This window comes from Cynocephalus volans, chromosome 3, assembly GCF_027409185.1.
Source record: "Cynocephalus volans isolate mCynVol1 chromosome 3, mCynVol1.pri, whole genome shotgun sequence".
Classification (NCBI taxonomy): Eukaryota; Metazoa; Chordata; class Mammalia; order Dermoptera; family Cynocephalidae; genus Cynocephalus; species Cynocephalus volans.
The window spans coordinates 27976875-28118652 of record NC_084462.1 but is presented as its reverse complement, the minus strand read 5'-3'; the positions used below and the strand labels follow the sequence as shown (position 1 = coordinate 28118652).

Genomic DNA, 141778 nt, shown 5'->3' with positions numbered 1-141778 from the left:
TAAAGGGTTCCCCATGACCTTGGTGTTATAAGGCTGTGCTTTAACCAACTGAGCTAACTGGCCAGCTCTCTCAGCTACTTCGGAAAACAGTTTGGTAGTTCTTCAAAAAGTTAAACATGAAGTTACCACACCCAACAATTCCACTCTAGGTATATATCCAAGAGAATTTAAAACATACGTTTACACAAAAAACTGATAACAAATGTTCATAGTAGCATTATTCGTAATAGCCAAAAGATGAAACAATCCAAATGTCCATCATTTCATGAGTGAATAAACAAAATGTGGTACATGCATACAATGAAATATTATCCAGCCATAAAAAGAACGAAGTACTGGTACATGCTACATACATGATGAACCTTGAAAACATGCTAACAATTATGCAGACACAAAAAGTCACGTATTATATGATTCCATTTATATGGAATGTCCAGAATAGGCAAATGCATAGAGACAGAAAACAGATTAATGATTTTCAGAGGCTTTGGAGAGGGGGCAAATAAAGAGTGATTGCTAATGCATTTGGGATTTCTTTTTGGGGTGATGAAAGTGCTGTGAAATTATAGTGGTGATTGTTGCATAACCTTGTAAACACATTAAAAACCACTGAAATGTATGTAAAAGGATGAATTTTATGGTATGTGAATTATATCCCAATAAAAATACATATATAAAAATATTGTTTAGTTTAGAAGTTATTAGTCCACTTGTAAAAGCAGCTCAAACACATTGATTTTTTTTGTAATAGGATATTATTTTTACAACCAAAATGATATTTCAACTAAGTAAAATACCATAAATATACACATTCAAAAAAAGTTGATTTGTCTAGCAGGTGTAAGGTAAATGTGTTCTTAAAAAAGTTTTATATTCTTTTTTTTTTTTTAAAAGATGACCAGTAAGGGGATCTTAACCCTTGACTTGGTGTTGTCAGCACCACGCTCTACCAAGTGAGCTAACCAGCCATCCCTATATAGGGATCCGAACCTGTGGCCTTGGTGTTATCAGCACCACACTCTCCCAAGTGAGCCACGGGCTGACCCCCAAAAGTTTTATATTCTAATGATTATATATTTCTTTTTTTTAAAAAATGATTATATATTTCTTAAAAATAAATAAATAGGCTGGATAGCCTGACAACCTTACATTCCCCACTTCTGGAAATTTTGCTCATTGTGTATCGATGGAGTTGAAGCTACAAAGCAGAGAGAGTTGGCACAGTCTCATTGTGATTAGATTCCAGGAAAATACTAGAGTTAAATATGAGAGTACTTCAGAAAGTTCATGGAAATATTTGTATTATTATTTTTCTTTCTTTCTTTCTTTTTTTTTTTTTTTGTGGCTGGTCAGTACAGGGATTGAGCCCTGGAACTTGGTGATATCAGCAGCATGCTCTAACCAACTGAGCTAACTGGCCAGCACCGCATTATAATTTAATTCTATTTTTCCATAAACATTTTGAAGCACCCTGACACAAAGGTGAAGCAAAACCAACCAAAGCTACACTAGACTCCTTCTGAGCTCAAATCTTGGCAAGCTCAAAGAGATTAGCCCCTCTATGGTGGCTCTGGAAGTTGGGATTTGGGCTGAAGGACAAAGAGAGGTATTCTTAGTCCCATTTGAAACCAGAGGTGAACTCAATCCAATTAGGCTGCAGGCCAGATTAACTATGTTCCAGAAGCATTAGAATGATCAGCCTCCTACCGTATCTTCCTAGCAGAGGAAAGGGATTGTATCCTCTAAGAAAAAGTGAGCAAAACAAAAATATAATACATTAACTTCTACTTTTCTTTTATACATAATGTCCAGCACAAATAAAAATTTATGAGAAATACATGCAAGGAAACATGGAAATGTCACTTATAATGGAGAGAAAACAAAACAAAGCAAAACAAAACAAAAAATAGTCATTAGAAGCAAACCCACAGATGAATTAGTAGATAAGGTGCTATGGTCTGAATCTCCCCTACGAAACACATGCTAAAATTTAATTGCCATTTTGATGGCATTAAGAGGTGGGGCCTTTAAGAGGCATTTAGGCCATGAGGGCTCCACCCTCATGAATAGATTAATGCCATTATTGGTGGAGTGAATTAGTTATTGTGGGAGTGGGCTCCTGATAAAAGGATGAGTTAGGCCCTATTTTCTCTCTGTCTCATGCAGTTCCTCACCATGTGATGTCTTCCTCCAGGTTATCATAAAGCATGAAGGCCCTAACTAGACTCAGCCTCTAGACCTTGGACTTCCCCACTTCCAGGACTATGAGATAAGTAGACTTCTTGTCTTTATAAATTAACCAGTGTGTGGTATTCTGTTATAAAAGCAGAAAACGGAGTAAGACACAAGGAATTAAAATCAACTACTATAAATGTATTTTTAAAATTATCAGAAAAGATAGGTAGAATGGGTAGATATGGAGGATTCCAGGAGAGAAATAACATCTCTTTTAAAAAATTGTAAATTCCAGAACTAAACATTACAATGCTTCAGATGAAAGTTTGTTGGTTGAGTTTAACAGCAGATTGGACACAGCAGAAGGAAAGTATCATTGAACTTAAAGGTCAATAGAAATTATTTTTAAAAGCACTGACAGAATGTCATTGACATGTGGGACAATATTGAAGAATCTCACAAATATACAAGATCTTTTGATATTGTCGTACAGGTCTCTGAAGCTCTGCTCACTGAAAAAAAATGGTGTCTTTCTCTTTTTCAAAACTGGATAATTTCTATTGATCTATCTTTAAGATGACTGATTTTCTTCTACTATCTCTATTCTGCTATTAAGCCCATCTAACTTTTTTTTTTTTTCTTTTTGGCAGCTGGCTGGTACAGGGCTCTAAACCTTTGACCTTGGAGTTATGACACTGTGCTCTAATCAACTGAGCTAACCAGCCAGCCAGATGAATTTTGTATTTTAGGTATTTTATTTTTTAGTTCTATTATTTCCATTTGTTTCTTTTTCATAGTTTCACTTTCTTGGCTAAGATTTTTAATCTTTTAATTCATTGTGAAAATATTTCTTTTACTTCATTGGTGTAATAATAATAACTACTTAAAAATACGATAGTGCTAATGTCAACATTTGGGTCATCTTGGGGTTGGCCTGATAGAACATAAATTTTTAGCACAAGACCAGCCATGTTGCAGCTTAGTGCTTAGGAAAGAATTCTGCTTGAACAATGGACAATCACTGCAACTTGTAGGAGTAATAAAGCAAGGTCATATATTAGTAACTTGTAGATCTGACAGTTTCTATTTGAGGTTACAGATGTCCTAGGAAGGAGATAAAGTCAGAGCCAAGAAGTCTGATTCCAGGCCTCACAGGACTGAACACAAAGAAAGATTAAATCATGCTGACCTGCACGTAGTTGCCGACTCCCATCCCTGCATCGTTTTTAATACAGCTCTCCCTTTGCCCTTTGTCTTTATAAATGCCCTTCTGAAAACCCGAGGCTTTGAGACAGTTTTAGCCTGACTGTCTCCCTGGGTGCTGGTCCTGAATAAAAGCTTCCAGTTCTTGCACCAACATTTGATTTTCAAGTCTTTTGTTTCTGGTGAAGGGGCAGAGGAACTTGGTGCCTGTAACAGGCATTAGGTCCTTTATTTTCTCTTGATATCTGTCACATTTTCTTGTTTGCTGTGTGTTGAGGATTTTGGCGTGAATCCCGGCCATTGTGAATATCACATTGGGGAGATTCTGGATTCTTTTATGTAACTCTGTAGAGTGCTGATAGTTTTGTTTTAGCAGGCAATTACTTTGGTGGACTCACATTCAAACTCTATCTCTTGGGAGGCAGCTCAAATCTCCATTCAGTTCTTTTAGTTGCTTTAAGTCTGCACTTACATGCATGGTTTCGAGGTAAGCCAGAGACTTGGGTAGACTTAGATTGTAATTTAATACTCCCGCAACTCTTCTCTTTCCAAGATTTACTTTTATTAGCTGGGTTTTTCTGAATACTGTCTTCTGGTTTTTCCAGACAGAAATTTGATTTTAGATCAGACAGAGCACTGTCTATATGGCACTGACTTTGGTTTGTCCTCAGGCTAAAAGTTGTAAAAATAGGAAACTTACCTTATGCCAGTGCCTTCTTCCAATTTTCAGTTCCCCTCCAGAATCTGCCAGCTTTGTTCACTCTCTAGCGTTAGCTTTGCTTACTCTCTAGTGACATCATGTCATTAAAAAATGTGTTTATAGAGTTTATAGTTATCTGTAGGAGGGTCAGGTTTGGTAGGTCAAACAGAAAGTGAAACCAAATTTCCCACTTTGATTGATGAGAATCAACCTACAGATCCACAAAACTTAATGAAGCTTAAACTGGATAAACACAAAGAAAACTGCACCTAAGCAAAATAGTGTCAAGCTGCTGAAAACCAAAGGTAAACAGAATATTCTAAAAGGAGATAGAGAAAAAAAAGACATAAAATAAAGGGAACAATAAAAGAATGCTGGTTAGTACCTAATCAGAAACACTGGGAGCCAGAAGACAATAAAAAGACAACTTTGAAGTCTGAAAATAAAGCCTGTCAGTCTAGAATTCTATACCCAGTGAAGATGTCCTTCAAAAATAAAGGTAAAATAAGGACTTTTTTTGACAAACAAAAATAAAGGAGAAAATTTGTTTCTAGCAGACATGCGCCATATGATATTGCAATAGGATGTTTGTAATACTGAAAGAAAATGATATCAGATGGAAACTCAGATTTTAGAGAAGGAATGAAGAGCATCAAAAAGTGTAACTATGTCGAGAAAATAAGAGACATTTTTTCTCTTTTATTTTTCTTAATAAAAGATGACCAGTAAGTGGATCTTAATGCTTGACTTGGTGTTGTCAGCACCACGCTATCCCAAGTGAGCCATGGGCCGACCCAACATTTTTCCTCTTAAAAGCAAAAAATACTAACAATGCGTTGTGAGGTTTATAGCATATGTGGAAGTAAAATACATTACAATAATAACACAAAGGATGGGAGCAGAGAAATAGAATTATAAACTGTTGAGAGGTCCTTATCCAATGTGTGAAGTGGTAAACTGATTCAAGATAATCTAAGATAAGGATCAGTTTTGAAATTTCTAGAGCAATCAATAAAATATACGAAGAGGTGTAGTTAAAAAACCAAAGGAGGAGATAATGAAAATTTTAAAACAAGCAAATAAAAAACTTGATTAATCCAAAAGAAGGCAGAAAAGGAAGAACACAGGAGCAAAGAACAGATGGACAATTAGTAGAAAAGCACAACAATCTTCACATCAACAATTATATTAAATATAAATGGACAAAACGTTATTAAAGGTAGAATTTGACAAATTGAATAATAAAACAAGACCAAATCATAGGCTGTTTTCAAGAGATGCAATTTAAATATAAAAACACAGATAGGTGGAAAGTAAAAAGATGCAAAAAAGATAAACCATGCATTCACTAACCGTAAGAAAGGTGGAATGGCTACATTCATATCAAAGATAAAGAAGGACATTTTATGATGACAAAAGGCTCAATTCATCAAGAAGACTTAGCAATCCTAAATGTATATGCACCAAATAATAGGGCTTCAAAATACAAGAAACAGGGAAAGAATATATTTTTTTCATCAAATAGTGCTGGAACAGTTAGCTAGACATACACCAAAAAATGAACATTGTTACTGAACTTGAACCATAATAAAAAAATTGCCAAATAGATCATAAGCTTATACATAAAAGCTAAAAACTAACTATAAAAGATCTAGAAGAAAACAGAAAAAAAAAATTTTGACCTTGGGATAAGCAAATATGTCTTTAGACACAAAAAGCATGGAATGTGAAAGAAAAAAAGCTGATAAATTGGACCTCATCAAAATTAAGTTTCTGGTCTTCAAAAGACACAGCTCAGAAACTGAAAAACAAGTCACAAACCAGGAAAAAATATTTGTAAAACACATCTGATAAGGACTAGAATCCAGAATATATGAAGAAGTCTTACAACTCAATAATGTGAAGAACAAAACCAATAAGAAATGGCCAAAGTTTTGAACAACACTTCTCCAAAGAAAATATATGGATGGCAACATCAAGGTCAAGGTTTCAGATCCCCAAACTTGCCAGCTGCCTCCTCCCCCCACCAAAAGAAAACATGTGGATGGTAAATAAGCAAATAAGAAAATGCTTAACATAATTGGTTGCAAGAAAATGCAGATTAAATCCAAAATGAGATGCCAATGACTAAAATGAAAAAGATTGATAATATGTAGTGCTGTCGAGGATGCAGAGCAACTAGACTTGTCAGACGTTGCTAATGAAAACAAATAATGGCACAGCACTTTGGCAGTTTCTTATTGAGTTAAACATGCACTTATCATATGTCCCAGTGATTCCACTCCTGGGTTATTTATTCAGTAGAAATGAAAACATATGTTTTCACAAAGATTTGTTTGTTAGTTTTGTTTTTTTTTTGGCAGCTGGCCAGTACGAGCCTCTAAATCCTTGACCTTGGTGTTATAACACCGTGCTCTAACCAATTGAGCTAACTGGCCAGCCTAAAGATTTATATATGAATGTGTAGTAGCCAAAATCCAGAAACAACCAAAATATCCACCAGCAGAAGAATGTATAATCAAATTATAGTGTATTCATACAGTACAATACAAACCAGCAATAAATAGAATAAACAACTACACTCAATAACATAGATGCATCTGGAAAGAATTAGGTTGAGCAAAGGAAGCCAGACATAAAAGAGTGCATACTTATGATTTCATTTATTTGAAGTTTTTTTTTTTTTTTTCCGGTGACCGGCGCTCAGCCAGGGAGTGCACTGATCATCCTTATATAGGATCTGAACCCGCGGCGGCGGGAGCGTCGCCGCGCTGCTAGCGCAGCACGCTACCGAGTGCGCCACGGGCTCAGCCCTATTTGAAGTTTAAGAAATGGCAAGTGTCTTTTCGGGTGATAGAAATCATAACAAATGTTGCCTATGGGGTTGGTAGAGGTGGGGATCGATGGTATTAATTTGCATGTCCCTAATGACTAATAACGTGAAACATCTTTTCATGTGCTTATTTGGCATCTGTGTATCTTTCTAGGTGAAGTGGTTGTAAAAAATATTTTGCCTATTAAAAAAAAAATTAGTCCATGTGTTCATAATGTTAGGTTAAAAAAATTGGGTTGTGTGCTTTCTTATTTTTGAGTTTTGAGAGAGAGATATGTATTCTGTATACAAGCCCTTAGTCAGATATATGATTTGAAAATGCTTTCTTCCAGTCTGTATGTAGTCTTTTATTCTCTTAATTTTATAGAACAATCATTTTAATTTTGATGGTCCAATTTATCAACATTTCTTTCCTTTTATGGATTGTGTTTTGGTGTCATATCTAAGCACACTTTACCTCTCCATTTTTGGGGTCTTCTTTGATGTCTTTAGCATTTTGCAGTTTTCGACATACAGATCTTACACATTTTGTTAGATTTATAACTTTTAGATTAGATTTTGTTAGGTTTATTTCCTTTTTTGGAACTATTGTAAATGGTATTTAAGAAATATCTTGGTTTCCAATTGTTCATTGGTAGTATGTAAAAATGCAATTAATTTTTGCACACTGACCTTGTATATTCTGAATTTGCTAAACTTAGTTATTAAGACTAGGAGGTGTGTGTGTGTGTGTGTGTGTGTGTGTGTGTGTGTGTGTGTGTGTGTGTGTGTGTGTGTGTAGATTCATTAGGATGGTCTACATAGATAATCATGTCTCTGAAATAGGAACAGTTTTATTTCTTCCTTTCCAATCTGAACACATTTTCTTCTTGTCTGTTTCCTTGTCTTCCTGCAATGGCCAGGATCTCTAGTACAATGATGAATAAGAGTGGTGAGGCTGGACCTCCTTGCCTTTTTCCTGACCTTAGGGGAAAACATGCATTCTTTCACCATTAACTATAATGTTAGCTGTGGGGTTTTTGTAGCTGTCCTTCGTCTGGTTAAGGAAGTTACCTTCTATTTCTAGTTTGCTGAGTTTAGTTTGTTTGCTTTCTTTTCTTTTTTAAACTGGGACTGGATGTTAAATTTTCATCAAATACTTTCAGCATTCTTTTGCTATGATCTGGTAATATGACATTGGTTGATCTTTAAAACTGAGATATAATTTACATACCTTGAAATTCACCATTTTAAAGTGTACAGTTTAGTGGTTTAAAGTATATTTGCAGAGTTGTACAATCATCACTATTATCTAATTTCAGAACATTTTCATCATCCCCCAAAAGAAACTCCATGCCCATTAGCAGTCACTCCCCATCTTCCTTTCCCTCCAGCCTCTAAAAACCACTCATCTACTTTCTGTCTCTGTGGATTTGCCATGTCTGGGCCTTTCCTTTACATAGAATCATCAACGTGTGACCTTTGATGTCTGTCTTCTTTCTCTTAGTATAATGTTTTCAAGGTTCATGGTGTAGAATGTAACAATACTTATTCCTTTTTATGGCTGAATAATATTCTATTGTATGTGTGTGTGTGTATATACATATATATACACACCAGATTTTGTTTATCCATTCATCAGTTGTTTGGTATTTGAATTGTTTCCTTTTTTGGCTATTATGAATAATGCTGCTATTAACATTCATGTACAAATTTCTGTGTGGATGTATATTTTCATTTCTCCTGGTTATATACCTGAGAGTGGAGTTGTTGGATCACATGGTAACTCTATGTTTAACATTTTGAGGAACTGCCAATCTGCTTTTCATAGCAGCTGTACCATTTTACATTCCCACCAGCAGAGAATGAGTTTTCCAATTTCTCCACATCTTCACCAACACTTGCTATTTTCTTTCTTTTTTTTAAACTTGTAGTCATCCTTATGGGTATGAAGTGATGTCTCATTGAGATTTTGCATTCAATGATTTTTAAAATATTGAACCACTATTGAATTCCTGGCATAAAGCCTACTTAGCCATGGTATAATACTTTTTAAAAAGATATTTAATTAATCTAGTTGATTCCATTTGCTGAAGTTTTTGCATTTATGTTTTTGAAGGATATTGGTGTGTGATTTTTCTTTCTTGTACTATCTTTATCTGATTTTGGTAGTAGGGTAATTCTGACCTCATAAAATAAGTTCAGAAGTGCTCCCTTCTAGGACTGGCTCGTTAACTCACTCAGTAGAACCTGATGCTGATAACACCAAGGTCAAGGGTTTAGATACCCCTACCACCCAGCTGCCAAAAAGACAAAAACCAAAAAACCCCATAAGTGTTCCCTTCTGTTTTCTTTGTTTGGCAGCTGACTGGTAAGAGGAGCCAAACTCTTGACCTTGGTGTTTCCAGCACCACTCTCTAACCAATCTTTTGTTTTCTGAAAGAGACTGTGTAGAATTGGTGTTTTTTTCTTTTTAAAATTCCAGTGGTACCATCTGGGTCTGAAGTTTTCTTTTTCTGAGGATTTTTGATTATAAATTTAATTCATTTAGTAATTCAATTAGTCACATTTTCTACTTTTGTTGTTGTTGTTGCTTTTTTTCCCTTACTTTCTATATTTCTTCTTCAGTGAGTTTGGTTGTTTGTGTTTTTAAAGAAATCAGTTCATTTCATCTAAGTTTTCAAATCTATGTGCATAGTGTTATTTGCAATATTCCCTTATTATCCTTTCTTTTGGCTGCTGGCCAGTATAAGGAATGGGGAACTGAACCCTTGACTTTGGTGTTACAAGGCTGCACTCTAACCAGCTGAACTAACCACCCAGCTCTCCTTAGAATCCTCTTAATGTCAGTTAGATCTGAGTAAAATCCCCTCTTTCATTCCTGTTAATGTTAATTTCAGTCTTCTTTTTTTTCTTTGTCAGTGTAGGAAGATATTTACCAATTTTTATTGCCATTTTCAAAGAGCCAGTTGTTTATTGCTTACAGTTTCAGAGACTGGGAAGTCCAAAGTTCAGGCAACACACTTGGTGAAGGCCTTGGTAGCAACAGTGACCCAGGGGTCTCACATGGCAGAAAATGGTGGAACAGAGAGAGACTGACCTCTCATGTCCTCTTCTTCTAAAGCCCTCAGAACCATGCCCCTGAACACCATTATTAGTCCATTCACTATGGCATGGTCCTACAATCTAATCACCTCTTCAAACCTTTCAATTACCATAGTAGGATTTCCCACCTTCAACAGTTACAGTGGGAATTAAGCTTTTAATATATGAAATTTGGGGGACACAATTCAATCAATTCACAGCATTCTACCTCTATCCCCCAAAGTTCATGTCCTTCTCACAGGTAAACACATTCATTCCATCCCCAAAGTTTTAGCTTATTTCAACTCAAAAAGTTCAAAGTCTCATCTGTGAAATCAAAACAAGTTATTTACTTCCAAGATACAATGGTGGGACAAACATAGGGTACATATTCCCATGCAAAAAGGCAGAAATATGCCAAACAAAGGGGTAACAGGTTCTAAACAAGTCTGAAACCCAGCAAGGCAGGCATTAAATCTCAAAGCTGACAAATCATGTATCTTGACTCCATGGTCAATGTCCTCTGCATGCTGGTGTGGGGGTTGGGTCCCCAAGACCTTGGGCAACTCTGCTCCTGTGGTTTTCCTGGTCTCAGGCCACACTTCAGCTCTCCCAGGCTGGTGTTCCACTCTGTTAGCTCCACAGGTCTGGGGTCTCCATGGTGGTCCCGCTCTCATGGCTCCACTGGACGTGGTGCTGTTGGGGTTTTTCAGCTGCAACTCTGACCCCACATTTCTTTTGGGCATTGCTCTAGCAAAGGCTGTCTGAAGTAACTCTGTCCCTGTGACAAATCTCTTCCTGGGTCCCCAGGCTTTTCCATACATCCTTTGAAATCTGGGTGGAGGCTCCCAAGCCATGTAGATGCTGCCAAGACTTCTGGCTTGTATTTTCCAGAGCTGTGGGTCCAGCCACACCTGGGACCAATTTAGCCATGGCTGGAGCAGTAATAGCAGCTGGGGTGCTGGTGCTAGAAACAACTTCCTGAGGTGGTCCTGAGCAGTGAGCCTGTGGAGGATGCCTCAGTCCTCTTCCCCAAAACTATTCTGTCTCCTTAAGCTTCTGGGCCTGTAATGGAAGACACAGCCTCCAAGACCTCTGAAATGCTTCCAATGTCTTTTTCCCCTTTTCTTCATAATCCCTTTCTTTTGTACTAATTTCTTTGGCAAATGGTCTCTGGGCTGCACCATCGCATGCTCTCTGCTTCTCTACCACATGGCCAGGCTACAAATTTTCTAAATCTTTACACTCAGCTTCCCCTTTAAATGCTGGCTTTATGTCATGCCTTTGCCACCATAACTTGGTGTAGGCTGTTGCAAGTAGCCACGTAGCTTCCCGAATGCTTTGCTGCTTAGAAATTTCTTCTGTCATATACTCTGGATCAGCACCTTTAAGTTTCGCATTCCATAAAATTTTGGGCCATGAACAAATTGCAGCCAAGTTCCTTGCCAGTTCACAGCAAGGGTGATCTTTGCCCTAGTTTCCAATAAGTCCTTTCTCATTTGCATCTGAGATCTTCTCAGAATGGCCTTTACTGACCATATGTCTATCAGCATTCTGCTCACTACCATTTAATCAGAGTTTAAGAAGTTCCAAACTTTCCCTGGTTTTCTTGTCTTCTAAACTCTCATAAGCAGCTAGGCTTTTTCTAGCCTGTTCCTTCAGATTCTTCCTGCCGTTGCCCATTACCCAGTTCCAAAGCCACTTCCACATTTTCAAGTATCTTTTATAAGCAACATCCTACTTCTCTGGTTTTTATATGTTAGTCCATTGGTGTTGCTTATAACAAAATACTTGAACTGGGTTATTTTTTTATTTTTAAAAATGAAATCTAGTAAGTACAAAATAGAGCATCTTGCATGTAGGACAAATAGGAATTTTGTTTCATAAAATACTTTACTTATAATTTGTATGTGTATGCTTATCTGTATGTCTGGGTCCAATGTAATGTTTTTATTTTTATTTATTTTATTTAAAATTTTTATTTATTATTAGCATATTAATTTTTACAAATAGGGGTAATTCTTTATGTCCTTTGCCCAACCCATCACCTCTCAATCCCCCTCACTCCTTCCTGAACTGGGTGATTTATAAGAAAATGAAAGTTACTGCTTAGTTTTGGAGGCTGGGAAGTCCAAAGTCCAGGGAACACATTTGGAGAAGCCCTTGCTGGTGGCAACTGTGACCTGGGGTCTCACATGGCAGAAAATGGTGGAGCAGAGAGAGGCTAACCTGTCATGTACTCTTCTTTTAAAACCCTCAGAATCACACCCCTGACCACCATTATTAATCCATTCACTATGCATGGTCCTACAATCTAATTACCTCTTCAAGGCCCACCTTTTAATTACCATAGTAGGATTTCCCATTCTCAACAGTAACAGTGGGAATTAAGCTTCTAATATATGAAATTTGGGGGAAATAATTCAATCATATCTCAGCATATGGTAATTCTATGTTTAGCCTTCTAAAGATTCACCAATGTTCTCCACAATGGCTGCACCATTTTACATTCCCACCATTTTATATTCCTGCAATTCATAAGAGTTCACATTTCTCCACATTCTTGCCCACACATATTTTCTGTGGATAGCCAATTACCCAGCACCATTTTTTTGAGGAGGCTGTTTTTTCCCATTGGATGATCTTGGTACCCTTGCCAAAAATCAATTGACCATATGTGTGAGGGTTTATTTCTGAACTCTCAATTCTATTCATTTGTCTGTATGTCTGTTCTTATGTCAGTAGCACACTGTAGATTATTGTAGTTTTGTAATAAGTGTTGAAATTGGTTAGTGTGAGTCCTTCAACAACTTTGTTTTTATTTTTAAGATTGTATTGCTTATACTGAATCCCTTGAAATTCCATATGAATTTTAGTATTGATTTTTCTATTTCTAAAAAAAAGGGATTGAATTGAATGTGTATATCACTTTGGGTAGTATTTTCATCTTTACAATATTAAGTCTTCCAATCTAGGAATGCAAGGTGTTTTGTCATTTAGTTAGGTCTTCTTTAATGTCTTACAGCAATATTTTGTAATTTTCAGAGTGTAAGTCTTGTCTCTCCTTGGCAAAATTTATTCCCAAGTATTTTATTCTTGTTGATGCCATTGGAAATGAAATTGTTTTCTTAATTTCCTTTTTGGGTTGTTCATTGCTAATGTATGAAAATACCACTGATTTTTGTGTGTGATGATTTTGTATCCCTTAACATTGCTGAATTCATTTATTAGACCTGTTTTTTGTGTGTGTATACGTGTGTTTATTCTTTAGGGTTTTATAGATATAAGATCACATCATCTACCAATATAGGACTTCAAAAAGTTCATGGAAAAAAGGATTTAAATGATAAAAATAAAGAATATAAACTTTATTTCTCAACATAAGCTCCATCAAATTGAAGACACTTTTGTAGGCAATGATACCAGCCATTTTGTCCATCCTTAAAGAACTGAGGGTCCTGGGAATTTAATCATGTCAATACAGTCTTTTTTTATATTATTAACTGAAGAAAAATGGGTGCCCTTTATATATTTGTTAAGTTTAGGAAACAAAAAGAGCACAGGTGCTGCCACATGGGTGGCCTACCACAGCCACTGCCATAGCCACCAATACTGCAAGAGCAGCCTGCCATCTCTGCCACCTCTGCCACCACAACTGCAGTAGCCACTGCCACTGTGTAGGCAGCCCACCAACCACTTGACTGCAATGAAACAAGAAGGGTCACCAGTAGAGAGTGTGTGTGGGGGAACAGGTGAGCAAGCTCAGACCCATGAACCAGTGGCCCAATCCACAGGGGGGAATTATGCTGCCCCCTGCAGTAGAATACCAGGGGGTGGGAGGTATGTGTGCAGTCCATGTGACTGCCTTGATCTGGGGAGACACACACATGGAACCCCCAGAGAGTGTAGAAACCCCAGATAGCCAAATACAGTAAGTAAGAAAATTCCCAATCACCAACAACCCATCCCCTAACCAGGGGAAGAAAGGACCCAGGAGAAGCCTCTGCCTGTAGGAAAGAGGAAAGAGGAAGCCCAGCCCAGGATCACCCATTCATACTGAGGAGCTCCAGTATACCCCAGTGCACTCATCAGGGTCATGGGATACTAGCTGGGGTGCCAACAAGCCCACCTAGGGTCACCCACCACAGACAAAGAGGAACAGGGCACTCCGGTGCTCCCCCAAGAGCTCAAGAGCTCACCCACATCCTCAATGACCTAACAAAGTATCACTAACCTCAGCAAGGAATCATTAGGTGCCCCACTGCCCTAGGTCATGTAGGCACTCACATGCAACTTCAACACTGAATATGGCTAAAGTACCCACATGGAGAACATGCTACTGTGTCTACCTAGAACCAATATTAATACTCCCTTCTCAATGGTCAATATAAAACATATCTATGGGGAGAAGTGTCTTCCCTCAAAACCCAGTCCAGAGTAACAGAAGCAGCAACTGCTCTACCAGATGACCAAACATCAACATAGATACTAGAAATATGAAAAAACAAGAAAATATGACACCACCAAAGGAATACAATAATTCTCAAGTACCAGACCCCATAGAGCAGGAAATCATTGAAATAACTGAAAAGGGATTTTGAACAATCTTAAGGCAACTCAATAAGATACAAGCAGACTCAGTTAGATGACACAATGAAGTGAGAAAAACTATCCAGGATAAGGAGGAGTTACAAAGAGATTAATACCTTGAAAAATAATGTAACATAACTACTGAAATTAAAGGATCCATTCAATGAAATAAAAAACACAACTGAGAGCTTAAGCAGAAGTTTAGAGCAAGCAGAAAAAGGAATTTCTGATCTTGAAGATAATCTTTTCAAAATAACCCAGGTGTACAAAAATTTTGAAAAAGGAAAAAGAACTTTTTAAAAAAGAAAATCTAAGAGAACTAGCAGACAACCTTAAGCATACGAACATCTGAATCATGGAGTTCCAGAAGGGAGGAGAAAGGAAAAGGCATTGAAAACATATTCAATGAAATAATACCGGAAAGCTTCCCAGGTATAGGGAGAGACATGAACTTTCAAATCTAGAAGACTCAAAGATCCCCCAACAGATTCAATTCAAAAAGATCTTCTCCAAGACACATTATAGTCAATCTAGCAAAACTCAAAGACAAGGAGGGAATCCTAAAAACAGCAAGATAAAAGCATGAAGTCACCTATAAGGGAGTCTCTATCAGACTAACAGCAGACTTCTCAACAGAAACTCTGTAGGCCAGAAGAGAATGGGATGATATAGTCAAAGTACTAAAAGAAAAAACTGAAAGCCAAGAATACTACACTCAGCAAGGCTATATATGAAGGAGAAATAGTGTATTCCCAAGACAAAAACTGTGGGAGCTCACCACCAAACGAACAGCCCTAGAAGAAATCTTCAAGGGAGTCCAGCATCTGGAATCCAAAAAATGATAAACACTACCATGAATACACAAGAAAGAAAAAAGCCCACTGGTAGAACAGAAATGCAAATAAGAAAGAGAAAGAAACTATATCTTACCACCACAAAAAACCAACAAACACTGAAGACAAACAATAAAGGGGAAGTAAGGAACAAAAGATACTTAAAACAACCAAACAAAAATTGACAAAATGCCTGGAATAAGACAATGTCTTTCAGTAACAACCCTAAATGTAAATGTATTAAATTCCCCACTCAAAAAACACAGACAACTGATTGGATTAAAAACTAGATCCAGCTCTTCCTCAGCCCATTCTCACCATGCAACACCCTGCATTGCTGTGGAGAGTTGCCACCAAGGTGGGGGCCCTCACTGGGTGTGCACCCTGGACTGTGGATTCTGCAGCCTCTGAATGGTAGGGTATAAATTTTATTTTCTTGTGCATTGCCCAGTTTTGGTTATTCTGTTATTGGCGGCAGAAATGGACTAATACAGAGATCAAACTTCAGTTAGTTCTGGGGAGCATTCTATCCATAGCAGTCATATTTCACGAGTAGCTTCTTTCACTTAGTATAATGTTTTCAAGATTCATCTGTACTGTAGCATCAGTACTTCATTCTTTTGTATGGGTGAATAATATTCCATTGTATGGATATGCCACATCTTGTTTACCTGCTTATCAGCTGATGGACATTTGCATTGTTTCTACCTTTTAGCATTGTGAATAGTGCTGCTATGAACATTTGTGTACAAGTTTTCTGTATGGACATACATTTTCTTTTTTTTTTTGTTTTGAAACATGATAGATTATACATATTTATGGGGTACAGAGTTGACTATCAACACTTGTGTACAATATGTGATGATCAAATCAGGATAATTAGCATATTCATCGTTACAAAACAGTCATTCTTGGTATGTGTGGACATGTGTTTTCAATTCTCTTGGGTATCTACCTAAGAATGGAATTGCTGGGTCATATGATAACTCTGTGTTTAACTTTTTGAGGAACTGCCCAACAGTTTTCCAAAGTGACTGCACCATTTTACATCTCTTCCAGTAGTACATGAAGATTTGGATTTTTCTACGACCTGCCATCATTTATTATTATCTGTCTTTTAAAATTATCGTCATCCCAGTGGGTATGAAGTGGTATATCATTGTAGTTTTGATTTGCATTCCCCTAATGGCTAATGATATTGAGCATCTTTTCATGCGTTTATTGCTCATTTGTGTATCTACTTTGGAGAAGTGTCTATTCAGATGTAATTTTGTTTTTAGAAAGAAAACTCCTGTTTTATATGTGAGGATACTCCATCCCGTCTGGAACATTTCTAGTTCTACAGAGAATGCCCTACAAGAAAAGCCCATTAGCCATTTTGGTCTGTGGGCCTCATGTTTTTATTTGTTTTTGGTGTAGCCCAGCAGTTCATTGATTTCGTTCAGTTGAGGTTTTGTTTGCCATCAGAGATTATTAACACTGGGTAATTATTGATTACATACTTTCTTCCTGCCAGCTGGGAGAAAAAAGTAGTGCATATTAGCAGTTCTTCCATCTCCATCTGAGAAGCTCTCTACCCCTGATGGGAGACAAGTACAAGTGTTATACGAATAGTGCCATCTCTTCCCTGGGCCTCCCAAACCTGCAGTCCCTTTCCCACCAAAACTGGGGGAACCCAGGCAGTTTTTAGACTTCTCTTTACCCAACTGGGATTACTGTACCACTTTTGGGGAACAAGGCACAGGTCCATTCCTAGAGGCTTCATTAAATTTGGCCTAAATTATTACATCTCTAGGTGGTGTGTGGAGTATGCATAAAGCAAAGGTACTTCACAGGGCCTGGTTTTCCAAAGCCTTGCAGTTTCAAATATTGACCTTGCAAAGGACAGGAAATTTCCCCCAGGCTATAGTCTCTGTTGTAAGATAAAGAATTGTAACACAGTAAAGTTGCTGGCTCAAAGACAGACAGGTTACTGATTGATATGTAAAGATACTGGGAAATTGCTTTAAGAAGAGAATGTTTGCTAAAATCAAGCTTTTGTTACAAATTGCATTATGGAATGTCACCTTGCTTGTCTTACTGAATGTTACCAGGTTCTATTGTTAAACTTGTTAACCTATACTTAGCAAAAACCCCACCTATGTTCTTTTCCTGAAACTTCCTGGTCTGGATAATAAATGTGGAAAGAGAACCCCAATTTGTGGTTAACTTCCCAAATGGAAGGAATGCCTCTATCTTGAGGGTTCTGGGAGATTAGCCCCTTTTTGGGACTTCTCACTGCACAGAAGAGATGAGTTTTGAGTAATCTTTGGTGGTTCCATCACCCTGGGGAAAAGGGGTGACAAATCCATGGGAGGTGAAGGAACAGTGATGCCTTGTGAAGAATGTGGTTTTGGTTGAGATCCTTTCCGAGTTTCCACATAACTGACCCATTGCTTGCTATTTTTATTTTCTTTAGGGCATTTCAATATGCAAAAGGAAATAAAAATAGCAACAAAGATGCTCTAAGAGTGTATTGGTTCCTTTTTCTTTTCTTTTCTTTTTTTTTATTGGTTCCTTTTTCTGTTGCTTGTAGCAGAGTACCTGAAACTGGGTGATTTGTAAAGAAAATGGAATTTGTTTCCTGCAGTTTTGGAGGCTCAGAAGTCCACGGTCTGGGCAGGGGGGCATGTCTGGTGGGCGCTTTCTTCTCAGTGGCGACTCTCTGTAAGGTCTCTGTAGAGAACAACCTGAGCAAAAGAGCCAACCTTCTCACTCTCCTTTTATTTTTTTATTTTTTATTTTTTATTTATTTTATTTATTTTTAAAAGATGACTGGTAAGGGGATCTCACCCTTGACTTGGTGTCATCAGCACCACGCTCTCCCAAGTGAGCCAACCGGCCATCCCTATATAGGGATCCGAACCCGTGGCCTTGGTGTTATCAGCACCACACTCTCCCTAGTGAGCCACAGTCTGGCCCCTACTTGCTCTCCTTTTAAAGCCATCAGAACCATGCCCATGATAATTCATTAGTTCGTGAATGGATTAATTCATTCACGAAGGCACAGTCCTAACAATCCAATCACTTCTCAAAGGCCACACCTTCCAAATACCATAATCAGATTTTGCACCCTCTTAACACTGTTACAGTGGGGTTCAAGATTCTAATACATGAGCTTTTGGGGGACATGTTCAAACCACAGCAAATTCATTTTTGCTGACTTGGTTGTGAAGGAGGAAAAATCTGAACAGGATTGAAAGCATAAAAATCAACTTGGACTGAGAAAAACAAAATCAACCCCGCCACTCATCAGGCTGGGGGACAGGCACAGACAAAGCCAGTTGCAAAGTTAACCTGGAATGTTGCTTTTCCCAAGGTCATGCAGCAGTTATAAAATGCAATAATCACCCCATCTTAGAGCAACTATTGCTTTCTTACCAATGAGGCCCCCAGAGCCATTGCTATTTTCATTTATTACTGGAGCTACCCAATTGCTCAGCCACCCTTGCCTCATAGCAGCACCTGATCCCTCATTAATCCCCACTTCTCCTAACCCTACCTTGGAAAGAACCGCCAAATGGGAGTTGATCCCTACCTCCCTTGACTCCTCCCCAGAAGGCTTCAGTGAGATGCTAACCTTAGGAGAGACATTTGCCTCCTCCTTCTTGCAGAGTGGCATTCCACCATTCCTCTGCGGTATCGTCCCTCCCTGCACCAAGTTAATAAATCTGATTTTGCTGGTCAAAAACAAAAAAACTAGATCCAACTATATGCTGCCTACAAGAGACTCACCTCACCTGTAAAGACAAACACAGACTAATAGTGAAGCAATGGAAACAGATACATCGCACAAATGGAAACTAAAAATGACCAGATAAAGTAGATATAGCTTATATATCTTTTTATCTTTTCTTATAGCAGATAAAGTAGACTTTAAACCAAAAACCATAAAAAGAGACAAAGAAGGCCATTATAAGATGATAAAGGGATCTATCCAGCAAGAATACATAACAGTCATAAATATATATGCACCCAAAACCAGAGCACCTAGGTATATAAAGTGCATTAGTTCATTTCTGTTGCTTTTAAGAAAATACCTGGAACTGGGTATTTATAGAGAATATGGAATTTATTGTTTACAGTTTTGGAGGCTGGAAGTCCAAATTCCAGGGGACACTCTGGTGAAGGCTTTCTTTAGTGGTAACTTCAGTGATGGCAGGGTATCACATTGCAAAATGGTGGAGCAGAGAGGGAGATAGTTCCTCATGCACTCTCCTTTTAAAGCCCTCAGAACCATGCCTCTGACCACCATTATTAATCCATTCACTACAGCACAGTCCTACAATCTAATCACCTCTTTAAGGCCCTACCTTTCAATTACCATAAAAGGATGTCCCATCTCTCAACACTGTCACAGTGGGGACCAAGTTTCCAATACCTGGAACTTTGGGGGACACAATTCAATAAATCCACAGCATAAAGCAAATACTATTAGGCCTATAGAAAGAGATAGGCCCTCCAATATGATAATAGTTGGGGACCAAACACCTCTCTCTCAGCATTGGACAGATCATTTAGGAAACAAATCAACAGAGAAATACAGGTTTTAAACTACACATTAGACAAGTTGGACTTGGCAGATATCTACAGAACATTTCATCCAACAACTACAGAATATACACTCTTCTTATCAGTACATGGAACATTCTCCAGGATAGACCACATGTTAGGTCACAAATCAAGTCTTAAAAAATTTTTAAAAATTGAAATCATTTCAAGTATCTTTTCAGTCCACAGTGGATTAAACTAGAAATTAATAACAAGCAAAACTCTGAAAATTATACAAATACATGAAAATTAAACACCATGCTCTTGAATGACCTATGAGTCCAAGAAGAAATTGAAAAAAGAAATCCAAAATTTCTTGAAGCTAATGAAAATAAAGACATGTCATACCAAAACCTGTGGGATATTACAAAAGCAGTACTAAGAGGGAAGTTTATTGCAATAAATACTTACATCAAAAGAATAGAAAGATTTCAAATAAACAACCTAATCTGTACCTCAAAGAAGTAGAAAAACAAGAACAATCCAATCCCCAAATTAGTAGGCAGAAAGAAATAATTAAGATCAGAGCATAATTAAATGAAAAAGGAACCTAAAAAATGACACAAAAGATCAATGAAGCAAAAAGTTGGTTTTTTTGAGAATATATACAAAATAGACAAGCCATTAGGTAGGCTAACTAAAAAAAGAAGAGAGAAGACCCAAATAACAAAAATCAGAAATGAAAAAGGAGACACTACAACTGAAAAGGGAGACACAGAAATACAAAGAATCATTAGAGACTATTATAAACAACTATACAACAACAAATTTGAAAACCTGGAGGAAGTGGATAAATTTCTGGACACATACAAACTACCAAGACTGAACACAGAAGAAGGAGAAAACCTGAAAAGACTAAAAACAAGCAATGAGATTGAAGCAGTAATCAGCAGTCTTCCAACAAAGACCCAGGACTGGATGGCTTTACTGCTGAATTCTACTAAACTTTTAAAGAGGAATTAATAACAATTCTGTTCAAAGTATTCCAAGAAATTGAAACAGAGGCCATCCTCCCAAACTCATTCTAAAAGACCAGCTTCATCCTGATACCAAAACCAAAGATACAACAAAAAAGGAAAACTACAGGCCAATATCTTTGATGAACATTGACCCCAAAATCCTCAATAAAGTACTAGCTAACAGAATACAGCAACACATCAAAAAAAATTATACACCATGATCAAGTGGAATTCATGCCAGGGATGCAAGAATGGTTCAACATACACAAGTCACTAAATGTGATACACTACATCAACAAAATCAAGGAAAAAAACATATGATTATCTCAATATATGCAGAAAAAATGTTTTACCAATTGGACATCCCTTCAGGAAAAAGACTCTCAGCAAATTAGTTATAGAAGGAAAGTATCTCAACACAATAAAAGTCATATACCACAAACTCACAGCCAATATCATCCTGAATGATGAAAACTTTCAGCTTTTCCCTTAAGAACAGGAACAAGACAAGATGCCCACTCTCAGCACTCCTATTAACATAGTATTGGAAGTACTAGCCAGAGCAATCAGACGAGAGAAAGAAATAAAGGGCATCTAGACTGGAAAAGAAGACAGACTGTCCCTGTTTGTGGGTGAAATGATCCTATATACAGAAAGACCTAAAGACCCCACAAAAAATTCCTAGAGCTGATAAACAAATTCAGTAAAGTTTCAGGATACAAAAATCAGTGTACAAAAATCAGTAGTGTTTTTATACACTGACAATGTACTAGCAGGAAAAGAAATCAAGAAAGCAAGACCATTTACAATAGCTGCCAAAAAAAACCCCCAAAACAAAAAACAAAAACAAAAACAAAACCCCAGGAATAAATTTAACCAAGGATGTGAAAGATCTCTACAATGAGAACTACAAAATACTGATGAAGAAATTAAAGAGGACACAAAAATATGCAAAGACATTCCATGTTCATGGATTGGTAGATTTAATACTGTGAAAATGTTATACTAGCCAAAGTGATCTACAGATTCAACACAATCATCATCAAAATGCCAGTGACATTCTTCACAGAAATAGAAAAAACAGTCCTAACATTCATATGGAACAACAAAAACCCCTAATGGCCAAAGCAATCCTGAATCAAATAAATAAAGCCAGACGCATTATACAACTTGACTTGAAATTATACTACAAAGTTATAGTAACCAAAACAGTATGGTACTGGCATAAAAACAGACACTCAGATCAATAGAATAGAATAGAGAACCCAGAAACCAGCCCACATACTTACAGCCAACTGATCTTTGACAAAAACAACAAGAACATACACTGGGGAAAATATAGCCTCTTCAATAAATGGTGCTGGGAAAACTGGACACCCATATGTAGAAGAATGAAACTAGACCTCTACCTCTTCCCATACACCCAAATCAACTCAAAATGGATTAAAGACTTAAATATAAGACTGGAAACTATAAAACTCCTAAAAGAAAACATAGGGGAAACACTTCAGGAAGTAGGGCTGAGCAAAGACTTTATGAATAAGACCCCAAAAGCACAGGCAACAAAAGAAAACATAAATGGGATTATATCAAACTAAAAAGCTTCTGCAATTGTGTTGTTTCTAGGACCTATCAGAGTGTCTGGCATAGTAAATGCTTAGTAATTACTAATTTTGTTTGTGTGTGTGTGTGTGTGTAAAGTACATGATATTGTACTATATCAATTGTGAACTGGAATGTTTCATTGTTTAATGTAAGGCCTTGGATTTTTCCTTTCAATAAATCTGTATGTCTTTTTATTATTATTATTAATTAATTTTTTTTTTTAAAGATGACTGGTAAGGGGATCTTAACCCTTGACTTGGTGTTGTCAGCACCACGCTCACCCAGTGAGCCAACTGGCCATCCCTATATGGGATCCGAACCCATGGCCTTGGTGTTATCAGCACCACACTCTCCCGAGTGAGCCATGGGCCGGCCCAAGTCTTTTTTTTTTTTTTTTAAAAAGCTTCTGCACAGCAAAAGAAACAATTAACAGAACAAAAAGACAATCCACAGAATGGGATAAAATATTTGCAAACTATGCGTCTGACATGGGATTAATATCCAGGATACGCAAGGAACTCATACAACACAACAGTTAAAAAACCCAAGTAACCCAACTAAAAAATGGGCAAAGGAGCCGAATAGGCATTTCTCAAAGGAAGATGTACAAATGGCTGACAGACATGTGAAAATATGCTCAATCTCAGGCAGCCACCACAGCCTCCTGTCTGAGTGGCCGAGGGCAGGACATGGGTGTGGGGCGCGGTGCCTGGCAGAGGTGAGGTGGCGGCAGCCAGGACTACACTGGCCTGGAGCTCAGCATGGCTTGCCTGGGCCTTGTTCTAGTGAGCTGTACCTTCTTTCTTGCACTGAATGGTCTATATTCCTCTAGTGATGATGTAATCAAATTAACTCCATTAAATTTCAACCAAGAAGTTATTCAAAGTGAAAGTTTGTGGCTTGTAGAATTCTACGTTCCGTGGTGTGGCAACTGCCAAATACCAACATGGAGGAAACCAGCAGCTGTCTTAAAAGATGTTGTGAAAGTCGGCACAGTAGATGCAGGTAAGCATCAATCCCTAGGAGACAAGCATGGTGTTCAGGCATTTCCTACCATCAAGATTTTAGATCTAACGTGTCTGTTGGCCATTTGTATGTCTTTCTTTGAGAAATGCCTATTTAGCTCTTTTGCCCATTTTTTAATTGGGTTACTTGTTTTTTTGTTGTAAAGTTGTTTCAGTTCCTTGTATATTCTGGATATTAATCCTTTGTCAGATGTATATTTTGCAAATATTTTCTCCCACTCTGTTGGCTGTCTTTTAACGCTGTAAATTGTTTCTTTTGTTGTGCAGCAGATTTTTAGTTGGATATAATCCCATTTGTTTATTTTTCCTTTGGTTGCCTGTGCTTTTGGGGTCGTATTCATGAAGTCTGTGTTGGACAGAGCCTGTGATGAGCTCTGCCTGCCCAGTGTGGCTGCACGAAGCTCCTTGGTGAGGCTGGCAGTCAACTCTGTTTTTGATCCTCTTGAAAGTGAACAGGGCAGCGTGGTAGTCAGAATAATGGTCCCCCCAAATGTCCATGCCTTAATCCTCTGATCCTCTGATTAATTTACTTTACGTGGCAAAAGTCACTTTGCAGATGTGATTAAGGACCTTGAGATAGGGAGAGCGTCCTGAATTATCTGGGTGGGTCTATCCTAATTACATCAGTTTTTAAAAGTGGAAGAGGAGGCCCAAGAGTGAGTCAGAAAATGCAACTGAGTAGGATTCCTCCGGCCACTACTGGCTCTGAAGATGGAGGAAGGGGCCATGAGCCAATGGATTGGGTGGTTTCTAGAAGCTAGGAACTGCTCTGACTTTATAGATAGCAAGAAAACGAGGACCTCAGTACCACAACCACAAGGAACTGAATTCTGCCAGCAACCCAAACAAGCAGGGAAGATTCTCCCCTAGACCCTCCACCTCGGGGATGCAGTTTGCTGACACCTTGATTTTAATCAGGTGAGCTCTGTACTGGACTTCTGATCTATAGAACAGTGAGATAAAAAATTAGTGTCATTAAAAAAATTTTCTTCTGGATCTAACAAAAACAGACCAGAAGCTTATCATGGTGGCAGAACTGGTGAAGTCACTGTAGATATTGTGCTCAGCACTCTGCACCAGCTCCTGAAGGATCACCTTGAGGGAAGAAGGGGGGGATATAGTTCTGGAAAATGAGGCAGAAGTGATAGTTCAAGTAAGATGGATGTGGTTGAGCTGACATATGACAGCTTTGATAAGAATGTCCTTGACAGTGAAGATGTTTGGATTGTTAAGTTTTATGCTCCTTGGTGTGGACACTGCAAAAACCTAGAGCCAAAATGGGCTGCTGCAGCTACAGAGGTAAAAGAACAAAAAAAAAGGAAAAGTGAAAAGTGATCCAGCCAGTGACATGGGATTAGCGGATTTCCTCCAATCGAGATGTTTCAGAAGGGAGAGTCCCCCGTGGATTATAATGGTGGGTGGACAAGATCTGAAATAGTTTCCAGGGCCCTTCATTTGTTTTCTGATAATGCCCCATGTCCTGAGCTGCTTGAGATCGTCAATGAGGACATCACCAAGAGGATGTGTGAGGAGCATCAGCAATGTGTGGTGGCTGTGCTGCCCCACATCCTTGATACCGGAGCTGCAGGCAGAAATTCTTATTTGGAAGTTTTTCTGAAGTTGGCAGACAAATACAAAAAGAAAATATGGGGGTGGCAATGGACAGAAGCCGGAGCCCAGAATGCATTTGAGAATGTGTTGGGGACCAGAGGATTTGGATACCCCACCATGGCCTCCAATCAATACTGGCAAGATGAAGTTTGCTCTGCTGAAAGGCTCTTTCAGTGAGCAAGGGATTAATGAGTTTCTCAGGGGGCTCTCTTTGCAGTGTGGTTCTGCAGCACCTGTAGGAGCAGGCCCATCCCTACCGTCAGTGTAGGACAGCCCTGGAGTGGCAGGGATGGAGAGCTTCCTGCGGAGGGTGACATTGACTTCAGTGACGTGCAGCTTGATGACTTATGGGAGGATGAATTGTGAGAGCCACAGCAGAGCCTTCAAGTTGTTTTCTCTTCTTGGGTGTGAGCAGACTTTTCCAGCAGTGAAGGAGAATTCTTTACAATCAGATGAATCTACCAGTGGCCTTTTTAACCAAGAAGTAGCACTTGATTGATTATTTGAAAACACTGCAACATTTTCTGTAAATGTTTTGAAGACCTCTCATAGAGATTGTTTTACTTCTTTCCGATTTGGATGCCTTTTATTTCTTTTTCTTGCCTAATTGCTCTCGTTAGAACTTCTAGTACTAAGTTGACTAGAAATGGTGAAAGAAGACATCCTGGACTTGTGCCTGATCTTAGGGAGAAAGCTTTCACTCTTTCACAAGTGAGTGTGATATTAACTGTGGGATTTTCATATATGGACTTTATTATACTGAGGGAATTCCCTTTTTTCCTTTTATTGTTTGTTTTTCTCAAGAAAAGCGTGTTCGATTTTGTTAAGTGCTTTTTTTTTTTTTTTTACATCAATTGACACAATCAGGTGGTTTTTCCCCTTCTATTAATGTGGTGTATTACAAGATTGATTTTCTTCTGTTGAACCATCTATGTATTCCTGGGATAAAGACCACTTGGCTATGTTTTTAGTACTTTTAATACATTGCTGAATTTGCTTTGCTCATAATATGTTGAGGATATCTGCATCTATATTCATAAGGCATATTGGTCTTTAGTTTTCTTAAGTGTCTTTTTTTGTTTGGTTTTTGTTTTTATCTTTTCTTATAGCATCTTTGCTATAAGATGCTATAAAGTCTGGCTTTGGTATCAGGGTAATGCTGGCCTCATAGAATTAGTTAGCAAGTGTTCCCTCCACTTCAATGTTTGTAAAGACTTTGATAAGGATTGGTCTTAATTCTCCTTTAAATGTTTGATAGAATTCTCCACTGAAGCCATCTAGGCAAGGACTTATCTTTGTTGGAAAGTTTTTGATTACTGATTCCATCTCCTTGTTATAGGTCTGTTTAGATTTTCTATTTCTTCTTGGTAGTTTGTATGTTTCTAGGGATTCGTCCATTTCATCTAGGTTATCCGATTTGTTGGTAAACAATTGTTCATAGTACTTTCTTATAATCCTTTTTATTTTTTATTTTATTTACTTATTTATTTTTATAAAGATGACTGTAAGGGGATCTCAACCCTTGGCTTGATGTTGTCAGCACCACGCTCAGCCAGTGAGCCAACTGACCATCCTTATATAGGATCCAAACCCGTGGCCTTGGTGTTATCAGCACCACACTCTCCCGAGTGAGCCACAGTCTGGCTGTATAATCCTTTTTATTTTTGTAAGGTCAGTAGTAATCTTCCCACTTTCATTTTTGATTTTAGTCATTTGAATCTTCTTTTTTTCTTGTCAATTAGCTAAGGGTTTGTCAATTTTGTTGATATTTTAAAAGAACCAACTTTTAGTTTTGTTGGTTTTCTCTATTTTTTTTTCTACTCTCCATTTCATTTTTCTCCCCACTCTTTATTGTTTCCTTCCTTCTGCTAGCTTTTGGTTTATTTTGCTCTTTTTTCCCCTAGTTCCTTTAGGTGTACGGTTGGGTAATTGATTTAAGAACTTTCTTCTTTTTAAATGTAGGCATATACAGCTATAAATTTCCCTCTGCATACTGCTTTCACTCCACCCCATAAGTTTTGGTTGTTTTTTGTTTTTGTTTTTTTGCTGTCATTTGGGTTTTTTTTTTTTTTTTGATCTGGCCAGCATGGGGATCTGAACCCAAGACCTTGGTTTATCAGCACCACACTCTAACCAAGTGAGCTAACCAGCTAGCCCTGATGTGTTTTCATTTTGATTTGCCTCTGATATTTTCTAATTTCCCTTGTGATGTAGACATTGAATCACTGACTGTTTGAGTGTGTTCTTTAATTTCCACATATTTGCAAGTTTTCCAGTTTTCCTTCTGATATTGATTTCTAGTTTTATTCCACTGTGGTCAGAAAAGATACTTCGAATGTCAGTGGAATTTTGGTCACATATTGTGGCCAGTGGGTGTGTGGATCTACCCTGTGGTTAATTTCCCAGTCCTGAATGTAAAACTAGAATAGGCATCTTCAGCAACTGGTAGAGTCACCATGTTTTCTCTGACCCATGGGGTGAGGGCTATGATGGTACAAAGGGCCAGGTGGAAGACCCTTGAATGTCTCCTTTTTTCAGAACAGTAAATAAAATTTTGTATTCTTGGGAGAATTGCAGAGACAAGGGCCATCATCAATCTGAAGTATACATGGCTGGTGATTCCTATCATATCTGCTAGGTTGATGCATCTTGGAAAATGATAAGTTAGTCCTAACTTAATTAGGTAGTGACTCCAATTGCAGCTGTTTTTCCAGAACTGGGATCTCTGATAGAACAAAAAAGATACCCCAAAAAGTTGGGGACAGTGTTCTATAGGCTGCAATATATGATTTGAACCAGTGATCAACAAGCAGGGCTTTCTCTATTATGGACAAACTATATGGGCCTGGGAATCAAGGGCAGAGTTGTGAATAGTGCCTCTGTTACATCCTATAATCCACTTGCAGAACCTTTGCTTCCAATTCCCAGCAACTCTGACCTTTGCTAGTTTAGATAGCTTGAATACCAAGAGAGAGATGCTTCAACGAGAGGATACAAAGGTTCCACTGAATTGGAAATTGAGACTGCAACATTGCCATTTTGGCTCCTCATTCCATTTAACAACAGTCAAATAAGAGGGTCCTGTACCAGCTGGAGTGATCAGTCCTGATTTCCAAGGAGAAACTGGATTGCTGCTACACAGTGGGGGTGAGAAGGACTGTGTCTGGGACCCAGGTGATTCTGTGAAGTGCTTCTTCATACTGCTGTGTCCCAGATTAGAATTACTGGAAAATTACAGCAATTTAACAATGGCAAGGTCACTGAGGATTCAGACCATTCTGAAATGAATTTTTCAGTTATTCCACCAGACAAAGAACACCAACCAGCTGAGGTGCTAGCTGAGGGAAAAGGGAACATGGAATTGGTAGAAGGACGTTTAAAAATTAATTATATGACAAGTCGATCCTAAAATTCATAAGAGAATTAATTTGAGGGGCCCAGAATAGCCAGAATATTCTTGGGGAAAAAAAAAGTTGAAGGACTTATATTTTCTAATTTCAAAACTTACTACACAGCTACAGTAATCAAAACAGTGTGGTCCTGGCATAGGACGGACATAGAGATCAATGTAATAGAATTGAGGGACCTAAATCTACGAGCTAAAACTATAAAACTCTTATAAGAAAACTTAGGAGTAAATCTTCGTGACCTTGGGTTAGGCAAAACCTTCTTAGATATGATATGAAATCACAAGCAACAAAAGAAAAATAGACAAATTGGATGTCATCAAAATTAAAACTTTTGTGTATCAAAGTACACTATCAAGAGAGTGAAAAGACAGCCCATAGAATGGGAGAAAATATTTGCAAATCATGTATCTGATAAGGGACTTGCATCGAGTATTTAAAGAACTCTTCCATTTGCAGGTAAAAAGATAAATAACCCAATTAAAAAACAGGCAAAGGATCTGAATAGACATTTTCTCAAAGAAAATACATAAATGGCCAATAAACACACAAGAAGGTGCTCCACATCATTAGTCAGGGAAATGCAAATCTCACACCCACAAGGATGACTGTAACTATTTATTTTTTTGGTGGCTGGCTGGTACGAGGATCCGAACCCATGACCTTGGTGGTGTAAGGCTGTGCTCTAACCAAATGATCTAACTGGGCAGCCTATGACTATAAATAAAATGTCAGACAATAGTAAGTGTTGGTGGGGATGTAAAGAAATTGTAACCTTCATGAACATTGCTGGTGGGGGTGTAAAATGGTGCAGCCAAGGTAGAAAACAGTTTGAAAGTTTCTTAAAATGTTAAGCATAGTTATTACTCTCAGGTATATAAACCTGCAACTCTACTCTCAGGTATATAACCAAGTGAAATGAAAACATACACCCAGTCAAAAACTTGTATGCCAATGTTCACAGCAGCATTACTCATATTAGCCAAGGGTGGAAACAACTCACATGTCCATGAACTGATGAATGGATCAATTACGATACCTTGGTATAGTGGAGTATTTTTCTACTATGAAAAGGAATGAAGTTCTGATACAGACGATGACATAATTGAACTTGAAAACATACTAAGTGAAAGAAGCCAGTCACCAAGGACTACATGTTGTATGGCCCAAACTATCTAAATCTATATAAATCTACAGAGACAGAAGGTAGGGTAGATTAATAGTTACCTAGGTCTGGGGGAGGGATGAAATGGGGGTGACTGCTAATGGGTACTTTCGGGGCGATACAAATGTTCTAAAATTAAATTGTGGTGATGGTTGCACAACTCTGTGAATACATTAGAAACTATTGAACATTACACTTTAAGTGGCGAACTGTATGTGAATTATATACAATATCATTGTTTAAAAATCAATTAAGACACCGTAACCAGTTGTACAAACAAGGCCTGTAACAGTTATGCATATTTTCTTCTTTGCTTGTTACATGTGTATGAAATCTCTCCCTTCCTCTAGTTCCCTTATTTTTTTTGAAAGTATGATGGTGATGGACTTTACCAGCTAAGTCTTTAGGATAGGAAATATTCAAATGGAATTGTGACCAGAATCAAAATCACTGAGTGATGGATATGATGACTGCAGAACTTTGCTGTCTGCCTTGCAGGCAGAGAATGACATGTCTGTGCACAAAGGACACTTGTATCTTGTGAGTTGCATGTAGCAAGAGTCTAATGGAAATGGAATGGGGGAGAAGGTGTGTGTGGCTGCCGAGCAGCAAGGGAGGGACCGTGCTGATGACTTACTGTGTCTCAGCCTCAAGCCTGCTCTTTTCTGCTCTGGGCTGCTGTTGCTGGACTACTGAAAACTACATTTCCCAGACTTCCTTGCCGGCCAGATTCCAGGTAAGTTCTGCCTGCTAATGGGGCCTGCTGAGGGAGACTGGAAGGTGAAAGAAGGGAAGACTTTCTCCTGCTCCTCTCCTGCAGACGTGAGTCCCAGCACCAACTGCTTAAACTTCAACCCTCCCCCACAACACGCATCACAAAACCCAGTACTGGCCCCCTGGGGCTTCTCCCTCCAAATTTCTCATCTGCTTGCAAGGTAACCCCCAGTGATCCTTCCTGGTTCTGGTAGTCATGGCCTTGTGCGGTTCCCTTGTGCCTTAATCAGGATTGGCTGTGACCAATGGAACGTGATGGAAGTGACGAGGGGTGACCTGAGGCTAGGTCATAGGGGGCAGTGGCACTTTTGCTGGCCTCTCCTGTGATGCTCATTCTGGAGGTTGCCGTGAGGACAAACAGCCCTGGGGAGAGAGGCCCAGGTGAGCTGAGGCCTTCTGCCAACAGCTGCACTCAACTTGCCAGCCACATGAAGGAGCCACCTGCAGCCCTAGGAGAGGCCCCAAATCCAAACCACCCACCCAAGCTGCTCCCAAATTCTCAATGGAAATTGTGAGCAATAAGGGCTCACTGCTATTTTAAGCCCCCAAATTTAGGGGTGGTTTTTATGCAACATTAGGCAACTAAAGTGACCACGTCTTTCCTTAAATCTTTTAGCCCAGGGCGTGGTAACCACTTCCTGCAGTTCATCTCTGGGTTACTTGTGTCTACTTTTTGCCCTTCCCGCTGTCTCTCAACACCTGTGAAACAATTCCCTGTGTTAAGTGTTCTATATTTGAGATAACTAGTGTGGTTTCCATTTTCCTGATTACACCCTTTCATTTTAGAAAGAAAACATTAAGTGAAAGGCATATTTCTGAGTGTTGCCCTGGCCCCACATCCCACTTGTGAAAATCCTTCGCTGGCCTTGGCTGGGCGCTCCCCCTGCTCTGCATGCAACCCCGGCTCTCCTGCCACCCACCTTCACTGCCCTTCCTGCCCACCCACTCCTGTCTTATCAGACTTTTTTTTTTTTATATAAAGATGACTGGTAAGGAGATCTTAACTCTTGACTTGGTGTTGTCAGCACCACACTCTCCCAAGTGAGCCATAGGCTGGCCCTTCTCATCAGACTTCTAAGTCCTCTCTTGTCTCGACTATTTCCTTGGGGCCCCCAGACACACTCAGCAACGCAGGTCCTTGGTGGGGAGTACAGAATGTAGTTTATTGTTCTGCATCTGGGGCTTGTTCCTTAGACATCACGGTTCCTGGATGGAGGCGAGTGGGTCCTGCCTCCCTAAATTGTGGTCCCATGGGCCTGTTGGGATTGTGTTCCAGGTTCAAAGTGCACTGAGAAAGCTTCACAGTTTTAATACTTCCTAGATGCTCAACTGAGGCAAAGTGACAAAATGGCCCTCCTACCCCACCCGCCAAAAAAATAAAACCCCAAGCCCCCAGCAGCTGCTGCTGCAGCCGTATGAAAAAATAATACAAACTCTTTTTAAAAAATAGATTACACAGAAAGAACCCAGAGGACAGAGGGGCACGAGGAGGGGCCGAGGCTGCTGCAGCCACTGGCAGGAGACTCGGGGGAGAGGCGGGAGGGGCGCTGAGATGAACTTCGGGCTGGGTGCTGGTGGCCGCTCGCCCTGTCTGCTCTGCCCAACCTCCCTCTGCCTGGGCTGCACCCCCAGCAGCTCTGGCTCAGGCACCAGGGCTCTCCTCTCCTGCAAGGGACCCCTCTGCACCCTGAGGCCTGGTACCTACTTCTCACTAAAGTGGCTTTGACAAACAAACAAAAAAGACCCAAAGCAAGAGAAAGGGCTGCTGCCTAGCCCCTGGGGACTTCCGCTCCACAGGGTCAGACCTCTCTCTGATCTGGGCATTTGGGTAATTATCAATACCTGTTGCTACCTAGACAACCCCTGGGGGTGATGAGCCCGACTCCCCATGTGGCTCCTGGGAATGCAGACTCCTGGGAACCTGGCCTCCCCTTCACACATGCCCTCCATGCACCCCGCATGACAGGGCATGGTTTGGAGGCTGCCTTCCAGCCGCCCTGGGGGAGCTGCAGACGGGCAGCATGCGCAGGACGGCTGTTGGTGAGTGGACTGGGCGCCACTCAGGGCCCTCCAGCTCATGCAAGGGGAAGCGAGGGGCGGTGGCCCCACCAAGACAGGTGAGGCAGGGCAGAGTGACAGTGTGCGTGCAGCTGGGCCAGCACTGGGGCTGGGGCACAGGGAGGGTGGGGGCGCCAGCTGCAGGGTGGGAGAAGGCAAGTCAGGGCCTGCTCTGGCCAAGGCCCCACCCCTGGACACCTCCTGCAGAGGAATCTGGTGAGGGTGGATTCTCCAGAGGTGGGGACAGGGCAGCTGGGTGGGCCAGGCTCAGTCGGGGACCTCTGGGTGGGCAGGCAGTCCACTGTCGCCACGCCGGTAGGTCTCCCAGAAGCCCTTGTCCAGCTGCTCCAGCTGTGGGCCCAGTGGCAGGTGACCAGCTAAGTGCATGCGGAGGGTCTCCAGCCAGTGTTCCAGCTTCACGAATGAAGGCCTGGGTGACAGGTGGGGTGGATAGTGGGTCTGGCTCCCATGGGAGCGGCCCCACCCCCAAGGCTGCCCCAGGCCGAGGCCCCACCCGACTCACCTCTTCTCAGGGTCCAGATCGCAGCAGCGCACAGTAATGGGGAAGAAGCTCGGGGGGCAGTTTGGGGGGCAGTAGCGGTCCAGGAAGCCTCTAACATTGAGGCCAAAGTCCATGGTGCGGGGCAGGTAGTCGGGGTCTGCATTCACCCGCCCAATGATCTGTCCAGCACAAGGCCAGCAGTTATTTGGGGGGGGCCCCTCAGCAGCCTGGAGATCTGGGTACTGTCCAGGCAGTTTGAGGGCAGGGGACACTGGGCCTGGCCCCAGGCTGACCACCACAACCCCCCGGGACCAGGCCATCCCCTTGCTGTGGGCAGCCCTGTCCCCAGGAGCCCTCTGGCCCATGACCCCTGCAGATTCCAGCCTGCAGCCTGCGAGTGTGAGGGTGGAGAGGAGCTGCTGCTGCCCACCCCAGACCTACCTCGCACAGGACGATGCCAAAGGAAAACACATCCACCTTCTCATCATAGCTGCGTCCTGCGCAGAGAGACCACTGTCAGCAGGTGAAGCTGGGCCAGGGACCGAAGGCCACCAGAGCTTAGGCTCTGTTCCCACCCCACCAGGTGAGAGCGACCCTTGGGGAAGCCTGAGGGGTGAGGACAAAAGCCCTGGACAGGGAGCTCCAGCCCAGCTCAGTCACTGACCAGCAGCGTGACCTGGACATGGACTCTGTGGTGGCCCTAACAGACAACCATGCCAAATCTCTGGAACCTGTGGACGCTACTTTACTGGAAAAAAAAGTCTTTGTAGATATGACTAAGTGAAGGATCTTGATGAGACAGTCTTGGACAACCTGAGTGGGCTCTAAATGTCATCACAAATGCCCTTCTGAGAGAAAGAAGTCATGCGGAAGAGGAGCTGTTCACGTGAGGACCGAGGTACAGACTGGAGTGACACAGCCACTAGCCCTGACATGCGAGACAACCAGCAGCCATAAGAGGCAAGGGACAGATTCCCTCCTACAGTCCCTGGGACAGGGGAAGTGCAGCTCTGCTGAATTTCAGACTTTCGGCCTCCAAAACTGTGAGAATAAATTTCTGTTGTTTTAAACTACCAAGTTTGTAATAATTTGATCTGTTACGGCAGCCTCAGTTTCCTCATTCGTAAAATGGAAATAATACCATCTACCTACTGATGTTAACAGCAATCTGTACCGTTGCTTTCGTTTCCTGAACGCCAGCAAGGCAGCAACAGTGTAAAAACCTTACCTGATCCTCACACCACCCCTATTTAAGTCTGTTTGACAGGTTAAGTTATTTGGGGGCTATGCTGACCACATTACCTTTGGCCAGTGCTGCTGCTCAGTTGCTCTGAAGCTATGTTTGTGCATCACCTGCTGGGGAAGGACTTTATAACCTGTAGACTGGGCAGACACAGGACCACTGATAACAAAGATATGAAGTGGGGGACAGAGGACGTGTGGGAGGCAGAATCATGGCCCCCAAAGATGTCCATGTCCCAATCCCTGGGACCTGTATATGTGCTACTTTACATGGGACTCTACAGGTGGGATTAAGTTCAGGGTCTTCAGACAGAGAGATTATCCTGGATTATCCAGATGGGCCTAATGTCATCACAAGGGTCCTTCTCAGAGGGAGTCAGGAGGGGCAGAGTCGGGAAGGAGATGTGACCGTGGACGTGGAGGTCCAACAGGACAGAAGATGCTACACTGCTAGCCCTGAGGATGCAGGATGTGGCCTAGGGCCACAAGCCGAGAAAGGAGGCGGCCTCCAGGGGCTGCAAGAGGCCAAGAGTAGATCTGCGCCCCGGCCCCCAGCCCCCAGAGCCTCCGGAAGGAGCGCAGCCTGGCTGACGCTTGGTTTTAGCCCAGTGAGACTGGTGGGCGTTTCTCACCTGCAGAACCATATGACAGTTTGCTATTTAAGCGACTGAGTGTGGCAATGTGTTACGGCAGCCATAGGAAACTAACACAGTCCTAAGGAGAAAGCTGGGGGGCCAAGGAGGTTGGGAGAAGCCAGGGGAGTAGCCTCCCCGGGAGGGTGTGGGGCCAGCCCCGGGACCTGGGGGGCTGGTAGGTCGCCCGCCCACTCACCGTGGATCATCTCGGGGGCCATCCAGTAGGGGTTGCCTACCACAGTGTACCGCTTCTTGCGATCTGGCTTCTTGAGGCTTCGCAGGTCCTCGGGCTGAGTCTTCTCATCAACCATGAGCCGTGCCAGCCCGAAGTCGGCCACCACCACGTTCTTGTTCTGGGAAGATGGGGCATGGTCGCACTGAGACATGACCCTAGCACTGCCTGCCCAGCCTGCCCCTTGCCGGGACCCCACACCAACCCCCAGACAGCCCAGAGAACACACCTGAACCCTGGAGGCCAGTGCAGGGCAGGGACCCCCACCCTGCCCAAACCCCTCTGCTCTTTGCAAACGCAGCTGCCTAAAGCACCTGAAAACACTGGCTTGGCTCCCCTCCCCACACATGGGCTGGACCCTCTGTACTCGCCCCACCTGCTCCCCCCAACCATCCCAGTGCCCCCACTCCTCCCTCTTCCAAGTACTTTCTCCACCTCATCAGGGCACCAGCGCTGCCTCATCTTGGAAAGGAAAACAGGAATTCTGATTACAGACCCAAGTCCTACATGTGGCATGTCACAGATTGTATCTTTAATTCTCCCAAAGACCCAGTGAGGTGTATGTTATTTTTAACCCCATTTTTTTTTTTAATCCGATGAGATGATTCAGGCCTAGAGAGGTTATGAAAGCTGCCCAAGGCCACCCTGCTGGAAAGTGACAGAGCTCAGACTCAAACCCAGCACTCGGTGCCCCTGGCTCTAGTGACTAAGGTGTGTGGGAGCCTCCAGGGCCCACTTGGAACCCCGCAGAGTGAAGGGCTGTCTGCTGTGTCTGCTCTGCAAGACAGGGAAACCGGGGGTGCTCCTGAGAGATGAGGGGAAGGATGGGGACAAACACTGGGCATCAGTGCAAGGCAGGGAGCTGGACACGTCCTCCATAGGGCTTGGGGTGGGGCCTGCTTGGGGCTTGGTGTCCAAGGCCCTGGTGGCCCGGCTACACTGGGCAGCCCCAGGGTTAACAGCCAGTGTTACCTGGGCACCAAGGAGAGGGTGAGGAGGCAGGCCCCGGCCAGTTGGGGTCAGGACCAGGCTCACCCTGAAGGGAAGAACCCTGTGCTGCCTCTGGGATTGACGCAAGCCCGGACAATCACCTGGAGAAGATGCTACAGGGACCGTGCATGGAGCAGGGGCTGGATTGCCCCTCTCCTCTGAGTTCTTTCTGTGTAATCTATTTTTTAAAAAGAGATGGTCTCTGCTGTAGGATCAAGAACCCTGCCCTGGCCCTGCCCACCACACTGCCTTGGGCCGCAGTGACTCCCTGCTTGGTAGTGTGAGCAGACTCCCTGGGAGGCCTGGGCCATCCAGCCTTGCCTAGCTCTCTGTACTCATTACCCACTGCTTCCCACAGCCTGGAGGCTCCTGGAGCTCCCAGGACACTCACAGAGGCTTTGACCCCCACCCCACAGCAAGTGGTATGGCACTTCCTGAGTGTCCATGTGACATTTTTCCTGTGCTGAGTTCACTCGGCAAACACCTATCTGGGGAACCTCCTCCTCTGGGACTGGATCTCCACCTTCCTGTAGTGTGATGAACGGTGTCCTCCCTGCCCCCCAAATTCATGTCCACCTGGAACCCCAGAATGCAGCCTTATTTGGAATAGGGCCTTTACAGATGCAATTAGTTAAGACAAGGTTATACTGGATTAGAGTGGGTCCTAAATCCAGTGATTGTGTCCTTATAAGAGGACACACACACACACACACACATGGAAGGAGGCCATGTGAAGACAGAGGCAGAGACTGGAGTGACACGGCCACAACTCAAGGAACACTAGGGATGGCCAGCTGCCAGGAGAGAGACACGGGACAGATGACCCCTCATAGCCTCCAGAAGGAACCAACACTGCCAACACCTTGATTTTGGACTTTAGGCTTTCTGAATTCTGAGAGATTAAATTTCTGTTGCCTTAAGCCATCCAGTTTGTGGCACTTTGTTACGGCAGCCCTAGGAAACAAACATGCTGCCTCTCCAGCTAGGCACGGCTACTCCCTCCTCTGCCTTCTGTGGTCCCCTCAGTCACCAACCCTCAGACCCCTGGCTTCCTGTCTTTACCTCCCCACTTAAAGATATCCTCCCAAAGCCTCCTCTTTCAGGAACCCTTGACCACCCCACCCACACACACCTAAGCCCTCCCAACTGTAGGTGCTACCTGGCACAGCCAATGGCCACTCTGCCATGGGCTGTCCTCTGAATACCACTATCCTGGCCCATTACAGTTTCCGTGTCACTTTCGCCTTCATCGACTTATTAGACCCTACTAAAAGCCATCAGAGGCTTGGGGCCGCACAGTGAGTAAATGACAGAGCCAGGATTTGTACCCAGGTCTGCTGCCTCCTGACCTTGAGCTGCCTCTTGACCCTGAACTGGAGTGGGGGAGGCAAGCCAGGGAGCTGCAGTTCAGGGAAAGCCCTGACACGAGGCGTATGGTGGCCCTGCTCTTCCCTCTGCCCCCGCCCCTGGGGGCCCAGCCACTCACCTCACGCACCAGGCAGTTGTGGGAGTTGAGGTCCCTGTGGATGATGTTCATAGAGTGGAGGTAGGCCTGGGACAAGGGGGATGGAGGTCAACAGCAGCTGCACCGCAGGGCCCTGGGCCCCGGACACCTCCACCTCCCCTCCCACACCAGCAGGCCGGTTGGGGTACTCTTCCTACTGGCCATTCCCCCCTGCCTCTTCCAAAGCCTCCTGCAGGCTCCGTCTCTAAGTTGCTCGTGGGATCATAGGTTAGTGGTCAAGTACTTCTGAGCGGGGCTGAGTGGCCGGCGCACTCACCATCCCTGAGGCGATGTCCTTGGCAAAGCTCACCCTCTGGCTCCACGGGTACTGGCTGTCCTGGGGGTGGAAAGAGAACGGCCGGCCGGCATGGAGCCAGCAGTGGCAGGAGAGTCATGGGAGAGACAGCAGGAGGGGCAAGTGTCCCAGGGTCTGGTGACCCCTGCTCACTTCTGCTTTTAAGGGGTGTTTGTGAACAACTCAAAAATGCCATTACAGAACTGACTTCATATGCTAAAGGGGAGTATTCCTCTACAATTCCCAATCTGCTTCTTCTGAGAAAAAAAGTGTAGTGGATTGAATAATGTCCCCCAAAACTCGCTGAAGCTCGAATTGTGTCCCCCAAGTTTTATGTATTAGAAACTTAGCCCCCACTGTGACTGTTAAGAGGGTGGGAAATCCTATTATGGTAATTGAAAGGTGGAGCTTTGAAGAGGTGATTGGATTGTAGGACCATGCAGTAGTGAATGGATTAAAAATGGTCAAGGGCATAGTTCTGAGGGCTCTAAAAGAAGAGGAGAGTGTCTTGCTCTCTCTGTTCTCTCTGCTTCCACCATCTTGCAATGGCAGACCCCTGGGTCACTGTCACCACCACCAGATGGACTTTGGACTTCCCAGCCTCAGAAACAGTAAGCAAATAAATTTTGTTTTCTAAATCACCCAGTTTCAGGTATTTTGTTATAAGCAACATAAACGGACTAATACAAAAAGCTATACTTATCTTCTATAAGATCCCATCCTTTTAAGTTTTTAAAACATCTGGACCTACTTTCACAGGCAGACAGTAATAGAAGGGTCAGTGAGGTCACCTGCAGAGTGCCTGCCCTGAGTCACACCAGGAGTTTGGGGCCTTGGTCTCAAAGCATTTGGGGAGACGCTTCATTCTCTAACTCTGTCCCCTTGGAGACCTCAAGCAAGAGGTTTGGAGTGTCAGAACAGATTAGATTCAGAGGTGCAGGGAAGAGGCCTGAGATCTGCATCACTCCTGATTGCAGAATCCCTTCCGGGAAGTTGCAACTATCAGGAGCCCATGGGGCCCACACTCTGGGAAATACCAGGTAATCCAACCTGAGGAAATGAGGACTCAGAGGCTCCAGGAGGGAACGAGACATCGTGCACTTAGGGTGACACCAAAATGGGGCTGGAAGCCAGGCCTGGCTCCTGGGGCAGGGTCTGGCACGAGCACGCCAGGTGGCTTCCCTCCACGCCCCTGATTCTTGAAGGTGGATTTATCATCTTAAAACCTCACAGAAAGTTCTGAATTTTATGGAATGTGCTAAATACTCAAAATGATTTAGCTTTGCCAGAGCTATAAACAAGGGCCCACCACAGATGGGTAGTTGGAAGGTGCTTTTGCTCGGGTGTTTGACCTGTCACAGGTGCGGCAGGGCCCAAGCCCCACAGGATGGCCAGTTGGAAACAGCCTGCCACCCTCTCTAGGCCCCAGCTTATTCCCAGCTTCAGATGAAGTCAGTTGCTCCCCATTTGATTCAGAATCAGGGTTGAGAGGGTCTTTGAGACCCTTGAGGCCAATCCCCACTGAAGAGATGAGGAGACTGATGCATGGAGAAAGAGCTGCCTTGCCCAGGGCCACGCGGTGGGCAGGGGATTCTGCTGGGTACTCACCATGCTCTTGATGATGCCCCAGAGGGTGCCCCCCTTGATGTACTCGGTGATGAAGTTGAGCCTCTTGTCCTTGTACAGCACCCCGATGAACTTGAGCACATTGGGGTGCTCCAGGCAACGCATGACCTTCACCTGGTGGGTACAAACAGGCTGGGCCCAGGGCTCCTCCTGCCCCCTCCCTCCCCACACCTGGCCAGCCATGCTCTTTGCTTGGGCTGCTGCCACCCCCTGCGAGGCCCTCCTAGCAGACACTTTCTCTTCTTTCACACATGGTTCCACCCATGACCCCGGCCACCCCTCTCAATGGGGAAAGGTGTGGGGACCCAGAAGTTGGGTCCAGAGGGGTGACGGTTCCACTCACTGACCTCCTTGAGGAACGTCCTCTGGGTCTCCTCGTCAAATCGGATCAACTCCTTCATGACCATCACCTCGCCCGTCTCACGGTGCGTCACCTGTGTGGGGGACACCAAGGCGTGAAGACCCAGGACAGACAGAGGATCTGCTGTAAGCCCCCCTCCTAGGAGGCCCCCTCCCCACCCCAGGACTTCTGGGGAGATACGTGGACAGCTTCAAGTGCTTCAGACATCGCATGATGCTCCCAGACACATGAGGGAGTGGGACAGGTTAATCCCTTGACAGATGTGGAAACTGAGTCTCTGAGAGGTTTCCTAACAAGGCCCAAGGTCACCCGGTAGGCAGGGAAAGGGGCACTGGGACTTAGGTTCAGGATCCCCTGACCCTGGGCTTTAACTCTGCTGGTCTGTCTCCTCGAGGTCAAATCGCAGCTCAACCAGGGACTCCTCGCCTGGCAGGGGGCCAGGGACAGGTGCAGAGGCATCTGGCTAGCCTGGCCTGCACTTTCTGTATAATCCCAAACCTTCCAGCATGGGACAGCCTGTGTCCCTGTCTGAGGAGAGTGTGAAGCGAGTAAGCAGGCCACAGGCCATGGATGGCATCAGGTCAGCATGGGGCCCCAGGGAGGCGCACTCAGTCAGTCTGGCTTCCCTGCCCTCCCCTCTCCCACCCCAAGGAGCCACCTTCCACCAACTCCTGCACGTAAGGTTTTAGGTCTATCTGCAGTAGGTCCCCTCCGTCTAACCAGCTCAAGGAGACCCAGGTGGAGGAGGGAGCACTGGCCAAGGAGTCTAGGAGCCAGATCCCCCTTCCACCATGGACTCCTGGAGAGTACTGGTGGGGGAGGAAGGAATACTGAGGAGTCTCACCCAGACTGCCCCCCGCCCACCCCGCATGCTCTGTACCTTGATGGCCTGGCCGAAGCAGCCCTTGCCCAACACCTCCCCATGGATGAGGTCTGACGGCCGGAAGATGCGGTGTGGCCGGGAGACCACACGGAGGGATTCAGAGCGACCTAGGTCCTTGCGCTGGGAGGCTGGAGAGGCCAGTGAGCCGGCACCTGGAGACCTGTCGATGCTGCAGCTCCTCCTGGGGAGGCACACAGTCCCTAGTGCCATGGGGGTGGAGGCAGCACCTGGCCAGGGCCCTGCCCCCTTTCTCCTCCACCTGTTGTGCCCCCATCAGTGCTGATCTATATAGTCACCCCTGGTCAGGGACAGGGTGGCACAGCTCAGTCCACCTGGGGCTGCCTGCTCCTCCTGGAACCCCACCTCCCGTCCCAGCCTTGTCCTGATGCCAATGCCCAGTTTTCCCCGGTTCTGCTCTGTCTTCCAGTTTGAGGTCCACTATCACACAGATACCCTCAGTGGGAATGTCTGCCCTTGGCATCCTCTGCTTGTGGCCCTGGGTCAGATGCTTTGTCCTCCAGCACATGGTCTCAGACTTTACAGGACAGAGGCAGACACCCTGCCTAAGATGCCCATAACTTCACCACATAGGCAGTCCCACAGGGTGGCCTGAACTCCAAACGCAGGTGAGGAGGGAACACGTGCCTTTTTAACATCTCGATTTCTTAGAGCAAGGGCTGTTACCCCAGAAGGTGTCTCCAGAAACTTCACCAGGAGTCCCGAGCAGGTCCCACCGTAAGTGCAGTGAGGACCAGGCTGCCTCTGCATTTCTTCCTCCTGTCCTCCTTCTTCCTCCTCCCCAGGTTCAAGAGAATATGGGACCCTCAGCATCTGCTGCCTGGACCTCTGCAGTGGCCGGCTAGCTGTCTCTCGCCAGGAATGCCTCCACCCCAAGTCCCTCCTGCACAGTGGACCAGAGTGGTCTGTATGAAATATATCACTTTGCTGCATCACCCCTTCAAGGGGGCCTGTGATGGGGGGACAAAGTCCAAAGACCCCTCCACATCAGACACCTTGCCATTAGCTTGTGCCTCAGAGCCTAGCCCTCCCCTCCCCCTATGCTCCTGTCATCCTGACCTAGTCGCTGGCTGCTCTGTGAAGCCGGGAGGCTGGCCCACCCTGAAAGGGCTCTGTAATTCCCCAGCCAGGAGCACTGCTGCCCCTTGCTTCCTGCTTCTCACCACCCTTCCTCTTCAGAGTGCCCAGCAACCCCATGCTGGGCTGCTAGTTTGCAGGGCTGGCTCCCCTATGAAACTGCGAGCTAATGAAGGTGGGGCCCATCCCACGGCCAGGGCCCATCCCATGGCCCAGCCCCAGTGAAATCACCTAGATAAGCCAAGGAGCAGGCTGACTTACAAGACAGGCTTCTGCCGGGCAGAGCTGCCCACCTCCCCACTGGGAGTGTGCACTGGGGAGCCCAGAGGGCTGGGCTCAAGCCCCAGCCCATGGCCCAGGGTGTCGTGGGGGTCGTGCTCAAGGGTCAGCTGGAGGAGGCGGCTGGTTTCCTGGATGAGCAGATCAATCTGAGGAGAGCAGGTGTGTGAACAGGTGAGTTAGCTGTGGTGGTTATGTAGGTGGGGTCAGGCATGAAGGCGTCCCTTCCCATCCTGCCCCCCAGACGCAGGATCCATACCTCATCCAGGGGCACATTCCGGATGGGCGTGCCATTGATTTCTAGGATCCGGTCTCCAACGTGGATGGAATTCTTCACATCTGGGCTCATGCAGCCCGGGTCCACTCTATGGGTAGAGCAGTGGTCAGACCAGTGCCCACCTGTCCCCTGCAGCCCCAACAGGAAACCAAAGAGAAGGGGACCAGATCAGGGGTGAGGGGGCAAATGACTCCATGTGACTGGGAGGTGGCAGCTATCCAGAACACTGTGCTCTGGTTTGGCGGGATGAATTCTGTAATCAATTACTGATGTCTGTCATAGGCGTGGCACTGGAGAAATGTGACTGGCCCGCAGGTGTCTGCAACTCCAACTAGAGGTTTGGTTGCTCCCATTAAACAGAACATCGTCTCCATCATGGAGGACAGACCTGTCCTTCCAGCTGCCTGGTATGCTTGGGACAGATGAGTGCCACGAGATGGGTCCTCAAAGGGTCCAGATCCACTGGCTTCCTACCTGACTCCCAACCCGCCCTGCAAGAGGCCAAAGCTCCCACTGCTCCTGAACTGGCAGGAGGGGCTAGAGCCCGCCTGGTGCCACAGCTGCAGGGTGGACACAGGAATGACACCCCCAATTAGTTAGCCCTAAGCTAATTCACAAAATGGCCAATTTGCCAAATTTACTTGCTTCTACAACCCTCTGGTGCTTAGTTACCTGGTTTTCATTTTGTTTCATGAAAGCTCTTTAAAGCCTGTTCACTTTGTCTCTGCCCTACCTCCCCCAGATGGGGAAGGGGGGAGAGGCAGACAGGAGATAGAGAGCTTTAAAACAGCTTCATGAAAAGTCTTCATCATCAAGAGTGTATTCTCACATGGGGGAGAAGCTTTTCCTTACAGGAGAAAGCCAGCTAATAAGCCAGTGGAGGGAAGACCAGAGTTAGAACATCACCATTTTGCAGCCATCACAGTAATAATTGCTACAGGCGAGAATCTTTGATGGATGCTAAAACCATTTGATGAAAGGTTGTTGGGGAACAGGATATTTATAGACTCAAATCTCACAAATGCTGTATTGATTACAAAGGGGGAAACAAAGCCTTTACAGTAGAGGACATAAACCAAGTAATCAATATTAACATCCCTAAAGGGGATGATGACATCATGTGTCCCCCAGCAAGATGCACCTGGAAGGACACAGCCTCATTTCGGTGGTTTCAGGCCAAAAAGGCAGAACCGAAATCTAACGAGGAGGAAACACCAATCACACCCAAATGGAGGGACATCCTATTTAACCACTGGTCTATACGCTTCACAATGTCAAGGTCATGAAGACAATGAAAAACTAAGGAACTGTTACTGATTAAAAGAGACTAGAGAGAGGTGATGGTTCACTACAATGCATGATCATAGACTGGGTCCTGGATCAGGGGAAAATGCCATAAAGGACAGTATTGAGACAATTGGCAAAATTTGAATATGGACTGTGTATTAAACAGCATCAATGTTGAAGTTCCTAAATGTGAAAACTATACTGTAAGACACATTGACAACAATGTAAGAGAAGACCCTTGTTTTCAGAAGAATGGCTAAAGTATTTGGTGTGTGTGTGGGGGGGTCAATGATGCGTGCGACTCACTCTCAAATGATTAACAACAATGTATACATATATGTGCATGTACAAATAAAAGTAAGTCACTATATATTATACTACTTATATCTTAGTAGGTATATCTGTACATGTATATATATACACATATAGAGAGAGACACACATATGAGGGTACTTCAAAAAGTTCATGGAACAACAGAACTAAAAGATAATACAAATCTTTCCATGAACATTTTGAAGACCATTCTTCCACCTTCCACCTAAATGTGGCAAAAAGTTAAAATTGGTGAACCTAGGTGAAGGATGAATAGGTATTCAACGTACTTAATATTTTGGCAATTTTTCTCTAAGTTAAAAAAATTTCAAGACAAAAAGTTGAAAAAACAAAGAATACATTTTCGTTGATACAGGCTTTGCATGGATATAGCCTTAAAACTATATTCCTTAGATTCTCTGTCCTCTCCCTCAGTCTCCTGCTAAAGCAGCAGGGGGCTGGGGCCCAGAAAATCTTTCCTTAAAATGCTGCTATAAACCACATGAAAAGCGGTCAGCTAAAACTAGTTTAAAACAAGCAAGTAAATCTGGTCAGTGGCCTTTGGGGGAGTTGGGCTGCTTCCAAGAAGGGCATGGCTCTTTGCAGAAGTTGTTGAGAAACCAGATGTTGGCTGGAAAGAATGCTCGTCCAGTGAGGCTGGCAGGGAGGAGTCATCACTGACTCTCTTCCTTCCTAAAATTCTGCCCGGTTTTCAGGGACCGGCTGGGGCCTCTGCCTCTGGGGACACCTACCTCGCATGGCCCTTTGGTAAGAGCCCTTGGTCTGGGAGTTTCCTCGTCTCCCTCCCTGGCCTGTCTGCTCACTTGTGAACAGAAACAGCTGCTGGCCTGGCTGATGTCAAGATGGGGGTGGAGACCCAGAGTAGAGGCCAGCATCAGCTTCCTTCCCCAGGACCACCTGCCCTTCTCACCTGTGCCGAGGTGTGGTGCCTACTATCTGCCAGGTGTACGAGAAATGCTCACTGAATCAAATGGAAGCTGGCACTTGGCTCCCATGCCCAGAAGTGGGGACATTTAAAACTACTTCTCAAGAAGTCAATGAAGGCTTGAGAGACATCTTAGAAGGCTCCTAGGTATCCAACTCACTTGTTTTCAGACAGACCCCAAAGTCAAGGGAAGAGAAAGGAGCTGCTCAAAGTCACACAGTGTGTTAGCAGCTGGGCTGGCCCTTTAATCTGTAGTCCTTCTTGCATCTCAGATGTTTTTTACATGCTACAGAATTTTCTTTAGGGACAATCTGCTAGTATCAAATCTCGGTTGCCTGTCTTAACATGTCTTTATTTTACCTTTATTCTTGAAGGATATTTTCTTTTTCTTTTTTTTTCTTCCTTAAAGAATATTTTCATAAAATAGAGAATTCTAGGTTGATGGTTATTTTTGCTCATTACATTAAAAACAGTATTTCACTGATTTCTGGCTTCCATTTTTTCTATTGAGAAATCAGCTGTTAATCTAATTGTCTTTGGAGGTAATTCTGTCTTTTTTTCCATGGCTACTCTTAAGGTCTTTTCTTTTGCTTTTGGTGGAGTACAGTTTCACTAGAGGTGTCCATGCGTAGATTTCTTATTTTGCCGTTTGGGATTTACTGGACTTGAGTCTGTGGATTGGTGTCTTTCATCAGTTCTGGGAAGTTCTGAGCCATGAATATCTTCATATCTTGCCTCTCTCCCATTCTCTGTCTCTTCTCCTTCTGGAGCTCCAAGTAGATGATTATTAGATCTTCTCACTCCGTCCTCCATGTGTTTTTACCTCTCTCTCACAGTTTTCAACATTTCATTTATTTCTCTCTTTGGTTGTTTTGGTTGTTTTAAACTCCACTCTACCATTAAACCTTTGCAATGAGATTTTCATTTTAATAATTATATGTTTCATTTCTAGGGGTTCTATTTGGTTCTTTTCCAAATTTACTTGCTCTTCACTCATTTTTAAGCATCTCTTACTTATTAAAACATACTGGGCATAACTGTCTTCCACTGTTTTGGCCCACTCCTGTGTCTGCAGGATCTGCAGCCTTCCTGCTGGCTGCTGCTCACACTGCCTTGCCATCTGAAACATTCAGTGATTCTGACTGAACTGCTCATCTTCCTTGCAACACTCATCTCAGCAAGTTTTTTTTTTTTTTTTTTTGGTAGTTGGTAGGTACAGGGATCTGAACCCTTGACCCTGGTGTTATAACACCATGCTCTCACAAAGTGAGCTAACCAGCTAGCCCTTATCTCAGTAAATTCAGTAAAACCTGCAGGTGGGTTTTTCCAGAAAGGATCCATGCCTGACTCTCTCACCACCAACTGGGAACCACTTTAAACTGAATCTTTGCAAGTTTGTCCTGAGGTTTTTTCAACCAGCCAGGCATACGAGTTTGGTTTAGAAATCTGAGTTTGTGAATTCTCTGGGAAGATCCTCCCCGCCCCCTACCTTGCATTCAGGTTCAAAGCAGACAGTTTATTTTGTAGTTCTGAGAGCGGTGGTGGGGCAGGGGGTGGGTGGCTTATGGAAGGTGTGGTCTATTTCTTGTTCACTCTCACCCTGAGTGCCCTTTGTTCCAGCTTTCTGGGGGAGAAGGCAGTTCTCTCATTAAACTAGCTTTCTTAGGCCCAGGCATAAAAAGACTTGACAACAGAAGCAAGTTAGCTTTGCTCTCAAGGCACAGCTGCCTTCAGTGTCCTACTGACAGCCCTGGGTTCCCTCCTTCATTCATTCCTGACCTGGTTGCTCCTCTTTCTTATTGGATCATACATGAACTAAAGAATGTTCTTATATTTTATCTGGCATTTATAATGGTTTCCAGAGGAATGACTGGACCAGGCACTGGTATACCAGGTTATCAAAGCTGGGCTCCATCTGCACCCATATGCTCACCCATTCTCAGAGACCCTGGTCCTGGAGTCTGCCACCCACCACATCAATGGCCACAGCCATACAAGCTGTGGCCTCACCAGGCTGGCCACTCACCCCTGGACGCGGACGGTGTGGGAGTGCTCTGTGCCACAGCCTGGCGGGCCGTGAGGGGGGTCGATGGAGACCGAGAGGCCACGTTTGCCATGAGCTGAGGCTGGGATGGACACGAAGGTGACTGTGTGGGGCAGGTGAGAGCCAGGGGAGTCAGGCAGGATCTGCTTGATGACGGGGGTCACCACGGTCTGGCAGTAGCAGTGTCCACTGCAAGAGCCGGCAGCGGTGGGGACCCAAAGAGTGGGAAGAAAACAGTGTCAAGACATTCACCAGCATCAGCACTCCCTTCAAGCCCCCAGCCTCTTTTCTACTCCCCTCCTTCCCTTCCTCCTCCCTGAAGGGATGGACTTAGCTGACTGATGGCACTGGGAGCAGGAACTGAGCATGCCAGTCAGCCCTCATCCCTCTTTGGGGCTCCGTCATTCTGGGTTTGTCTATGTCTGTGATGCTGTAAGATGGCCAAGACAAGGCCTGGGGATAAATCCAGTTCAGGAGGAAGTCATTAAAAGCCCATTTGGGATCAAGCCATTCTGTCCTCTAATCCAGCTTTATCAGTGTTGTAAAAGAAAGAATTTGTCTGGTCTTTGTCCATGGCTCCTGGGAAAGAGCCTCTAAATCTTTGGGACAGGAGCATCTTTTGTTATTCATGATCCCCTCAGACTATGCCTGAGTTTATGTGAGATGACTCAGCTGGTGTCTGGTCACCATGTGATTAGAGGGTTGGGGCTTTCAGCCAGCCCAATCTCCAAGGAGGAGGCTAGGGACTGAGTTTAATAATGTGGCCCATGATTCAATCAGTCATGACCACATCATGAAACCCCAATAAAAACTCTGGATGCTGAAGCTCAGTGAGGCTTCCTGGTTGGTGAACACATGGTGTGCCAGGGAGGGAGGAAGGTGTCTCTTCACTTGGCTGGTCCTGAGCTGTCCCTCTTATTTATTTATTATTATTTTTGCTGCTGGCCAGTATGGGGATCCAAACCCTTGATCCTGATGTTATTAACACTGTGCTCTAACCAACTGGGCTAATTGGCCAGGCCTGAGCTATCTCTTTTGTAATAAAGCTGCAATCCTAAGTGCAGTGCTTTCTTGAGTTCTGTGAGTCGCTTAGCAAATCATCGAACTTGATGGGGTTATGGGAACCCCTAAATCTGTAGTTAGTTGCTCAGAAGTGTTAGTGGCCTGGGGATCCTTGAGCTTGCAAGTGGTGTCTGAAGTGAGGGCAGTCTTGCTGGGGACTGTGTCCTTAACTTGTGGAGTCTGCGCCAACTCTGATGGCTAGTATAAGAGCTGCATGGCAGTAACACACCAGTAAGAAAGCTGATGATTGAGGCTTTGTCAGTCTGACTCCTGTGTCTTATTTCCCAATCATTTCTACGCTGAGGAAGGAAGGGAAGCATTCACATGTGTCCTCTCAAACCTTACCCCACAGCAAGGGCAAGGGCCTTGGGTGTGGGAGAGCCAGTGCCCTTGCAGACCTGTGATACAGGTGGCACACCAGGCTCAGACAGGGGCCCAGGCACTCACCAGTACAGCTTGGAGTGCTCCACCAGTGTGTAGGTGTCCCCGTCACCAATGAAGGTCCCACACGTGAGGCAGATGAAGCACTCGGGGTGGTACTTCAGCTCCCCGGCCACCTGGTGGGAGTGAAGGGGACAACCCAGCTCAGCAGCCCCTTCAGCCCCCACAGCTCCTCCCCTCCACCCCTCTCAGAAGGGCAGCCCCAAACAAGCTGTAGGGACCTGGCTGGCCAGTGGCCAAGCTCCTGGACATTAGCTGGTGCTGCAGAAAGGGGGCTGAGGGATACAGACATGCAATCAGGCTCAAGAAGCATGGGGAGATCAGAGAACCAGTGAAAAGACGAACAAGAGATGACAGAAGAGAGACCTGGGGCAGTGCCACCATGAGGACACACCCCAGGGGAGGAGTGAGAGTGGGGGAAGGGTGCTCACCATGACCAGACCCTTGGTGATGTGCTCCGAGCACCCATGGCAAGACTCGCCATAGCGGGCCCAGTAGTCCTTCTTGCAGAACAGCTGCCCATCCTTCTCGTAGTACTGGTGTGAAAGGGAGGCACTGCATTCACAGCACCTGTGAGGATGGGGGACGGACTGAGGACGGCCCACCCCACCCCCTCCCCTACACCTGGGCCTTGCCCTAGTCTATGGACACCTCTTTTAAGAATTAGAAAGAGGTGTGCCCTCTGGGCAGCAGAAGGCTAGCACCTGGGCACAGGGCTTGGCAAGTGGAGCCAGGGATGGATTTGGCCCCCCACGGCTCTTCAACCGGATGCCTCTGTGCAGTGCACAGCCCGCACAACTGCCCACGACAGTTCTGCACCCAGAGCTTCTGGGCCACCCGGGTTGGGGGGGGGGGGGTTCACATCTGAGCCCTGACCATTGTCATGCAAGTAAGATGGCCAAGGAAGGGCAGGCGACTTGCTCTTGTCACCCTCAGGTGGAGGTGGAGGGAGGAACAGAATCTGGGAGTCCAGGACTCAGGTGGTGGGTAGAGAGATCTGTGGGCCCCACTCTTCTAGTGGGTGTCCTCCTTCTCCCCACTTCCCTTGGCCATGTGCAGGCAGCTCAGGCCAGGCACTGTGGGTGGCAGTGACTTTCATGTTTTCTTGGTTAAATTTACCTAATCCTCACAGGCCACCATGAGGCAGGTATGGCTATCCTCTTTTTAGAGGTGATGAGCTTCAGAAGGTCTAACCTGCCCAAGGCCCCACAGATGGGTGCCACAGGCCCCACAAAGCTACTCCCTTTTCCACTAAGATACAAGGGAGGAGTTCAGCTCAGTATGGACCAGCCAGGATTGCAGTCAGACACAGGATCTCCTGGTTTCCTAGATCTCAGCAGCCCTACAGGTGCTGCCAGTCACAAGATGAAGGGGGCTCAGGGGACAGCTCGGCATATCCCTCCACCCTCCCTCAGGAAAGCAGCCACACTGTATGGAGCAGAATCCCCAGATGTGTGGGACAAGGCTGGGGTCCCCCTGCCCCATCACTAGGGGCTACCAGGGAGGCCTGGCTGGTGGGGCCTCTGAAAGGCTGATGCAGAGAAATGACATCCTGGCCTCCAGATGCTGTACCACAGGCCAAGAGCTAGACCTACAAGCCTGGCTTCTTTCTACCCAAGCATGCCGGTGGGGTGACCAGTGGCCCTGCTCAGCCACGATGAGCGGATGGATCCTCAGTGAGCTCACAGGGCATGAACCCCTCTGGGTTTTGGAGAGTCCGAGGCAGGGTTTTGGAGAGCCCGAGGCAGGGTCTTGGTGTCATGGGTATGTCTGGGCCAGAGCACACACCCATGCAGAGAACAGGCTGGGGGCTCCATCCAGCTCTGCTCAGGGTCACACGGGGACAGGGGGACCCAGGCTCTCTCTGCAGGGCAATAATCCAGCAGAGAGGTCAGGTGGGTACTGGGAATGGGTGAGACAGACCTTCCCCCAGGGCGGCAGGGAATCCTCTGCCATTCTGGGGCCACACATGGGACCACTCACCAACTCCTTATTAATCTACTGGAACTAAGGAAAGGGAGGACACCAGCAAGGAGCTGGTGGGACACTGTCCCTTTAAGAGGATCCAGCTGGTTCCCCATTGTCCGTAGCCTGAGGGGAGGGGCTGGGGCCAGGGAGCACAAACACCAGGGTTCAGAATCACGTGGGTGGGGGTGCATCCAGGAAGGCAGGCCTGATGAGCTCCCCCTATGGGGGTGGGAGTGCGGGAGGAGGGCCTCGGGGAAGGGGCAGCAGGCTGGGAGCCAGGACGTCATGGCCGCTGCCCCCATGCTCTGGCAACAGCCAAGAGCAGGGGCCTGGTAGGGGGCAGGGTCTCACTGTGGGTTGGGAGGCCACAATGGGGGAGGCCGCCAGAGCACCTCTAGGGGCTCTAACCTACCTGGAGGTTTCCAGTGACTCGCTCTGCGCCTTTCCACCCACCACACACGGTTTCAGTCACAAGAATGTCGCAGGTGTCTCCCCATCACTCCTGGGTGGGTGGGGGCTCAGAACAGCTGCCCCCCTCCTGGGGAGGGGCTGCTCTTCTGCCTGGAAACTCCTACTCCTCCCGCACAAACATTCATCTCTGCTGCCACTCTCAGCCGCAGCCAGGGAAGGCCCAGTGATGACTCATTCACTCAAGGGCCACCACTTCCTTGAAGTCTGCTGTGTGGCCCCCTCCCCGCCCCCATGCAGCTGCACCACCAGCCTAGGCCTGCCCACCAGACTCTGCTATTAACCTGTGGGCTCCTGGAGGCCCTAGGCCAGGCACCCCTAGGGCTTGTCCTAGAAAGGAGCACGGGGCTTCCTGTGGGCAGCCTGCTCCTGCTGTCACCTGCAGCTGCCCCAGGGCACCCAGCGCTGCCTCCATCCCAGGCTGGGGCTCACTGGCAGAGGCTCAGTGGCTGACCTTTGCAGATGGAAAGCACACAGGTGCCCCGGACCCTGTCCAGCCCCTCACCCCTCAGGTCCCCATCCAGCCAGAAGCCAGAGGAGGCAGGTGGGGTGGGACAGGCCTGGCTCTTCGGAGTGCCCCACACAGGCCACCTGTCTCCACACAAGATGTCAAGAGAGCTATGCCAGGTACTGAGGGTGTGCAGTGCTGGCCCAGGGCCAGCCAGGGAGGAATTCCTTGAGCGTCATCCTCTGGTCCCCCTACAGGGAACCCCTCTTCAAGAGCAAGAGCGACGGAAGACAAAGCCAGGGGCCAACAGAAGGGAGGAAGGTGCTGGGAGGGCAGGAAAGGGGTGCTCTGGAGCAGAGGAGGCTGGGCTGGGAGACAACGGTCACCTCTGCAATGATGGGTGTGAAGTGTCCCTCCCAGTGGTGCCTCCCACCCAGGGCCACATCCCTGGACCCGAGGGGTGAAGAAAGAGCAAATGAAGGACTAGCCTCATGCAAGACTGTACCAGAAGGGCCAGAAGTCTCGGCAGCGGCCCGTTCCCCACCGAAGGTCAACTGACAGAGACCAAGGAGTTTCAGTTCTGCCCCAAAGCCCGGCCCCATGTGGGTCTGTTCCAGTTTTCTCCAGTGCCAGCCCTCACCCCAGGGGCCCTGCCTGAGGCCTGGGACAGGTGAGGAGGGGGCTCTCCACTTACTTAGCCCCTCTGAGGAAGCGGCTTCTCTTCAATGCTGAGACCAGCATCCTTTGCAGGGGGCCCTGGAGCCTAGGGGAGCACGGGGGCGGCCTGACCAGCTGCTTCCCCATCCTACTGTGGGGGCTCGGGATTGGAGGCTGCTGAGGGTGGGGCTAATGTGGCCACACTACACGGGAGGAGGACGCAGCAGTGTGGGTGCGAGAGGACTTGGTCTGAGCCTGTGGCAGGAAGCAGCTGAGGTGCCTTCTGCTTGGGCTTCGGTGCAGGTGGGGAGGGACGGACCTAGGCTCTGACCCCAGGCGGTGAGGCTATGGCCAGCACTCCACCCTCAGTCCTGCACCCTGCCCCTCCCCACAGGCACCCCGCATGCATGCTTCTTGGCCCCTGCCATGACAAAGGCACTGGGGACTTGGGCCTCTCTGGGGACAAGGACAAACTAAAAAGCAGCTGCCTCTTCCGGTGCTATCCCCAAGGGAACAGAGGTTGACTTCCCATGGACAGTCTGTCCTCGCCTGAAAGATCCCCCAAGGAAGGGGAGCAGCATCCCTGTGCAGGCTCCAACCCCAGCCAGCTGCATGCTCACCCCTCCTCCATGCGCCTGGGGCCAGCACTCCAGACTGCAGGGAGGTGTTTCCAGAGCTACGGCAGCCCCAGGGGAACTCCAGAGGTAGCAGCTGGGCCAAAGGGAGGCCAGGACCACTCTCGGCCTGGCTATAATCTTCCAGGGGGTGGAGCCCACAGAGGGTGGGACTGTCAGAACAGAGAAAGGGGTGAGCCCCAGGGTGGCAATTAACCCCCAGTGCTAATGCCAGAGGCATCCCTGGGCTGGCACAGCCCTCCCACTGTGCACAGAGGGCATAACGTTCTTCTCCAGGCAGAACCTGTCCTCCTGGCTCAGTGCTCCTACAGCCCCCTAGGCCACCTGTCACAACACCTACAGTCCTGCCTGTCGCACCAGCCTGGGACTATCTCAAGGGCAGGGCCCTTGGGGCTGGGTAGCATTCAAGTCATGAAATTCACAGCAGACGCACAGCCACGGGCACCTGCCACAGTCCCACAAGGCTCTGTACTCCCCATGCTGGCTCCCCCTTACATCTCCCCAGCTGCTAACTCCAGTCCAGCCCACTGGCCCCTCGCTGTTGCTCAGACTCAGACCTGCCAAGCACATGCCTCCCTCTGGGCCTCTGGATGTGCTCCTCACCAGACCCCCCAAACGCAGCCTCTTCGCTTCCTTCCCTCCATCCTTCGCTTACACACCACCTCCTCAGAGCCCATCTCCAGCACCCCACACCACGGGTTTCATTGCCTGTCTGGCCCACTAGAAGGCAGGGACCCTGTTGGTCTGGGAGAGGCAGGGCTGGGGCTGGACTGAACCAGGCCACCTGGGTTTGGGTCCCAACTACTCCTCACTTGCAGTGAGACTTGGGGCAGTGACTGAACTCTGCACCTCAGCTTCCTCATCTGGAAAATTGCTTTAATAAACAGCACCTACTTCTTGGGCTGGCATGCGGGGGCCTAGCACGGAATAGGCGCTCCATGGTTAGTTGCATGTAACTGACTCAGGGACCCCAGGAGGTTCCAGCAGGAAGGGCACGCGGAGGGGCACGGAAGGCAGGGGGTGCAGCAATCATGGGACCACCTCCCCCCATCCGGGAGCAGAAGAGCTGGCTGGAGGTCATAGGCCCCTCACAGCCTTGTCTCAACCCTCATGACTGAGCACCTTCAGAGGGATAAGGGGCCCTGGAACAAAGGTCTCAGTGCTATCAAGTGAGGTCTGGGATGGGCCCAAAGCCTTGGAGCTCAGGGGCTGGTGCTGGTTCCCCCTCATGGCACTGAGATGCTTCCAGAGGGAAACCCAGCAGAATCCAGAACCTGGGCCATCCCTCCGAAAGTTACGTGCCCAGGCAAGAAGCGACCCCTCTCTGAGCTATTTTCCTAACCATCATTGGGGGAGGATGCTGTTAGTCTCCCCTGGCTTTGGGGGCTGTTGGCAGAACCATACACTACTGGGCCAGGAATGGGTGTGGAAGCCACGACGTGGAAGCTGTGGCTCTTACTGCCTGAGAGCTCTCCCTCATCGTGGGACCCTCCTTGTGTCCTGCCACACCAGGGACTGCATGTACATGCCTCTCCCCACTGTCCCACCTGGGGCCTCACCCCTCTCCTGGTGATGCAGGGCAGGCCACTCCAAGGCTAGGTACAGCACATCTTGCCCTGCTGCCACCTCCTCCCCCTGCTTCTGAGGTTGCACTCCTGGTCCTCCCCCATGTTTCTCAAAGCTCCTTCTCCCTCCCTACGCCAGGCACAGGGGCCCCCAAAGTTCTCCCCTTGATTCGTCTTGGCCCCATCACAAATCCCATCCACCGTCCCAGCACCACCTCTGCAGGGTCATTCTCTCTGTCCATCCTACCTCCAACTGCACTCAGACCCGTGCAGCTAGCTTGGGCAGGGTGTCACCATGCTGGAGAGCTCATGGCTCCCCCAACTCAACACAGGCATAACTCAGCACCAGCCCGCTCTCTGACTCCACCAGTCAATGGACCACCACCCTCCCCAGCACCCAGAATAGAAAACCAGACCTGCCACTGGCCACTCTGACTCCCCAGCCCAAAGTCCTCACCTCTTCAAACTCTGCAAGGATGTGGAATGAGAAAGACGCAGGTTTCAGTCCCAGCTCTAGCTGCTGCCACCTCCAGCAAAGTACCTGACTTCTCTGAGCCTCCATTTCACACATGCAAACTGGGCAAACGTGGCACCCCATACGGTGAGAGTCTAATGAACTAACATTAAAAGAGTACTTGGTAAACAGTGGCTAATATAATACTTGCCAAATATTATCCCCTCTATATGTGAAATCCTCTCCACCCTCAGTCACTGTCCTAGTCAGGCCTTATGAACTCAGACCCCCGAACTCTTGTGACGGTCCCTTCCCTGCCAAGCTACCACATCTGCCCACGGGGATGGCATTCTGCGACAGGTCCGCCTGTGCTGCTCCCCGGCTTTCTTCTGGCTCCTGATGGCCTTTAGAAGGTCCATATCTTGGCATTAAGGGCCTTTCACGAACTGATCTTAACTCTGCCTCCTGCTTGCATCCCCTGACTCACTCTGTTACCTCAATGGGCTGCACATCCACCTCCCTGTGCAGGTAGTTTTCTCTGCCTGGTGAGAGACCTCTTGCTCCCCGAAAGCCTCCTTCTGAGCACCTGATTTGGAACCCCAGGTACACTGCCTCCCTCTCTTGTGGCCCCACCAGCTAGTGTGGGCACCGTGTGTTCATCTCACCCACTGGCTGAGTGACTTCAGTCAACAGAATTAACTTCTCTGTGTCTCAATTTTCTCTCTGGCAATGTGGAAACACATTATCTATTTATGCAAACTGCTTAGAACAGTGCTTCACTCTTATAAAATGCTAGAAAATGGTAGACATTATTCTTAAAAAAGAAAAAAAGGAAAAAATCCAAACTTGGTCAGAAGCCTAAAACAGATCCCAGCAGTCGGTGCCCCGACCCCTACTGGGTCTCTCACCTCCCCTCCTTTATGGCGCTTTGCCCCCCTGAACTTTACCGTTCGCTGATTACACCGGGCCCTCTGCCTGGAATTCCTTCCCACCACCCTTCTCCACCCAGGAAATCTCACATCCTTTCAGACCCCTGCTCTGGTCCTATATAGCCAACTCCAAGGCTATCCCCTGCACCTGGCTTCTCAGGATGGTCCTACTGGTTACTGGCCCACCTTTGGGTCCCCATGTATTCTGCTTTGTCCTCGGCCTCAGCCCTGACCCTACTCTTCTCCTGCACATGGGTGTCTGTGTCTGGAGGCCAGGGCTGCTCTTACTGGGGTAAACATCTTCACAACCAGCCCAGGGCCCAGTGAAGGTGGCTCGGCTTCATTCAAGGCCTGGTGTGTCTTTTCCCTCCCCCAGAGCATGGGCACCCAGAAGGCAGGAGAATGCTGCCCCTACTCCCTCCACTGGCCTTGGTGCCAGCAAGGCCTTGGTAATACTGACTGAAATGCAGTCTTTCCCAACCTCTCCTTAGAGATCTAAAATGACAAAACAGGAAGGCCTTTAGGGATCTTCTAGTCAAAAGGCCTCATTTTACAGATGGAGAAACTGAGGCCAAGGATTCCCTGGAAGTCACAACCAGGGACAGCAGCAGGAGGAATATCCAGGTCTCCCAGATTCCTCACCCAGCTTGTCCTCTCTGGCATGCCTTGCTTGGGGCAGCAAAAACCTGGGGTGCACCATCCTACCTGAAGCAGTCTGCATGCCAGTCAGCATTCAGGGCCTGGAGGTACTGGCCGTCATAAATCCTCTGGCCGCAGCTCGCACACACAGGCAACTCACTTCCTGCAGAGGTAGAAGGGGAGTTGGGAACCATTCTTGGGAGGCACGGTTTGGTGTAGGCCCACACTGTCCTGCCGACCCCACATGTACCTGCACAAATCCTCATGCACCCAGGCTGAGCAGTGACTGTGACAAGCAGGAGGAGAAAAGATGTTGGTCTGAGAGTCTTGCTGAGACACTGGCTAAGTTACCAAGCCACTCTGGGCCTCAGTTTCCCTACCCGTAAACTGAGAAGGAGGATCAGAGGTCTACCCTCCAGCAACAGCATTCTTCAACTTAGGGTCTGACACGGCAAACGGGGAGAAAGCAAGCACTGTAATTTAGAAATAAGGCAGTGGGTGACACTCTTGTCATAGCCCCCTTTCCTCTCTGTCTGCACAGAAAGAAGTGCTAAAAGGGCCCTTCAAAGAGCAGGGACTGGATAGGGCTGGGATGGTGTGTCCTGAGCTGAAGCCCCCTGGGAGGGAAAGGGCAGGAAGCACAGAGGTTCTGGCCCTGAGTCTTTGTTATGCCCTGGCCTGATGAGGGGCCAGGACTGCAGGGCCAGGTACTCCCAGACACCTGCTCCAGGGAGGCCTGGCACCTCCTCAAGACGGCCCCTAGGCGTGCTTAGTCATCCCTGGGGCTTGGCACCCTTGGAGCTGGTGGGCCCTGGGAAGATGCCATACATCTGCCCCTCTCCAGTCTGGGAGACTGACCCCAGAGAGGGCAAGGCTACCTGACACAGCCAGACTCCAAGGCCATGGTCTGCCCCGCTGTGAGGATCCAGGACCTAAGGTAGGGGTGATGGTGAGGTGGCCCTTAACCCAAGCAAGGTTTCATGGGCCTGGGGGAGGGCAGGGGTGGTGCAGTCAGGACCGGCTTTGGGACCAGGTGGGCCTATGTGATGGCTCACCAAAGGAAATCCAGGGGAGACCGCAGACCCTGTCCTGAGGTGGGTGAGTCTTGGGGGTCTTTGAACCCTAACTGTAGCACAGCCCTAAGCCGTGGGCCCCAGTAAGGGGGAAGGGGCTAAGAGGATTGAGAATCATCCTCCCACCCAGCCAAGGCTAACGGCAGGCACCGGATTTGGTGCAGGGATAGGGAGTGTTGGTGGGGGTCCCGCGGCATACTGTCTCTGGTTTCCTGGAGGCATATCTCAGCTCTGTTCATCCGACCTCAAACACCAGTACGGGGGGCCCAAATACCCGATCCCCAACTGTACAGACGGGTTAGCTGATGCCCAGGGCTCAAGGTCACAGAGCGGTTGGCAGGCGCGGGGCGGCGACTCGGACCCAGGGCTGCGGCTTCTCCAGCCGCTCTTTCATCCCAGGCCGGGTTAGAGACTGGGTAAGGGGTGACCCCAGGGCGAGGCCCAGGTGGACAGAGCATGCGGACGGAGACCGGCACTAGGCGGGTAGCGCCAGGGACTCCTTCAGGGTGGCCGGCAGGCGGGGATGGAAGGAGGAGGGGCCGGCGGGAGGGCAGCCCACCCAGGGCCGAGGAGGGGGAAACCGGGCGGAGGATGCCAGGGAGGGGCCTGCGGGCTTCGGCAGGACGAGCTCATCCCCGAGGATGCAGGGGCGCGGCCTCGCGCAGACCCGGCCTCCGCGACGGCCCGGCCCGGCCCCCTCCCGTGCCCCCGGCTCCCCCGCGGCGGCGCCCCAGTCCCGCGCCCCGCTCCCCACGGCCTGCGCACCTTCCTCTCCCATACGTTCTTCCCTCCAGGTGCAACAAAGTAGCGTCAACCTCATGCACTCGGCGGGGGGCGGGGCCCGGCGGGGCTGGGGATGGGGGCAGCCGGGCCCGCGAGCTCGCCCGCCGCCGCCGCCGGCCCGGGGAGGCGGAGGCGGAGAGCGCGGGCCGGAGGCTCGGGGCTCGCGGTGCCGCCGCCGCCTCTCGGACACCGGCTGGGGCAACTGCTCGGCGCCGCGGCGGCCTGGGCAGCGAGCGGAGGGGCGGGCCGAGGCGGGGCCTATGAGCTGCGACACCGGGCGGGGCGGGGCGGTGCGCGCGGGCGGCGGGAACTGTCCTGCGCGGCCCCGCCCCCGGCCCCGCCCCCCCGCCGGATTGCGCCGCGAGCCTGCGCGGCCCCGCCCCCACCCCGCCCAGCCACACCCCCTGCGGCCGGACTGCGCCACGAGCCTGCGCGCCCCGCCCCGCCCCCTCCCAGCCTCCTTGTCCTCCTTTCATTCATCTTTCCCCAGCGACTCTGTACCCGGCGCCGCGAGGCTGAGCCGCCCTGCGCTCTCTGGCCTTGTGGGCCCTCAGGGCGTTGGTGGTTGCCAGCCAGGGAGGTGAGGGCCGCCGACCGGGTCCGGTCTCTCTCTCGAGGCCTGCAGTGAGGGCATGCGGCGCTGAGGGAAGGCGATGGCCCATGTCTCAGGCCTCCGCAGGCTTTGCAGGGCGCCAGTGAGCAGGACGTCGGAGAGGAGCGACCCTCTGCCCGGGTGCCAAGGGTGTGCTCAGCTGTTTGCTCTTCCCAGTGCTGGCGACCTAAGCTGGCCCTGCCCTGGCCAGAGTCCAGGAGGGGCACAGCTGAAAAGGATTTTGGCAGAGTCAAGTGACCAAAAAAGTTGGGCTGTCCACTGCAGCACTGGAAGGGTCGAGCACGCTGCCTAGAGGTGGACAATTCTAGAATGCTGGACCTGGGTAGGGAACAACTCTGTCTCCTCTAGACCACTTTCTCACTTCATCTCACTGCCCAGGAAACTGAGCGGAGTTGAGTCAGGCGCCCAAGCTCACCTGGTGAACATGAGACAGCCCAGCCCAGAACCCGGCCCCAGTCATCAGGTTTCCGTAGACAGCTCTAGGCAGGACTCTGGACCAGTGGCCTGCAAAGTGGGGAGCACTCACCCCTGGGTGCAAAACAATTACCTGGGGAGGGAAGAAAATATTAGAATTTTTATTTCTAGTGAGAAAGAAGCTAGGCTTTTTCAGTACTGAATGTTCAGATGGCACCCTCACTGTGTTGGTCAGATAGTCCCAGGGCACTTACAGTGAAGCCTCCCAGGGAGGTATGAAGGTCCTCAGAGGCTGTACAGCAACATTTTTGCTGTTTGTTGCTTTCCTATAGGGTATATGTCAGGCAGGGGCCTGGCAGGAAATGGAAGGCACATATGGTAGCGGTAACTGAGGGGATGTTTACAATGGACTGGGCAGGGTTCAGGGAGACTAGCAAGGACTGGCACAGTTGCAGGGCGTGGCAGCAGTGGCCAGCCCAGTGTGAAGGGGCTTGGAGAAGGTCCCTGGAGGACAGAGGCCTGCCTGATAGGAGCTGTACTAGAGGGATGCAGCCAACCTTTGGGGACCCAGGAGGAGGTGCCCCAGAACAATCATTCTGATCTTACACTCCTGCACTCCAACTTCTGCTGTTGCCTCCCGTTAGCCAAACCCACCCGAATGCCAGAGGGCAGGGAAGTGTTGATGCTGTGCCCCCAGTGCAGGGTGGAGAAGGGCACAGAGTGGGCCTGGAGGGGCCGAGTACCTGTGCCAGGTTAGCTGAGTGATGTTACCCAGTGTTAACAAAATGAAACCTCACAGAATGGACTCATGGCTGAAAAAGATTCCTGCAAAGAAAGTACAGACAAGATGATGATAATGCTGCAAGATGAACGAAAACGACAGAGCTGGAACTTCTCTTGGTAGGAGCTCCTTGTCAGCCCCAGTTCCAGGTGAAACATCGGCTCTGACATGTTCAGTCACATTGCTTGTACAAGAGATTAAGTCTTTTTTACTGAAAGCAAAAAGGATTATTGTGCTTTCAGTAAACAAAATCATTCAAATATTGTTTCTTTCCTCTTTAGAGTGCTCTTCTGAGACTGCTTTTGCGTGTTATGTGATGAACATATTTTATTATTTGTATAGCCAAATATATATACTTTTTAAGCGACTGTGTGTACGTGTGTGTTTTGGGGCACAAATCTTAATTTGGGTGCAAATTAAGACCTCTGGCTTACCTTAAGTGTAAGTTGCCCATTTGCCATGCAAGTGGCAAATATATATTTTGTATTTGCTCAAAGATATTTTACTGATGGGTTTCATGATCGGAGTTTTCTAGATGAGGGGTCAAGAGCCCCATGGGAAAGGCTCACTTACTCCAGGTCAATGATTAGGATATGTCTGAACTTACCAAATTGGTGGCTGGCTGAACACAAGCTGGTGACAAGCAAGAGGCTCCTCAGAGACGCTGCCACAGGATGAGCCTAAGACTATTGCTGAGGGCAGGAGCCAGAGACTGAGCTGTCCTATCCGAGGGACACAGGGAGCTGACATCAAAGTGTTCCTGTGGTTAGACACAGTCTGCCGCCTCCTCGCCCACTCTGGGTGACCTCACCCAGACATGTGGCTCAGTGACTCCCCGTAACTCCCTTGACCTCTCCTCAAACTGTAGACACAGGACCCAAATGTCTACTTGGCATCTCCACTTGGATGGCAGATGGGCACACGTCCAGTCAGAGCTCTTATTTTGTGCCCAGACCGGCTCCTCCCCAGGTGTTTCTCATCTCAGTGAGTGACATCACTGTCATCCGGCAGTTCAGGCCAAACTGCAGGTGTCCTTGACTCCTCTCATTTCCTCTCCCAGCTCCCTGCATCTGATCTATCAACAGATCCTACTGGCTGAACATACAAAGGCTATGCAGAATCCACCCCTTCTCCCCTGCCTCTGGTCTAGCTGGGTGTTTACCACAGCAGCCTCCTGAGGCACGTCCTGCTACCTCTCTTACCTATCAGAGCCCCTGAGCACGTGGGTCAATGCGTGACATTCCCTCGCTTTCTAAATCCAAAATCCTTACTTTGGCCCTCATGGGACCTAGCCCTGGCTACTTCTTGGTCCTTATTTTTTTCCTCTTTGGTCACTTTTGTTAAAACCACGGTGTACCTCTCTGCCATTCTAACTTCCCAGGAATGTGGTCATCACAGGGCCTTTGACCTGAGGTCAGGTCCCTTGGGTTACCATCCCAAGTAACTTAACATTCTCTGTCACTATCTCCCTCCCTGGCTTTTTAACTTCATGGCTCTGATTTACCCGGCATTCGAGTTAATCATTTATTCATATCACCCAAAACCTGGCAGCTTAAAACAACAGACATTTATTTTCTCACAGTTCTGGAGGCCAGAAATCCAAAATCAGTTGCCCTGGGCCTAAGTTAAGGTGTTGGTAGGGCCACGCTCCCTCCAGAGTCTCTAGGGGGAATGTGTTTCTTGCTTCTTCTAGCTTCTTCTTTTTAATTGTGTTAAAAAACACATGATGTAAAATTTACAGTCTTAACCTTTTTAAAGTATACATTTCAGTAGTGTTAAGTATATTTACCTTGTTGTGAAACAAATCTCCAGAACTTTTTCATCCTGCAAATCTGAAACTCTGTACCCAGTAAACAACCCCCCCCCCACGTCTCCCTCCTTCCAGCCCCTGGCGACCACTGTTCTACTTTCTGTTTCTATGATGTGACTGCTTTAAGAGCTTATATATGTGGAATCATGCAGTACTTGTCTGTTTTGTGACTGGCTTATTTCACTTAGCATAATGTCCTTAAGGTTCATCCGTGCTGTGACATGTGACAGGATTTCCTTCCTTTTTAAGGCTGAATAATATTCCATTGTGTGTGTATACCACATATTGTTTATCTGTTCATCCATCTGTGAATACGTGGGTTGCTTCCACCTCTTGACGATTGTGAACACAAGTGTGCAAATATCTCTTTAAGACCCTGCTTTCAATTCCTTCTGATTTATACCGAGAAATGGTATTGCTAGATCACATGGTAATTCTATTTTTAATTTTTTGAGGAACTGCCATAATATTTTCCAGAGCAGTCTCATCATTTGACATCCCCACCACTAGTGCACAAGGGTTCCAATTTCTTTACGGCCTCACCAACACTTGTTTTTTTTTTTTTTATAGTAGCCATCCTAATGAGTATGAGGTGATATCTTACTGTGGTTTTGATTTGCACTTCTCTGATGATTAGTGGATGTTGAGCATATTTTCATATGCTTGGCCATTTGTATGTCATCTTTGGAGAAATATCTGTTCAAGTCTGTTGCTCATATTTGAATTGGGTTATTTGATTTTTTGTTGTTGAATTGTAGATGTTCTTTATATATTCTGGATATTAATCCCTTATTAGGTATATTACTTGCAAATATTTTCTCCTGTTCTGTAGATCGCCTTCTTACTCTGCTGATTGTGTCCTTGGATGCATGAAAGTTAGATGTAGTCCCATTTGTTTATTTTTTCTTCTGTTGCCTGAGCTTTTAGTATCATACCCAAGACATCATTGCCAACTCCAACATCATGAAGCTTTCCTGCTATGTTTTTTTTCCCAGGAGTTTTATAGTTTTGAGTCTTACATTTAGGTGTTTAATCTCTTTTGAATTAAGTTTTTTGTATATGGTGTGGGATAAGGGTCTAAGTTTATTCTTTTGCGTGTAGATATCCAGTTTTCCCAACACACCACTTGTTGAAGAAACTGCCCTTTCCACATTGAAAGGTCTTGGCACCCTTGTCAAAGATCATTTAACCATACATGTGAGGGTTTATTTCTGGGATTTCTATTCTTTTTTTAAAAAGATGACTGGTAAGGGGATCTTAACCCTTGACTTGGTGTTGTCAGCACCACGCTCTCCCAAGTGAGCTAACTGGCCATCCCTATATAGGGATCCAAACCTGCAGCCTTGATGCTTTGAGCACCACACTCTCCCAAGTGAGCCACAGGCCAGCCCCCATGGGCTTTCTATTCTATTCCATTGGTCTATTAGTCTGTCTTTAAGTCAGTAACACACTGTTTTGATTACTACAACTTTGTAATATGTTTTGAAATCAAGAAGTATGAATCCTCCAACTTCCTTCTTCTTTTTCAAAAATTTTTTGGTTATTTGGGGTCCCTGGAGATTCCATATGAATTTTAGGATGAAATTTTCTATTTCTGTAAAAAATGCCATTGGGATTTTGATAGGGATTGTGTTGAATCTATAAATTGCTTTCAGTAGCATGGACATCTTAACAATATTGTCTTCCAATCATCAGAATGAGATGTTTTTCCATTTATTTGTGTCTTTAATTTCTTTCAGCTATGATTTTTAGTTTTTTGTGTACAGATCTTTCACTTCCTTAGGTTTATCACTAAGTATTTTATTCTTTTTGATGCTACTGTAAATGGAATTGTTTTTCTTAATTTGTTTTTCAGATTGTTCATTGTAAGTGTGTAGAAATGCAACTGATTTTTTTTTGTTGTTGTTGAATCTTTTTTTTTTTTTTTGGCAGTCGGTTGGTACAGGGATTAAACCCTGAACCTTGGTGTTATCAGCACCATTCTCTAACCAACTGTTTTGTTGTTGAATCTTTAGGGTTTTCTAGGTATAAAGCCATGTTACCTGTGAACAGAAACAATTTTACTTCTTCCTTTCCAATCTGGATGACTTTTATTTCTTCTTCTGCCTAATTGTTCCAGCTAGGATTTCAAATACTGTGTTGAATAAAAGTGGTAAGAGTGGGCATCCTTGTCTTATTCCTGATCTTAGAGAAAAAGCTTTCAGTTTCTCACCATTGAGATTGATGTCAGCTGTGAGCTTTTCATATATGGTCTTTATTAGATTGAGGTATTTTGCTTCTCTTCTTAGTTTGTTGAGTGTTTTTTATCATGAAAGGGTATTGAATTGTCAAATGCTTTTTCTGTATCAATTGAGATGATTGTGTGGTTTTTGTCCTTCATTCTGTTAATGTGTTATGTTTCATAGATTGATTTTCACATGTTGGGACATCCTTGCATTCCAAAAACAAGTCTCACTTGGTCATGGTGCAAAATTCCTTTAATGTGCTATTGAATTTGGTTTGCTACTATTTTGCCAAGTATTTTTCCATCAATGTTTACAAGGGATATTGGTCTGTAGTTTTCTTGTGTCTTTACCTTGTTTTGGTATTAGGGTAGTGCTAGCCTTCAGATTGGAAGTACTCCCTCCTCATTAATTTTTTGGAAGTCTTTCAGGAGGATTGGTGTTTATTCTTTAAATGTTTGGTAGACTTCTCCAGTGACGCCATCTGGTCCTGGGCTTTTCTTTGTGGGAGATTTTTTATTACTGATTTAACTTATTTTACTTTTTTGGTGGCTGCAGCCACCCTGGATCCAAATCCATGACCTTGGTGTTGTAAGGCTATGCTCTAACCAACAAGCTAATCAACCAGCCTTGTTCAACTTCTTACTCATTAATCTGTTCAGATTTTCTATTTATTCATGATTCAGTCTTGGTAGGTTGTTTGTTTCTAGAATTTTATCCATTTCATCTAGGTTTTTCAATTTGTTGGCATACAATTCTTCCAGCTTCTTACAAGGATACTCGTGATGACATTTAAAGCCCACCAGGATAATTTCCCTATCTCAAGTCCCTTAATTTGATCACATTTGCAAAGACCCCTTTTCCATATAAGGTGACTCTTATGGGGTGTATCTTTTCTCCCCCAAATTCTTATGTTGAAGTTGAAGTCCTTACTCCAGGATCTCAGAATGCGACTGTATTTGGAGACAGGGTCTTTAAAGAGGTAATTAAATTAAAATGAGGTCATTATGGTGGGCTGTAATCCAAAATGACAGGTGTCCTTATGAGAAGAGAAGATTAGAACATAACACATACAGAGGGAAAACCATGTGAAGACACAGGGAGAAGATGGCTGTCTGCAAGCCAAGAAGAGAGTCCTCAGAGGAGACCAACCCTGCTGACATCTTGATCTTGAACTTATAGCCTCCAGAATTGTGAGAAAAGAAATTTGTTTAATCTACCTATTCTCTGGAATTTTGTTACAGAAGCTCTAGGAAACGAATGCAGTGACATTCACAGTTTTGAAGGATTTGGACCTAGATATCTTTGGGGTCATTATCAACCTAGCACATTCCCTTCCCATCTTTCTGCTAGAGTGAGTGACTATTGAAAGCAGGAATTTATTTTGTTCTTAAACCTGTGCCCATTCTTAGGGAGTTTACAGTCTGATTGTGGGGAGTAAGACAATAAACAAAGAGGTAAAATATACTCTGCCACATGGTGGCAGGTGCTCTGGAGAAAAAGAAGGCAGGGACAGGTGAGAGTGCTGAGCAGGGGAGGAGGGTACAGTTTGCAATTTTAGAAAGGGGTCAGGAAAGGGCCCTTTGAGAAGGTGACATTTGAGTCAAGACCTGAAGCAGGTGGGGGAGCCAGGAGCACTGACAGCTGAGGGAGGAGCATTCTGGGCAGGCTCTCAGCAGGTGTGAAGGCCATCAGGGAGGTGACCTGCTTTGTTCAAGGAAAAGTAAGAGGGTCAGGGTGACTGCACAGCATGGTGAAGTGTCCAGCAGGTGGATGTAGGGTCAGAACAGCTGGTGCAACCTGGGCAGGAGCTCCTCAGCCATTGAAAGGCCTCTGGCTTTAGCTCTGAGTGAGATGGGAGCCACTGCAGGATTTTGAGCAGATGTACGACATAAGCTGGCTTGTGTTTTGGAAGGATTGTTTTGGCTGCTGGGTGGAGAGAAGGCTGAAGTGGAGCCAGGGAAGACCCAGGGAGCTCAGGTAGGGAGGGGTTTCAGTAATCCAGGCAAGAGATGCTGGTGGACCATGGCGTGGCTCTGGAGGCAGTGAGAAGTGGTTGGACTCTGGGTATACCTGAAGGTAGTGCTGTGGGATTTGCTCATGAGTCTACAGTGGGGAGCGAGAGAAGAGCAGAGATGGCTCCAGAGTTGCAGGCCTGAGCCACTGGAAAAGTGGGGCTGCCATTTACTAAGATGGGAATGGTGGGGAGGGGAGCAGGTTTGGCAGGGGGGGAGAGGTCCATGTTTCTAGGCCATGCCTAGGAGACTTGCAGGTGGAGATGTTAGAATTGGATTTAGATGTGCAAGTCCTGGGCTCAGGAGCAAGGTCCATGCTGGAGCTGTCAATCTGGGAGCCTCCACTGCATAGATGGCATTCAAAGCTGTGAGCTATAAGAAACCCAGGCAGGGAGTTCCCAGGACTGAATGCTGGAACTTGCCAACTTTCAGAGGCCAGAGAACTGAGGAGGAACCAGCAAAGGACATTTTTGTGGAATGAAGAGATGGATGGATGGACGGATGGACAGATGGATGGAGGGATGGATGGGTGGATGGAGGGATGGATAGATGAATGGATGGAGGGATGGATAAACGGAGGGATGGATGGGGGATGGAGGGATAGATGGATGAATGTATGGATGGATGGATGGGGTGGGTGAATGAATGGATAGATGGATGGATGGAGACATGGATGGATGGAGGGATGGATGGAGAGATGGATGGATGTGTGGATGGAGGGGTGGATGATGGATGGGTATCCTTTGCCACTACTCTTGATCAGACTGTGTCACCCCTCACTGGACTGAGACAGTGGCCGCCTTGTGGGTCTCCATGAACCACACCCTTCACTCCCTCCTGATCCATCCTCCATATTTTCTCAGTTCAACCCCTTTCCACCAGGCACTCCAGCTGTCCTTCCCCCTTCCTGAAAGGCCTGATCCTTCTCTTTGCTCTATTCTTTGCCTGGTAAACTGCTTTTTTCCCTCATTATCTTCTGGAAAGCCCTCCCTGAGCATCACCCCCCACCTACTTTCTCTTTTCATCCCAGCTCCTCCTGGCACCGTGAGGGTCCTTGCCTACACCTGCCTACACTTGCCTACTCCAGTCTGCATGGTGAGCTCCATCCACATTCCTGACACATAGCTCCCTGGCCACCCTCCTGGCTTAGGGATGTGCACACTGGCAATGGGGGCTGCTCTCAGGAGGACAGGCATGGCCTCAGGGGGCATATGGGTTCCAGGTGGGCATGTTCCCAGGCCCTGTGGATTTCTGGCCCCAGGGAGGGTGGGGTGGGCTCTGAGAATAGGTGCGTCTAAGGCTGGGCTGAGTCTGCTGGTGCCACCTGCAGTTGTCATTTCTTACATTCATAAAGAAGTGAAATGGCACCTTATACAGACCGTGCGTGAGGGTGGGCCTTCCTTAGGGGACCTGTCTTCTGAGTTTTCTTTGGTGGGCCGTTCCTCCCCTCTCTACATGGCTGTTCACCAAAGCCAGGGGTTTGGTCTGGACAGAATGGTCAGCTTTATTTCCTCCACCTTCTGGCTGCACCCTCAGCATTCAGAAGCTGTGTTCAAGGACTTGGGCCTATGAGGCGAGTGCAGGGACAGGTGCAGCAGGGGGGTGAGCCCACCTCCACAGAGGAGACTGCAAGACCCTGCTTCCTCTGCAAAGGGGCTTTCATTGTTAAAGGATAAGCTGAGCTTGGAGAAGGAATGATACCTAGAAGCCAGCAGCAGGCGAATTTTGAAGGGACCAAGTAAAGGGAAAAAGTAAATTTCGACACCCCAGAAGCCAGCAATAGGTGCCCAAATACACTGTGGTTGTTGGAAATTCCCCAAAGTGGAGTCCTGTTCCCCACCAGGCCTGGAGTCAAAGGCAAATGGAAGTGTACAAAGGAGACCGGGACACAGTTTCCTTTAAAAGGTTTTCATTTATTAGTCTTTTCTGAAGCAGTTAATTCTCTTCTCTTATTTAAAAAAAAAAAAATGTGTGTTTCATCCAGAGTTATACCAAAGTGATTAAAATGATTTTCTACTGAGGATACAGCTTCCCAGATCAGAAAAAAAAAATTTTTTTCCCAATTAACCACAAAAATAAAACCAAAAGGGAACATCAACAATCAAAAATAATCCCCAAATATCCAGGACAAAAAATAAAATATTTATTGATCTATCACAGCGAGACACAAAGAGATGGGTGGGGAGGGTGGGAAATGCTCCAAAGTACAGTGGCTCGAGGGTGGGACGGGGGATACAGTACTGCATGTGGGGAGACCCAGGTGGGGGAGAAGATTCCTGCTGCCCTGGCCCTCACAGCCCCTCACACCCTGGGCTAGCATAGGGGTGTGTGTGGTGGGGGTGGAGGCAGGGCACAGGCTGCCATGACAGGTTAAACAGATTGGTGGTAGGTGTGCCCAGCCAGCTAGTGGTGCCGGGCGGTCAACTGGGGACAAGGATGGATGGACGGATGGATGGACGGATGGGCAGGTGGATTCCACAAGAGCAAGGGGGCTATTCCCAGTGTGTGTGTGTGTGTGGGGGGGTGGTCTTCTGACTGAAGGCACCTCAGACATGGGGAACAGCAATTGGTTGGGGAGAGTGGAGCCAAATGGACCAAGGAGATAAGGGGCAGTGTGACCGAATCCAGCTTTGAGGCTTAAGGTGCTTGGGTACCAACTGGACCGCAACCCGGGTGGGTCCTGGTGGGCAGGGGGAGGTGAGACTGCCCAGGAAGTGTCTGCACCATTTTTAGAGGAGCCCCAGGGAGGGGGTTCCCTGAGGGCTGCCCTTCCCTCCTCCCTCCCCCCAGGAAGATGAGAGCACCAGCATGTAGCACCAAGTTCCCCTGGAGATGGAGACTGCGTGGAGGGGGGAGCTCCTGGGTAGGAAGGGGATGGGGGCAGGGGGCTGAGCCCACCCGCCCCTTGCCTCTGAAGTAGGGGGCCTCCTGGTCGGGGCACTTGGACACCATTCTCTTGTTTCCTTGCCCTGTGGATTTCCGAGGCCGCCTGGCCTGCCTGTCCCTTCCCGGGGTAGGGATTAGGAGGGGCATGGGGTGGGGTCACAAAGGGTTTACATTCTCCACCAAGCAGTAGCACCAACGTTGATGAGGTCGCAAGTCAGGGGTCCCGGGAAGCTCACTTTCTCTTCCGGCCACAGGCTTTCCCCAGGCAGGCCCCACCTGGGCAGGGGGAGGCACACGGTGGTCAGCTCTCTCAGTTGCTGCTCGAGCCCTGCTCTCTCTGAGTAACTTGATTAGAGGCCCCGAGAAGCCACATGAGGCCCGGCCACGGCCCCAGGCCAAACTCTGGCCTGATCCATTGTACAAAGTCGCACTGGGCAGGGGGGGTGGGAGCAGGGCTCAGAGAGGGGAGGGGCTGGGTCATGGGGCTGGGCTGGGTCATGGGGCCAGGCTGGAGAAAGACCAGGCCTGGACAAGTTCTCCACACTTCTGGGAAGTCTTTCAGGGAAGGGCTCAGGGCAGCCCCCATCAAGGAAGATGGGGTGAGGGATAGTGTCTGGAGGAGATGGCCCTCATAGGGAGTAGGGTGGATCCATAAAAGCAAGAGGGTATCGCATAAGTAAACTTGGGCCCAGAGAGAGGAAGAGAGGGTCTTATCCACATAGTGGCTGAGCTGGGACCAGAACCCAAGTTTCCTGACCCTGCTTGGGGAGAGGCTGACTGATGAGCCTAGTTTTGAAGCATCAACACGTGGTAAGAAGGGCCCCCCCGGGTCTGGTTGTGGAGACTGGGTCACTCCTGCCCCTGCTTGGGCCAGATGTGGCTCGTTACTGCCACCTGGTGGCAGTGAGCAGATGGCGTAGAGCAGGTCCAGGCAAGGGCCAGGCAAGGGGTGTTTGGAAAGCACCGGGATAGGAGTGCAAGCATCGACTGGGCACCCCGGAAAGGGTCAGTCTTGTCTTGCCTAGGCCCCTCCTCACCTCTGGCCTCAGCTGCCTCATCTGTGTAGTGGGAAGCAGGTGGGGGTGGGAGGGAATTCACAGTCCTGAGTAACCACAGGGCCAGAGCTGCAGCTTCTTTAAGACTCCTTGGTGGGGGCTGGACTTTGAGGGGGTGGTCATCAGAACCCACTCTGCACCCCCACCCCCAAGGCATATCTGCATCTTTGAGCAAGGCTGTGGCTCAGCCCCAGAGGCTTGGACACCCTGACTCTATGGCTCTGGTTTTCCCGCTCATTCTCGCTCTCTTTTCCAGTTTCCCCGGTAAGGTGGAGTGGCCAGCAGGCTAAGGCACTTGGGGAGGGATCTCCAGGTTTGGCTCAGGGTGAGCCTAGAGGGGCCCGGGCCCACTCTCTACTCTGAATATTGGAGGTAGAAGGGATAAGTGGGAGATATCCAACTTCCCCAACCTCCCCACTCCTGGTCAGGCCTGGCCTGGGCTAGTAGACCCTGTCCCTCTGCCTCTGTACTTGCCTCTCTCTGCTCTGCCTCTTGCAGGGACTGAGTCTCTACGCACTTTGGAATCCCAGGGCTTCTAGGGCCCCTCAGAAGGGCCCAGGAGGTTTTCCTTGGGAGTTGGGGAGGGGGCCGGGCTTCTCTGACTCTCCCAGCAACCCAGTCATGTACCTGGCCTGGGTTTTGTCTCAGCAGGTTCCCACAGCCTTCCTGCCCTCAGCCCAGACAGGACCAGGCCTAGACAAGGTCTCCACACTTCTGGGAAGCCTTTTAGTGAAGTGCTCAGGGAAGTCCCGGTCAAGGAAGCCTAGCCCCTCTTGTCTGGCCACGTTCCTCGCAGATGCAGATTGTATCCTGCCCATGGGGGCCCCAGCCCCGCCTTGGCCATCTGACTGCCCTAGGGTCCCCTCCCCTGCCCACCCACATGAATGGGCCTTGCTCTTCCCTTATGTGGTTTATTTCCCTTTCTATGGGGCCTTGTCGATCCCTCCAGTTAGACCCTAAGTCCCAGGGTGACCCAGATCCCTGTCTCGCTCCCACTGCTTAGGCCACTGCCAGGCTGGGAGCCCTGGGAATCGAAACCGTTGGCCTCTGTCCCTCCATGACAGGGCTGAACTTTCAGCTTCTGTGATTCCCTTGGGGGTTCCTGCAAGCCCCTGCACCAGAAGACAAGCCTAGGGCCATGGCCCCTCTAGCCACTCCCTCAACAGAATTCTACCCCACCCCATGAAATGAGCTCAGTTCCTGGGACCTGCTTGAAACAGGCACCCCCAGGAATGAGGTGCCTTCATACCACAGACTCACCTCCAATTCCCAGGCCTCCGGCGCCACCTGCAAGGCAAGCAGAGGGGCTGTGAGACCCACCCTGGGGAGCCCACCAAGCCCTCCCAGACTGCACAGTCCCAGCCTGAGGCCGGAGTGGGGTGTGCGGTGTGAGAAGGGCCAAGTTCTGGGCATGGGCTCTGCCTTGGCTCACTGTGTGACCTTGGAGCAGTCCCTGACCCTCTGGGAACCTCATCTGGCACATGGTGAGAAAGCTTTGAGAGGTATGAAAGGTGTTCTAGAAAAGCTGACATTCCCTGTCCTCATAAGGGAGGGAGACAAGAGTCGGGGTTCTGCCCTTGTGTCAGCTCGGGGTCTGGCCTCATGTGACCTGAGGTCATGGGGTCCGCCCCAGTGCTGGCTCAGCCTTCTGAGCAGGGGAGGAGGAAGGACCAGAGCCCCAGGACAGGGCCCGGGGGTGGGAGCCCAGGTGTACCTGGGAAAATGGGAGACAATCCGAAGCCAGGTCTTGCTGCCACTCCTGCAGGAGAGATTTAAGGTCGGCGGAGGCAGGCCCTATGCCATCCTGGTCACTTCTTGCTTGCACCAGCACTGGCTTCATCTGGGACCCCCTCCTCTTCAGTCCCCCCATGGTAGCTAGAGTGGCTTTCTCAATAAAACAAGTCCCTGCCTAGCATCTGGGTGCAGCACCCCATGGCCTCAGCTTTGATCTCAGCCTGGCACTATCCCTGACCCTGAGGCCTGCTCCTTTTCCCAGGATGTCTCCTGTCATGCAGTGTCCTCCCTGCCCTGTCTCATGTCCTTGTGTGGATGCAGGCTCCAGGAGTCCTGTTGCCTCCTTTAGACCCTGACAGAGCTGAGGGCTACATAGCAGAGCCAGCCCCTACCTCCAATTGGGAATGGCCTGGCGGCCCCTAGGACACCTCCAAGGCCAGTAGCCCCTGAGAAGAGGGCAGCTGGTGTCAAGATAGGGCACTCCCATCTGGAAGGGGCTCTGATATCCCTTCTGGGATTAGGGTCAGGGGGATATCCTGGACCGTCAGGGGTACTGCGAGCAGGATGGAGTGGGGTGAGCTGGGGCTGGGGGGTGCCAGCCACCAGCAGGCCTGCATGGGGGAAGGCATCAGGGGGCAACTCACCATATTTGGCCGCTTTAGCAGCTGCAGCTGGGGACACACCTGGGTAGAAGGGACACATGAGTGCTCAGGAATGCCCCTCCCTCCCAGAGCCAGGCCCCTCTTCTGACCCACCCACCACTTACCCATCTGCCCGTGACTCATTCTCTCATGATCCTCCACCCCTCCTTCATCCACCTATTTCCCCAAAAGTCATTATCAAGTGCTGACAGTGTGACCAGTCTCATGGAGCACACAGACAGGCCAGTTTAAGTAGAGAGACACAATGACGACCCAGCAGAGAGGGACCGTCAGCACAGGCCTGCCATGACGGTGGAGACTTTGGGAAAGTAATTTCTCTCTGAATTTTGATTTCCTTCTCTGGAAAATGGCATAACCATCATTATTCTAATCAACCCCCACTTGCAGTGGCTGGGCAGGCTGAAGGAGACAGAAGCGGGAGAGGACTGGGACCCCAGCTGCAAGGGCAGCCTCCACTCCTGCCTGCTCGAGCCCCTCTCTAAATGCTGCAGGAGCGCAGAGGGGAGCGCAGGGCCCATATGGCCTCGAGGAGCAGCCAGACTGCGGATGGTGGGCAGTTCGGGGGTAGAGGGGACAGCTACAGCAAAGGGGTGGTGGCAGGGGTGGGAAAGAAAGTCTCTGTTTCTGTCTCTCTCTCACACACACACACAGCCCATGTGCTCACTGATTCCAGAGCAGCCCTCACCTCCAAGGGCCCCAAGACCTGGGACAGCAGCACCAATCCCAAGCCCTCCAACTCCCAATCCTCCAGCTCCGAGCCCAGCGACTCCCCCCAGGCCTGCGGAGAGAGCTGTGCATTAAACCCCAGCAGTCAGAAGAGTGGGACCAGAGTCTCTGTCTGTGGAGGAATGGCGATGTCATCCCAGGACCCAGCCTGAGCTACCAGGGCCTTCGTGGGCACAGTGGGGCCAGGAGGTAGGCTGGGCCCTGAGGGTCTCTGGGGCAGGTCAGGAAGTCTGACCCTACAGCACCTGGTCAGAGGGTCCCCACAAGCCCCAGGGTCCTGACAACAGCCACCACTCCCCACCAGTGCTCACCATACTGGGCAGCTTTGGCAGCCGCTTTGGCAGCAGCAGCTGCGGCAGCAGGTCCAACTCCTGGGGACACAGAGGGAGCTCAAGGAGGGACTCTCCACAGGCCAGTCTCCCTCCCCCTAGGCCTGTCTTGGGGTCCCAACTCACCTGCCACACCGCCGGGGATACCTACTCCACCGAGAGGCCCGACCCCTCCAAGGGCCCCAAGCCCTCCTGCTCCTGTGAAGAGAGGATAGATCAGTCCCCCATTTCTAAAGGATGGGTCTCCCTGCCCCTAGACAAGGCAAGCAGACAGGTGCAGAGGCCATGTGAGTCACAGGGAGGAGCACCGGACAGAAAGTCCTGAACACCTGGGTCTGAGGCCTGGGTCTGCCCTCACCAATCGGCTACAGGTGATCCCCGTTAGGTCTTGGCCTTCTCATTTATAGCATAGGACAGTGGCCCTCTCCTTCTCCCTGGGCCAGTGTTAGGAGCTGCAGGTGAAGGAATGGGGTGGCCGTGTGCTGCCGAGCATGGAGGACCACAGCTTCAGGTTCTGACAGTGCCAGGTTTGAACCGGTTTGAACCTTGGTTTCTCCACTCATTGTAGCTGTTGCCTCTCTGAAACTCAGAGTCCCCATCTCCCTAAAGGGGTTGATGACACCCTGTTTACCTTACAGGTGTTTGGAGAAAGAAAGGGCACACCACCAGAGAGCTCCGTGCAGTACCGCGTGGCTAAGGATTGTAGCAACCAAGTTCACAGTCAGCATGTAAAGGAACCCATGGTTCTAAGTGCTCACACTCATTAGCTTGGTTTTTATGCATCGCAGCAGGAAAATGGGCACTAATACCACCCCCATTTTGCAGATGAGAAAGCTGAGGCAGAGGAGAGGTTACGCAACATGCTCAAGGCTCCATGGGCAGGAAAAGGCTCAGGAGCCTGTGCCCTTAGCTGCTCTGCTACATGACACTGCTGTGTTTCCCTGGCGATGTCTGCTGACTCAGGCCAGCTGGGCAGCCAACGGGGAGCCCGGGAGGAGGCCGTGGCTTCCCAGGGCCCGTGGGGGGTGGGGGCTGAGGCAGCTGGGATTTTCCGAGGTGGAAACTGGCCCTAAGTGGATAAGCCAGGGCCAGTTGGCGGATTCCTGGTGGAACCCCCGCCCCCAGGCCCAGATCCCAGGAGGCCAGGAATGTGGGGGCCACAGACGGTGTGGATCTGGCCAGGCGGGGCTACCAGAGTGCCAAGTGGAGAGGCAGGCAGGTCTGCCACGTCCTCGAGGCTGGCCCATGGTGGATGCAGTCATGCTGACAGGAAGGCGGGCAGGGGGCTGGGGTGTCCAGATGAGGAATACCGACTCCTCGGCTTGGGCCACAGGGCTGGCAAGGAAACAGAGCTGCCCAGCCTCCCCACACCAACAGCAGGCCTGGCCCGTCCCTGGTACTGGAGCCCATGAAACTGCAAGGTCAGAGGGTCCTTAGGGACCGTGGTTCTCACCATGGTGGAATTGCTGAAGGTGTTTGGAAATGTGAGGGTGCTGTGGTTGTCACAGGGATTTGAGGCACCATGGGCATTTAATGGGCTGGGACAGGTCTGTAAACCATCACTAATGTGTCCTAGAAACTGCTTTTTCTATCCTGGCCATCCCAGCTGTGCTGTCAGGGATGGTGCGGTGGCAAGGGAACCACAGGTGTGAGTGGGATGCACTCACCATATTTGGCTGCTTTAGCTGCGGCCAGGGATCCTGGTACTAGGGAAAAGGGAAAGGCGGGGGGTCAGCCGCTGAGCTCTGTGTCTGGGGTTCCTGCTGCCTCCTCCAGGGAGCCATCCCTGACTTCCTCAGCCTTTATTGCTTCCTGAAAGCCCTGAAGCCATGGCTCCTAGCCAAGAGCTCACACTGCCAGGTACAGAGCTCCAGTGTCTAACCACGCCACTGCCAATCTTATCTAGGAGTGCTTGAGGGCTGATCTGCGTCTCCTCCTTGCACCCGCTCCCTCTTCTGGGCCCAGTATGGCCTTCCTGGGGCTGAGCACAGAGCAGGCTCCGTAAGCAGATGGTGAAGAACCGAAGTTCCCAGTGGCGCCCTTGCCACAGATACTGCTGAAGGGGAGCTGAGCTGGCCTACCCGTGCCCGCTGACCTCAGGGACCTCCACCCTCCATCACTGGCTGGTGGGTAGGCTTTTTCTCAGTCTGGAGCTCTGTCACCCCTCCACTAAAAAGGCAGATATTCTGAAATCTGGCAGCCTGGGGTCTTCTTGCCTAGCCTGCCCCATCCCTCCATCTGTTACCCCAGTTGTCTCTGACTGCTCAGGAAAATCTAAGGGAGAATTTACTATGCACCCCTGAGTGCCGAGGGGCGTGCCGGGGATGTGCTGGGAAGAGGAGGGGTCTCCCTCCACTGAGGTCAGGGAGAAGTTTCTGCCTGGCCCCTTGAAGTCCCCTCGAAGGCCTCTCGAAGGCCCCTCACCTGCACCAACCCCTAAACCAGGAACACCAGTGCCAACTCCAAGTCCGGGAACGCCGAGTCCGACTCCAAATCCGGGAACGCCAGCACCAAGCCCAGCTGCAGCCCCTGCAGAGAGATGGTTGTGGGGTGGCAGCAGCAGCAGAGGGTGGCCCTATGGAGGTGTCCTGCCCAGGGAGCTGACTTAGGCCCCAAGGGACGAGGCCCAGACCCAGGCCGCGGCCTCCTCCACAGTCTTGCACCTTAATCCTTTCTCTCTGCTGCCACCAGAATGGTCTTCCTAAAACTCTCCCTGGCCACTGAGTCTGGCCCCCTACCCAGGCTGGCACTCGGGGCTGCATTCGTGGACATGACTTCCCTTCTCAGGCTGACGTCCTGCTCTTCCCTCTTGCATGAATTCATTATTCTAACCACCTTCTGTGCTCACACTTGACGCACGAGGACAGGGAAACTCAGAGGTCACTCAGCTAGCGGGATCCACGACTCGAACCCAGGTCTCCCTCACACCAGTGCTGTGCCTCCAACCCCTCTGCCTGCTGCCCTGGGGACCTAAGGAGGCTGCAGGGGGCCAGGCTCAGTGTCAGGAGGCAGGGCTAGCCCTGGGCTCGCTAGGGAGAGGAGAGGGAGACAGCAGGGCACTCACGGAACTGGGCTTTGGCGGCCGCCTTAGCAGCAGTTTTGGCTGCAGCTGGGACCCCTATCCCTGCAGGGAGAGAGGGGGTTCAGGATGGCACCGACAGAGGCTTCAGGTGCTCCTCAGGCCCACTTACTCATGGAGCTCACCTGCAACACCACCAGGACCGATGCCGATGCCTGGTGCCACGCCGACCCCAGGAACCACTCCAGGTGTCACGCCGACCCCAGGAACCACACCAGGTGCCACACCAACCCCGGGAACCACTCCTGGTGCCACGCCAACACCGGGAACCACTCCAGGTGCCACGCCAACACCGGGAACCACTCCAGGTGCCACACCAACACCGGGAACCACTCCAGGTGCCACGCCAACACCGGGGCCCAACCCTGCAAGAGTGAGAATAGTTAATCCTTAACCAAGGCCTGACCAAAGAGGACAGAAGCTAGCGGGAAGAGTGCTGGGATGGGAGTCAGAAGACTTAGGTTCTTGTCCCAGCCCCGGCACAGGCTTGCTGGTGACCCAGGACCAGTTACTGTCCCTGGATGGGCCTGTGCTTCCTCATCCCTGATAGGAGGTATGTGCAGGGCCAGGAGTTCTTAACCTTTTGAGGAATAAGGACACCCCTTGGAACTTGAGGGTGATGGAGTCAGAGTGACATAAAAAGAGCTGGGCAAAGCGGGTGGGACTGGTTTCTAATCTCAGCTTGGCCACTGTTTAGCTGTGTGACTGTTACTTAAGCTGTGGGAACCTCAGTTTCCACATCTGTAAAATGGGAATAATAATAATACCAACTTCATAAGGTTGTTGTGTATGTGAGTTTGGGGGGTCAGCAGACCTAAAGTTAAGACATTATCTGGCCTGTTCAGCCCTGGAGATTCTGATCTGAACCTTGCTCCCTGCAGGGTCCTAAAGCCAAGGCCTGCAGACCCCCCAGCCTGGTCTGGAACACAGTTGAGTTTTACTAGTGGGGCTGCCATGATTTGCCATGGTCAGGAAAGTGTGGGCACCTGGGGTCGCCAGGGTGCGCCTCAGATGTAGCAAGAGTTGGGGAACTTTGTCAAGGGGCAAGAACTGCTGCTGTCACTTGAGGGGGTTGAAGCTGGGAGGAGCCCAGCATGAGGTCCAGGAGGAAGGCAGGTCCTGTTGGACAGGGAGGCACCAGGGGCTTTGGAAACGAGGGAAGTCAGGTCCTGACGGGCTCATGAAAGCCTCTTCTCGCTCTGGTTCCCTAATCACAAATGTCGCCCACACCCTCAAAGGTGATCAGATGGGCCAAAGGCTGGGAGGAAGGTCTGCACGCATAAGGTGACAGCCTGAGCGGGCTGGAGAGGCGAGGGGAGCTAGGTGGCCAGACCCCAGGGCACAGCATGAGAGAGCGATGCTCTGTGATGAGGTACAGGAGCAGATGGCAGGGGACGCTTACCAAACTGGGCAGCTTTGGCGGCTGCTTTGGCGGCTGCAGCTGCTGGGGCCCCTACTCCTGGAGGGGTGAAGAGAGGGGTTGGGGGAGCAGTCCCTAGCACCCCGCTCCACTCTCCCCCATTCCCCACTGTGGAAAGCCCTCTCAGATACCCCTCTAGGGAGCTGTCCCCCTCCTGGGAGTCCCTCTCTGTGCACTGTCCCCTCATGTTCGTGACAAAGGAGTGTGCAGAGTCCAGCCTGAGGTGGGAGGCCTGGGCTCCAGACCTGGCTCAGGGATTACCCACTAGCATCGGGGCACCTCCCTCCCCCTCCTTGGGCTTCTGGATGCACCTGAGAAGCAGGTCTGAGCCTGTGAAATTCTAGCCCTGGGCTATGGTGGAAGGGAGCCCAGAGCTGTGATGGGGAGAGGTGTACTGACCCCCTCCTAAACCCAGATCTAAAAGATTGTGGAGCTTTCCGCTTAGGGTGCTCTTCGTTTAAAAAAATCCTATAGACCTATATCCAAAACTATAGGAGGAAATGGCTCATTTCTTGAGGAAACTCAGAAGGGGAATTTTCTCCCAGAAAGCAAAAGGAATGCAGAGGAGAAGTCTTCTGATGGGAAGGTTGTCACCTAATGTCATGGTCACTTAATCCCTTCCCTTTGGCCTCCAACTGGTGGTGGGGAAAGAGCACAAGGGAACACCCTATTAAGGATCCAGAAGGGCCCCCCCCCCCCAAGCCAGCAGGGCAGAGCTCTGGCTGACACTCCTGATCCTCCCCAGGCAGGGATGGGACTTGCCAGGGCTCAGCCACCAGAACCCCACGAGGGCTTCTCCCTCCACACTACTCTAGGGGAAACTGCGCTCCCTCCTCCCCATCTCTGGGCTCAGTTTTCCCATTTGTAAAATGATGTGTTTGACCTCAGTCACCTCCCATGAGACAAACCAAACCCGTCTCTGGGTTGGGGATCCAGCTCACCTGGTACCCCTCCAATGCCTGGCACGCCTGGCACTACGCCTCCTGGCACCAGCCCTCCTAGGGCTCCGACTCCTCCAGGACCTGGAGGAGTGAAGAACGTCCAGCCCTGTCCCTCCCTTTGCCCAGTCTTGGGGAGCAGGGGGTAGGGGGAGGAAAGAACGGCTGCCTGGCATCTTCCCCTCACTGGTTTGCGGTGGAGGTGACAAGTGGGGCACCAATAACCCCAACAGTGGGCAACCAAAAAGGGCAGAAGAGTTGGAAGACAGGGGCCAGGGACTCACAACAGGGGCTGGGGACTCGTGACCTTGCCCAGGCCATTTTAGCCCTGGAGGCCTGAGTGTGAGGTTCTCTGTGCTCATGCTGCAGAGCTGCTGTGAGCTTGGAGCCTGGGCCCCATGGAGAGCAGGGCCTGCGGACAGACGGGCAGGGCACTTACCATACTTGGCAGCTTTGGCGGCAGCTGCTGCCTGGGCTGCAGCTACAAGAAAATGAGAAAGAAAGAGACCCTCAGAAACCTCACCTGGATTTCAGGTGGGTTATGCTTAAGGCTCTCCCGCCCCAAAAGGTACTGAAGACCTCCCTGCTCCATCCCCCAACTCCTCCTTGAGCACATTGAAGTCTAATCTACACTCCCCACACCCCCTGCACAGCCTGACAGAAGAGAAGACCCCAGCCCTTCCCAGTTTCCCCAGATGGAACTAAAGTTCACGGGAAATACCAGCTCCGGGGACAGCTCCGACACCAAAGCCAGGAAGGCCCCCCACACCAGCCCCAAAAGTGGGAATGCCTCCAACTCCGACTCCAACTCCGGCCCCTGCAGAGGGAAGAAAATTGAGTGGAAAAGGACCTCCGTGAGAGGACCTGGGAGGGCTCTGGGGGAAGCTGGCTGGCAGAGGAAGGGCTGCAAGCTTTCCCAAGTCTGGTCCATGAAGGTCAGGAAACGATGGTGCGTCTGGGCCCCCAGCCAGCCTCTGCCACAAAGCCTTTACTGACACCCCCAGCCCTCCCCCAACTCCTCTCTTCTCTGAGCACTCAGGGAAAGATCTTTGTTGGATATGGAGAGACTGTGGGAAGGTCCCATGTCCCCAGGCAGGCTTGGGTTCCTCTGAGAGGGCTCTGGCCAGGGTAGGGAGGGTCAGAGTCACTGTCCCCACTGGGGATGCCATCCTGGGACTCTCCTGCCATTCAGCCCTGTGACTTCATGGTGGGAAGCAACTAGGGGAGACGCTGTCCTGGGGCCCACCAGGTCCAAGTCCTAGCACTGCTAGTGACTTGCTCTGTGACTGTGGGCAAGTCACTCCCCTTCTCTGAGTAAGCAGGTGAGAGTCCTTTAGTTCTGGCAAGTAAAGGCCAAACAGGGTGGGCAGAGCTCTCAGCATGGCACTTACCATATTTGGCTGCTTTAGCAGCTGCAGCTGGTGATATAGCCCCTGGAGAGACCAAGGGGGATATAAATGCTCAGGAGAGAATGGAGGAGAGATGTTCAATATATATCCCTCTGTCCACCCATCTGTCTGTCAGTCCGTCTTCTTTCTACCTATCAAGCCAACAGAGGGTCATCCGCCCCTCCATTGACCTATCTGTTTATTGTCTACTCAACCGTTCACCCACTGCCAACCTCTATGTCTGTCCATTTGTCTGTCTGTCCTTGTACCTCAATCCACCACTTAAATGCCTAACTCTGTCCATCTATGCACCCACCTCTCCATCAACTTACCCACCCATCTGCCTGTCTATCCATTGATCTAACCATCCATCCAACCGTGCATTTTGCACTTGCCGCCCACCATTCCACCCACACATCTCTTCATCAGCTCACCCAATCTTGTGCCCGCCCATCCACCCACCCATCCATCCTTTTAACCACTTATCTAGTCTCCCACCTGCCTAACCCATCAGTCTTTCCATCTACCTGTTCACCTATACATCCACCTTTTTACCATCCATCTGTCCATGTATCCACCCGTCGTTGTATCTGCCCATTCATCCACCTACCCATCCACTCCCTCATCCATCAGTTGAGTGCATCCATATGGCCACTCACCTGCCCACCCAGCTGTCCATCTGCCCATCAATCGATACACCCATGCATCCACCCACCTTCCCACCCATCTATCCACAATTTGCTGAACACCTACTCAGCTAGGAACTGGGAACATAGAGATGGAAAAGACATGATTCCTGCCCCCAGGAGTACACTGACAGCCAGAAGGTAAATTGAAGAAGACGATACTGGTAGTAGCTAATAAGAAGGTTGTTATAGCCCAAGGGAGAAAGGACAAGGGTGTGAGTCATGGTCAAAGGTATGGACAGATGGGTGACGTATAAGGGAGAATACATAAGTCTTGGCAATAGTCTCAATATTTCTCTCTCTCTCTCTCTCTCTCTCTCTCTCTCTCTGTCTCACACACACACACGCACACACACACACACACACACACACACACACACCCAGAAAGCCCAGCTCACCTGGGACTCCGATGCCTGGGACTCCAACACCTGGGACTCCGACACCTGGGACTCCGACACCTGGGACTCCGACACCTGGGACTCCAACACCTGGGACTCCCACACCTGGGACTCCCACACCTGGGACTCCCACACCTGGGACTCCGACTCCTGGGACTCTGACTCCTGGGACTCCGACTCCTGGGACCCCGACTCCTGGGACCCCGACTCCTGGGACCCCAGCTACTCCCGGGACCAAGGCTCCAGGAGCTCCTGTAGAAGGAAAACGATTGTTCTGTCCTGAACCCTATGGGAACCTCAGAGGGACAGTGGTTCAGGGAAGCTACAGGAGTGACAATTGGTCCTGAGTGCAGGATTCCAGGTGGGGTAGCATTTCCTTCGCACGGATCCAACTCATTAGAGAGATAGAAGGGACTTAGGGAGTCCCTAAAGAGCTCAAAGGGGTTGGGTCTGTGGGCTGAGAAGAACATGGTCTGTTTCTAAAGCCAAGTCAGATTCTCGCCACTGGGTTCCCAGGCAGTCAATGCAGCAGATGCCTGTGGTTGGCCCTGGGGAGGATGAAGTGGGGGGAGACAGGTGCTCCACAGAGTCCCCCTCCCTCTGCTGAGTCAATCAGTGGGAGATAGCATCCAGGCAGAATGACCAGATGGGCAAGACATGGAGGTACAAGCAGTGTGTGTTTGGGGAGGGGGTAGGGAGGCCTCCGTAGATGGACAAAGGCCCAGTCCACCAGCTTGTAGGATTGGGGTTCCCAAGGCCCATGCAGAGTCCAGGGCAGCCCTGAGCCCTGAGCCTGCCACCCAGGGGCACTCACCATACTTGGCTGCCTTCGCAGCAGCAGCAGCAGCAGCAGCAGCCGCAGCTGGAGTTGCGGCCCCTGGAAAGACCGCCACAGAGGGTGGGTCCTTTCCCCATGGCCTTCTCAAGGACAACTCCACCCCCTGGGGAGCTGACACTACCTGCAATGCCTCCAATCCCAGGAATTGCACCAGGAACTGCACCAGGAATTGCACCAGGAATGCCAGCCCCTCCAACACCAGGGAGGACTCCTCCAGCACCTGTTGGGTGGGGACAGATCGATGTGGCTCCCCGGGACCTCTCCTGAGGCCTGGCAGGAAGTCCACTTAGATGCCGGCATTTTAACCAGTGCAGGCTCCATCCAGGAGTGAGGCCCAGGCGTCTCCGGCTGGGCCTGCTTGGGAAGGCCCCCACCCCCTGTTCCTTGACTCACCCCCAAAGTGTCCATTTCAACACACTCATTAAGGGACTTGTATGTTTTCAGACAAATCCCATTCTAATCTCCGCCACATACTGCGAAACCACAAGTGGCGCTCCCCGGGCCAGAGGGGCCCCTGCAGGAATGTTCAAGGCTTCCTCTCCCTGCGTTCCGAAGACTCCGCCAAGTTTGTGTTTGTAATCCCAGCGCCGGCCGCCTGGCTCTGGCAGCCCCTCGCAGCCCGCTCTCCTGCCCCCACATTCCAGCCTTCCCCACCAGCCAAGGAGCCTCGGGCGCCTGCAGGGAGGGCCTGTGGGGCCTCCGTGGGTCAGGCCCCGGCTCAGTCTTCTCCCCACACTCTTGCCCCGTGGGCTGGGCTGGGCTGGGCTCAGGGTGGGCACAGGAAGGGCTTCCCCAGGCCTGGGGATGAAGGAGAGGACGTCAGCTCCAACGGTCTGACCCTGAGCTCCCTCTGCCCACTGCACGGGCATAGTAAGAAGATCCTGTTGCACGTGCAGCAGCGCTGCCCAAGGGACCATGGGCTTGAGAAGCGAGGTAACATTTTTATAGTATACATTAAATTGATACGTACCTATTAATTTTTTAAAACGCTTGTATATATACCACCCCAAATTATCTTTCTAACCACTGTGGTATTCACTCCTTCTGCTCAGGCCCCTCCTTTCTGTTTTAACCACATGGCCAATCCACCTGGTCAAATGTCACTTTCTCTGGGAAGCCTTCCTGATTTTCCCCAGGTAGAAATAATGCCTCCCTCTGCTCCACTCCCAACACAGAGCCTCCAGTCTCCCCCCCAGAGCTCATCTGTCCCCAATCTCTGACGTGAATGTGTGGAAGAAAGGAGCGAGGGAGGGAAGAGGGATAGAGAGAGGGATGGATGGGTTCATGGGTGGATGAAGAATTGGGGGAGGGAAAGAGAGAGGGATAGATGAATGGATGGAGGAACGGAGGGAGGGATGGATGGATGAACGGATGGATGGAGGGATGGGGGAGCGAGGGATGGGGGACGGAAGGAAAGAGAGAGGACTAGATGGCTGGTAACGTTGAACAGGTTGGATAAATGGGGAGGCAGGGGCCACCTTGGTCAGTTATGTGTGAAGCAGGCTCTCAGTATCACAGGGATGGGGAAGCTGGGCTGGGTGGGGGCTTGCAGGTGGGGGCTCCAGAGGCACTCACCGTACTTCGCTGCTTTAGCTGCTGCTGCTGCTGCAGCAGCCTGGGGACCAACCCCTGGGGGAGGGGAAAGAGGAGGGCAGAGACTGAAACCGGTGCTCCTGCACCTCCAGAGCCCACCTGCTCCAGTTCTCTGACACATGGGTGTGGATGGGGGCTTCACAGCAGGCAGAGGCTGACAGAGCCACCCCACACCAGTCCTTCCCCAGGTTCAGACCACAGTCTGGGTACAGGGATGCTGGTCTGCTTTCTGAGCCTGGGTGGCCCCTGGCTGGAAGTGGGGCGAGCCTTTCCTTACCTGTCCCTGTTGGGTAGCCGGCCTTGCCCGCAGCACCAGCCACTCCTCCGGGCCCAAAGCCTGCGGAATGGAGGGGCCCGGCGGTCACCTATGTGGACTTCCCCATTTCTGCCCCCCTGCCCTTCAGGGCCAGGTTTCCTGAGTCTCCACCCTGTCACCCCCAGCCAGAGTGAGAACAAATGCAAACATGTGTGTGGGACTGTCATTCCCATTGTGCAGATGAGGACATTGAGGCTGAGAGAAGAAAAATGGCTCAACAAGTCCGCGTGGTAAGTGGGAGGGCCAGGCTGTCTGAGTCCAAGTTCCAGCTCTTTCATTTGGGGACTTCCATTCCAAGACCCCACCCCTCCCCCAGCTAGGTGCTCTCCTAGCCCAGGGCTGGACCACAGCACCCTTGCCGGGACCTGGAGCTGGAAAGAGCTGGAGGTCCACAAGTCTAGGAGGCCCCACTCACCATAGGGCAGTTTCCCGGTGCTGTAGGGCAGTCCGTAGCCGCCTGAGGAGAGGGCAGGGCGAGCTCAGGGGCTGCCATGGGGCTGCAGAGACCCTAGGTGGGAGGTGGGGAGGGAGGACACCCCTGCCCCAGCGCCTGATGACACACCCATCCCCCTGCAAATCCAGGCCCCACTGTGGCCTTAGAGTCTGAGTATATTTTTTCTGTTTCCTCCCCACTGGGAAGCATCTCACTGTCTGAGCTGGCTGTGGAGGTAAGGGTAGGGGTGCGGGTGGGTTGATGTCAGAGGGGTCTTTCCAATGAATGGCATTTCTCACCATCAACACAAGTGTCTTCCCATCAGGCCTAGGGGTCTCTGTGCACGTGTGTGTGTGTGTGTATATGTGTGTGCTTGTGTGTGCATGCCAGTGAGTCTGCATCTGCGAGACTGACATCCCCACGCTTTCCGTGGCTGGTGACCAGAAGTGGGCTTCAATACCCAGGTTTCCCACCTTTGATCCCCTCACGCTGCCTTCTCAGCCTCTTACATCCTCCCTCTGACTTACCTGGCAGCTTGGGTGCCTTGATGGGGTACCCCAGTGGGACTCCTGGCTGCTGGCCCCCAAAGGGTCCAACCCCTATGGGAACAAAGAGAGCACTATCAGGTTCCAGTTCCTTGGGCCAGCAGCCACCTCTACACCTTCAGCCTCACGCCCCACTTCCTGCTCAGACAGAAGGAGCTCCCCACTGCACCAAAGACCATCCTGCCTAGGGGTCTTCCCTGTCTCCTCTCAACCCCCCGACCCCAGTGACCAGCCACTTCCTTCAGGAACCTGCAAGACTCTCTCCCTCCTAGAGGCTTGCAGCCCTGGCACAGACTGGTGGGTTTTCTGGGCTTGTCTGGGCTGCTACACAGATGGGGATTGGGGTGGAGGAGCAGGCCTGGATTGGTGCTACTTGATGCTGAAGCCTGTCCAAGGCCTGGAGCAGAAGGCAGGAGGGAGGTCGGGCAGGCCTGGGTGGGGTTCTGGGTGCCCAGCCCAAGAGCCCCTGCTAGGTTGGCCACCCTGCAGACCCTCCCATCCACCTGGGAGGACCAGCCTTGCCTCACCTGGGATTCCGGCAAAAGCTCCACCTCCACCTGCGATGAAAAAGAGCTGTCACTGCAGTCCTGGCAGCATGGGCCCAGGGCACAGAGGTGCCACGGTCTGGTGCCAGGCAGTGCCTAGGGGTGGGCAGGCCCGAGGGGCAGGCAGGCCCAAGCGGCGGCCAGTTCTGCCCAGACCACTGGCTCCTGCAGCCCTCCCACACACTCTGGGATTTCTGAGCAGTGCCCTGCCTGTCTCAGCCAGCTGTACCAGAGCTGGAGCACAAGAGGGGCCCACCCAGAAGGTCCCAAGCCAGCCCAGCATCCCAACCCCTAATCTACACCCAAGGCCAAAGGGATCTGCAGGTGGGGAGAGAGTCCCCCCGTGGCCCCCAGCCCAGCTGGCTGCATACCTGGGACCTTGGGCTTGACTCCTGCTCCAGTGGGAACCCCAGGGAGCACCCCCACACCAGGGAACCGAGCTCCTAAGTGGGCAGAGAGGGATCCGGCAGTGAGGGAGTGACGTGGGCCTGGCAGGCCCAGCTTGGCTCCCTTCCTCGGGTCCCGCAGCTGATCTCAGTACTGACTGTCAGAGACAGGCACGGCCCAGAAGGTGGGCAGAAAAAAGACCTGTTTGGTGATGACTTTCCTCCCTGCCTAGCCCAAGGTCAGAAGATCTGAGTTTTAATCCTATTTGCCGGCCTCGTGAGCTGGTGCCCCAGCTGGCCTCATCTTTGAACTGGATTTAATCACAAACTCTGTCCTGACCACCATCGGCAGACAGGGCAAGGGGGTGAGCTCCAGTGTGCAGTGGGCCATGCTTGCAGGCCAGGGAGCCTGTGCCCTGGGCTCTCACGGTGCACTCACAACCTGGCCCCCAGGCAGCCATCCAGCTGCAGCCAGGAGCCCATCTGCCAGCGCCAGCGCCTCCCGCCTTCCGGCCTCCCCTGGGGCTGGGTGCCTGGGCCGGGCGTGGCAGGGGGAGGGAGGGCCATTCTGTCAGCAAGCCCTGCAGAGCAGCCTTGATCTGGGCTTTTGGGGGAATTCAGGAGGTCACATGTTGGGTGGGGTGGGCAGGCCCTGGCAGGGAAAGGAGGTTGAGGGGGCAGCTCTTAGGGGTCTCCTGCAGGGTGGACTTGTTGGGCGGGTCCCCTGGTGACTCACAGCTTTTGGGAAACAGCTGGCCACACTGGGGATTCAGTCTGTCCATGGGGGCCCGCCTCAGGCTGTGATGATGGTGTGGGCCTGGGGTCAGGGTTTGGGTGGGGCCGGGGCAAGCTGACTAACCCTGGGGAGAAAGACGCCAGGGACCTTAGGTCCATTAGCCTGAGCTCTGACACTGAGGGAAACAGCACTGGGCAGGACCCAAGGCCTCTGGTGGCCTCTGCTTGGGGGTTGAGGGAAAGTGAGGGGGCTCCAGGGAGGCTGATGGGGCTACTTATCTTCCTGTAGGGCCCCTTCTCCTCCTCGCCCTCACCTGTGCCTGGGAGCACTCCACCTGGATATACACCTGGGAGCCCCACACCTGCAGCCAAAAGAAGAAGGAGGCATCATGAGCAGCAGCTCAGCCTCCAGGGACCCCTCCTCAGCCTTTCCCACACCGGCAGCTCCACGGATCCTGAACCGGCAGCCCCTGTGCCCGACGTGGACAGCCAGGGACAGACGGGTGGCCGCAGCCTTCCTCCCACAAGTTTCGGAAGTCCTCTGCAAACCCTTCTTCTGTGCGTGGATTTATCTCCATCTCCTGGAGCCTGTTTACACAGCCGGGCCAGCCCACCTCTGGCTAACAGCTTCCAGATGTCCCCTCCCTGCTGTGTGGACTCAGGCAGCCTTTTGTTTAACCCAAAGTCACTTCCTAAAGGGCTTGGCACAGCCGAATGAGCACCAGATGGGCTGGGCTCCCCCCAGCTCCGCCATGATCAGCCACAGGCCCTTCCACACTGACTTGCCATTCTGAGCCTCAGTTTCCCCATTTGTCTTCCAACAGCCTGCCACAGAACCTGTCTCTGAGGTCTCTTTCTGCTCCGAGATCCTGGGAGAAGGGCCTGGAAGGTAAGCCAGGTTCTCCCATTTTACAGACGCAGGACCATGTCTGGGTCTGGCTAGTGGCCCTGCCCGCTGCAGCCAGGTCCGCCCTTCCTTCCCCAGTCTGACCTCTCTGACCTCTGCCCTCCAGCCCCAGGGATTCCACACTGACCGGGCACTTTTCCAGGTTTTGCTCCAGCTCCGACTCCAACTCCTGCACCAGGCACCACCGCACCTACTACGGAAGGGGCCTCATCAGAGTTAGCTACCCCTGGGCTTGCAGCCTTCACCTAGGGAGCTCAGGTCAGGCACCATACCTGGAGGCACTCCTAAGCCGTCAACTGCACGGACACCACCAACACCAACGCCACCAACACCTATAGAGCCAGCAGTTAAAGAGGTGAGGGATCATACCAGGAACAGTGGAAGGAGGAAGGTCCCTGGACTGCACATTGAGGTCTGGCCCTGCCACCAGCTCACTTTGAGAATGGGCACAGCTACTTGCCTCCTGAGCCTCACAAACATCTTAGCAAGGAGGCTCCTGGACTGCAGGGCAGGCTGGATGGAAGGACAGACAGATGGTGGGGGAAAGAGTGGAGATGAGCATCTTGCCCACCTGCCTCCCAGGCCTAGGGGAGGGAAGGTTCTTTGCAAGGAGGAGAGCACATGGAAGCCAGAGGGCTTATGGCATGTCCCAAAGAGTGCCACTCACCGGCCTTGGCAGCTTTGTAGGCTGCAGCAGCACCGGCAACTCCGCCAGGCACCACAGCACCTGGGAAGGCTCCTGCAGGGAAGGCACCAAGCCCTGCAGAGGCGAGGACAGGGTGAAGTCCTGAGCCTCCGCACTCATGGAGGCTCCTATGCCCCAGCCCCACCTCACCCTGCCCCACTCGAGAAGCACATTCAAGGCTCCTCTGCTCTTTGCAGGACTCCAGTGCCAAGCAGCGACTGCTGCCCACCAGAACAAGAGTCAGCGTTGGAGGTTAATGTGCCAGACCACTCCGCTCAGCCTGACAAAACCGCACACATCTTTTGGTGTCAAACTTTGACACCCACCTCCTCCAGGATGCCTTCCTGGGCCATGGCTGAGCTGAGTGACTCCTCTGAGCTCCCTTGGCCCCTGGAACTTGCTGCCCCTAGCCCTCATCACTACATTGTAACTGTACCCAGTTACTCAGCTGTGATTCCCTCATGCTTGGGGCAGCTTTTTGGTGTAAGTGTTAGAGTCCCCTGTCAGTGCCCAGATAGAATCTGACCTGTACCCCTGTATTCCGACTGCCCTCCACACCAAGCAGATGCTTGGGCTGGGCTCAGGGATTGGGAGTCAGCACTAACCTGCCCCAGGGACAACGCCTGCGAGCCCTCCAGGACCTGCAGGGAGGAGACAGAAAACAGGTGAGGAGAGGCTGTGGTGTGGGCATCATTCCTGGGCCCAGGGTGAGACGGGTCTCACGGAGCAGGGGCAGGAACCTGGCAGCGCTGGGATCAGCGTGCAGCCACTTGGGTCTCTCGGCTGGTCCCTAAGACTTTGGCACTCGGGGGCACCGATCCTGGTAAAATAGCAGCAACTGTTTAGTGACCAACTACTACGTGCTGTGCCGTGTAGACGTGATTGCGTTGACACTCCCTAACAAGACTTGGCCAGGCCTGGGTTTCTTCTAGAAGGCCTGCCAGTTAACAGGATCCAGCAGGGCTTTCTGCGAGGGCTGGAGCTGAGCAGAGTCTGTGAGCAAGACCTCACCCAAGCCAGGCCCTGCCCTGATCCCACCCTTAGTCACTACCACCACCCCAGGCCTCTGCTCTGCTTCCTCGAAAGTGTCCCCTGACTCAGCCTCTCCCCTTCACTTGTTTCTGGGAGCCCCTCTGTTTCCCACCATCTGTCTGTCCTTCTGTCCAGCCTGCCCTGAAGTCCAGGAGCCTCTTTGCTAACATGTTTATGAGACACCAAATGGGTCCCTCTGGCTTCCACCTCTAGGCCCAATTGCTCTAGGAGACATTCCTAGGCCTTGGCCAGGACCAATGGGCAATCAGGTTGGAGTTCACACCATGCCAGTTTGTTTCCAGTTACATGAGACTCACTCCTGCAAGCACCAGTCCTGGCTGCTTGGGTCCCGAGGCCCAGGGATGAGCTCTCTCCAGGGACCAACCCCAAACATGGGGCCTGCTGAGCCCTGGAGGGGTCTACCTGAAGGTGGTCTCCTTCCCCACCATCCCTCCCCACTCATCTCCTTCTGTGGCCTGGACCTGGCTGAAGCTCAGTCAACCCTTCTGCTGGATGGGGCTCTAACTCCAGGCGGGCGGGAGTGGGATGGTGGTCAGGAGGGCCTGGGCCCTGCTGGTGCACTTCCCAACACTACAGGTCCTGCCACTCCACAGTCTGTCAGCAGCTTCTCTCAAGCCAGGCCTGTTTCCTGAGCTCTGAGAGGGTAGGGGACACACTCAGACCTTTCCTGAAGCTGGGGACTGCACAGGAAGCAAGAAGGCGCTGGGGCAGGGCCCGAGGGGAGCCCCTCTGCAGTCATCTGCCCTTTTCTCAGGGTCCCACCTTCTGGCATGACCAGTTCCTCCCCCAACCCCCTTGCCCTCCTTTCTTTTGGCTCACCTGCTCCAAATGCCCCAAGGGCTCCAGCACCTGCAAAGGAGGAGAAAGCAGGGAGAAGCTGACCACAGCTGGGAGTCTGGGAACCCAGCCAGCCCAACCCTCTTTCTTTCTGGAGTCAGAGTTCTGGATTCAGATCCTGCCGCCCCGACCCACTCTCTGTGTGTATGAGCAAGTCACTTCACCTCTCTGAGTCTCAGTTTCCCCATATACAAAGGGCCATTACATCCCCTGCCATCCGGGGACCAGTGAGCAGAAAGCAACTAGTGTGTGCAACTTGCCAGGGCATCCAGTGGGTGCTCTCCGGCTCCTTCTGGTCCTTGCTCGTGTGCCTCGTGGTGGGAGGGTGGCCTCCAGCTAGTGCTCAGGGTGTGGATAGTACAGGCTCCCAGCTGCCTGGTCCCCCGCTGAGAGCTGAGGCAGGGTGGGGCCAGTCCCAGAGCCAGCTAGCCTGCCCACTGCTGGCGCCCACATGGAGGCGCAGCTGCCAGGCCACCCACCCTCCATCACCAAGGGATTAATTGTTCCCGAGCACACACACGCTCCCTGTGCCCCAGTCCATCCTGCCTGGACAGGCCCGGATGGCCCCCTGGCCCGGATGTGGGGAGCTTCCCTGGGGGGTGCCACTGTGGCTCTGCCAAGGCCTTTGTAGCCCTGAGTCCTGAGGCTGAAAGATGACCTCACAGGGGTCATAGAATCTGGTCCCCTGCCCTTGGACAGTGACCTTTTCCTCCAGAGGAGATGCCCTGACTTTCCTTTTGGTCTAAGTCTTCACCCTGAACTGGAAGTTCTTTCAGAAGACTAGCCTAAATCTTTCAGTAATAAAAGCTTCACTTAAGCAGCCAAACTTCATGGGACTCTATTAAATTGTCTCAGTCTTCCCTCCAGTGTTTAATCACAACCTGCCATGTGTTCCCTGCTGCCAGTAGGATCAATCAATGCACCCTCTAGCTGTGCAGTCATGACCTCCATGACTGGGGTCTTCTGGGCCAGCGCATTCCTGCCTCCATACCTTCTCTTGTCTAGCCCTCCCCTGTAGTCTCTCCACCGTCAAAGACCCCGCTGAAATCCCTCACCCTCCAGGAAGACAGGATGCAGGTTCTGCTAGGGAGAAGCAGTAAGCCCCAAGGTCTCCTTGCCTTGCAGACCCTTGCAGACCCCAGCAACCCCATGGCCTGGGCACCCTGCCTCTGCCTCCCTTGCCTGGCCCCAGTCCTGGAGTTTCACAACCCAGATGGGCTTTCAGTGGAGGGATCTGGGTCTTGCAGATTCATTTGCACTTGGATCATTGACCATCAGGATTTCGTAAGAGCTGTTGGACATCCAAACTGCGTCCTAGAGCCTCGGGCCTCAGAGCCAGGCGACACAGTGCAGGGTGGGGACACTCCAAGGCCACATGTGGAGCGTCTCATGCTGAAAGGCCCTAAGTCCAGACAGAGATGCTGTTTCCTCCACCTGCTCCTTATCTACCAGTGTTTGCTGAAGGGATCCACTTCCCCTCCTTCCTAGGGTGCATTTTCTGGAGCTGATAGTAAACCCCAGTGGCAGATCCCAGCCCCATGGGTGAGGCCAGTATAGATCCAGCCACACCTTCTTCCTGGAAAACTCCATGGTCTGAACACAGCTGGAAGAGCCTGGGATCAGAAAGGGAGCTCATCTGGGGCCAGGATCAGTACTCAGCCTGGGGTTAAGCTCATGGCTTAGTCTGGGGTCCGGGTTCAGCCTGGGACCAGTGCTCAGTCTGGGATCTGGATAAAGGCTCAGACTGGCATCAAGGTCAGGGCTATCTGGGGTCTTAGCCCGGGCTTAGGCTCTGTGTCTCAGCCCCAGAGTGCTGTTTTCCAGGCTTGGTGGCCACTAGAACATTAATCACTACCTTAACTTCCAGCAGCAGGGCTGTTTCTGAGACCCTGTACAGAGGAGAGTCTCCAGGCAGCTGGGCACATAGGTACTTGCAGGGTAGATGCTGGACTCTCCTCACAAATGGGGGACATTGAGCTGCCTCCAGCTTCCTGTTACTTGAGGGACTGGTGCCCGGCCGGGCCTGCTGATCTACAGGGAGCTGCCCACACCTCCCTCTCTCCTCCCACCTCTTGGCTCCCTTGCCTGGTTTACAGCTCTGCAGGCCCTTCCCTCCCAGGGCCCTTTGCCCTCTCTCAGTGCCCTGAGGCCTCGGGTCTTACCTGGCTGGGCTCTTACCTGTCTTGAGTGGTTTGCCTCCAGGCCCCAGTGCTGCAAAGGAAAGAGATGGAAGTGAGTAGGGAGCCCAGCCCACCTGTCCTACCAATTATACACCCCCCGCCTGCCCAGGCAGAGCAAAGGCATCTGAGGTTTCCTGCCCCAGGTCCTAAAGGTCTGTCAGGGTGGGTCCTTCCCCCATACTCAGAGCTGCTGGGAGCTCTGCTGTGCCCTGATTTGTGGTTTACGCTCTCTGAGCCCCAGTTTCCCAGCCTCAAAAGGGGACGATGATATCCACGCAGCTGGCTTGGAGGGATATTTTTGAGGAACAAAAGAAATATAAAGAATTCAGGGGCCTAGAGAAAGAGCCTAGGGGGAGGGGCTCAGGAGGCCAGTGGGTGCTGGTGCTCAGACACGTCCCTTGCCCCTGGATGCTCAATCTGTAAGGGACACTTGATTCTTGGGCCTCTTGGGGTTCTCAGGTCTAAGGCTGTGTGTGGTTGGGTGACTACCAGACCCCTCCAGTGAGGAACCAAGTTTGGTTTCCGAGCTCACCTCCTCCTCCCAGGGCTCCAAGACCAGCCCCTGTATTGAGACAGACAGACACAGAGAACCATCAGTGCCCCTGCCGACAGGCCACCCTTTTACCCATGGTCAAATCCATCACTGCCTAGTTCCGTGACCTTGGGCAAGTCTCAACCTCTGCGAGCCTCAGTTTCTTCATCTGTTTCATTGGGCCAACAGCCCTGTGTCAGTTTGTGTCTGGGGGAGTGCTGGAAGATCTCACCATTTCCACGTTAGTTCTGAACACTCAAATACTTTATTTTCTTGGCAGCTGGACAGTATGGGGATCTGAAACCTTGACCTTGGTGTTATCAGCACCACACTCTATCAAGTGAGCCAACTGGCCAGCCCTCCGATACTTTTTAAGTACTGAAAATATTACTCTTGATTTTTCAATCTTCTTGAAAACATTATGCTTTTTTTTTTTTCTAAATTAAAAGAAAAAAATGACCCACGATACTATTGTCCCAACATTCTTCCTAGTCTTTTTGGCGGGGGTGTGATTAGTAGTCTCCACATGCACATAGCAATTGCTTTTATTATTATTTTTACTTAAAAACATGTTGCCATTTTGCACAGGTGGCATATTCATACTTTGTCATAGATGTCTAATGGTTCAGAGTTTACTTAATCGCGTAATCGAACCCTTCAGTCAGGTGGGTTTTTTTGTTTTACAGTGTTTTGCAAATAATACTTCTGTGACTTGTGGCAGATTGTTCTTTTTTTTTTTTCTTCCCCCCAATTACTTCCACTGAATGGGTTTCCAAGAGTGGGATTGATGGTTCAAGACTGTGAAACTTCTCACAGCAGGAGTGCGTGAGTGAAGACGCCAGCCTCACAGCCTCGAGTTCCCTCTTTCAGAAAGTTTAGGCTCTTCACAGCTCTAAAACAGTGTCACATTAACTGCATTTTTAAGTGGGCCTGACTTGTGGGTCCTCGGTGGTAGGCGTGTCAAAATGTGCATCTCTTTGGAATATCATCATCATCTGCCTTCCTGGGTGTGTGGAAGTTTCATGTACTTTACCTGGATAAAAGACTCCTCCGGGAACTCCACCAGGAACTGCCCCTGGGACCCCTGCAAGGAAGCAGGCAGAATCTTCCATTAGCTAGAACTAACAAAAGCATGGTAACAATGGTGCCGATGATGGTGACAATGATATTGCTTGTCCACAAAGCAGTTTCTGTTCACCAAGCCATTTCTGTTTACAAAGTGTTTTCTCATTCTTGCTCCTTAGAGTAGCCTGCGAGGTTGGAAGGGCAGGGTTTACTATCATTGTTTCAACAGATGTGAAAATCAGGCTTGGAGAGATTAAGAGATATGCCTGGGGCCACACAGCTGGAAAGAGATGGAGCCTGGATTCAAACTCCAGCCACTCTGAGTGTGATGGTTTGCATTGTGTTACCTGGTTCTCTTCGGAGGCGGTGCCTGCGGCCAGGGAGAGGGCCGGAGAGGGGCTGGGTCTGAGCGCCTCTCACAGGGCAGCTGACTGCGGCTCTGAGCAGTGGGGCTGGGGCCAGAGCCATGGGAGGGCAGGCCGAGCTGCGACGGCAAGCGGTAAGGAAAAGCAGCCGCTGCCAGCAAACATGCAGCCATTCCCACACTGATAGGATGGCCTGAGGTCAGCGTCCTCAGCCACTGGGCAGCAGTGCTTGGGTGGGGCTCTGGCTGTCTGACACTGGGCTGTCTTAGGAGGCACTGGGGCTGGAGGGGGACACCATGAATGAGCACAATGAATAGTTTCCTAAGGAAAAGTGAGTTCACAGACCAGGGCAGGGGATGTCTGCCCAGGCCAAGATCACAAGTTCAGTACCCATGGACCAGTGAAGCTGTCACTGGGGAACACTGTGATGCTGGCCCCAGATCCAGGCCTGTGCTATCATCACAGCCACAGGACAGAATGCCCCCAACCTTGACAAGCCGCCTTGCCAATGCCTCAGCACAGCCTTGCACCATCCTGCTGAAAGGGACTGGGAATCTCGTGGGGCAGGGGCGGAGTTGGGGGACAGTGTCAGGCAGCTCTGCAGTGTGTCCAGGGAGGCTTTTAGCCAGACGTCTGGCCTCACAGCCTGGCAACACTGCAAAGCTGGGCTTGTCGGCCCCAGGGCCCTGTCAGCCTCACCACAGCCCAGCAGGCTCGGGGATGCAGAGCTGTCAGGGCCACCCCATGCCAAAGCTCTGGCGCCACCCCCTCCCAGGGCTTGGGGCCCCCCAGGGACTGTGATCCAGGCCTGAAGTGTGCGAGCAATCTGGTTGGAGCCTCAGCAGGGCTCAGAGCAGTGGCCCCAGGGGCTGGGCCTGCTAGAAATGAGCACTGCGGCCTGTCATCTGCTGCCAAGTGCGCACATGGCTGCCTCAGGCCTTTGATGCTTCTCTGGCCCCGCCCTCCAGCTCTGAGCCCTGTCTCTTGTGCATCTTTCTCTGCCCCAGCCACTCTCCTTCCGCCCCTTTCTCTCCCTCTCCCTCCTTCCTCACAGCCCTCTTTCCCCTCCTCTCCACTCTCAAGCTCCAGAGCAGACTGCAGGGAACATTGCAGTGAGTGGGAAGAGTGAGGCGGTCAGGGCAGACCCCTCTGGCTTCTAATCCTGGCTTTGCTGCTTCCTACCATCTGTGTGACCTTGGGCAAGTCATTCAACCTCTCTGAGCCTCAGTTTTCTTTTTTGCAAAGTGGGGCTGATAATCGCTACCTAGCAAGTTTGCTGCAAGTTATCAAAGGGTTCAAGTAAGGGGTCATGTCCTGTCCTGGACTTGGCACATGGTAGTTGGTAAAGAAAAAGAAATGATGGTGACCCTGTGTCTCCACTTTCTCCTACTTTAGTGCACATTATATACAGTAGGTGCTTAATAAACGATGAGTGAGTTAGGGTGGAGGGGAGGCAGGGGGGCTGCCTGTGGGTCTGGGTCTGACATCTTTCATCCCCAAACTGCCCTGGGGGTCCACCTGCCTTGGGCTTGCCGAGCCCTCTGGCCTGGCTGAACCCTGGCTTCCTCTGTCCTGAGGTCTGCTCCCCCACATCCCACCTGTGGCCTGGCCCTTTTGGGGAAGCACTGTGCTTCCCCTCTCCCCAACTCTTCTCTTCTCCCTGCCTCTCACCCCTGTGATTCAGCTCCCAATAGTGTTTGCCAAACCCCATGCTGGGGCCACAATGACCTGCAGAGCTGGAGACTTTGATCCCTATTTTGCACCGAGGAAATGGAGAAGGCTGCATGGGTGCCAAGGATCCCTGCCTGTCCTGTTCAAGCGCGGAGGAGGTGAGAACAAAATAAGACAGGAGTCGACAAAGGGCTCTGAAAAAGCGGCAGCTTCTCTCCAAGCTTCAGTGGGTAATCCTCCTTCCCACCTCCACTCCTTGGCACAAGCAGTTCCTCCTGCCAGGAGTGCCCTTGACTTCCTCCAAGAGCTAATCTTCCACCAGGCCGAGCTCAAATCCTCCCTGCTGTTTCCTCTGAGCCCACAACTCTCCCTGCCGTACAGTTCAGCTGGCCCAAAGTAGCTGGCCTAGAGCATGCCTGTCTTGTTTTATGTGGGTTTGGCTTGTTCCACTGACTAGCCCAGGGTGGAACTTGTCTCTTGCGTCTTAGAATCATAATCCTAGACTCTCTGGGATCATAATAATCTTCGGGCTGGGGCTGGAACTCCTTCTGCAAACATCCCTCGTGCTCCTGCTTGCATACCTCGCGTGGCAGGAAGGCAGCACCTTCCAAGGCTGTCAGCTCTACTTGCAGAGAGATCTTTCCCCTACAAAGAGAGAATCTGCTCCTCTGTCTCTCTGATTCTCCCACCAGAGCCCCACAGACTGAGGCTCGCCTCTCATCCACTGATAGCCCCTCAAATACTGGCCCTTCTTTCAAGGTCTAACTCAAATATCACTTCTTCTGTGAAGCCTTCCTGGATTTCCTGGGGCTGCTCCGGGCCACCCCCTCCCCCAGTCCTGTCTGCTTCCTGCATTGCTGCACATCTGTGTACACATCAGCCACCCCCCACCAGACAAAACATGGCATAAGTAACGAGAGGGAAAATGAAACCTTAGAAATGTGCACGAACTACAGGGATCGATCAACCCGAGTTAGCAAATTCTGAATAAGAGACTCTATCGTTTTAAAAATTAACATCCCTACAGTTCTCTTATATGATGCATTTTTTGCAAATATAACATTGCTGGAGCCTCCTACCGGAGGGATGGCTCTGTCTCCTCCTACACAGGAACACGTTCACCTCCTGCTGAAGCCGGCAGACACACAGAGTGGACTCAACCTCTAAACCAGAACTTGTCAGCTCTGGAGGCTCATCAGTCACCTGGGGAGCTTCAAAAAAGCATCCAGGTGCAGGCCCCTCCCCAGACCAAATCAAGCAGGAATTCTTGGGTGGGAACTCTAACACTTAGCCAGGGTTGAAAGCCCCAGTTTCAAATCATCTTCAGTTCTGAAATCAGGAGGAAAAAAAAAAAAAAAAAAGAAAGAAAGAAAAGAAAAAGCTGACAATATTTCTGGAGGATGGGGAGAGAATTATACCTGGTTTAATTTCTCATGCTCTCTTTTTAGGCCGGGACAGCTGGTTCTTCACAAGACACTCTTTTGATACCCCCCTGGCAACACCTCGGAGCTGGGGAATTTGTGTAAGTGACACCCTCCTCTTTGATGGGAAGCTGGGCTCACTGAGACAGCCAGGTGGGGGCTGTCAGTGTATGACTGAGCCCCCCCCAGCTCCCAGACCTCTCCAGACTCCAGTAGGCTGTGCAAAAACTCCAGAAGACCTCATCAGTTCACACGCCTCTTACTTGGACTCAGCTAATCCAACCACCTGGGACAGAGTTTTATCTTTGCAACGAATGGGCATTTAGTGGTGTTGCTGAGGATACAAGGAAAGGCTTTATTCTGCCCTAGAGCATGAACTTAGCCCTTAAAGGACTCAGCCCCAGGACTGCCCTTGCCCAAATATTGCCTGGTACTTTGCCCCCGACACCCCCATCTTTTGACTCGGTACAGAGAGCTGGCAGCTACTAACCCCCGGGGGCTGCTTTAGCCTGCTCAAGCCTCAGTTTCCCCATTTGTAGAGCGAAGGTAATAATTCTCAACACTCAGGGCACCTGTGATGATTAGCTGCTGTACTGTAGGAGGCAGCACTGTCTGGGAGGGAAGGTAGGCAGGTGCTTGGCGGTCACACCTGGGGGAGGAGGGTCAGAGCTGCTGCTCTCAGGCACTGGCTCGCCACGCCTGCCGGGCCCAGCCTGTCAGTGCCCATATCCCTTGGCCTCAGCCAGGCCTGGGAGCAGACCTTGCGCAGGAAGCTCCTGCTCCCAGCAGTGGGCCCAGCCAGTCAATCTCACGGAAACAGCTGCTGCTCCCGCCTGGCCCCCGACTCCAGTCCTGAACACGAGCCCTGCTCCGCCCTGTGGCCCCCACCTCCCACTCAAGGTCTGGTTCTCATGGCAAGGAGGACTCCCGTGGAAACCAGACCCCTGCCCCCCAGGCCAGCCCACCAAATGGCTCAGGAGCCTGCACCTCTCTCTTCCCATGGCCGGATGCACCTTCAGTCCTGCCCACTTGGCCACTGTGTAGCAGTGGCACCCTCGAACAAGGGGTACCCTCAAACCCGGTGACCAGCTGCACTCAGGTCTGGGCGCACCCCAGAGGGTTCGGCAATGTCCTAAGGTCCACTCAGCTTCTGCCACTGGCCACGCTCCCTCTGCCAGGAGACAGACACCTTCCCTAGTGTACCTTTCCTTGCTTGTGCTCCATATCACACACACACATATGCACACACTCACAGTCACACGCACAGTGACAACCACACCAAGTGACAGACCTGGACACCAGATCTCCTACAGGTACCTGTCAGTTGGGTGGCAGACTTCAGCACACCCTACCAGGCCCTGTCAAGCACCCCATCTCCACATATACGCGTACACCTATCTAGGGAAGAGCTGTGGAATGGTGGATTCTGGATCATACCCCCGAAAAACCCCTCTTCCATTCAGTGACATCCATGGGCATATGCACACATCCCCACCTGTGCAGTATAGCACACAACGCACTCGTTCATGCGCGCGCACACACACACACACACACACACACACACACACACACACACACACACTCGGGAGTCCCAGCCCTCCTCACCAGGGACAGACCGCAGCAGCAGCTTTCCAACCCGCAATCCCGTAGTTAATTTAACCGTGACCTTCCTCAGAGGGGAAGCCTGACTCCCCAGGGGTCAGGGAACCTGCTGAGGTCACACAGCTCCCTGCGGCTAGCTGGTTCAAGGCCAGGCCCCCTGCCCCCAAGGGCTGGCACACACATCTGGCTGGGTCCACAGGTGTGCAAACTGCTGGTGACCGCAGACCAACGGGGTCCCACCGGGCCCATCCCCAGTGTGCTCCAGACGCCCCTGCGGGAGAGCACGGGGCAGAGCAGGGTGGCAAAGCCTGGATGCTGGGGTGGGACCATCCCGAGTCACGGGTGTCTGTTTGACAGGTCCTTCCTCAGCACTGGGCCGGCTTTCAGGAGCGGCAGTTCCAAGGACCCAGTGACTGAGGGGCTCCTGCCTGGGACCCCCTGGAGGACCCGGGGTGGGCTCCCTCTTGTCTGCTGGGCCCCCTGAGGGGGAGTCCAGCCCCCTGGCCGGGAGGGAGGGTGGCGGGCTGTGGGCAACCCGGGACCGGGACTGGGGCAAAGGGCCCTTACCTCCGGGCTGCGAGGGGTGGAGGATGGCCAGCAGGAGCAGCAGGACTCCGGGCTGCGGGACAGCCGCCGACAGACCCGCCATCTCGGGGAGAAATGCCCCAGCCTGCTCTCCACGCCTCGTTTTATCCCCAAAGCGTAATTGCTGCCTCGTCGCTGGGCTGCGAGGGAAGGAGGGCGGGCGGCGGGCGGGAGGAGGGGGAGGCCGGGGGAGGGGGCCGCAGGCCGGGAGGGGGCAGTTACGAAAGCCGCTCACAAGCCTCCGGACCGCGGCCCTTTTCCTCCTCACACACACGCGCGCACACACACACACACACGCACAAGCACGCACACACTTTCCCCATCTCTTTCCCACTTTCTCTCTGTGGCTGTTCTCTCGCTGCTGGCCCTGTTCCCGCCAGAAAGTGCGAGGGGGGCCTCTGCCAGGACAGCCCTCGGGAGAGGAAACAGGAGGGAGGGCCCGGCAGCCTGGTCCAAAATCCCGGCCCCAGCCAAGGCTCGAGTGGCCAGGACCCCGCCCCTCCGGCTGGGCCTCGGGCCCAGTGTGGGGACACAGGCCAGCTGTCCCGCGCCTCGGCTCCCACCCCTGCCCTCCAGACTCCCCAACACCCCCGGGGCTGGCTAGAGACAGGCCCTGCCTGAAGCTGGGGAGGGGAGGGGTTGGGCATGTTTGGGGTTTGGGGGGGCCAATGTTTGCAGAGGTAGAGGGGCTTCAGGCAGAATGGCCTGGAAGGTCAGATTGGGGTGGTGTTGCCCTGTGGGGCATCCAGGGGACGGAAGGGGACCCTAACACACTAAAGGGCTCCATTCTGTATGAGGTAAAGTCTCAGCCTCCTGTCTGAAGCTGGAGAGGGGGTGTTGGGCAGGTCTGGGGTCAATGTCTAAAGAGGCCTGGAGGCTGCAGGCAGGGGGATGCGCTGGGAGTTAAGGCCCTGTTGGCGTTGTCCTCTGGGGTATCTGGGGCATGTGGGGGACCATGACAGACAGGGTTCCATTCTGCATGGACCAAGGTCACAGCCCCACACTCAGCCCTCCACAGGCCGAGTGTCTGGCAAAGGTCAGGCTGGACTGCTAGGTGCCCTGTGGGAGAACAGGGAGATGGGAGCCTGCCCCATGCAGACTCCCAGCCTTCCTGTTATTACCGGGCCACCGCCTACCCCAGTGCTGAGCACCGCTGGCGCCCGAACCTGGAGCCCCCAGATGGCTGTTTCTCTCCATCCCTCTGGGAACACCCAGGACCGCCATTCCTCTGGTGGCCGGGAGGGGGCGGCCTGTGCTGGAACAGCCAGGACAATATTCCAGGAGAACCCTGAGCCATTCCTGCCTGCAGGCCTGAGCAGGATGGGGACCCTGAGAGTTTTTCTCAGGAGGTGTGGAATGGGGCAGGGGAGAGTCATGTCCCTCCCTTCCCCACTAGTGGGGAAGAAACGTGGGAGCCAGAGAAGATAGGAGAGGGAAACTGGTCACTTGCCCTAGGTCACAGCTGATCAGGGGACAGAGTTGAGGCCACATGTCCTGTGGGCTTTTCCCTGTACCAGGATGGCTCTGGGGGATGAGTTAATGCCCGTCATCCAGCCAGGAGCACTGTGACAGTTTGGAGCTCTAGCAGGGGTGGCCCAGGGTGGAGTAGTCAAAGGTAGGCATTGGACACAGGTGAACCTGGGACTCATTGCTGGTTCTGGCACTTCCTAGGGGAGTAATGTCTCCATAGGCTGTAGTTTCCTCATCTGTCAAATGGTGATAAATATGACTACCTAGGAGGGTTATTGCAAAGATAAATAAAATGTGGTTATATATTTCTGCTCATGGCTGCCAGATCAGAAAAGCTCTGTACTCATCTGGTACTAGTGCTAGTAACAATATTGCCATCACTAGTTCTGCAAGTACCACTCCTGTTTTTAGTGTAGTTATAAGGCCTAGGTCTATAGCAGGCCACTCTGGGACCCTGGACAATCCCTCCCTTTCCCTAGGTCTCCAGTGGTGATAGCTCCAGACCTTTGGAAGGTGAGGTCTGCTAGGATGATTGCCTCAATGCCTGGCATATGCCTGCTGGAGGGGGTGGAGAGGAGTTCGGGGCACATCTGTGTGCCTGCCCCCTCCCGGGAAGGGGGAACGAAAAGGGTGCCTGGGGAAAGCTGGGCCCCACTCTTTTCAGGGCAGTGACGTGGGCAGGAACCAGCTTTCAGACTTGCAAACCGCAGTCTGTTCAGAGTCTTTATTAATTCCAGGACCGGGAGAGAGGCCAGAGCCAGCGGAAGAGGGCTTGCTATGGGGGATCCAGGAGAGGTGTGGAGGGGCGCATGCAGGGGTAGACTTGAGGCTGCTGGGCAGGCCACTCCCCGCCAGGGTCAGGGCCCTATGTCCTATCCCAGCCTGTGTCCCCCTTCTTCTTAGCAGCCTGTGCTCATTGCAGTAGCTCCATTCACAGGTCTGGGCTTCGGTACATGTCAAAAGGGGGCCTCAGTTCAGAATCAAATCCACTGAACAGATTACCCATGCAATTTAGCCCAATGCATGCAATGTGTAATGTGAGGACTGGGGAGTATATTCATCAACCAACATTCACTTATTCATCCATTCATTTGTACATTCAGGGAGCCCAATAGTCCTCAATTCCTGGGTACCACTTCCCTGCATAGCTGTACAGATTAGATAAGGCCATACATGTAGAACCACCTCAGAAGACTGCCTGGTGCATCTGACTGCTTGGTGACTGTTCATTGGTGTCACCATCATCATTGGCAAGCCTTGCTCGCTCGCTTGCTGCCTGCTCGATGCTGGCAGAGGGGCACTCAGGTGAATCATTCACATGCCGCCTCTGTCCTTCAGCCCCTCCCGGTGTACTTGTTTTGGAAAGACAGAGCTTCCAGGCTCTGTGAGGCTCTGAGAATGTCATTGCTTTGCTCGGAAGTTCCTCAGTTGCATCCAGATAAAGTCCAGACTTCTACCTATGGCCTTCAAGGCCCTACATGACCCAGCTCAACTTTCTCTGCTGAAACCTTCCTTCTGATGGTTTCCCTTCTGGCTGGTGGAGCGGCTCCCCAGCCCCCAGACTTGTCTCGGAGGCCTGGATGCTGCACCTTTGCCAGCGAGTTTCCTCGGTCTCGGTATGGCTCGGCATCCAAGACAGCTGGGTCATAAACATAGATGTGCCTTCCAGGAGATGGGGACAGAGACTGCTGGCATGGACAGACCCCCAGAATCCCTGGGGTGTGTCTTCTGTTTCCATCCTTGTCTATGCATGGTCCTGTCTTCTGATGAGTGGGACTCTGGACCAGCGAAAGACAGACGGGCTCCGGGCTGGCCTGGGAAGAGCTTGTGTCAGCCAGATTCGGGACCCCAGCTGTGCTTTCTCCAGTGCCTCCGTGAGAACGAGGGTCCATCCAGCCGGCAAAGGAAATAGGGTCAGTGGCACACTAATGGGGCAGCATGAATTTCTCATGGGGGGAGTGAAGTACCCTTGTACACACCGTCCCCACTCACACTCCCTCATCCATCAGACCCAGCTGCAGACATTGAGGCCAGAACCTGCTGTTCCTCCAATTTTAAATTTTCGAGTAGCCATATCAAATTTTAAAAATTAAGTAAAATTAGTTTTAATAATATGATACGTGTAACCCAATATATCTAACATAGCATTGTTTCAACATGTAATCGATATAAAAAATTATTAATGAGATATTCTGTGCTTTTTTTGTACTAAGTCTGAAAAGTGGTGTGCATTTAGAGCACATCTCAATTTGGACTAGTTGCATTTCAAGTGGTCATGTGGCCGTGGCCACCGCAGTAGACAGCATAGGTCCAGACCGTGGGAGGACCGGTGAGGATGAACTCGACTTAGTTACGACAAGCAAGGAGGGAACCTGGAAACACCTGAGGATGGATGCTGCTACTCGAAGGTTCAGGAAGGATGGGGCTTGTGACGAAGGAGGGGGCAGAGACAGAGGGAAAGGCCTGGGGCACACCCATGACAGGCAGCGCCATGGGAGAGGCCCTGCCTTTGTGCTGAGCCAGAGAGAGCGGCCACCTACTGTGGGGCACCAGGCAGCGTTGACCCAGAGCCTACACCTCGGCTGGAAAATGAGAAAGCCCTTCTGCCGCTCGTCCTTCCCCAGAGGCGGCTGGGGAAGGGAAGGGAACTGCTGCGGATGCAGAGGTCAGACTTCACTGGAGGCAAAAGGTCTGTGGCCAAAAATAGACCAGACGCCAGGGGACTGGGCTGCTTCTTGGGTCCCGCTTCATCATACGGGGTCGGCCCAGGGGAAGAACAGGCTGTGCTCTGAGGGGGGTCTGGAGGTTGTAGAGGGGGCTGGAATTCCAGCACAGGGTGCTTCAGCCACCCCTAGGCTGGGGGCTGGGGAATCAATGGTCATTGCTGTGGTTGTGATGGAGACTAATATTGATTAGCGTGCTTGGGCAGATTACCTAATAATACTTAATAATGGTGACAGGGGTCTTCACCACCTCTAAGATTGAAAACTCATGTCTATAAGAGTCTGGTAAACAGCAAGTGCTCAAATGTGGGATGGGGTCCATGACACCATTTCAGGCAACTCAAGCAGACACTGGAGGCTGTGTGGAGGGGTAGGCAAAAGAGGAGGCTCCCTCCCCACAGACGCTGACTCCCGCTGGCTGCCCTGGGGTGCCCCAGCTCTGAGCTGCCCATCTCTGATCTGCAACCTCTCGGCAGTGTGGCACTTTCCCCCAGACCTGGGTGTTTGTGTGTCTGAGTCATTTGTCAGTCTGGGTCCTTGGGTGGTGTGAGCCGGGGGATGGGTGTCCCGGACGGGCTGTTCCACATCACCTCACGGGCTGTCTGCTGCCGTCTGGGGGTCTGCACACCCCCTCCCCAGGGGATCGGGGATGGGGCAGTCCAGAACATGCCGCTCATTCATTTGACACTTGACAGTTTACAAAGCACATCTCTATTTTTGATTGGGATATTATTATCCTAGTTTATAAACAGAGGGGTTAGGAGCCCTGCCTACAGGCTCAGGACTGTGAAAGAGCACTCTCTGTGTCTCCTACAGATCTACTTAATTTTGACTCTAAGCCCCTGTCACACAGCCAGGCAGCAGTGAATTCCATCCCAGTTACTGAGCTCTCTCCCCACACCCTCCACCTCCCATTAAAATCCAGGCATCTTATGTGGTGCCTGGAGACAGAGCGACCAGCCTCCCTGACCCCCTAATTCAAGCCCGAGTGCTCCTTTGACCCCAAGGCTGGCTGGGCTACCTCTGGAGACACCTCCAAGTGAGCGGACCTGCAGGACATTCCTCTCCAGGCTGACAGGATGTTCCCTCTGGGCCTCCTGCCCCTCCAGGATAGCTGCTCTCCACTCAAAGAGGAGACTTTTAGCTTGCTGCCTGGGGAACTGCTTCAAAAGGGGAGAGGAAGGGGACATGGGGTGGCCACACAGGCAGTCATGACAATATACTATACTTCAATGCAGGTAAGGAAACTGAGTCTCAAGGAAGCCCAAGGTCACCCAAAGGTCCCGTGGCTTACAGCTGAGGCCTCTGGGGTCTGCTCTGGGGTATGGCGGGCACACTACTCTGGGATGGAGTGATGGCCTCAGCTGGGGGTCTGCTCCACCCTTCTCTTCCCTGGGCTGTGCACACGGTATGGCCTGAGGCTGAGGTGCCTGCCCCCAGGGGTCCCTGTGCTGGCTCTAGGAGCTGGTGGGCAGCACTGCTGTGACTGTGCCCCGCCTGATGCCTTCCTCCCTTGCACCCTTATCTCCTGGCCTCCCCCAGCCCGCCGTGCCCAGGAGCCCTTCCAAGAGCCTGAGCTGGGATTGCTGCCAGGTGGGGAGCTCTCTTCCTCCTCGATTTTGACAGTCTCCATCCCCACACCACGTTTGGCTGCTCCCTGCCCTGGGCAGAACCCTCCACCCATGCCCGGAACCCTCAGCTGGCCTGATCCCTGTGGCGCCAGGCGGGTCCCACAGGGCGGGCAGGGCAGCTGCCAGGATGCAGGGTGGGAGGCAGGCGAGGCTGGGCCAGGGGCTCCCACTGGGCCTGGGGTTATCCACTTCCTCATTCATTCTGTTCTCCACATTCCTGAGCAGCCTGCTTGGTGACAGGACATCAGGCCTTGGGAGGGGAGACAGACAGAGAGGATACTGGCACCTGCAGTCCTGGGAATGAAGGGTCAGAGCTTCTGGATGAGGAGGGGCAATCAGGAAGGCTTCTTGGAGGAGCTGAGGCCGTAGCTGATTCCTGTTCTCTTTCCCCACAGGGAGATGCTTTCTGGGTGGCGTATGCAAAAGCAGGAGGCTGAAGGCAGCCCTGACCTTCAGCCCACCCACACGGCTGCCTGCTGGGAGCTGCCCAGAGCAAAGATGCCGGCTGTCCCCGCCCTGCTCCAAGCCAGCCAGTGACGGACTCTCGGAGGACGCTGGCCCTTCCTGTTCAGCCCAGACCACGTATCTGACCCCAAAAAGGGGCATTACACATTTTATCAGCACTTTTCAGATTTCAGGTTGTGACCTATGCACAGGGTGTGAAATCAGTTTAGTGGGTCAGGAGCAGCATTTTAAGGTGAGACGGAATGGAGAATAGTCTGGGAATACCCGTGAGTGTGACGCGGGTGACCGCACACAGCACTGTGTCTTGCACCTTTTGTTTGAGTTTAGGTGTGTGCATGTGTGTACTAGACTATGACGAATTGTTTTCCCGCTCTGCACCTTCAAAAAGTCTAAGAGACAGGGCTGCAGAGACTGTTTACAAATCGTTCTCTTCCCTGCACTGAGGGCAGCTGTCCCGCTCGTGGGAAGGCGTGTCTATAGCAGGCAAGTAAACGTACGAGTGAACAGACAAAGGGGTGGGGGGCCTCCTTCACTACCCACCTTCCCGGCCCCCCTTGGCCTGGCCACACAGCAGCTCCTGCCAAGCTGATAAGAGCTGGGTGCTGGGGTTGCCATTTCTTGGGTGGGGCCCGTGCCTACTCCTTGTCCCAAAGCCTTCCAGACTCCCTGGTGGGCCCCTCACAGGAAATCTTTGGGGAGATCAGTGGTTTCAGTAGATGTTCTTCAGAACCCTCAGGATGGGGGCAGGGCTGCTGGGTGGGTAGGGTAATATTTAATTTGAAGAGGCTTCTGGGGCTTTAGAAATCCTGAAAACCACCACTCTGGAGGGAAGGTGGGGTCTTTGGGCATCCTATTCCCTGATCTGCCCAATCACTGTGTGACTTGGGGTAACTTGCTCCCCACTCTGGACCTGGAGCTCCCTCAGAGCAGCGGGGATATAGACTGGTGTGGCAGTTCCCAGCCCTGGCTGTGCATTAGAGTCCTAGGGAGCTTTTATTTTTTTGTTTTGAATTCTAAGTTTATTTATTTATTAATATTATTACTTTTTTACATTTAAGATGTTGTTGCAGAGCATTTGGTGGGGGGAAGGGAGAGGGGAAGGGAGAAGGGACTAGGGTGAGAGAAAGAAGAAGGAGGGGGGTCATGGTAGAGGCCTGTGGCACCCCCCTCATTCCTGCAGGGGAGACCAGGGGGCTTCCAGTGGTGGCTTGGTCATTGCTGGGCTGGGTGCAGATGTCAGGGGGGCGTTCCCGAGGCTCTTGGCTCCCAACTGCCCCCACTCAGGAGCCTGGGCTGCTTGTGGGTGTCGGGGGGCATGGATGAGGCCACTGGCCCTCCACCTTCCCTGGCTTGGGGGCCCAGGGGAACTTCCAGTCCTTCTAGGTTTTATAGGTGTTCTTTGGTGATGTGAGACCTTAACTAGTTAATATCAAACTTTGTCTCTGATCTGTGGGAATTTGTTTTTTCTTTCAGTTCTGTGTTGGATTATTCTCTGTGCCCACCACATAAACTGTGCATTGGAATTAATTTGTTGTCATTTGTTTACTTCTAAAATTGGGGAACTTCCTGTGGGGACCAGCACTTGAGCCCTGTGGTTGAGCTAAATTGCTGCTTTGCCGCTGATTCCCTGGGGAAGGCTTTTCTGTGCAGCTCAGGTTTTAATGGTTGACCTTGTATGCACTTCCAGGTCTTGTGAGGTCTGGTGCACCTGGGTTGTGTGGAAACTCTGGTCTGGACCTGAGTCTTTTCAGCAAACTGTACCCCCTGCAGTTCTGTATTCCAAACCAGTCTCCTCTGAGTGGCCCTGCGTTGATTAGGAGGCATATCAGCTGTCCTTGCTGTGCCCCAGGGTTCCCCCCATGGGCCCATCTCCCCCACCACCCACACTCCAAAAGCTTACCATGGGACAGGCCGTGGTCTGGTCCCTTGCGATGACTCACCAGCCTCTGAGTCACTCCTTTTTTCAGTTGTTGTGACTCCTCTCTCCTATGTGGGTCCATGGGAACCCTGTTAGTGGTCTTGCTGGCCTGGGGGCCACCAAGGCCCTCTTCTCCTCTGCAGCCTCCAAGCAACTTCTTATGAAGGGCACAGCTGTGGCTTTTGCCGGCTCCTGCTCCATGCACTCAGCAGCTCCAGCCTTGAAGCAGCCTGGGCTTGAAATGGTAGGAGTGGTCCTTTCTTTCTCTCATTGTGGCTTCTCCTGCCTTTGTGGACTCCAAAGGTCTCTCTTCCTCTTCCCCTGAGCTCTAGTGGTGCCAGCTTGGTTGTCGTTCTTTTTTAATAGTTGTAAATTGGTTGAATTGTGGGACAGAGTGATGCTGGGGACTGTCTATTCTGCCATCTTGACCAGAAGCAGAAACCCCCGGGAGTTTTAGATCCTACTGCCCAAGCTGAACTCCAGGGCAGAATCTCTCGGTCAGGGCCCAGGCAGGGGTATTTTCAAAGCTTTCCAGGAGTTCCCAATGCACGGCAGTGTGAGGAGTGCTGGGCTAGGGGACTCATCTCAGTGAGTGACCGTCACACAGGGGACTCTGGCTGTCAGGCAGTGGTTCTCAGAGTTTAACCAGCATCACAATCATTGGTTCCCAAAATGTGGCAATTGTATCAGCACCACTGGAGAACAAACTTGCTAGAAATGCAGATTCTCAGCCCCACCCCAAACCTTCTGACTCAGGAACTGTGGGGGATGGGACTGGGGATCTGTGCCTTAACCAGAGTGTCAGGTGATGCTGATGCACATTCAAGCGTGAGGACCACTGGCCTAGACAGTGACCTTCAGACCCTCTGGGGAGGGTCACCTATTTCTCCTAACCACAGCTTCTGATTCCAGATAGAAGGTGAGCTACCAGAGGTTTCTGGTGGGTGTATTAGTTTGCCAGGGCTGCCATAACAAAGTGCCATGGGTGGCTTACACTACAGACATTTATGTTCTCAAAGTCCTGGAGGCTGGAAGTCCAAGATCAAGGTGTCGTCAGGGTTGGTTCCTTCTGAGACCTCCCACCTTGGCTTATGAATGGCTGTCTTCTCTCCATGTCTTTACATGGTCTTCCTTTTATGTGTGTCTGTGTCTTAATCTCTTCTTATAAGGACACCCGTCATATAGGATTAGGGCCCCCGTAATGACCACGTATAACTTCATTACCTCTTTAAACACCCTGTCTCCAAATACAGTCACATTGTGAGGTATTGGGAGTTAGAGCTTCAACAAATGACTTTTGTGGGGACACAAATCAGTCCCTAACAGAGGGCTTGCGGGGACCTGATGATACTGGAGGAGAGGGTTGGGGGAGGTCCAGTGGCTAACCTCAACCCACCCCATCCTCTACCAAGTTCTTGACTCTGCCATAGGAAAGAATTCAGGAGCAGTCACAGTAGGAAATGAAAACAGATTTAATGTAAGGAATAAGAAATATTCCTTCTTATTCACAGCAAGTTTAATGCAAAGGTAAGAAACACACACTTTACAGAAAAAGTGCAGACTGGTTCCAGAGTGAACAGCAGCATGCTGAAGGCAAGTTTTGACACAAAAAGTAAGAAATGCACACCTCACAGGCAAAATGCTGGCTGGCTCCAGAGAGAGTGAGCAACAGCTCCACCTTCTTCCTGGATTCGACTTTTATAGCTTGGCCATGTATGCATATTCATGATCTCTAATGAATATTCAATTAATAGGTGGTTCCCAATCATGTAATAGGTTATGTAACCTAGCCTTGCACATGCTCAGTTAGTCTCTTTGGAGCATGCTTATTGATCAAATTCCATCGTGTGCACTGAATGCACTTAGAATATTCTAGGTGCTCTCTAGTGCCTCCAGTGGGAGGTCATTCAAGGGATAAAGTCCCTTTTACTGAGCGTGCTCGGCCACCTAGATTACACAAGTCTGCCTCCTGTGGCCTTAATCTCCAAGTGCTGGTACCGAAAATAGGTGCAACAAGCAACAGCAGCTCAGGACTCAGAGCAGGGCTCAAGTCCTAGAGGAGTGGACTAAAGCCTGACCCCAGGGAGACTGCACCTCCTATCCCACTGGGAGGGGGCCTCTTCCTTCTTCCCAGCCCCAAGTGCAGTGAGAGAACATTCTGAATCTAAGACCTCCAGACACTCTGATTCCTTTCCCGACCATCAACACACTCTATGCAAACCTTCCCTCACCCTTTCTTGAAAGCAGCCCTCTGGTTTGTGCCTGGGCTGCAAGGGTGGGTTTTATGAAGTGTGGACACCTCCTGGCACAATATCCAAAATGTCCTGTGTAGGAGAAAAGACACTCTGGTTAAGGCACAGATCCCCAGACTCCAAAGGGTCTTTCCTGGTCACACTGTGTTACCAGATGGGCTGAGTATTCAGGCAGTGTGTGATTGTTCCTGTCTATTTCTTTGGTTCAGGCTAGGCTGCCCACTCTTCCCTCATCAGCGCAGACTGGTAAAACCCTTGGTCCCCCAGAAACGTGTGTGAGAGTTCACTGGGAAACAACCGTCTGACCTTGCTAATGGGGGTCAGTCTGGGAAGGCTTCCCAGAGGAGGTGAGATGTGGCTTCAGAGCCCAGCCTGCACTGTGCTCCTGCCACCTGCAATGCTGGGAGCTTCCACGACAATAACTGGTTTAAACTCCAAACAAATGGGGAGGTGCCGTTATCCCTTCTATTAATTATGTCTTTTTATCTGTATTTTTGAAGCTTTGACATCTGGGATCTTGCTGACCCTGGAGGGACTGACTGCTCCTCACAGGGCTAGCCAATTCCTACAAATAGCAGACAACTCACCTTTCTTATGCAAACCAATCAAACCACAGCCCTCACCCTCCGACCACCTTCTTCAGACTCTGGGCCACTCTTCCCAGGCCCTAACCACCCTGGGACCAGGTTTCAGACAACTAGGGACAGCCGCTATTCCCCAGAGCCCCTGAAATTATTCAGACTAACCAATCCAAAACCTGCTTACCGTGTCTTACCAGTTCCTCCCCATGATAAAGGCCCTTGTAAAGGCCCTTGCCGGAGTTACCCCGTCTCCTTCTGCCTCCTGAACAATGAAGTGCGTTCCTCTGTGGGATGTCCTGCTTCATGGTATGGCCTGCCCCCTTCTCTTGGGATCTGTGAGTATGACAAACTATCTTTTCAGTGATCTGTTGGCTTCACCATACCTGAATAATAATAAAACCTGTATTTTAAAACATCCTCTCCATTTTTCAAATGAGTTAACTGAGGCTCAGAGAGCTTAAGCGACTTTCCCAAAGTCCCACAGCCAGGAAATGGCAAAGTCAGGATTCAAAGCTGGACCTTGCTCCAAGTTCAACATCTTTGTCCCAGCCCCTGTCCTGCTGCAGAGCAGAGCCTGGGGGAAAAGAGGAAGACGGTGGGAGTGCCGGGGAGGTCCTCTTCCTCCACCTGCTGAGTCTACCCATCACTCCCTCTGCTGTCTGAGCTCATTCCTGTCTTTGGATTCTTAGGGGGTCTTGGAGAGAAGGGAGATGAGACACAAATTCCCTTGGGAAGAGGGAGAGGCAGATCTTGCCTAAAGCCTAGCCCGCCTCCCTCTGTGTATCTGGCGTCCATTTCCCTGCCAGGAGCTCCTTGGTGATGGGTGCTCTGTTTGTGTCCCCAGTACCTATCATTGCCTGGGCCAGAACACACACCTGGGGGGCAGGGGAAAAGTGAATGGATGGCTGGCTGTCTCCACTGTCTGTCCCCTTCTCTCCGTCTCTCTTTCTGCATCTCTGTCTCTCAAGTGCTCTCTGTGTCTCTGCCTGTCTCTGTCTCTGTCTCCCCCAGCTCTATGGGTTCCCGTCTGCATCTTCCTCTGCCTCTCAGGGGTCTACTCCTGCAGGGCCTGAGGCTCTCAGTTCCCCTGGTTTGCATTAACTTGTTTATCCAAAGCAGACCAGCTGCCCCAACTCGCCCCAGAGAAGGAAGTGAGACCAGTGGGATTGTATCTGTGGCCCCTGATGTAGGTTTTGGTCTTCAGCTCTGGGCAGACCCAGCTTCTCTCTGCCTCATGCTCCACACTCAAAATCACCAGAGCAGCCTGGTTGGTCTTCCTGCCACCCCCCGCCCCTCACAGAGAAGGAGAGGTAGCAATTGAGGGCGAGTGTGTTTGTCTCTGTATAAGTTTATCTGTGAATTTGTGATGTTGCATGTGTTGTTGTATTAACTTGCAAGATGATATCTGCTCATCCGACTGCTAACTCAACTCCACAAGAGCATTTTAGAGGGAGAATAAACATACAGAGTCAAGTGCACGAAGCTTAGGTATGCACAGCTCACAAATTTTCGCATGTCTACATATCCGTGCAACTACCACCCACATCAGCAGACAGAACACTTCCAGGCCAGCAGGCTCCCAAGTCCTTTCCCAGTTGGTACCTGCTACAGGTAACCACTCATCCGATGTCTCTCACTATAGATTAGTTTTGCCTGTTGTTAAACTTTGTAGTGGGTTAAATTGTGTTCCTCCAAAAGGTATGTTCAAGTCCTAATCCCTGGTGCTTGTGAACGTGATCTTATTTATAAATAGGGTCTTTGCACATATAATCAAGTTAAGATGAGGTCATACTAGATTAGGGTGTGTCTGAAGCCCAGTGACTGGAGTCTTGTTAAGAGAAAGGGGGCGAGATTTGGACACAGAGATGCAGGGAGACACACGGGGAGAAGGCCATTTGAAGGCAGAGGCAGGGATTAGAGTGAATCTCCCACAAGCCGAGGAATGTCAAAGGTGCAGCAACCGCCAGAAGCTACGAAGGGCAAGGAAGGGTCTTCCCTGGAGACTTCCGAGTGAGCATGGCCTCGCCCACACCTTGATTTTGACTTTTGGCCTCCAGAAGTGTGAAAGAATAAATTTTTGCTATGTTAAGCCACCAAGTTTGTGGTAATTTGTTATGGAAGCCCCCGTACACTCATATGAACTCAAATGCGTGGCATCCCACGGTGTACTCCTTTGTGAAGTCTTTTGCTCGTACTGTGTCTGTGACACTGGTCCAGGCTGTCATGTGTAGCAGGGGTTCATTCTTTTTCATTTCTTTGCAGAATTTTATCTTATAAATATACCACAATTTATTTACCCACTGTGATGTTGGTGTACATTTGGGTTGTTTCTAAATTTTGCTATTCTGAATGATGCTGGGAATCTTCCTGTCTTTTCATGGACACGTGTACTCATCTCTCAGGAGTATAGAGCTAGAAGTGGAACTGCTGGGTTTGACGGAAAGGTCATGTTTCACTTTTTGAGGAAATGCCGGACAGTTCGTAAAAGTTGTATCCTTTTTCATTCCCACCAGTGACGTAGATGAGTTCCAGAGGCTCCACATCCTGGCAACACTTAGAACTGTCAATCTATATTTTTTTTAATTAAAAATCTTTTTTATTAAAGGAATTTATTTTTTAGTTGACACGTATTGATTGAACATATTTATGAGGTACAGAGTTGTATTTCAATACAGGTATCCGCAATGTGTGATGATCAAATCAGGGGTGAGTAGCATATCCATCATTGCAAAGCTTTATCATTTCTTTGTGAGGATAACACCTGAGCTCCCCTCATCTAGCCATTTGAGAACATACAATAAATTATTGTTAATGATCAATGCCTGGCACTACTGTACACTGCTAGAACTTACTTTTCCTATCGAGCTGTAATTTGGGGTTCACTAACCAACCTCTCATTATCTCCCTCCCCACTCCCTTTCCCAGCTTCTAGTAATAGCAAATAGAATTGTCAGTCTTTACATTTTAGCATTCTGGTGGGTAGGCAGGTAAATCTCACTGTAATTTCAACTTTCATTTCCCTAATGAGTTATAGTGAGCACCCTCTCATATGCTTTTGGATATTTGAATATCTATCCTTGTTGAAGTCTCCGTTCAAGTCTCTCTTTTCTTTCTCAAATATAGGAGTTGAACTGGAAAGCCTGTTCAAGTCTAAATGTCCATTTTTGAAAATGGGGTTGTTTGATGTTTTCTTATTGATTTGTAGGAATTCTTTATTTCTGCAGCTACAATTCTGTGCTTAGCCATACACATGAGAAACTTCTCTCACTCTGGCTGCTTGTTCTTTTAATGTTGACTTTTGATGAACAAAAGTCCTTGATTTTAACGAAGTCAAATCTCTCCATCTTTTCTCCAGTGGTTAGTGCTTTGTCTGTCCTGCTTAAGAAATCTTTGCATACTCAAAGGTCAAAAAGATACTCTCATATGCTTTACTTTAGAAGCTCAATAGCTTTACCTGTCACATTTAGGTCTATGATCTACACTGACACAGAGCATTTCAAGTTTCAGCAGAGCTAAGACTTAGCCTGTCTACCCACGCCCTCCCCAAGCTTGGTGGCCCCAGCATTTGGAAAAAACTCTTCCCTCCTGGGCTGCCAGCTGCATGGCTTCTTTCAACAGCCCCGGCCCTTTCTCCAGGCCCTGGAATCAATAAAAGCTCCAAGCTGCTTGTGGTTTTCAGACTGAGAGCTGATTCCAGTGTCTGTCAGGATTTAGGCAACAAGTTGGGGGCAACCATCCCCTCTGTATACGAGGTTCTTTAAAAAGTTCGTGGAAAAGTAGAGAATTAAAACCCAATACGACTCTTCCCATGAACTTTTTGAAGTACCTCGTATGCTTCTTTTCTCAACTTGTGTGAGAGAAGCTCACCTATCCATATGACTCTGAGGGTCCCCAGGCTGGAATTAGGGATCTCCAAGGAGACTCATTTCCCACTCCTTCCTCATTCCTCCCTCAACCCGCCCTTTAGACTGGGCCTCCCCAGCTGCCTCTCTCTGCCTGAGCATGGATTTATGGGCGGAAGGAGCTTGTTCCATCCAGCATGGCACATAGGTTCCATCACCAGCCACGTTTGATGGGCAATGGCTGCCTGAAGTTGTGCTAGAAAGGATGCTGAGGATATCCAGCTCCACAAGTGAGAATCACACAGTTGATTGGTAATGTCTGCCTGGGAGCAAGAGGTGGGAGTTGTGCCCTGGGCATTGTGTCTTTAATGACCCTGATCTAGTCTAAGTCCCTCATGAGGATTAATCCAAAGTAGAGTTTAAATGACTCATTTAATGGCACTCAGCTATTAATTAGTAGAGACGGTTCCATTTAACAGACAGGCATTTATTCCTTTATTCAGCAAGTATTGACTGAGCACCTACCATATTTCCAGCCCTGTGCTGGGCATTGAGGATGTAATGGTTAATAAGACTAGTTCTGCATTAGCTCCTTGAGTCTGATATTTGATGTATAGAATTAATAAATCAGTGGTCTCATGTGATAGTCATTTATCACCTGGTGAGCCTGCTACTGCTCACTCCACACCCCCAGTCCCAGTTCCTGGGGTGGGATTATAATGCAATTTTTAAAAAATGGTACTTGGTGGGTAACTGGAGTTTTGCAGTTGAAATGTTTCTCTCCAGGTAACTGTCAAGAGAGGGGTCCACAAATGAGACCTGTAAATGAAAAGATGTGAAAACACTAATCACCAGTGAAATGGACCAGGGGGATGCTGGCGTTTCTAAAATGATCCTTGGGGACTGTTTGGGCACCATTTTCCCTTCCCAGACTCTTCTCCCTCCCCCCACCAGCCCCCCATTTAAAAGCCAAGGTTCTGGGCTTACATAGCTCAGGTTGAAGTCCCCACTGCCACTTTGAGCTATTTGACCTTGGGCCAGTTATCCTCCCTGAGCCTCAGTTTCCCTATCTGTTAGAGAGGGCAATCAGGAGCTAGAGCATGTTGCCTGTGCCTGGCACAGTTAGCTCCAGCTCTCCTGCAGCCCCACTCACGTCACTGGCTCAGGGCCATTCCAAGAAACGGGCAGGGGGAAGGGGTGTGGTGTGTCCTCGGGGCTCTGTAGGACATTCATCTCTGTGCTCCCTTCCCAGAGCTTGGCACTGAGCCGGGGACATGGGAGAGACTCAGTCAAGTCCTGTTACAGGAGGGAGGACCAGGGTTTCACTCTCTTCTGGTTCTTTCCCTCAGGGAAAACCCTGATCTGTTTCAGAGGAGTGAAAGGGCAGAGTCTGTTTCCTGGACCAGGTGAGCAGGGAGGAGGCCCTACAGTCTCGCTGGATGAAAGGGACCCCAGGAGGTGAGCCCCAACCCTGCTGCACAGCCACTGACCAGAGCCAGCTGGGTCCCTGCTGCCTGCCCGGGCCCCATGTTCTGTGCTTTAATCATGTCCACCGCCCTGGCTGGGCCTTGGCCAAGCCCTCACTCGCTGGTGAGGGCCAAGCCGAGGCCGTGCCAGGCTCAGCGGAGGCCCTTGTCCAAGAACAGCAGAGCCATTCTCAGGAAAGCTGGGGGATTAAGCTGCAGGCCAGCGGGGACTCAGGTATCCACCTCCAGCTCCTGCCTGGAGATGAGGGGCAGCTGCAAAGGGCTGTGACATGAAGGGACTGACATGAGCCACCCACCCGGGGACGTGGGGACACAGTGTGGCCTGAGCCAACTTGCACTGGGGGCTGCCTTTGGGGAGGAGTTGAGGCCACATGCTTCCTGACCCCTGCCCCCAAGTAGGGCCAGCTCTCACAACCTGGATCTCCCTGTTCCCAGCCCACACTGAGTCCTGAGCCCACCCCAGACTGGACACTGAATCACACCAGCCTAGGACCTGTCCCTGATCCCAGGCTGAACCCTGCCCCAGACTACAGATCTCAGCTCCTCTGAGTCTCCTGGGGGCAGGGCTCACCTGGAGAGATGGGTAGGAGGGTGTGGCTGGCTCAGTGCAGATAGTCCCTTCTGCTGGGGCCACCTTCATGCTCAGCTGGGCTAGTGTGAGGTTGACAGGCCAGGCTGCGGACAGGTCATGGTGTGAGGGCTGGGGCAGGAGCCATCCCAGGCTGTCTGCATCTGCCAGCCAAGGGCTAGAGTCCCTGGCTTTGCTCTGGCATGAGCCCCTGACCTCTGGGGCTCTCTCCTCCTCCCCCTGTAAAGATGCTTCTGCTCATTTACTGCCCCTGTGCAGAATGCTTCCCCCATTTTTGGACTGTCCAAATATAACCCACGCTTTGGGAATTGCTGGCCTCTGGGAGGACTTCTCAGACCCCAGGCTGGACTGAGGGCTCCCTCCTGCTGCCCCAGCCCCCAACTTCTCTCTCTGGGGTGACGTTGGCCAGACTGGACTACCGGCATCTGCAGATACCCCTGTCTCCCTCAGACTACAGGGCCAGGCAGGGCCAACCTGTCATGCTTTACTCCCCAATCTCCCCCTCCTGATAATCATGCTGCCCCTGGGCCATGACGGCCACTGGCTTAGCCCCATCAGAGCAGGTGGCTGCCTGACCTGGCCTAGTCCCCTGTCTGGACAGTGCTGCTTCTAGGCCCCTCCCTGTGGGCCCAGGCGGGTGGGAGTGTCTGCAGGGGTGCTGACTCAGATGTTATTTTGGGCTCCCCTTGGGCCCGCCAGGCTCTGGGGCCTCAAGCCTGTTTAGACGGCTGGGCCGGATACAACTGATTCCAGGCCCTGGGCCTCCCCAGGGCTGGGGGAGGCAGGCCAAGGCAAATTCAGTTGGGTAGGGGACAGGTAGGATAGGCGGGCCTGGTGGGTCAAGAGATCCCAGGGCTGACCAGCGGTCCTGCCCACCTCAGGCCTGGTTCTCAGCACCAGGCGTCCCAGCAGAGGCTCTGAGCCTGAGTGCTGCTATACTAGGCCCTGAGGGGTCATTTTCTAGAGGATTTAGAATTCTGGAACCCCAAAATTAGCATGCCAGTCAGAGAGGTCCAGGTCTCCAAGGGTCTTGCCTCTACAACCCCCACAGACATGTACCTGTGCCACACAGCAGTGTCCTGAGGCCCAAAGAGGGAGGTGCAGGCCCACTTCATATGTACAGGCCCATCCCCACCTGGGTCTCTGGCCCCCAAAGAATGTCCCCTCTTCAAAGCTGCCACCAAAGAAATTCTCAGCCAAAGACCCAAGGGAAAGGGCCCTGGGCTCCATATGGGCTCTGTTCCCCGCCTTCAGCCCGCCAATCCCCTGTGCCCATGCTCTGGGCAAGCTCATTCCCCTCTGTGGACCTCAGCTTCCTTGTCGACGAGAGCAACCGTCTGGGCCCACTATGAGCCTGTGGGCCAGAACACCCCCAGATCTGCTATTCTCACATGGCCTTCCAGGCAGGGGACAGCTAGCACTGCTGGGATTGGGGGTAGGGACTTCACCATCCATCCCTGAGTCCTCTCCCTGAAGACATCTGTCCTCAGCCCCCAGCCCTGGGCCCCAGCCCAGATATGTTTAAGGAAACATGCAAATCCTTAAGCTCTGTCCACCATGTCCAAATTGGAAATAGGAGGGGCTGGCGGGCTGCAGTTAACCACCAGGGCCAGGTACCACCTGCCCACCTCTGTGAACTCCATCACTGGCACATTCAGGGCTGGCTAGTGGGTGGGTACACAGTATTAGCTACCTCATGCACTGGGCCTGGGGACACCCAGACCTGCTGCCTGGGAGGCAGGCCTTTCTGGGGGAGGGTGGGGGTTGGGGAAGGGAAGGCTGGCACCTGTAAAACTGTCAGGTCATTGACATTCCCTCTCCCTTGCCACCCTCAGGTCCCCAGGGAAGCCCCCCCACCCTAGAGATGTTTCAGAGCTGCCTGAGGGCTGGGCCTGGGTACACCCTGCACTGCCTCCACCTGGTTTTGGTCACTCACAGCACAGGGACAGAACCAGCATGGGAAGGGGGGAACCAGGAGGAAGGAGAAGCTGGAGTGAGTGGTCAGAGGAGGCTTTTCTGGGAGGACACCACGGCTGCCCTCTGTGCCCGAGAGCAGGCAGGAGGGGAGCTTCTGCAGGCAGGACACCAGCAGGAACAAAGGCTGGGGTGTCCCTGTCATGCAGGTGTGATCAGACTGAGGCTCAGGGAGGAGTATGGCTTGTGGCATCTGTGTTTCTGCCTCCAGACTCGAAGACATTGCTTGGCCAGCAGGGCCCAGGACTGGGTGGGGGTGACCTCTATTCCCTGCAAACCCTTCCCTCCCTAGATCCCAGCCCCAGATATATTCCCACCTGGTCTCCCAGGCAGGTGGCAGAGGAGGGTGGCTTCGCAGGGGCTGGGCCCCACTGGACTCAGGACATGGCTGGCACGGGTTGCGTGGCAGCTGTCCAAGTGTGCAGACGGCAGTGTGGACAGCTGCTCTTGTCATGTTCCCAGAGCGCACACCAAGGAAAACATGGAATGTTTCTTGGATGACACAGTCTGTATCCAAAATCATGCTTTCCTGGGAGACAGCAGCCAGGAGGGGTTGTGGCTGTCTGTGGGGGTGAGGGCTGTGCTGTGGCACAAAGAGTCCTGCCTTGTGGAGTCTGCCAGACGCTGGTCTCCAGGCTGCACACAGCCATGGAGTCTGCGTGGGACACACCCCTGCATGGCTGTGCTGTGGGTACGTGGCTGTGGGCGGGCAGTCAGCAGCAACCTGGTCCCCGTGCACAGTTGACACTGTCCCTGTTTGCTGACTGGGGCACTCAGCTGGTGTGTCTCCCTGCCCCATAGGGACAACTGAGATGACCCTGCACATGTGTGTCTTTAGCTCTGAGCAGGCTGCAGTGCCTCCCCTGCCCTCACACATGACTGACATGTCCCTGGCTGGGCATGCCCTGTCATTGTGTCCTGCCTGCATATCAGCTGCATGTCCCCAGAATGAGTATGTCCTCACCGACTCTAGACATAGGGCCACTTAAGGGAGTCTACTAAGTAGGGTTCTACCACTGTTTGCTGTATGGCTTGGATAGATATGTCCCTCCATCCCCAGCCTCAGTTTCCTCCTTTGTAAGTGGGCCTGGTCATTCCCCTCATGTGACCACTGTGATCAGGATAAAGGGAGATGGCCAGGACACTGTCTGTATCTGGGCCCAGGACTGGGTTAGGGGGACTGTGAAGAGTGTGAGTGCTGGAAGCTGGGGGGTCGTACTGAAGGAAAGGATTACCCTTTTCCTCTCATACAGGGCCTCTTCACAAAGGAGGGAGCCTCTAGCCTTGAGCTTGTACATTCTGAGTCCTCAACAGCCCAACGTGGAGGTCAGGGACCCAGAGAGGGCACACATGAGGCCTCCAGCTTGGAAATCCTCCATCAAGAGAAGAGCAGGCTCATGGGAGTGCTGAGTACTGCGACTGAGAGGGCTGGGGTGGGCAGCCCCTACCCTACCTGGAGAGGCAGGGATGACTCTGGAGGAGGGCACCTATGAGATGGGTGTTGAAGATGGAGTAGGAGTTTGCTAGCAGAGAAGGACATTAGAGCCAAGGCGTCATGTGTACAAAGGCCCAGAGGTGACAAGAAGCATTGGGCACACTCAGGAAGACTGAGCTTGAGAAGGGCCGTGATGAACCTCAAGGGAGGAGAGACTGGCAGAGTCTGATCACAAGGGCAGGAGTCCAGGCTGAGGGCTTGGATGCTATTCTGAAGGCAGCAGGCAGCCAGCAACAGGAGCGGCACCATCAGATTTGGAAGGTGGAAGCAGTCGTCCAGGTGAGAGGTGAGGTGACCTGGCCCAGACAGCGATGGAGCGAGCCTGAAGGAGTCAAGGAAGACTGGGGCAGGTTTGCCTTGAGAGAGGATGCAGAGCTGGGCAACATTCATGTGATGAAGTGGAATCTCGGAGGGAGGGTTGGGCTACGGTGGTGGGGAGGAGGAATGTGGGGAAGAGTGAGGGGTCCAGGCCGGCTTGCAGGGAGAGCTGGGCCTGGAGGCCTCCTTCCGTCCACCACGGCAACCTTGCCCTTCCCTGGTCTCAGCGTCTCTGGCTGGTGCGGAGGAACTGCGGTGCCTGCCCTGCTGTTTACATCATTCACATACTTCTGGGCTCTTATCTCCGGGGGTCTGTCGTGTGTGGCCACCCTGCCAAGCGGTCTCGTCACTGCTTGCCTCATAAATCAGGCCACCTCTCCCCAATACCTCCCCGCTCCTGCCACACCCTCCTGGGGCTGCCCGCCCCACCCTGAGTCCCACCCGGCTTGGGAGCCAGAGAGGCCCAGAAGCCATTCTAGGGCCTGCCCAGGAGCTCCCAGCTCTGCGGAGTGGGTGTCCTGGGTGTCCTCAGGAAGTGCCGCCAAAGGTCTCCAAAGATAGCTCCAGTGGCCGTCCCCTCCAGGCTTCTGGAGGGGTGGTCAAGCCTGCTGCTCCCTGCAGGGGCCTGACCCAGGGTAAGGTGGGAGTGGGCAGATCCCAGTCCCATTCCTCAGGAGCCCAGACACCTGCCTGCACCCTTTTGGAAGCTCCCTTAGAAGGTTTGTACCCACATTCCATGATGGAACAGAGCCACTCTCACTGTCTCGTGGGCCTTGTCTGTAAGATGGGTGTGTTCACTCATTCATTGAACAAACATTTACTGCATCCAGGCCTAGGCATGCAAATGAGCTGAGCAGAGCCTCAGTCCTGAGCCTGCAGTCTAGAGAGGATGATAAGGTACAGAGGAGTGCCCCAAAGTGTCTCCTGGTCCAGAACAGATGGCGGGGGCACCACAGGGGAACTGAGGCAGAGCAGTCAGTGCTCTCCAGAGGGGACTGGAACCATTTATAGAGTGCTGGTGGCCTGGTGGGTGAGTAGAACAAGTACTCCAGGAAGAGGAAGTGTGGTGGGCAAAGGCTCAGGGGGTAACAGTTTGGAGACCTGCCCATGGTTTACTCTGGTTGAGTGAAGTGCTGGGGAGGGGGCAGCGGGTGTTGAGGCATGAGGCTGGAGAGGTCAGCAGGCCATGGGAATCAGGCCAAGACTTTGCCCTGAAGGCACTAGGGAGCCATGGAGGGTTTGAGGCAGGGAGCATCATAGTTGGGTCTGCATGTGAGCAGGTATCCTCTGGCTGCCGTATAGAGAATTGGCTGGGGCAGCCCTGTTAGGGGGCTGGGGGATTCTGGGAGCAGTTAAGGAGTCGGAGGAGGCCCAAATCAGAGGTGCTGCCCAAGGTTGGCTTCTGACCCAAAGAGACACAACTTAAAAGTTCAGAACCAGCTGCAGTATTTTACTACATCTAACATAATATGTATGTATGTGTACATATGTGTGTGTGCATATATATACACGTGTCTCCATCTATCTAGCATCTAGCATCTATCACTATATTTGGGAGAATCTGGCTAATGCTTTCTCTCTAAGCACATGGGTTCTTTTCTTGGGGTGGGGTGGAGGGAGGTATTGACTGTGGAGGGGGTGCCCCTGCCTCCTGCTCAGACCCGGCACCTAGGGGAAGGACTCCAGGGTTCATGGAGTTTGGATGTGTTGTCCCCTCCAAAACTCATGTGGAAATTTGATCCCCAATGTGGCAGTGTTGGAAACTGATTGAGTCATGGGGGTGGATCCCTCATGAATGGATTAATGCTCTCCCTGGGAGAGGGGGGAGTAATGAGTGAGTTCTTGCATTATTAGTTCCCGCAAGAGCTTGTTGTTTAAAGGACCTTGTCACCTTCTCTCCCTCTCACTTCCTCTCTCTTGCTTCCTCTTGCCATGTGATCTTCTTGTACCTGCCTGCTGCCTGCCACTTTCCGCCATGGGTAGAAGCAGTCTGAGGCCCATGCCAGATGCAGCTGTCCCAGAATCATAAGCCAAATAAACTTCTCTTCTTTATAAATTACCCAGTTTCAGGTATTCCATTATAGCAACACAAAACGGACTAAAACAAGGGTGTACCTCCAAACTGCAGAGACAAAAAGTGACACTGGCAGAGGGGACACCTATGTCTCCATTTGTAATCCCTGCAAGCTGGCAGAGGGAGGCAGAACAGGCTACCAGCTCCTCAGGGGCAACCTATACACTCCAAATAAAGACATGTTGGCAAGCTGCCCACTCACAAACTGCTGTCCAGCACCGGTCAGGATCCCCAGACACAGGGGGGATCCTGACCTTTTTCCAAAGGTCCCTGACACCATCTTGTCCCAGTTGTCAGGGACCTTTGGAAAAAGAGCAGTTGGCACTGTCAGCATAGACTCAGGGGCAAGGCAAGAGGGACAGAAGTTTGGTTGGACACGTGTATGGAAGTGTCACATGCAGAGACACACATGGACACACATGGACTCACATGAAGGCTTGGACCCAGGCGTCAGGCACCTGAGGAACCACCAACACCGTGACCAGATACAAAGCCACAAGGGACTCATCCTGTCCTGGACTGCAGGAAGCAGGGCTGGTGTTTGTTGGTGACCAAATGGGTACGACGTGGACACGCAGAGTTCTATAGGGGACACCGTAGAGGAGCACGGACACACCTCATTTCTTTCTCATCTCCTCCATCTGGCCAAAGACTATTGGAGAAACAGTCGAGGATTCTGGGAGGGGTGGGGGTGTGCACACAGTCTTGGATTGGAGATCCTAATGTGGGTCCCTTGCGCCACCGGGCTGGCGTACCTGTCCCTGCTCCCCTCACCCAGCCACCCCCAGCCCCAGAATTTGCTGCGCCTCTCACCCCCACCTCACAGTGACAGCTTTGCCAGCAACAGCTTTGCCAGTGACCTCTGACCTCTCCCTGATCCTCCACTGTCTCTTGCTTCATCAGGTCCCTGGCCCTGAGGTCCCCAGCCCTGACCTCATGTCTGTAGCGCTATGGGCACAGATGAGATAAGGGGGGCATTGCACACTGCTCCCTCCTGGGGACCGACGGGAAGGGCGGGCCCAGCTGCCAGCCTCGAGAGCAGCCGATGACTCACCCAGTGGGCAGACGCAGGCGGCGTCAGGAGGAAGTGCCACTTCCTCTGGATAAGCCTGAGGCTGGCCGTTCATGCCTCTAGGTAGTGCATGTGGGGTTTTGTTTCAGAAGTCCTCTCCACCCCTCTGGTACGCTCTCCAACAATTTATTCTAGGAACTTCAGAGCCTTTTCACATTTAGGTAGGGATCAGCTGTGATTTTTCTCCATATATTGAGCCTATTCTCTCAACACCATCTGCTAACCCATCATCCCCTCCCCAGAGAACTGTGCTGTGTTAGGCTCTGTCTCTGAGCTTGCTGATCTGTTCTCACACTGATACCTACAGTTTCCTTCCCATGGTGTCCTACTCTGTGCTAATATCAGGTAGGACAAATCCTCCCCCTTTGCTTTCTTTTTCAAAGTCACCTAACCATTCATAAGTCTTTATTCCTCTGTATAAATTTTAGAGTAAGTTTATCGAGCTCCTCAAAAATATCCAGCTGGAATTAGAGATTTAAGTGACAGACTAGGGGATGATATTTGTGAGTTTCAAACAACACTGCAATCTGGAATATGCAAGGAATGTCTGCTAAGCAAGGAGAAAAAGACAGCAGGCCCAGAAGAAAAATGGGCAAGGGTTAGGAACTGGCAATTTGCAGGAGAGGAAACTTGAACAGCTAAAGAGCATAGGAAGAGAGGCTCAAACTCACCCATATGCAGAAAGCAGAGAAATGCAATTTGCAGGAGAGGAAACTTGAAATGCAAAAGAGCATAGGAAGAGAGGCTCAAACTCACCCATATGCAGAAAGCAGGGAAATGCAAATTAAAACAGTAATGAGATGTTGCTTAACACCCGTCAGGCTGCCAGGCATTAGAAAGCTGGGCAGACTCCAGTGTTGGCAGGGACATGGGGCTGGGGAGTGACTTACTGGACTGCTGTCTAGCAGTACTTGGTTAAGTTAAGACTTTGCACTCCTGGCTGTGGTGGCAGGGAGAGGCACCCCCCACCCTGGGTGCCCACCCCTGGAGTGTGAGTGTAAAATGTGGACATGCCTACCACGGAGCACCAGCTCGGTGGAGATATGACTCTGTTTTTAGATCTCAAAAACAGAGCTCTGATCTAAAAAAAAGTAGGAAAGATATATGGCCTGTAGCTCCCTCTCAGAGAAATAAAAATCCCCCAAAATTATGATACATATTTTTCTTCCTTTTTTGGCAGCTGGCTGGTATGAGGATCCAAACACTTGACCTTGGGTTAGAAGGCTGTACTCTCACCAACTGAGCCAACCAGCCAGCCCATGATACACATTTTTTAAAATTGAGGTAAAATTCGGGCCGGCCCGTGGCTCACTCGGGAAGGTGTGGTGCTGATAACACCAAGGCCATGGGTTCGGATCCCTATACAGGGATGGCCGGTTCGCTCACTGGCTGAGCGTGGTGCTGAGAACACCAAGTCAAGGGTTAAGATCCCCTTACTGGTCATCTTTAAAATTTAAAAAAAAAAAAAAATTGAGGTAAAATTCACATCACACAGAACTAACCATGAACCGTTTTTTTTTTTTTTTTTTTCTTATATTATTTTGTCGATATACAATGTGGTTGATTATTGTGGCCCGTTACCGAAACCTCCCTCCCTCCTCCCTCTCCCCCTCCCACCCAACAATGTCCCCTCTGTTTGTTTGTCGTATCAACTTCAAGGAATTGTGGTTGTTATATCTTCTTCACACACACCCCCCGCCCCGGATTTTGTGTGTGTGTGTGTGTGTGTGTGTGTGTGTGTGTGAATTTATTTATTTATTTTTAGCTCCCACCAATAAGTGAGAACATGTGGTATTTCTCTTTCTGTGCCTGACTTGTTTCACTTAATATAATTCTCTCAAGGTCCATCCATGTTGTTGCAAATGGCAGTATTTCATTCGCTTTTATAGCTGAGTAGTATTCCATTGTGTAGATGTACCACATTTTCCATATCCACTCATCCGATGATGGACATTTGGGCTGGTTCCAACTCTTGGCTATTGTAAAAAGTGCTGCGATGAACATTGGGGAACAGGTATACCTTCGACTTGATGATTTCCATTCCTCTGGGTATATTCCCAACAGTGGGATAGCTGGGTCGTATGGTAGATCTATCTGCAGTTGTTTGAGGAACCTCCATACCATTTTCCATAGAGGCTGCACCATTTTGCAGTCCCACCAACAATGTATGAGAGTTCCTTTTTCTCCGCAGCCTCGCCAGCATTTATCGTTCATAGTCTTTTGGATTTTAGCCATCCTAACTGGGGTTAGATGGTATCTCAATGTGGTTTTGATTTGCATTTCCCGGATGCTGAGTGATGTTGAGCATTTTTTCATATGTCTGTTGGCCATTTGGATATCTTCCTTAGAGAAATGCCTACTTAGCTCTTTTGCCCATTTTTTAATTGGGTTGCTTGTTTTCTTCTTGTAAAGTTGTTTGAGTTCCTTATATATTCTGGATATTAATCCTTTGTCAGATATATATTTTGCAAATATTTTCTCCCACTCTGTTGGTTGTCTTTTAACTCTTTTAATTGTTTCTTTTGCTGTGCAGAAGCTTTTTAGTTTGATATAATCCCATTTGTTTATTTTTCCTTTGGTTGCCCGTGCTTTTGGGGTCGTATTCATGAAGTCTGTGCCCAGTCCTATTTCCTGAAGTGTTTCTCCTATGTTTTCTTTAAGAAGTTTTATTGTTTCAGGGTGTATATTTAAATCCTTAATCCATTTTGAGTTGATTTTAGTATACAGTGAGAGGAATGGATCTAGTTTCGTTCTCCTGCATATGGATATCCAGTTATCCCAGCACCATTTGCTGAAGAGGCAGTCCCTTCCCCAGTGAACAGGCTTGGTGCCTTTGTCAAAGATCAGATGGCAGTAAGTGTGTGGGTTGATTTCTGGATTCTCTATTCTATTCCATTGGTCAGTGTGTCTGTTTTTATGCCAGTACCATGCTGTTTTTAACCATGAACCATTTTATTGTGTACAATTGAGCGGCATTTAGCACATTCATGATGTTGTGCAAGCACCACTTCTATCTAGTTCCGAGATGTGGTCATCACTCCCAAGGGAAACTTGTTGCTAGTCACCACTAGTCACCACTGATCCGAGTTTTCCAAGGACACATGCGAAAGAAAGAACACACTGCACATGCGTCAGAAGGGTTGCCTGTGGGTTGAAGAAAATGGGATAGAAGGGACTAGATGAATACAACCTGTGCATCTGAGGGCCAAAAAGAGATTTACAGAATAAAATATAAGCTGGAGCCTCAGCATTCCTCTGCTCCAGGCACCCAGGGAGCAGGGACCCTGGAAGGAGCCTGGGTCCCCTGGAGGCCACTTCCCATCCCCTCCCAGACTCTGGGCACAGCCTGGGAAACAGGAGGAGCGGGCTGTGGGGAGCAGGCGGAGGGGATGGACAGAGGCAGAGGCGGCCACCCCCTCGGGCTGCAGGAGTGGCCAGGCAGAGGGGGTGGGGATCTGAGACAGTCAGGCCATCTCTGCGGGTCCCCAGGCTCCAGGGCAAGGCGGGGCCTCATTTTCCAAGCAAGAAACCCAGACATGTGGTTTGCCAGAGTTCTTTTTTTAAAAAATTTTTGATTTGAGAATTTATTTATATAAAAAGTCTTACCAAGGTATAAACATTCTGGGCCTTTGCACATACTGGGGACTTAGCTGGAATGTTCCCTCCAAACCCCCCTCCCTCTGCCTGTCCATGTGGTGAACTCTGGCCATGCCTCAGAGTGCACCTCATTCAGGAAGCTTTCTGTGACCAATGTCCCTCCCACCCCCAGGGCAGTCACTCAGGGGACCACTGCCCTTCCTGGCCTCAAGTGATGGTCACTCTCCATTTCTATGTCAGTCTTCCCTCCATGTCCCCCATGAAGGTGGAGCCTCCCCTGTCCTGTCCTCATTCTTCCCCAGGTGCTGGCACACAATGGGACTCAGCAGGTGTCAAGTGAACAGATGGGGCAGGGGTTGTCCTCCCCACTCAAGTCACCTGGGGTTGAATGCAGGTGGTCTCCAGGACCCTCCTCACCTGCCCTCGGCTACTGCAGGCAGCTTCCCTAGTCCCTCTGCTGCCAGAGACCTAGCAGCCTGGGCCAGTGAGAGGGAGCCCTGCCCCCCAGGGCACTGGACATTCACTGTGTGGGGGCAGTTGAGGCCCCAGACCCCTGAAGGCAGAGAGGACACAGGCAAAGCAGGCCCCACTTCAGGGGGCTTCGTGGCAGGCCCAGGGTGCTTCTTTCCATCTCAACTGCTCTTGTTTGGGCGGGGGGGTGGGGGCACCTTGGGTATCCTGCCCACCCCTCCTTGAAGCTAGATGAGGGCTGCCCGGCTTGGGTCTCAGAGGTGGGGCAACTCCCAGATCCTCGAGGAACCCCCCACCTCCAGCAGCTTCACAGGCCCCGTCTCCGAGAGGAGTGCTCTTCCCAGACAAGGGGCCCGCTCAGGACAGTCTGGGGGACCTTGTTCGAATCCCAGTTTGGGAACTCGAGGGAGAGAAGAGATTTTTTGAATGCATGTACTTTGGTTTCTGTGCAACCAGCTCCTAAAGTCACCGCTCTCCTCCCGCTTGGCAGCACTGCCCGTCTCGTGCTGTTGACCTTGGCTTCGGGTCTGCGAGGGCTGGAGCTCTCACACCATAAATTCCTGTCTTCTAGGAATCCAGCCTGGGAAAGAAAGGGAACACGGAGGAGAATATTTGATTAACATTTTTCCAACGTGACCACATCACAGGGACGTGTGGCCGGAATTCTCACCCTGGACTGGGCAGGGTGAGACTCGGCTCACAGCCCAGCTGCTGGGGAGGGTGGGGGCCTGGGCTGGGGGTCCCTTCTGGACTAAAGGAAAAGTGGGGTCTGGGCTGGTATTTCCCCTGGGGGTGGAGGATTCTTGGACAGAAGCTGTAACAGGTCAGACACCTGGAGGGTGAGCTCACCTTTGATGTCAGTGGCTCCCAGGTCTGCACCCTGAGCTTAGGGATGAACCCCAAGGGTGGGAGGCTCTGATGTTGTCTTAACCATCTGTTCCCCACTCTGGACAAAACCCCAGATTGAGTGTTGACCCCAATTCCAGATTGAGACCTGGCCCCAGGTCTACAGTGATCTCCAACCCAGCCCTAGGCTGAGGCCAGGCTCTCCTCTGAGCTCTTGCACAGAAATCCTTCACATCTCTGCTGTTCACAGACTTCTGACCCCTCATCCTCAGCCTGAGGCTAGTTCCATGGGACCGTCTTCACCCTAGAATCTCCAAGCCTCGGCCGGCCGGCTGCCCACTCTGTCTCCCCTTCTATGCAGATGGGAGAGGCGCCCCCACCTGCGCCTGGCTCCACCTGCTTGGACATCTCAGCCCCTGCACCACCTTTGTGGTTCCAGCTGCTTCTCTTTTTATTGGTCCCTTCTCACCAGCATTTACACATTCCACTAACAACATCAGAAGAAAACCGTCCTTGAATCCCACGTCCACCTCTGGCTGCCCCTCTCTTGCCTCCCTGTCGTAGCCAAACTCTCCAAATAGCTGTCTGCATGAGTTGTTTCCACTCCTCACCTCCTGCTCCTTCCTCGGCCCTCTCCTTTCTGGCTCCTGCCCCCACTCTGCCACCCAAACTGCTCTCACAACGTCCTCGGTCCTCGGTGACCTCCAGGTGGCCCGATGCAACAGGCACTGCTATGTTTTTAACCCACTCACCATCTCAGCAGCGTTTCACACTGTGGCCATGGGCTCCTATGAGGTCCAGATTGCCAGTGTCACCTCTGCCTGCTGTGCCTTGGAAACCCCAGTAGGTCTAAACCTAGACTCCCTCTCCACCCCCCGAACTGCTCTCCAGCAGCTGCTCACCAACCCTGTTGCTCAAACCCGAAAATCACTTGAGAAACGCTTCCCTCTTCCTCTCCACCCCAAATCCAATCCATCCTCGCACCCCAAAATCTTCCCTCCTGTCTTTCATATTTGTCCACACCATGGCCACCGTGTCTACGTCCACCCATTGCCACCGCCTCTACCACCCCCACCACTATCCTGTTACCCTCACCACCTCTGTCCCTGCACCTTGCCTACCCTCATCAACATCCCCCACCATCACAGCCCCACCACCCAGGCCAAGCTGCCTTACTGGGAGAGCTTTCCAACGGGCCAACCCTCTCCACTCCCGCCCCCTTCTGATCCAGCTTGATCTTTTAGGAATGCAGATCTTATCATGCCACTTGTCTAAAGCCCACCGATAACTTCCTGTAGCTGTAAGACAACATAAAACATCCTTTCTGTGCCCACAAGGCCTGTGTTATCTGGCTCCAGCCTACTGTACCAACCTCGCCCGGCCCTCTTGTCCCAACTCTGCTCCAGCCATCCTGCCCGTCCCCGCAAGGCGCCATGCTCCCCTCTCAGCCAGGACTTGGCCACCCTTTCCCGGCAGCCCCCTCTCCCCATTTGCTTCCACCTGTGACTGGGACTGGCTTAATACTGCTCATCCTCCGGCTTTGCTCAGACGTCGCTTCCTCCAGGCAGCCTTCTCTCATTCCCACGGCTGGTCTGGGGGCCCCTCTAAGGGGTCACAGGAGCACAAATCACATAAGTCATGATTTCCTGGTTCTCTGATCTCAGGTTTGGAAGCCCCTCAGAAGCGGAGGCCGTGTCTGTGTGCCCAGCACCACTGTTTCCCCTGTTTCAGGAACATGGCAGCTACTCGAACACATTTCTGGAATGAGTCAGCATAAGGAAATGTCTGTCTATGAAGGGTCTCCTATCAGACCATCAGCTCCAGGTTACTTTCCTTTGTTTTCCCTGGGACTAGGGGAGGGCTGGGACACAGGAGGGACAGTGACAGTTGGCTGAACTAATGAATTAATGAAAAGCAGAGGGGGCGGTGAGGCCCCCGAGGAGGAGAGGCTGCTCTCCCAGAAGTGGGGTGTGATGGACACGTAGAGTGGTGAGCAGGGAGGGGTGGGGTCCATTTCTCCCTCTCAGAGATAGGAAGGATATGGGGGCCCAAGTGGGAAAATGGGGAAGAGGAGCCAGTCTGGGACTGTCTGGGAAGAGGAAGAGTGTGTTGAGGGGAACCGGGGAGACCCCTCAATCAGGGAAGAGGTTCATGACACAGAGGTGCCCCTCCTTTGACAAGGAGGTCAGGCCCACAGAGGGTTGGCAGCTTGCCCAGGGTCACATAGTAGCTGATGATAGCTGGACACTGGAACCAGGGCCCCAACCACAGGGCATGGGATCAGCCCCCAGAAGACTACACTACCCCTGTCTTTGGCCTTCGTGTCCTGAGCTCATGTCATCACACCTGGTGGGCTCACCTGACTCTCCTACCTCCTGGCTTTCCCAGAGCCTCTTTTTTCCTCCTCAACCAGCTTACAATCTCCACCCCCACCCCCAACGCTCCCCAGCCTTCAGCTCCTCTGAGCCAGCTCCACCATGGGCCTCACTAACCTCTCCTCACCCACCCAACCAGGCCTTGCCACTCCCCTTATACACTTGACCCTTGACCCCTCTGTGGTGTTAGCTTCCATTTCTCTGGGTCTTGCAGGCTGTGCTTGCAGTCTTTGTTGCCCTGGTCCTGTACTGGGAGTACCCCCTGCCCCAGGGATCATGTATATGCTGATGTAGCACCCTTTGAAATGGTAGGGATTGGGGTGAGCGGGGGTGGAGGGAGGCATTGTTTTTTTAAAACACCACCAAATGATGCCACATTTTATCTGGAAGAATACATCTGTGACAATTTTTTAAAAAAATTTCAGGACAAGAGGAGAAATAAAATAGAACAAGACCCTGCACATATTGACAACAAGAGCAGCATTTACCATGTGCCTGCTGTGTGTCAGACACCCAGCCGAGTGCTTCACAAGTATTAACAACTCATGCTCACTACAACCCTGTATGATGCTGTCACTGGGGAGTCTCCAGCACCACCCCCATCTCATATTTCTGTGTGAAGGGACTCCAGCTAAAAGAATATTCCTGTCCTCTCTCTTCATCCTTGTCCTCTCCCCCAGGACACCTGCATTTTCTGCTGTGCTCCATAGTAACTTTATGGGGGTGGGTTCTGCCTGGCAGGGGTAGAGGGAAGACCTGTAGGGTCTAGTGCTACCTATGATTGGGGGCCTGAGTCTATCTAAGTCAGGGATGAAGTGTTAGGTTCCCACTGAGGCTTTGTTTCCTGGTTTGTTTTTTCAATCATCATACCTTTCATTTTTTTTCTTGCCTTATTGCATTGGCTAGGACCTTCAGTACCATACAGTGTACAAATGGTGGCAGTGGACAGCAATCCACCTTTAATCAGTAATAAGGCTGATATTTTACCTCTGTCTGCTTCCTGTATCTAGTTCTCAGTTTGTTTTGAACTTGTGAGGGAGATATTATTTATAGGCCTCCCAATATTTCATTTTACAGATGAGGAACTGTCAGATATCTTGCCTGAGGTCACACATTTATTAACTGGCAAAGTTCTTATGTAAATCCCAGCCAGTTTGACTTCAAAGCCCATAATCTTAACTACTATGCTATAAAGGCTTCAATAAAACAGAGTCTACAGGAACAATAATTTAATAGCATGATATTGGAGTAAGATCAGGAATATGCACCGCTGGAATAGAACACAAAGCAGCAATTATATAAGAATCAATTGTATAGAAAAATGCAGTACATGATATAGCAAGCATTACACAATAATGGGAAACAATTGGTCAAGGGTCACCAATTCAGGAGGACATTCGCTAACACTCTCTATATAACACCAAAATGATCTCCAGACAGATTACAGGGTTAAAACTTATATAAATAGGTAATAAAATTCTAGACTAGCTAGTAGGAAATAAATTGAATTCCTTCTTACCCACTGTAAAAGCATTTTACAAATTGTCCTTAACTTCCGTAACTTTGCTTAAGCTTCCTGAGGAATTTTATAAGTTTTCAAGGAATAGAAGAAATCACACGGAAAAAGGTGAACCTATTTGGCCATGTGATGGGCCCCTAAGAGAGCCACTCCCATGGACATGTGCAGGAACGACTGACCGTGCAGGAGGAGGCTCCAGTGACCAGCAGTGTAAATAATCTTTGAAGACCGAGAAACAGACACCAACGCACTCGCATGACCACCACATTGCTGGTGCCTGTAATCTCCTGGTGGCCTGTGGATGCTCACACAAGCCACACCCTCCGGGCACACTCATGCCCTTGGTTATGCACAATATCACACCCCCTTGGAGTTCCACAAACACACCTTCTCTCAGCTTCATGCCCCCTGTGGGTCTCCCTCCAAAAATGCCCCTTGGGGGAGTTGCTTTGAGGCACACGTGCACACCCACTGGGAAGATGCCACCAGCAACCCGGCACAGGCTGGGGTCCCATCTGTCTGCACAGCCTGAGTTTTTCTGCACTCCAGAAGCTTAAGGCAGCTGAGACCCAGTGAAAGCCCAGGGCCCAGCTCACCCCATTGCCCTGCTCTGGCTCCTGCTGCCTCTGCAAACCCCACCCCCAACCCTAGACCCCTTTAAGCCAAGATGTGAAAGATAGGTTGCATGTTGCAGGCAGGGACTCAGGGTTCTGCTGTCCCCTTCACCTGTAGCTCAGCTCTGTTCTCCAAGCCCACCCTGCCTGGGCAGGGAGGACGTACCACATCCTTCGCTGGGGGGTGCCTCTCCAGAGAGCAGTGTTGACCTCAACCTGGTACTTCCCAGTCTGCTCCTGCCCACGAAGGCCCGAGCGGCCCTTTACCCCCCTCCTAAGTTGGTCCGGCCTGACCCCCATTTGAGCTGAGTTTGCCCTCCAGCACGAGAGTTTCTCCCTAGAACTTGAATTCTACCCCAAGCTCTGTCTAGAGCTTGGCTGACCCCTCGTCCCAACTCCAGACCCCTGACCTGCCTCCATGCCGGGGGACTCCAGCCAGAGCTGAGCTCAGTGCCTGGCACGTAGTAGATCCTCAGTAGGTACTGGCCACATGAGTCAATTCCTCAGCAATCCCCTCAAATAGTCTCATTGACCCATCTGCTCAGTCTTGTCCCCAGGGATGGGCTGCTTTGGGCCAGAGACGAGAACTTGCTAGATGTGACTTTACATTCATGCCCCGCCCCTGCCATCCCCTACCCCCACCTATGCACCCATTTGCCTCTCCCTCCCCAGGGAGTGTGTGTCTTCTCCAACTTAGAGCACCTTCTCCTGGGCACACAGAGTAGCACCACCACAGGGCCACCTCCAGCCTGGGGCTCCAGAGCTGTGAAGCATACAGGATGTCGCCCTTCCTGTTGTCCTGGGATTTCCTGCAGGCCTGGCTCACCCTGGGCTGTAGCTGCCCCGTGCCATTTGCCAGACCAACCCTCCAACCCAGACGCCGCTGTGTCAGGTGTTCTTGTCCCCTCTGAATGTGTGTATTTTCCTCTCAGAGCTTGACCAAAGGTTTCTGGGCTGCCCCGAAGTCTCTGCGGAGAAGGCATCCTGTACGCAGCCGGGCACACTGAATGCCTCCCCCTCTCAGGCAGCCCCTGCTTCCCTCTGCCTGTCCTGCCACCTTTGCTTCAAAACAGATGAGGAGATGAGGAGCAGGCTTAATCTGCTTGTGGGTCGGTGCTGCTCTGAGATTTAAAAGGGGTGTTAGGATGGATGCTACCTCCTGACGCAACTTGGAGGGCCTCCCCGGCCTCCATCTTCAATGACCCCGATAGAGCCAGGCTTCTTTGTCTCCGGCCTTGAAAGACAGCTGTTCTTCAACCCCAGGACAGGACACCCTGCCCAGCCGCATGCCCACAACAGAGCACAGGGCTCTGGGGGCTGCCCCGTGTTGGGGAGACACTGCTACTCGCCAGTGGAGCCCCTGACAACTGGGTGGGCTCTGTGTCCCCCAACTGGACGGCTAGCCCCCTCCCTCACCCAGGCACCCCTCTGACTAGGACAAGGCCATAAGCCAGGTTTGGCCTTTTTCTGGGTTTCAAATGCACCGACCTTGCCAGGGACTCCCCCTGATTCTCTGACTGCCCGAACCTTTGCTCCGGCCCCTGGCTGGGCAAGTGGGCAGCCCTGGGGCAGCCTTGCTGCTGCCCGACACGAAGGCTTCGTGGAGGGAAGAACATGTTTTTGAAACACAAAAACCCATCCTGTCTGAACGGCACATTTTCTCCTGCTTGTTGGACACCATCATTTACATTCCTGGGCAGGTCGGCAGCCAAGATATTTATAGCCCGGCCCCGGCACTCCATCTTGCCTAATTGGCGTGGCCTGACGGGGCCCCCATCCGTCACGGTAAGTGAGCCTTTCACCAGCCTCCGGCGGGCTCCCAGCCAGCCCGGACATTCCCAGGCCTGGGTGGGGGAGGCTGCCCTCCACCCAGCTTGCTCCCCGTGCCCCTCTCCAGTGGGCTCAGCCACACCAGGGGAGACTCCGAGAGCCAACCTGTGACCCAGGCCATCCCTACCGTCCAATCCAAGGGTGACCAGTTCTTTGACAGCATCTGCCCAGACATTCCCAGGCCTTCACGCTGCCTGCAGGTTCCCAGTTGCCCTCATTCCATCCTTCTAACATGCAAAGGCAGTCGTGTCACTCCAGTGGGCCCCCTGCCCTGCAATGAAGCCTTGGCTCCTTCATTGATTCCAGAAGAACCATCACCAACTACTCCCTGACACCCAGCCTGCTCTCGCGCTCTGTCCCGGCCACAGTGGGCTACGTGCCATTTCCCAGGGAGGGAAGGCGTGCTCTGGGCCTCTGCACCAACTCTGCTTAACCTCTCTCTGCTCACCCTTCGGAATCTGCCTTGCCACCCCACTCGGTGAAGCCTGCTCTGCCTGCCCTTTCCACCTCCCTGCAGGGTTGGGGTCCTTCCCGTGTGCTCCCTGGAAGCCCTGGGCTCCCTCGAACATGGCGCTCATACATTCCTCACGTTGGGTTGACCTTCTTGGCTTTCCTCAGGGACGTGGAGCTCTGCAGGGCCAGGCAGGGCTTCCCTGCATCTCTGGTGCCTGCAGAAGCCCCCTCAGCGCTGCCGAGAATGCCAGCTGTTACTCTGCCCCTTGGGTTCTGAGGATTGAGTGAGCTTGGCTCCCCAGATACTGTATTTCATTGTTTCCCAAGAAGCACTATTTTCACATTTCCACGACCTTGAAGCTGGGATGCCATGATATGGTTTAATTGTCAGTGTTTTTGCCTTTCCTAATGGGCGATAAAATCATATAACTGATGCACCTTACAAATGATGACTTCTAAAACATGAAATATGGTAATAGTGTTAATTACAGTAAATTATTGAGACAGCAGAGTGGTTAGGAGCTCAGAGCTCAGATTTGACAAACCTGGCTCTGTCACAGTGGCTGGGTTGTACTGGGTACCCAATCCTAGCTTCTGAGCTTCGGTTTCCACATCTGAAAAATGGGAAGCGTGGGTACTACCTACCCCACAGAGTGGTTGAGGTGATTGCATTTAATATGAGAAAGACTGGGAAGGGCTCAGTGCATAACAGCTGCTGCTATTATTTGGGCTGCTAACTCATTCAACAGACATTTGCGTGCCTACCAGGAGCACAGCAGGGAGCAAGACCCATAAGGATCTTGCCCTCAGGGATCTTCCAGTTAGGTGGTAAAGACAAAAGGTAAATAGGTAGTTATAAATTAAGGTAAATTCCTATGAAAGAGACACACAAGGGGCTCTGAGGGAGGAAACTGGGCAAGACCTAATTTGGGGTGGGAAAGGACACAAGCTACAAGCAGGACCTAAAGGGTAAGAAGGGGTGAGGTGAGGAGCCAGGGGAAGAGCTTCCAGGCAGAGGGAACAGCATGTGCAAACGCACTGATGCAGGGAGGAGAAGACAGTTCAGGGCCAGGGGAAGGAGGAGAGGCAGCTCCAGGCCACGAGGGACCTCACAGCCATTTTGGTCCAAATGCCCTAAGAAGGTGTTGGGGGGAGGGACGGTTGAAGCAGGAGAATGATGGGACCTGATTTACCCCTTAAGCCGACAGGGCGGAGGTGGGGAGTTGGGGGTTGTTCAGGGAAGCAGGGAATTGGCTGTGCCATCACCCAGGGGAGAGCGGGTGGCGGCTTGGACACAATGGCGGCAGCGAGAACAGAGAGATGTGGATTGGGGATTTATTTTGGAGGTAGCATTGACAAGTCCTGGCACCAGCTGGGGTGTGGGTGGTGAGGGCGGGTGGATCTGAAGATGCCTCCCAGTTTTCTGGCCTGAGCAACTGGGCGGCTGATGGTGCCATTTCCTGAGATGGGGAAGACACAGGGAGGAGCAGGCTAGGGAGGAAACCAAGAGTTTACTTTTGGACGTGTTAAGTTCGAGCTATTATTCGTCCTGCCTGGCTAATGGCTCACAGAGCTCCTCAGGCCTCAGAGCACAGAAGCGCCCATGTGCGGCCCCATTAGGTGTCTCAAAGTGCTGAAATGGCTTGAGCATCTTTTATCCCCCTTTCTGGTGCCAGCTGCCCAGCAGCCTTCCCAGTCCCCAGTAGCAGAAAAACCAACTCGCCCCAACTTCTTCATTCTGTAGCCAGGAAGGACCAAGAGCTTGTTATGGGCTCAGTGGGAGGGTGCCTGCATCTCTGCTGGGACTCCCCATCTGCTCTGGATCTGCCCCTTCCCCATCCTCCCAGTCCAGCCCCATGCCCTGGGTCCTCTTTGCAGGATTGTTTAGAACCATACAGACTCCACATCATATTCTACCTCTTCCATCCACATCTGCTGGTTGTGAGCTGGTGGCCTGGGGCCAGTGCTCTGCACCTGGGAAATGGGGGTGACAACAATAAGCCCCTGTCAATGGTGCCACAATGGCTCACGGAGATAATGTTTGCAAGGGCTTCGCACCACAGCTGCTGAGAAGCAAGTGTAAATACTGCTGTTCCTGTCCATTATTGCCTGACCTCTCACCAAGCCCACCGTAATGGCCCAAGCGAGAAACCCCTAAGCTGGGGCCCCCCAGAACCTTGCTTTTCTTTTCCTGCCTCCCCCCATGACACCCCACAAAGCTCTGGTGGTGGGATTCCAGGCATTATCAACCAATGAGAAGGGAGGGCATGCTGAGTCACCTCATGTTGGCACGTGGTGGCCTCTGGGGCCTGTGGGCAGGTCTGGCCTTGTCTGGTGACGGGCGGGAGCTGGCAGGGGGCCGGGAAAGGGGGGACAATGGGCCCTTGTCTTTGCCGAGTTTTCTTCTTCCAAGATGTCCTAGACAAATATGACCTCATTCCTCCCTGAGGCTCCTGGACCGAGGGCAGAAACAGGCCTGGAGTTGGACCCACCCACCCCATTTCACAGACAGGAAAACTAAGTCCCTGGGGAAAGAAAATAAGAGGACAATGAGGCTCTGGCCTTGGGACCCAGCCTGAATTCATGCCCTCAGGGTTGCCAACCCCAGGGAAGGGACCCACAAGAGGGCCTTGCAGGCAGCAAAGGTCCAGATGGCAGGCTGTGTTTGCCTCCCAGCTCTGCCGCTCACAGCCATGTGGCCCTCAGCAGCTTCCTCATGTTCTCTGGGCCCTGGTTTCCACATCCGATGAGGCTCTGGCAGCCCCTTCCTGGCAGGGCTGTGGTGTCCTTGGAGATCGTTGCTAAGGACAAGTGCTCAGAAAGGCCTGCTGAAAGCCAAAGTGCCTGTCCCTGCAGCTGAGGAGGGTGATCTTCCAGGGCAGACAGTTTTGCCTGGCGGTGGGGATTAGGGCCCATTAAACCTAAACCTCCACGATCCACCAACGTCCCCTTCCTCCAGGGGCTCTGCAGTGGCAAGGCCTGGTAGGGACGCAGCACATCTCTCTGACCAGCTCCTAAATGACTTCCTCAGACACGGGCCCTGCTGGGCTCTCCCACCCCTGCAGACGGCAGCTGGCACTCCTGTGCACCTGGCCCAGAGCATCTCCTCCCAGCCTGGTCTCCACCTCCACGCCACGTGGGGATATCTCCTGCACCCTGCACTGGAGGAGTTGCAACCTCAGCAATTCAAATGCAGGATGCCATCAGGGGGCTCCTCACTGCTCTCAGCCTCGCCTCTAAAATGGGATAATGGTAAATTCATGTGGACGCATGAGCATTGGGTGAGAGAAAGACACGAGGGGCCAGCACGGAGGTAGGCCCAGGGCAGGCGCTTATGAAATGGCAGGCTTATTACTAATGATGACCATCCTCCCATAGGCCATTTGGAACAGCCCCCCAACTCACGGATGGAGAAAGCACAGACAAAGACGGCCAATTCTCAGCCCCAGTCACACAGCAGATCAGCCGCAGGGCCGGTCCACACCTGGCCTCTGAGCTCCACCTTAGGGCTTCTCAGGCTGGGCCCTCCCTGCATGGCTGGTGCCTCGATGGCCATCCCCAGGAGCTCTCAGCCTAGGGACCCAGGTGAGGGGTGAGGGTGAGTGGGGCTGAGGCCCTCCTGGAGGCAGCCCAGGCCCTTAGCCTTTCCCTTGGCCCCAGCTTCCACCGAGGCTGCATTCCCAGTGAGATAAACAAGGGATCAGTGGAGCAAAATGGATGAAGTAACGGGGAAGATATGAGTGGCCGCGCCCGGCAGCAGCCGGCCCAACCCGCCTGCCCAAGGAGGGCTTTGGAAGAGGCCTGGCCTTCCCCCCAGCCTCAGCCCGTGCCAGGCACTGAGGGAGCTCAGCCCAGGCCAAGCCCTGCCTGATCCCTGGGCTCGGGATGCAGACCCCTTGCAGAGCCCTAGTGCCCTCCTTGGGCCCTGTCCCCGAGCCCCACCCTCCTCCCTGCCCTCCCTAAGCTGGGATCATTTCAAATCCCCTCTACTGGAGCCTTGGAGGATCTGGGGACACCTTGCTCTGGTGTGCAAAGTCACAGAGCCCCAGAGCTGCCTGGAGCAGGCGTGGGTTTGCCACCCTGGCTCAGCTGGGGCTGAGGTTCAGCCAATACAGCCCATCCATGCCTCTAGGGCACCCACTGAGCCCCTCTGCCTGCGACCAGCTCCCTGTCATGGCAGAAAAGCTGTTTATTCCCAAGGCCTCCCCGACCCTAGTGCCAGCTCCTTGCCCCTGACACCTCCTGCCCATCACAGGACATGCTGATGTTTCTCAGAGCAGCCCCAGAACTCAGGGGGTGACTCCAGGGCTGGAAGGGAGGCTGGCACTGCTAACCCAGCCTGGACACCAGCCAAGCTGGACACAGCTCAGGCACCTTCCCCTGCTGAGACACAGACAAAGAGCGAATGTGTTGGCTGGGCAGGCTTCCTGCTGCAGGGACCCCGGAGGCTCAGCTGCCGCTCCTGCTTGCCTTGGAAGGAAGAGCTGAGTAAAAGGCCTTCTGCCTGCTGGAAACATCACCCAGAGCGCCCCAAGGGCCCTGAGCTGGGAGTCTGGCACAGATGGAGGGTGGGCACCTGAGGGCCTGGCCCTTGTCACCCTCAGCAAACAGACCCCAAACAGTCCTGGGCCCCGACCTGGCTGAGTGGGGCTGTCTTTCTTCTCCTTCAGGTTTCTCTGTAACCACCCAGCTGGAGCCATGGACCTGCAGGCCCTGGAATCTGTAATTTACAACTCCGCAGGCAGGTGGTCTCTCGCTGCACCTGGAGAGACCCTGCTCTGGTCCCTACTGCATTTATCCATCCCCTCCCCAGCTTCAGGGGGCTCTGTCCCTGCCCACTGATCCTCTATTGTCCCAGATTGCCCACTATTCAAGCCCCCTTTCTCAGCTGGCTTCTGCATCTGGTCTGGCCACTGCAAACCACATCTGTTTCCCCAATACACAGTGACCTCTCTCTCCATGTACGGGTCCCTCTGTCTGAAATGCCTGGTCATCAGCCTCCTTTCTACCTGAAATATCCCTACTCGGCCTTGCAGACCAGCTCCAATGTCACCTGCAAGAAGCCTTCCTCGATTCCTGCCTCGTCCATGCTGTCCCTTCATCCTGCTGTATCTTCTACTAATGCTCACACGCTGGACTAAAATGACCCCCCTCCTGGCTAGGAGCTGGTCAGGAACTGGGGCCATGTCTGAAGCTCTAGCCCAGGGCCAGCCAAAGACTGCTGGCTGAGCAGAGCAGGCTGTGGGGCCCAGCCACCAGTCTTATGATGACACACATGCCCAGGGCCATACATCGTAGGGGACGTCACCTCGTGGAGCATGGGGGCCAAGGTGGTGACATTTGCCAAAGTTCTATCAAGTCCTTGGTTGTCTCTTCACATTTTTCAAAGGAGAAGCTGGAGTCCAGGGAAGGGAAGTGGCCCATCCAGGAACACTCAGCTCGTAGGGGGTGGAGTTGGCCCTGGAACCCCTGTGGTTGGTCCTGTGGCCTCACTGACCACATGGGACCACAGTCTCTCGCTCATTCAGTCCCCTAGCAGATGCTGGACCTCGGAAGGACACACTGCAAGAAGAAAAAGATGAATTCTGAGATCAAGGGCTTGCCCAGAGCCAGGGCCCTGGATGCCACTGGCCTGTGTCTGGAGGGTGGAATCTAGAAGCCAGAGCTCAGGTCACAGATGGCCCTGCACATGTGGCAGACACACAGTGAACACAAATGGTGAGCCTTGCCAGCTTGCAAATCCGGGACCCCTTTGGCCTGTGAGCCACCGACGGGCTACAGGTTCCTGAGGCTGCCCCCCAAGAGTCACGAGACAGGGGCTGGATCTCAGAGTTGACACTAAACACACCCACGTGCAGCAGACAGATGTGGGAGGCACCCCCCAAAGAGGCCAGCACTGTTTTGAGCACAGCGATGATGAGGTGACCCCTGATTTGCTGCCAGAAAGCCACTTAGCGGCAGCTGCAGGCGTACCGGAGACACCCAATCTGTCAGCACAGCTGTGTGACAGGCCGGCCTCCATCCATGGCCATGAGGGAGCCACAGAGGGGAGCCGGACGGGCTCAGGGCCCTGGCAAGAGGGAGGAGGGGAGCTGAGGTCACCATCCTGGGGAGCCACCGGTATGTGGCCAGTTCGGGGTACTCAAGGCCAGTGCTAACCACGGTCCACCCGCCACCCCCACCATCCCACTGCAAGAGCTCATGAGGGCCTCGGAGGCTTGGCCTGAGCACCAGGATCCGAGGTCCCAGGCCTGTGCTGCAGCCACTTACTGACTGTGAGGTGACTTTGGGCAAGTCCCCTCACTTCTGAGCCTCATTTTCCAGCCACCTTGAAGGATGACTGAGTGATGCCTACAAGGCACTTGTATTGATTTTTCTGCAATTCCCATCCCTGCCACCATCCACTCTCCACCCTTGTCTGTCCCATTGTACCCCAGTGGACTGGCCCCTGCGAATGGCCTCATCAGGGCTCCCTTGCCCTGTGGCTTCCGATGAGAGGCCCCAGCAGG

At 51.0% G+C, this 141778-nt stretch overlaps 2 protein-coding genes and 1 pseudogene across 10 annotated transcripts; 1 reads left to right on the top strand and 2 right to left on the bottom strand.

Moving 5' to 3' along the window:
* The first annotated feature begins 23312 nt into the window (after positions 1-23312).
* On the top strand, positions 23313-25553 carry LOC134373714 (protein disulfide-isomerase A6-like; annotated as a pseudogene).
* A 7120-nt stretch (positions 25554-32673) lies between these two features.
* Positions 32674-56561, bottom strand: LIMK1 (LIM domain kinase 1). The gene is made up of 15 exons (XM_063089991.1): positions 56434-56561; positions 49036-49174; positions 48611-48720; positions 47084-47290; positions 42495-42600; positions 42218-42384; positions 40859-41042; positions 39965-40051; positions 39600-39731; positions 37974-38033; positions 37679-37744; positions 35167-35323; positions 33535-33590; positions 33115-33272; positions 32674-33021 (listed from the first exon to the last, which is right to left on the bottom strand). Exons 1-15 carry the CDS (start codon positions 56559-56561, stop codon positions 32859-32861), a joined length of 1920 nt encoding a protein of 639 aa, XP_062946061.1. The 3' UTR covers positions 32674-32858.
* Positions 56562-68806: 12245 nt separating this feature from the next.
* ELN (elastin) lies at positions 68807-99776 on the bottom strand. 9 transcript variants are annotated; one of them, XM_063089354.1, is made up of 34 exons: positions 99656-99776; positions 93998-94048; positions 92965-92994; positions 92431-92463; positions 90235-90264; positions 88968-89003; positions 88345-88437; positions 87950-88009; positions 87805-87870; positions 87085-87132; positions 86021-86092; positions 85632-85661; positions 85087-85158; positions 84088-84147; positions 83793-83846; positions 82339-82437; positions 82194-82256; positions 81380-81631; positions 80299-80340; positions 79629-79724; positions 79347-79388; positions 78911-78991; positions 77952-78008; positions 76675-76914; positions 76535-76594; positions 75895-75999; positions 75138-75176; positions 73597-73668; positions 73453-73512; positions 73101-73193; positions 72398-72436; positions 71734-71778; positions 71280-71306; positions 68807-69240 (listed from the first exon to the last, which is right to left on the bottom strand). In XM_063089354.1, exons 1-34 carry the CDS (start codon positions 99735-99737, stop codon positions 69197-69199), a joined length of 2373 nt encoding a protein of 790 aa, XP_062945424.1. In that variant the 5' UTR covers positions 99738-99776; the 3' UTR covers positions 68807-69196. The 9 variants fall into 9 exon arrangements, with proteins under 9 accessions (XP_062945424.1, XP_062945427.1, XP_062945429.1 ...); XM_063089357.1 differs by lacking the exon at positions 71734-71778; XM_063089359.1 differs by lacking the exon at positions 73453-73512.
* Between the last annotated feature and the right edge of the window lie 42002 nt (positions 99777-141778).

What these genes read in the sequence shown, in the direction of transcription:
- LIMK1 (XM_063089991.1), bottom strand. Translation starts at nt 56,561, where the DNA reads ATGGTTCCCAACTCCCCTTCTACCTCTGCAGGAAGTGAGTTGCCTGTG. An exon ending in AGAGGACGTTCCTCAAGGAG is followed by an intron (nt 39,732 to 39,964) that starts GTCAGTGAGTGG and finishes TGTACCCACCAG; the next exon opens with GTGAAGGTCATGCGTTGCCT. An exon ending in TTGGCATCGTCCTGTGCGAG is followed by an intron (nt 33,273 to 33,534) that starts GTAGGTCTGGGG and finishes TGTGCTGGACAG; the next exon opens with ATCATTGGGCGGGTGAATGC.
- ELN (XM_063089354.1), bottom strand. Translation starts at nt 99,737, where the DNA reads ATGGCGGGTCTGTCGGCGGCTGTCCCGCAGCCCGGAGTCCTGCTGCTC. An exon ending in CAAGGCACCCAAGCTGCCAG is followed by an intron (nt 84,148 to 85,086) that starts GTAAGTCAGAGG and finishes TCCATTCCGCAG; the next exon opens with GCTTTGGGCCCGGAGGAGTG. An exon ending in CGGAGCTGTCCCCGGAGCTG is followed by an intron (nt 79,389 to 79,628) that starts GTATTTCCCGTG and finishes ATTTTCTTGTAG; the next exon opens with CTGCAGCCCAGGCAGCAGCT.